The 113,921-nt window shown below is 38.3% G+C and overlaps 2 protein-coding genes across 3 annotated transcripts; both read left to right on the plus strand.

Moving 5' to 3' along the window:
• Nucleotides 1-42,081: 42,081 nt before the first annotated feature.
• LOC101969190 (interleukin-7 receptor subunit alpha-like) lies at nt 42,082-67,561 on the plus strand. Its single transcript, XM_078021856.1, has 6 exons — nt 42,082-42,205; nt 46,087-46,237; nt 59,867-60,024; nt 64,361-64,518; nt 66,241-66,409; nt 67,020-67,561. Exons 1-6 carry the CDS (start codon nt 42,124-42,126, stop codon nt 67,025-67,027), a joined length of 726 nt encoding a protein of 241 aa, XP_077877982.1. The 5' UTR covers nt 42,082-42,123; the 3' UTR covers nt 67,028-67,561.
• Nucleotides 67,562-74,429: 6,868 nt separating this feature from the next.
• LOC101963135 (interleukin-7 receptor subunit alpha) lies at nt 74,430-99,378 on the plus strand. 2 transcript variants are annotated; one of them, XM_078017393.1, is made up of 8 exons: nt 74,450-74,648; nt 78,647-78,803; nt 87,039-87,196; nt 91,343-91,500; nt 93,222-93,390; nt 94,240-94,333; nt 95,394-95,469; nt 95,857-99,378. In XM_078017393.1, exons 1-8 carry the CDS (start codon nt 74,534-74,536, stop codon nt 96,358-96,360), a joined length of 1,431 nt encoding a protein of 476 aa, XP_077873519.1. In that variant the 5' UTR covers nt 74,450-74,533; the 3' UTR covers nt 96,361-99,378. The 2 variants fall into 2 exon arrangements, with proteins under 2 accessions (XP_077873525.1, XP_077873519.1); XM_078017399.1 differs by lacking the exons at nt 94,240-94,333; nt 95,857-99,378 and having other exon boundaries at nt 74,430-74,648; nt 95,394-95,473.
• Nucleotides 99,379-113,921: the final 14,543 nt, after the last annotated feature.

A 113,921-nucleotide genomic window follows, 5' to 3' on the forward strand; every position in this document is an offset into this window, starting at 1 on the left:
TAAGAAGAACAACTTAATTTAGGGCCAAATAAAAGATCGTGCACTATGACTGAATTTCTCAGATTTCTCCAACTATGTGATGAAGAGACCATTCAACACAAAGGCCTGGATTACAAACACAAATGCTAGAAAAATGGCTGATGACTTAAAACATGTGGACAGTCATTTTAAAAAATGACTTCTTCATTTGTTTTGTAATGGCTTCACTCTTTAAATAGAACACAGGCTAGATTTCACTTTTGTCTTTAATTTTTTTCTGAAAGAAAACAACCCAAGCATTATAGTCACCAGCAATCAACCTTCATCCCCAGTGCCAGGGAAGTCACAGGGAGCAGTGACAGCTGTGATGCACACTAATGGACTGCTGTCAAGTGTTGTGTGGCCCCCAATTCAGATTTTTATGCAAAATGTTTTAAATGTAAATATTGAGAGCTAACTTGAATATTTCCTGGTACCATGTATCCCAACTTTTTTTAAGCCAAATAAATATGATTGGGGGCTTGTGTGGGGACTGGGGTTATCAGTTGTTCACCATCAGATTTTCTAAAGGGGGTCATTTCAAGTAAGTCAGAAAAGGGCTGACCTTAACATTAAGAGGAGAGTCTTCAAAGTCAAGGCTTCATAGTTGTACACCATGTGCCCACAATTCACAGTAGTGAAATTATTGAACAAGTCTTGGTGCCCATCAACAGATGAGTGAATGAAGACAGTGTGGTATATGCACATCATGGAGCATGATTTGGCCTTAAAAAAGAAGGAAATGTCATTTGCAAGAAAATAGATGGAACTGAAGATCCTCATGTTAAGCAGAATAAGTCAAATTCAAAAAATAAATGTGTCTCTATATGTGGAAACTAGAGGGTAAAAAAAGACCTAAAAATAGAATGGAGAATATTAGATAAGAGAACAGGAATCAGGTGGAGGAGACAGGGAAGAACAAGGAGGAGGTATGGAGGCTAGAAATCATCAAAGTATGTTACATGTGTGTATAAATAGATCACAATGAAACACTATTCTGTATAGTTATATGCCCTAATAAAAACAAAAACCATGTCCCCAGGCCACCACGAGGTCATCCAGTGCTCTTGTGCCTCCTCAGTAGGTATCCTCTGGGAGGATGAATTATAAAAAGACAACCCTTCCTTCAGTCTGATGCAGCACCATGGCAGGGCACCACAGATTGGCCAATGGAGTTCATCCTTATTTTCCTCTCAACTGGTTGCCTTTTTGCAATGCAACCATCCAACCATGAGCATCAATTTGAAATGGCCCCACTCAGCATATTTGGACACTCAAACCATGTGAGTAAACAAATTTTTTAAAATGAAGATGGAAGACAATCAGCAGCCAAGTTCTCCAGCTGTTGTTCTGCAGTTCTGACGCTTCCAGAAATTTAACCTCTGGAATTCTAGACGAGCCCAGCTGGATCAGAATCTGCAGATCGTCTTCTCTTTGGCTGCACCTCCTACCCCTGCTAAACACAGAAGAGTAGAAGAGAAATGTTGCACATATGCATGGGATGAGGTTGAGTCTTGGAGAAACCTGGAAGTGGAAAGTAGGACAGACCCTGATAAGAAGCACACAAACATGTTGCATGATCTCTTGATGCACCCTCTTAATGTGTTTGCTTACAAGTTCCTTTGTATTAGAAGGATGTCTAGCAATGCACTTTTATGTGTCTCTCAGTTTTAAATGCAAGACTAAATGGAAATAGAAAAGCAGGCACAGCTTCCTGTAGCCACCCCTTCTCCTATAACTAGGAACAAAGAGTCAGGTCACTGAAGTGGCACTTACTAACCACTCACATATCAATTGCAATAGAACTATTATCAAGAAACCATAGTTAGTGGGCCCATTTCTAAAGTGACTGCAGACCCACTTTATAAGGCACTCTCTTCCTCTCATGGAAATTCCCCCAAACCAAAAAGATGGTCAGATTTGTTCCCCACAATCCTGTAACTCTGCCTTTCTATAGCCACCTCACATCTCCTTTACCCTTTGGGGAATAAAATAAGGCTTTGCAAAAAACAAAGTGCATCCTGAACATTTCATTACCAAATCTAGTGGAGGTCAGGGAGAAGCCTACCCTTTGCTCTCCTCTGTTCTACTGTTCCCCCATCTATCCCTGGAAGTAGCCACCAAGGCCAAGCACCTATGCAGCTGAGCTCTCTTGGAAGCAGCTCTGCAGGGCACTGGACCTGGAGAACAATCTCCTTCTCCCTCAACCTTCCTGTGAGGCAATAACCACTGCTCTTCCCCACACAGAATGAAACTGTTCTCCCTTTCCACTCCAGAGAGAGCAAGAGAAAGTGGCTAAAGACAAGGCAGGACTAGCCTTGCCTTGGTGCACTTTGTTCCTGGAAGTCCCACAGAGTTGAGGAGATAATATCTGCTTACCCTGAAACTCTCATACTTGAGATCCAGGGCTCAGAGAAGTTCAGGCCATAAACCATTATTTCTCAATAACCTAGAGTTCCCACTGTGGATGGAACAAAAACCTTCATCTGGGACTTAGAAGCCTACATGCTGGAGGTAAAATCCTGGGACAAAATGTAATTTGAGCATAGAAGGAATCAGAACCCAGCAACTAGGTTCTGTGATATTATCATGGCTGCAGTATATTTTCTGCTGCTTGGATTTGTCTTCTAACAGATCTCCCTTATGCCCATGACATCATAAAGAGAGGAAACTCAAGTTAAAGGGCCTGCCATATCACCAACACCTGAGACTTGGTGCCTCTCCAGGAGAATGACCCTCAAAGAAGAGAGTCTGTCCTTGCCCTCCAACCAGAGGGAATGTCATGCAGTTTTACCCCTCTACCTTAAACACTCCAGTTGCAGCTAGAGACAAGTGCCCTCTGGGAGCAGAGAGGGAGATGCTCCGCTGGAGGGAAATATTCCTGGTAGCAGGCAGTGGTGCCCAAAGAAGGGGCAGTGGTTCCCAAAGAAGGAGGCAAAACTGATGAAAAGTCAGAGGTGACTCTTTCACAGCAACCAGATTTGTTTGTGAATACATGAGCAAAATCATCTTCCTGGAAAAAAAAATATTTGAGCAACAATTCTTAGGAGGCTAGTGGTCCCGCTGTCCTTAAAAAGGTCAGAGACATTCAAGTTGTCACCTTAAGGTGGCAAACTTGGAAAAACTAGATTTATAAGACTCATGTACTTGAATCTTCAGAGCCTGTTTAGAACTTCCATGTATTTTTCAATGTATCCTGCATGAAATGTTTCCTATGAACAAGTTATCTATACAATGAATCCCTGAGGTAGAGGAGAAGTTATCATTGTAGGAAGATTTCTGGGAACCAGCAGTGCCCAGAAATCCTTTATGCCCATGTCATCATAAGGATGCTCCATTTGCTAACCCAAAACAGTAGGGCTGCCTCCCCTACTCCTTCAAGACTCACTCCCACTTTGATGTCAGGAGACTTGCTTGCCAGCTGTCTGATTTTTAGCAAACCTAAAAATCCATTTATCATAGGAAGCTGACATTTTTAATGCAACTTCTGGTGTCAGGAAATCTTATAATATTGAAAAATTAACAGTGGGATGGTGATCACAATTTAAGCTGTGAGACTGCAGAAAAAAGTTTGAAAGTTTCCTATGACACTGACTCACTGTCTGCCCTGCCAAATGTTTCCTGTCAAACAAACCCTCATTGACATCACTACATTTTCATATCCTCAAAAGGCAACTTATGTGGCTTGGAAATTTTTCCCTTACCACCACAACTCTGAAATAGAAGCACACGAGAGCACACATGGGACCCAGGACCACCCTCTTCATGGAGATTTGAGGGTGAAAAGTTGTGGTAACTATGCAAAAAGCTGCTTTTTAAAAAATGCCCCATGGGTAATATACTTGCACAGAGAAAGTCCGACTTTACAAATGTACAGCATTGTGTGGTGAAAAGCCAGTCCCTCCCAGGCTTGTCTTCAGTTCCCAAGTTCTCTACCCAAGAGTCAATCACTGTTGATACTTTCTTAATTATCCTTCCAGGAAAGATGTTTGATAAATATGCCTCCAACTTAGTAGACTGAAAGTCATTTAAAACAGTCATCTTTTAAATGATAAAGTGCATTTTAGTCACCTGGGAATATTATTAAAATTCAGGTTGTAAATCCAGAGCTGTCTGGTGTTAGACTGGGAGTCTGCAGCTCTAACAGGCTCTGGGCGATGCCGAAGCTGCAGGTTCATGAGCCATGCTGGGGACAGCAAGTGTTGAGTCATTACTTTTACTCTATACAGGCACGTAAAAATGTGAATTAATATGAGCTTTTTAAAAGTGCAAACTTGTGAAATTTATTAAAATTAAAAATATTTGAGGACTTCAATTCCCAAATCCCACCCATGTGTATGTATGAATATATACACATTATTTTATACATAATATATATTAGCAATGACAATAAATGGGAAGCAAAGTTCTTCTTAAATGGAATTTTAATATACTCATATCATGAGGCATTGTGCAATCATTTAAAAAAAGAGAAAAATGTATTCAGAGGTAACTATTTATTTAGAGAAGTTTCCACATGGTATTATTGTTGAGTGTATAAAGCCAGGTTCAGTCTTAATTATGTTTTAAGTCATCCTATTGCCACAAAATTTGAAATAAATGCATGTTGGTGTTGACATATATGTATGTGTGTAGTGTATGCTGTATATGATTCTATGAGCATATAGGAAAATATGAAAGATACATACCAGGTTATTAACCTAAATTGAAGGGGTAGGAAGTAATTGTGGGTAAAATGGCAAAAAAAAAAAAAAAAACAAAAAGAAAGTGAGAGGAAAATTGCATCAAAGCAGCATGTTTGATATCATATTTATTAAAAGTATACATATGTAAACTTTATATATATGTATATATAAAAGATCCTTATATATGCAATCAATAACAAAGTCAATGTACATTTTAAGATTAAAGTGTGATACTTCAATGATCTCAGAACATGTCCTTCCTTTTTCAGTTTATTAAATGACTTTGCTATGAATATTCCAGAATCCTTGCTGAGGTCATTGGTACCTATATAGTACCAATAGCTCTTCTGCAGAAAAAGTTTTAAAAAGACAATGAAGACTGATATCTCCATAATGATCAAGGAGGCTGTGATTAGGGAATCCCCCCAAATCAGTTACTCTTCAAAGGAGTCACTGTAAAAAGGATTAAATCCTCTCAAGATCTCCCTTGAGGGGTAGGTACCCTCCGATTGCTTTCCAGGTGGCTGGGAGATTCCCTCCTGTCTGTGGCACCCTTCTCTTCCATGCTTGTTCTCCTGCTCGCCCCACAACTCCCTGACTCTGAAGAAACAAACACCAAATAAGCAGTATTTACCCCACACCGTAGTGCAGAATGTGGGGCAAGACGCACACAATGTGAAGTCTTTTTATCCTTAGTTAAGAAACATGTTTTTTTCCTCACCACCACTTACCCACATCTGAACACAATCAGACAGACATCTAAATACACATGCAGCAGATCAGTTAGAAAAAAATGCAGCCACGCTGCATTTTGTTTTGAAGATTTTCAGATATTATCAAAGATTGTTTCCAAGCCACAGTCCTGGTTTTATAGTCCAGGGCAATGCTTTAACCATTTCAGAAGTGGAACTGAATGTAGGTTTGTAGTTCTTTCTTTGCATTATACCTAGAACAGATTTTAGTTTGACCTCAATGCAAAGCTACCAGAACTAAATAAATATGTCATTTAGGGCAGTCAGGTACTATCACCCAAAATGTTTATGTTTTAAGGGAAATTTAAAAGTACTGAGACATCTGGGCATTCCAAACATCTGCTATGTGTTTCCTTCTTTTCTGAGAAGATTTTTTTTTTCCTACTAGAAGTTTCTAACCATGGATTAGGACAAAGACAGTCTTCCTTGTCTCATATTTTTTTGTAACCTGCATTAACTTGTCTTAAAGGGAATTTTAATATACTCATATCATGAGGCATTGTGCAATCATTTAAAGAAAGAGAGAAAATGTCTTCAGAGGTAACTTACAGCAATGTTGATGGGTAGTATACTGTTACTTAGGGTTTGTTAAAGAAAGTCTACTCAGATTGGTGTTCTAGACGTTTCAGGTTCCAAGTGTATGTAAATATTTCTTCCTCTTTGTTAAATAACTTTCTTGACTTCATCTTTGAGAGCCAAATGTCAACCACCAAGCAGACAAGGAGACCCCAAACCTACATGGGTGAAAATATAAAGCCCATTATTAAGAACATCTAACAAATCCATGGCCTCTGGTGCATTGTAATTTTCCCCCCAACCAAATACTGACCTAGAAATGGGCTGTAGTGATCAGGTTCACCTCTTCCCCAAGAAGTATTTGCTTGGCTAGGAAGACACATGATGATAGAGCCTGCTCAGACTCCTGGACCTCAGCATCTGCCGAATACTAAGATTAGCTGAAAATTCTGAATTATACACCTGTCCTCAGTTTCTGAAAATGTAACCAAACAATATAGCAGGAGGAGAAGGGATGATGAGCCATGGATTGAGGGACGCCCCCCCAAGATGAGACATATGACCTGCTACACATTTCATGTGCTTTGCAACATGCGTAACCCCCTTATAACTAACGTCACAGCCTGTCAAATACTAACTTACACAATTTGACAGGGAAGACTTCATGAATTAGAGAAAAGCATAAGCAACATAATAGTCTCTGAGGAGTATAATTTTACGATTATTTTCAAACATTTTACACATATGTTTACAAGAGGATGACAAAAGTGCTTCCTGATCAAAGGACATTTTTCATAAGACAACTTCTTTATTTTTTGATTGAGTTAATGTCTCTGAAATTGGAATGAACCTAACAATGTCATCATAGATTTGATGAACTGCAGTAAGAACAATATCAGATTCACAGGATCCCAATTGTTCCCAAAATTTGTTCTAAAGTAATTGGAAATGCTTGTAAAAGTAAGTTGATCTCTTAATCATGCCATTTAAGGTTTTTTGTTTGATGGGTTTGGATGTGTTTCCTTTTATAGATAGATAGTACTCAATGAATCCTCCCTCTAGGCTACCTAATTATTATTGGAATTCTGGGTTATTTGATGCCATAGTCATATTATCAAAATTTTCTTTATAATGGATACCATCTATCTGTTTCTATGCTGCCTTGAAGCCAGTCAGGATGGTCTTGTCATTGGATCCAATTCCATTTGCATGGATTGTAACTCATAGCTTATCACTGGGAGCAAATGTGGCTACCTGACTCCAACTTCTTTCCTCCTTGTTGGCTGTTCCATAAATCTTTATTGTTGGAGCTGAATTACTTCTGAAACAAGTAAACTTGTGCTTAGCAGGACAATGACCTGACCTACTTTGGTGGGAATGTGCTACACTGCAAATCATTCACTACACCTATTTCCAGTTCCACAAAGATTCTCTGAAACACATGCTGAAATAGAGTATGAGTTAAAATCATTATGAAATTTCCTCTTCAATCAGACAGGAGCAAAATGACAGAAAACTGCTGCTATAAAATCTGATTTTCTGATACTTGAAGATACCATTTTCCATGATCTTTTTTCTTCTTGCCTATTCATAATGATTCATCATCATCCTTAAGAACCCAAAATTCCCCACTAGTTAACTTGCATGTCCTTTACGTAAACAGTTTATTTTTTTCTTACTAGAATGGTGACTCACATGTGAATTAACTTTCTTTTAATCTCTGAACTTAAAAACTGTTTATACAACTTAATCAAATTATCTGATGTGCTATTCAAAATATCATGTAAGACATTGCCTGAGTATCATATTTTTGGTACTGAACACTGCTGCACATGAAATGATCTACATTTAGAACAATTGGAATTCAACTCAAAATGACACCACTTTAAGCTTTAGAAGTGTTCATAAGTTTGAAAATTGCCCAGAAAAATCATCTATCCATTCATTTTTATAATATAATTGCCAAAGTGCTGATTATATGAATTTTGGGTGTTCCCTTATTGGGGAAAATGTTTTTAACACCTAGAAACCACAAGTAGAGTGTCGGATTTAACAAAGTTTTTTGTTCCCACAATTTGTTTAAGAACAATTTGTAACATAAGCAAAACTGATAACAACACAGCTTTAGCCCAAAGTGCTGACTTAAACCATGTGTTGGCTCACAGCTCCAAAGGTAATAGTTCTGTAGTAAGAAAAAAAAAAAAAAAAACTGGACTTCAGAAACCAAACCGAAGAGGAGTGTAGGGAGTTCTTTAAATTTCAATCAAAATTGGCTCAAGATTTTTATTGTTTTCATTGCCTGGAAAGCAAGACTAAACTCTACTCATTTGAAAACTCAGTCTCACAGTGCACCACTACTTCAAAGTGGCTAAGGCAGAATCAGCTTTTAGCACATCACAAAAACAAAAGCTGGTATGTCAAGACAAAACTATTGTCTAACTGTGTAAACAGGAAAACCTGAACTCTCTGAAGTTTCCTACCTGAATGCCTTTGGATGCTGTTCAGCAAGCATGTCGATAGGTACATCATCAGGAAACAGCAAGAGGCTGACTTCAGTGGTTAACATAATGATTCTTGGACATAGTTACCACAAGATAACCAACATGGGAATGGTTGTAGCCAACCAGAACAGAGCCAATTTTGTGTTATCTGCACCAAAAAAAAAGAGGGAAGAGACTAAGGGAGACAAGGATAGGCCGAAACATGTTAAAAGATCATGAGTTGCCTTCACCGGAAATTGAAATGAGACTGTGAGCACAAACTGAGCCAGGTTAATTAACTATCCCTATCTCATTTTTAAACTTGAAACCAACCCATTTTCAGATTTGAAAATTTTAAATAAAAAGCCACCATGGAAAACACAGGAGTCTATTTTAGGTTGTAGAAATATACTAGGACTCTCAAGAGCGTTGTTGACAGACATTGACTGGCACCCCCAATGCTGTTCTGTGATCTCAAACTAAGTAGGAGCCCAAGAACTTGGAGAGAAGTCAGAGAATCAATTAGATGGCTAAAGGGCTGGGAGATGATGCAGGAATCAAAATAGAGATTCTGATTAGAGATGACTCTTCTTGGAAGTGAGATGTGTATGTGACTTAGTAATGTTCTCCGTATATGTGGAAACTCACCTGAAAAGCTGGGAGTAGTAACCAGGAACATATGTTGGGGATGAGGAAGACCATGATGTTGATGACAGCCCCAGGGAAGAAGTCAGCCCCACGTATGTGCTTTCAGTTGCCTGGCTCTTCAGGAGTTGTTGGCAATCTCCAGGCTCAGCCTTCTTCCACTGTAATGCAAGCCATTCAGGGCATTCCTTCTTCGCTGCAGATTTCCCACTGAAAGCTCTCACTTCTCTCTCTTGCCTAGGGTTCTTCCATTCACCATTCAGAATTTTCAGGTTTTTTTTTTTTCCTATAAAAATTCTTATAATTTCAGCCACTGCAATTCTGAAGGACCCTGCTGGCATTCATAAGTGACTCTTGCTTACATTAGCGTCATCCCCTCGATTGCTTCATAAACAAACATTTCTTGTAACTGCAAAACATCTACCTAGAAAGATTGAGGGAAAGAGGTAGTGACATTGGTTTCTTTTTTCATTGTTAATCAGAGAAAGACTGAAAGTGAGGCTTTATGACTAAACTTTTGAAGAAATGAGACTACTCAAATCGTAGAGTCTTTCTCTGGAGTCTGTGGTTAGTATTAAGTTTATACATCCAACCCTCTTTATTGTTATCTTGACTCATTTTTTTTTTAATTTCCCAGATGGTAAATTTTAAAATTTCCATATACCTCTAACTTTAAACATCATGAAATATGCATTTGGGTTCCATATCTCAGTTCATGTGTGAATGTGAAACACGGCCATGAATTACGATCTTGATGACCAAAAAAGAGAAAAAAAATGTTCTGAGCAACAATGAACTAAAATCGATGGGAACACAAGATGAAAACAAATAAAAAAGACCCTACATCAAGTACCAAGAAATTGGCAATAAAAGGTTTTGTTGTTGTTGTTTATTGATTTTTTTTTTTTTGCCGAGTAACAGGCAAATAAAAACTGATATAAAGTAAAAAGAAGAAAAGATAAATATAGGGACTACTTGTCCTCTACACAGAAGTAGAAATAAGTGCAAAAGCCAGGGAAGACTGCTTACTTCACATCCTTCAGTCAATAAGCTGAATTTCTAAAATCACTCTAGAGAGTAACCAGCCTTGCTCCTTCTTCCCTGGTTGTCATTGCTGCTGGCCTCCTGAGACCATGTTAATTTGCATACAGCACAGGAGGCTGAAAGAGGCAAAGTTTACTGCATTCCGTGTCAGACCTCAAAAAAAAAAAAAAAAAAAACAATTTGATGGCTTTTGTTTTGAATTGACTGATTTGGGGGATTGAAATATAAAGCCCAATGTCCTTGAGTTCAGAGGATGTGGAAGAAAACAGGTCTGATGGCCCAGCCAGTACTAACATCCACCATTTGCCAAAAACTAGCTATTTACCAGGTTTCTGCTAAACACGTTAAGACTTCTAATTGCCCTTTGCATATTATAATAATTATGAAGCATTGTTATATGCATTTTAAAAAGTAGAAAAACTGAGACACAGAAGTGGCTTGGGCTTCCACGTTCTCTCTGTGGCCCTATAACTTCTCTCTGATGGGCTCTTCAGTTCTCTGATGGTCCTTAATCTTCATGTTGCATTGTGATTATCTCTCTTAATCATTTATCCTCTCATTATTTTCAAATGCAAGTATTTTTAAACATAAGTATTTTTAAATTTTTTGCATATTCTTGAAATCTGGTCCCCAACTATTGCTCAATGTTTTTTGTTTTGTTTTGTTTTGTTTTGTTTTTTTAAATTAATGAATGATACTACAATTTGAGAATGCTCTTTAGAAGAATTTTAGTTTTGTGTTTTCTTATATCTCTTCATTTGTTCATTTCTTACTATGGATGTGCTTAACTGTGGGACTTTGAGTCAATCACTTACCCTAAGTTTTAGATTCTTCTAATATAAAATGAGAATTGCCTCCACTTATTTAGAAGGGTTGTACTGAAACATAAATAAAACAATAAATGCCTACACAAAATAAGCAACCACAAAAAGGATTACTACAGAGTAATTTACTATCTTATCAGGAGTGAGACAATCAGTTCATTGAAAATAATAGAATAAAAATAGAATTATTTTTAAAAAATCATAACGTAAACATTGTTGACATTGAAACAAATTAATATACATTCATTTCCAAAATCTTGACATAGACTAATTGTTTCTTTGAATTTAATTCCCCTTACTCAAGTTCAGTATTGTTTTCCATGCATGTTCATAAGGTCCCATTGTGCAATGTATATATTCTCTTTATTTCAAGTAATGAACTATTGATATTTGTACAATTGAGTAAACAATGCATTTAGATGATTATGTTTTTTGCTAACCATAACAATTGTCTCATGCTTATTTATTATCATATTTCAATGCAATGGATATATCGACTTTATTTTTCAAACAATTCAAACACGTGTTATAAAACTAAGAACTTTTATTTTACATTGATAGCTCATCAGTCCATTTCACAGTAATTCCATCTGACATGCACAAGTTTGCAAACCAACACAATTTGCTGTTAGTATACTGACACCTCCACTAATCAGAGCAACACCCCTTGGGTAGTAAGCATGCCTGAAGGGTCGACCATGGGAAGACCAGATTGGAAAGTTTTATTGTATTGTTTTCCCTCTTAAAACACAACAGTCTGGGACAGAGTAAGTGAATGTTCTCTGTTATTTAACTAAAGTTAGAGAGAGAGAGAGCAGCTGAGTTTTACCATGTTGGATCAATTTAATGGATTATTGATCCTATTCTACCTTCTGAATTCACTTGGAATAATAAGAGAAAGTGCAAAGAAAGGTAGTTGTGAAGAGAAAGACGGTGCCAAGACTGTTAAACCGAGGAGGAAGTCCAGGGAATTGAGGGCCAGAGTTTACACGCTGCAGAAATAAACTTTGTCTCTTTAAGACTTTGACTTGTCCCTTCCTGAGTTTACGCTGCTCATCTGTTTCCTACTTATTACTAATAACAAAACCACCAAAAAATGAAAAGATTAGATATGTCTTTTGATTTCTGTAGTCAATCTTTTTTTCTTTCATTCCATAACACCATAGAAAGTACGTTCGAAATAATCTGGCTCCAAGTTTTTCAGACAAAAGTTCTTAAGAGTAAGCTTTTCTTTCCAAAATGAAGTTTTTAAAAGAGTTGCAAAGTTGATAATAATAATAATAAACCAAGAGACCTGTACTAATTATAGAGGAGACAGGTGGCGCTGTTGTTACCCTCTACCAGCATCCTTTATAGACCTCTAAGCTGAGTGAAACCTAGAATACACTTTTGAAAACCTTCTTTCTGAATTTGGCCAATGGAAATCAATCATATTGGGTGCACGCTCACACACACAAACAAACATACAAAGGCACTGATGAATAATTTATTGCAAGTTGGCTGAAAATATGGAGCAGAGCTATTACATAGGACAATATACAATAGGTGGCATTAGACTCAAAGGTCTATACCATATGGCAGCTGCCACATTGGCTCATTGGCCTCTTTCCTGAGACCCTCATCTTATTTCCTTCTCATCTGCTCAGGTTCTCCACATCTGTACCCATATTTCCCCCACATATATATATCAGACAGTCCTTTTCTTAAATAAAATAAAACAAGCTGACTGTTTGCCAATTTTAAAGCCAGGTGGTTAGCTCTGCTTGACCTCCCATGGCTTCTAACTATGTCTTTGGAGGGCTAACCATTTTTCATCAAATTACCCAGCAATCTTGCCCAATCCCTGACACCCAAGGAGAGTGCCTCAGTGTGTTCCTGTCAAACATGATTTCCACCCTTCTTCCCATTGCTACCATGAAATATAATTTCAAAGAAAAGAGATCTCTCTCCAATGTACACATCTATGAGCATGTCACAGTGTGAAATAAAAGACTTTGGATCACACTGAAGTTCCGTGAGCAACATATAATACTCCAAGCCACAACATCTGAACTCTGATTCATCTCTTCTTGTATCTGCTCTGTGATTCTAGTTGTTCCTAGGAGAATACTAAGGTATGACTCCTTATCCGTAATGCTTTTCTAGATACCAAAATGGGACATGAAGCGATATTTTTGCTAAGATTTTTCCCTTTCTTCTTCTTCTCTCCTTTTTGTGGTTTTACGTATATAAGATACATATTTAGGGCACACTAGAAAGATACTATTGGAAAAACCAAAAAAAAAAAAACAGACACAAAGCTTTAGCTGGGCTGAACAAGAAAAATACAGAGAAGATTCAGATTACTAAAATCAAGAATGAAGGAGGAAATGTTACCACTGACTATCTAATAATAAAACTAATTATAAGAGAATGCTATGACCAATTGTACTGCCAACAAATTAGATAACTTAGATGATAAACATATTCCTACAGAGACACAGACTACAAGGACTCACTCAAAAAGAAATTAAAAATTTAAATAGGTCTAAACAAGTAAAGAAATTGAATTAGTAGTTTTTTATAACATCCCACAAAGAAAGGTCCATGCCTACATAATTTCACTGATGGATTCTACTAAACATTTGAAGAATTTATGCCAATACTTAACATATTCTTCCCCTCGAAATAGAAGAGGATGTAAAGTAGGACTAATTTTTCAACCTGGTAAAGGGTATATAAGAAAAATATATAAGTAACATCATGTTTAATGGTAAAAGGATAAATGTTTTCCACCTAAGTTCAGAAAGAAGACAATGTCTATTCTCACCATTTCTATTCAGTGTAGTGCTGGAGAGTCCAACCAGGGCAATTAGTTAAGTAAAAAAAAAGTTCTCCAGAATGGAAAGAAAGAAGTAAAATTATTTCTATTCTCAAATGTTATGATCTCATATGCAGAAAATTTTCTCTATTCTTAAGAATTCATAAAAATCAATTAGAATTAATAATTCTCAGAAAGATAGCAGGACATAAAATCAACATACTAAAAGCAATTGGAGTTTTAAACACAAGCAATTAACAGTATGAAATAAAAACTATGAAGACAATTTTATTTAAAACAACATCAGAAGAAAAAACACTTAGGAATATATTTTAAAAATGAAGTGTAAGACTTACACGCTAACAACTAAAAAGCACTGCTGAAAGAAATGTTTTAAAAACCCTAAGAATGAAAAACACCTTCGGTTAATGGAGATTCCCCAAACTGGTCTTCGATTCAATGTGATCCTATCAAAATTCAGCAGTCTTATTTTTTTGGAAATTAACAAAGAATCCCTAAAGTTTATATGCAAATGAAAGTGATTCAAAATAGTAAAAAAAAAAAATCTTGATAAAAAAGGGAAGAACAAAGTTGAAAGACTCATACAGACTCATACTTCCCAATTTCAAAACTTACTTCAAAAGTCATAGTAATAAAAATAATGCATTATTGATATAAAGATAAACATATAGATTAATGTAATAGATTTGAGAGCTTAAACAATAACCTAATATTTAGGCAAAAGTGACAAGAAAATTGAAAGGAGAAAGAAGAGTTTTTTCAACAAATATACTTTCCATCAACTGAATACACACATGCATAAGAAGGAAGGTCTCTTATGTGTATGATGTGTATGATGTGATTCTCCCTAGAGAAGTGGAGAAGACAGCTTCCTGCTGGTGTGTCCTGGATCTCCAATAAAACCTTTTGGTAAGATAGCCAAGGCTGCCAGCCAGGCCCTGGAGGGAGGAAGAAGACAGAGAGAAGGCAATGGGAAAGGGAGGGAGGGCACAGAGCCCAGCATGGGGCCAAGGGAAAGAAACCATGTGGATGATCATACGTCATGAGGAACCTTCAGTTCTTCAACCAACATGTGAGGGAATATCTGTGTGTGCTCTAGAGAAGGTTTCAAATAGGGAGGATGGTTTAATTGGAAATCCTGGTTCAGAAAGTCCCTTCAGTCCATCTTGGCAATAGGGGTCATGTGGCCTGTAACAATACTGCATGTCAAAGTAATGTATTGGGGATGGGGGCAGGCAGGGGCAAGCCATCTCAATTGAGTGGTGTTAGTCAGCTGCTTATTAGACTTCATTAGGACATCTAAACAGTAAAAAGAGAGTTGTGTTCCCAAAACTCCTTTGTTTATTTATTATTTTAGTTTATTTTTACTTCCCATTTAAAACAACTTCAGAAAAAGTCCAACTTTACTCAGCCAAAAGAAAGGAATTTGCAGCATGTTAATTAAGATAGGGAGGGACAAACAGAAATTCCAGCATTCAAGATCAGTGGTGGAAGCTGCACCCACAGCTTATCCTTCTGGGAAGAGTGGGTTGGGCTGTGGCCAAGACAGGCAATGGTTCTCCATCACTCCAGCATCCAGAATCTGCAATAGACCCTTCTCCTCAATCTCACTCCAGCACATTTTGAGCACTAGTTTAGGAGCAAGACTGGACAGCCTAGACTCTGCATGTTCCATAGCAATTGCCATGCTCAGCCAGGATTGAGAACCACTGGAAAAGAAAATCCTGGAGTCAGGAAGTCAGGGATTGAAGCATGTTAAGGTTAAGGTCTTAGACTAAATTCTTCATGCTTGCCAAAACGGAGAGAGGGGATTTTCTGAATCAGGATTTCCAACTAAATCATCTTCCATATTTGACTTCTCCCCTAGCAAGGCAATTCTCTTTAACTTCTTTTTTTAAATCTTAATTTATTCTAAGTAGTTATACTTGACAGTAGAATGCATTTTGATACATTATACATAAATGGATTATAAATTCTTATTTTTCTAGTTGTACGCGATGTAGAGTTACACTGGTTGCGTAATCACATATACACATAGGGTAACAATGCCTAATTCATTCTATTATCATTCCTACCCTCACACTCCTTCCCCTCCCTTCACTCTCCTCTGTCTAATCCAAAGTACCTCCATTCTTACCTAGCCCTCTCCCTCCTTATTGTGGATTAGCATCTGCATATCAGAGAAAACATTCAGCCTTTGGTTTGTTGGGAATGGCTTATTTTGCTTAGCATGATATTCTCCAACTCCATCCATTTATCAGTAAATGCTATAATTTATTCTTCTTTAAAGTATATATCTCATTTTTTTATCCTTTCATCTTTTGAAGGGCACCTAGTTTGGTTCCAAATTTTATTGTGAAGTGTGCTGCTATAAACACTGATGTGGCTGCATCATGGTAGTATGTTGATTTTAAGTTCTTTGGGTATAAACTGAGTCATGGGATAACTGGATAAAATGGTGGTTCCATTCCAAGTTTTTAAGGAATCTTCATATTGGTTTCCATAGTGCTCGCACCAATTTGCAATCCCACCAGCAATGTATGAGTGTATCTTTTCCCCCACATCTTTGTCAACATTTATCATTACTTGTATTCTTGATAATTGCCATTCTTACTGGAGTGAGATGGAATCTCAGTGTAGTTTTGATTTGCATTTCTCTAATTGCTAGAAATGTTGAACATTTTTTCATATATTTGTTGATCACTTGTATTTTTTTTGTTGTTGTTGTTCTGGGAAGTGTCTGTTCAGTTCCTTGGCCCATTTGTTGACTGGGTTATTTGGTTTTTGATGTTACGTTTTTTAAGTTCTCTATATATCCTGGAGATTAATATTGTATCTAAGATGCATGTAGTGAATAAAGATTTTCTCCCATTCTATAGGCTTTCTCTTCACATTATTGTTTACTTTTCTTTTTAGTTTGAATCTATCCTATTTATTGATTCTTTAATTTACTTATTGTGCTGTAGGAGTCTTATTAAGGAAGTCTATTCCTAAGCTAATATGGTGGAGATTTGGGTCTACCTTTTCTTATATTAGATGCCAGGTGTCTGTTCTAGTGCCTAAGTCTTTGATCTGCTTTGTGTAGGGTAAGAGACAGGGGCTTAATTTCATTTTTCTACATATGGATTTCCAGTTTTCCCAGTACCATTTGTTAAAGAAGCTATCTTATCTTTAATATGTGTTTTTGGCAACTTTGTCTAGAGTGAGATAACTGTATTTATGTGTATTTGTCTCTGTGTCTTCTATTCTGTACCATTGGCCTACATATCTGTTTTGGTGCCCCAAAACCATGCTGTTTTCATTACTGTGGCTCTGTATTATAATTTAAGGTCTGGTATTGTGATGCTTCCTGCTTTACTTTTCTTGCTAAAGATTGCTTTAGCTATTCTGGGTCTCTTATTTTTCCAAATGAATTTCATAATTGCTTTTTCTATTTCTATGAAGATTACCATTGGGATTTTATTAGTAATTGTATTAAATATATATAATGTTTTGGTAGTATGGCCATTTTGACAATATTAATTCTGCCTATCCAAGAGCATGGGAGAATTTTCCATCTTCTAAGGTCTTTCAATTTCTTTATTTACTGTTTTGTACTTTTCACTGTAGAAAAGTGTCTCTAACCTCTTTAGTTAAATTAATTCCCCATTTTTATGGTATTGTGAATGGGGTAATTTTCCTAATTTCTCTTTCAGTGAATTGGAGTGTTGATGTATAGGATTATGTTTGATTTATGTGTATGTTGATTTTACATCCTGCTACTTTGCTGAATTCATTTACTAGTTCTAGAAGTTTTCTGGTGGAGCTTTTTGGGTCTTCCAGGTATAGAATCATATTGTCCACAAACAGTGTTAATTTAAGTTCTTCTTTTCCTATGCATATCCCTTAATTTCTTTCTTCTGATTGCTCTGGCTAGAATTTCAAGGACTATGTTAAGTAGAAGTGGTGAAAGAGGGCAGCCCTGTCTTGCTCCAGTTTTTAGAGGGAATGCTTCCAATTTTTCTCCATTTAGAATGATGTTGGCCTTGGATTTAGCATATAGAGCTTTTATGTTGAGGTATGTTCCTACTATTACTAGTTTTTCTAGTATTTTGAACATAAAGGAGTATTGTATTTTGTCAAATGCTTTTTCTGCATCTACTGAGATGATCATATGATTCTTGTCTTTAAGTCTATTGATGTGATAAATTATGTTTATTTTTTGCATATGTTTATTCAACCTTGCATCCCTGGGATGAACCCCACTTGATCATGGTGCACTGTCTTTTAAATATGTTCTTGTATGCAATTTTCAAGAATTTTATTGAAAGTTTTTGCATCTGTGTCCATAGGGTTATTGGTCTGAAGTGTTCTGAGTTGGTCTGAGTTGTCTTTGTTTGATTTGGGTATCAGGGTGATACTAGCTTCATAGAATGAGTTTGGAAGGGTTCTATTCTTTTCTATTTCATGGAGTATTTTGAGGAGTGTTAATGCTAATTCTTCTTTGAAAGTCTTATAAAACTCAGCTGATAATACGTCTGGTTTGGGGCTTTTCTTAATTGGTAGGCTTTTGGTGGTATCTACTATTTCATTGCTTGAAGTTCATCTGTTTAAATTGTTTATGTCCTCTGATTCATATGGGTAGGTCATATGTCTCTAGGAATTTATTGATGTCTTCAACATTTTCTATTTTGTTTTTAACTTCTTTGGGATCACAGATTCTACAGAATTTGGGAAAGCTATAAATATTCTCCCTAGAAAAATGGATAGCAAATTTTGCATACTGTTGGGCAGGGGTTCTCTGGCTCCCGGATCCCTGATCCATCTATAGACCCAAGTTACAGCACAAAAGAACATGCCAATCTTGTGACTCTTTTATCCACCTTCCACCAAACCTTATGCAAATAATCCTTACTATCTTGTGTGTCTGCCCTGTTTTCTCCACATCAAAACACACACACACACACACACACACACACACACACACACACATATGTATATATATATATATATATATATATATATATATATATATATATATGGAGGGGTGCAAGCCTATTTGACATCCTTTGACTTTTGCCCCTGCTTAAATAGAATCTTCCTCAAGATTTGCTGGTCAGACACATTTATCTCCTAAACTAAGACCACCTTTAAGCCTAAAACCCCACTGTCATTTCAGAAAATAGCCATAGAAACCTATCACTGTAAAAATAAGTGAACCTAATTTGTTATTTGGTAACTTGTTCTGCAAAGTTATCTAGTCTTTAATTTTCTTCCTTACAACCCTATGATACATAGAGGATATGATAACTAAGGTAAATAGCTAAGGGCTAAAGACCCAATATCTTTCCTCAACTCATACTGTCCTCACCCTTCCTTCCTATCCTTCTCTCATGGTTTATACATTAACAGAACAAAGTCCAAAGAACTGCAGAATTCTTAATGGAAAGTGGGTGATGGTGTGTTTAGGGGATTGTTCATTTGGATCTCTTCTTACTACATAGAAGTATAATGAGCCCTAGAGCCATTTAACTGCTTGCCCACAGAAAGGGTCTCAGAAGTCCTTGCACAATTTTCTAGTTAGAGTTCTTTCAACTACTGCAGGTATATGAACAAGGATGTTACCTAGAATTAATTGGGCTGTGTAAGAGAGTTTGTCAGATAAGAGATTGCTGAGCTTAATTGAGCCCCAAGGGCCAAGCATCTCTGTGACACTAGGCTTGGCCTATGTCCATGTAGCAATTGCACCATTTTTTTCCAGCTGTAGAAAATGCTCAGGTATGCAAGAAAGGTGATCCTTTATATCTGTAAATCAGTTTCATTTTTACCTTGAGTCTTCATTCTACCAGCAGTGAAAAAAAAAAAAAAACTCCCCTAACCAATACAGAACACAAATCATATGCTTTACTTAAAACTTAATTTGGGATTTTCTTATTTTCTTGCTCTTCATGCATTGCCAATGTTTAATTTTGCCTGGAGTTTGACATAAACAATGGTTTGGTGATATTTGTCATCAGCATAGAGAATGGACCTGGTACCCATGGTCTTCCAAATGTGCTTTATCTCTCACTGATAACTTCGGAGGGTGGTATCTGGTGAAGCAGCCAAGGTTTCACAATGTCAAAAAGACCTCCGGGTAATATGGAATCTGTTTATAACAACCTTCTACCTTGGAACATCTCAGTGTCATATCCCACAACTGCCAGGAACCCCAAGAAAACAGAAACAAACAAACAACAACACCCTGTGGATCTTATCCCTGAGCCTTTAGGAACACATGAACTAGTAAGACCAGTTCAAGCCTTCCTCCCAGAACCCTATAAATGCTATCTCTCTGTCCTCCAGGGTCCTGATGCTTTAGGAACACCGTGGGGATGGCCACCTCCCAGCATGCAGGTAATAAGTGAAGCCTAGTATTCTTGCATCCCCCAAGCCAACCTGGGGACTTGCTCCCTCTCCTTGAGTTTACATTCCAGTGCAGCAAGATGAGGGCTCCATCTTATAAGTGCTCATCAACATTCACACTGTTCTCTGTGACTCTTCCGCCCCCCCACTCAGTTCAGAAGCTCTTTGTCATGTGTGTGAACACATGCATGAACTTGCACTGGATATGTCTTGGCCTCAGAAACAATTACTCTAAATCTTTCCTGGCTTGTAGAGTGTGTGGCTTTTGAATATGAAATCCAGAAATTTAAATTGTTTTCTAATATGAAAATTTTAATTTCAGGCTATGGGCACCTGGTTGGAGAGGACCCTGGTATAAAAGTTAATGGGAATAGAGAGGAACACATGGTATAATATTTTATAATATCGCTTGTCATATTTGTTATCCTCTTGGTGAAATCAGGCAGTAAAGAAATTTACATGCACGAAATCCCTGTGTGATAGACACTGAGCCATGTACTTCAATTGCAGAATAAACCACAGAATTAAGTATCCCCAACCCCTATTTAGCAAACCAGAAAAGTGTGGATAAGGGACACTGGCAGAGATGGAATCAGAGCACAGACATGATCCCAAGACCATGCCCCATTCCTTAAAATTCAGACCTTTTAGAACTTATTTTCCAGATAAAATCCTATGCAGATAACTATGATAAACAACAAATATAAGAAATGATCGTTGTCCTGGCTCAAAGTACTTTCATGATGATTTCCTCAATCTGTCAAGTACAAGTTCATGGAGGAGATAAGGAGAAAGAGGGTCTCTTCTTCATTCCCATCTGAATGTCTAAGGATGCACCTTTCTCTCTGGGACTTAGCAATTATGTGAATCATTGTTGGGGGAAGAGTCATATTAGAACATTGCCCCTACTGGGGGAATAGATGGCTCTGTGGAAGTGAAATCCTCATGAGACCCCATGGGAAGGGCAGGACACCTGGCTGGGGTCTGAATGATGTTGGTGTATACAGTGACCTAGAATGAAGAGGTAAGAGTCTGCCTCATTCCAAGCAGACACCTAGGTTTGGAGGTGGTTTGTAGCTCTGGGTGCCTTTACTCTCCACATGTGCCCTTCCTTCCAGTTGCTTCCCCTTTTCCTGGGATGGTGACTCTCTTTTCCCATCACTTCTTTCCATTCTCTCCTCCAAACATAAACACCTCTCTACTTCCTGGAGTGGAGGGGCCAGCATGTTAGAGGCAAGAGAAGTTGAGAACTCTTTCTCTTGTTACCCTCTTTTCACTACACTGTTACTGCCTCTGAGGTTTAAACTTTCAGAATTTAAAGCCAGAAGAGATTCTTTTCTTCAATGCTGTCAGCAGGCGTCTTTATTCTCTGAGCCAAGAGAAAAGAATGGGCTGGTCTTATATGGGGAAAAGACATCTATGGCTAGAAGAGCAGCAAGGAAAAACAAAACCCATCAGGCAGATAAGAGAGGGGGCAGTGATTAGTATTTCCAAAATGTCACAATGCTGGAGCCAAACCCATAGGCTAATTGGCTCACCGTCACCCTCTACCATCCCATATCCTTTGGTGCCTTCACAGTAGACCCTCTGAAAACTCAATCACACAATGCTGCCCAGTATTTTCTAACATTTCACTTAAAATAAGAATTTGCTTCTGTGGGTCATATTGTGAAATGTTCACTTCAAGCAACATCCAGCTTTCTTTAAGATGCAAATAATTAGAGTCCATTACTAGTCAAAATCTCAGGCTCCCTGCCTGTCCCCATCAACTTTGATGAATTCTGCATTTGGCAAATTTGAATCCCTTTCTTTGGCTTCCAGCAATGGAAGGGAGATTGGCTAAGAAAGCAGAAGATTCTGGTGGGGCAGCAGACACATTATGTTGTTTCTAGAGATGAGAGTTGGTTTGGAAAGGGAACAGGCAGTACTGACAGAGAAGGAAGCCCTGCCCAAGAGCAAAATCAATCTCCCTCTAGGCAATGGAGATCAAGTAAGTAGGGACAGCTTCCTCCCCACTTGCTTCTGAGTAGGGAAGGAACAAACCAGCACCCATACATAGGCTCGAGGTGTGGCTACTGGACATTCCTTACCTTACTGCAGCAAAAAATTGACAGCACTGCACAGGATCCTGCAGTATCCCAAAGCACAGAAACTCAAACTGAGTCTCAGACCCAGCTACTTAGATTTCTCATTATCAGTGGCCTCATGTGACAACTTCTTTGTGTGATGTTACCTCTTAGTGAATGCAATGGCATTTGAAATCTTGGGTCACAGTCCCTTTGGAGAGTATAACAAAATAAAACAATCTTTTACCCTTACATATTACTTAGAGTTTCAGGAGATTCGTAGATTACCAAATTTGGGACCTTGGCATTAGAGTTTTAATGATCTTGATCCTCTAGGAATCAGAGATCTGAGATCAGGAACAATGGCTATAATGTAAATAGAGCCTCACCTCCTACATGTAAATAGAGCCTCAAGCTCCATCCTAACCAGATCTAGGCTCACTCATCCCTATATCCCAAGGTCAAATGCCTCCTACCTCCTTCCACAACTGAAGGCAGCTACTGCTGCCTGTGGTGTCCACAAAACTCACACGCACATCACCCCTGAGTGTACAGTTCTTGCACAGGCTGTTCTCCCAACACACACTCTACCCTCCTTCCTCTAACTAATAGAACTCAGCCTCAGTTGGGCACACAGCAACTCCTCTTCAGATGGCATTTACCTTCCTCCCTTGAAGCTGACGTGGCCATGGGGTTTCTGTCCACTAGGTCATGAGCCAGAAGTAACTCCCAGTCATCTCCATAAAAGGGAAGTTGGCTTCTCCCCAGTTTCTCCTTTGACATACTTCCCACTGACTGGAATGGGATCAGGGTGCTCCTAAATCAATCTCAAGACATGAGCAGTTGCCCAGGAAATGAAAGAGACTGGGTTTCTGAATGAAGGCACTACCTTAGATCTGTCCTCCTTCCCTGGATCATATACTATGAAAACCCAATACATTTGCATCTTTTTGAAAGCCACTGTTCTGGGTCTCCTTGTTTCAACAGCAGAGCCCAGGTAGTACATGCAACGGCAACAAAAGGCTGCACTGAACCCCAGAGGTTCCTAAGGCTGACAATAAAATAAAACCATAAAGGTTCACATGAGGGAACAAAAGTCAGCGATACTCTACCATTTTCATGGAAAGGTTCTCAGTGACAATTATAATCTTAACAACATAACAAAGGTGGATATATTGTATCATCAGACAGACCCCTTGCTCTTTCTGTTTTAGAGTCAATGCTGAATCTCTGTGGGAAATTCATGAAGCGTATCACTCAGGGTCGCTTTAAATCTTGACTTTGCAAAAGATAGCTACATAACTAGCTAGCTAGCTAGCTAGCTAGATAGATAGATAGATAGATAGATAGATAGATAGATAGAAGATTTTTTAAAAATTCTTGACTTTGCATGGTTTGTTCAGGAAAATATAGAACACTAGAGCTATTGATGGGACCTTCAGTAGACATAGGTCTTGGGTTCCAAAAGGACAAGAGGAGGTTTGAAGTTGAAGTGAGGCCTCTGCTGATGCTCCCAGGGGTCTGGGCTGGGATATGGCTGGGAGAGTGTGGACTTCAGCTGCCGTCTCTCAGAACAGACTGTACAATAAATAAAAGACTCTGAGGAGAGGAATAGGTCTGGGCACACATGGGGTCACTTTGTCCAGATTTCCCCAAACCAGTGGGGACCTGGGGGCCCAGGGCTTGAGTCTGAGCTGGGAGAAGCTCAGAATCACAGAAGCACCCAGAGTCAGCTTTGCCAACAGGCACATCCCTCTCCCCAAGGATCAGTGTGTGTTGTTCAAACCTTCATCAAAAGTTGGGCATGTTCTGAAATCAAAGCACTCACTTTCTCATAGCACATCAAAGAGGACAAGGTTGGTGCTCAAACATTCCATTCTTGGTGCATCTGAGATGGAGGCTGAAAACTTGTAAAAGCAAAACAACTGTGACATCTCAAAATCTGCCCAGAAAGAACACAAACTACACCAAGACCTAGGACTGAAGAGTTGGGGTGAGGAGTAAAGGGAAATGAAAGACGAGCCACAACAAGGAACATATTGTGCTCCTGGAGGTGAAACGTCACAATGCTGGGACTCCCCCTTGAGCCCTAGAGACTGATTCAGCACCTATTGATAAAATGCTGAAGACATTAGTGTAGGACCAGAACTGCAGGAGGTTCCCCTACAACCATCCTTACCTACTCAGCGCCTGGTGCTGAGTGACCCCATTCACTGCAGTGAGCAGGCCTCCCAACCCCCAGGAAGGTGGAGGCCAAAAAATGTTTTTCATCTTAAGAATACAATTGCTTAGGGGCTGGGGATGTGACTCAAGCAGTAATATACTCACCTGGCATGCGCGGGGCTCTGGGTTCGATCCTCAGCACCACATAAAATAAAATAAAGATATTGTGTCTGCCAAAAACTGAAAAATAAATATTAAAAAAAATCTCTCTCTCTCTCTCTCTCAAAAAAAAAAAGAATACAATTGCTTAATTAAAGAAGGTAAGTTGTCTGCAGCAAGGAGTAGTCAAGACAGATTCTGAAGACTGGGTATTTTTTTCATGTTAAAAACCTATATTAAATGTGCTGAGCTTACTCTGGGTCATTGCATCTCCATCAGGTTGTAATGAGTCAACTGTTCTCAGTATCAGGTTTTTTCAAGTATCACTTTTTTTCCAGAATATTCCTATTGCGATAGGCTGCTGCTGTGTATCACTGTTCTGTCCTTCAATACACAAGCACAGGGTGAGTGGCTTTTCAATACTCTTGTTCTGGACCAACTACTAAATGTGTAAGGGCTATGTAATAAACTTCATCTAAAAACTGACTCAGAACTTCTTTTGCGCTGGAAATAGTTTGTTTCCCATGAGTGCTGAAAGAGATAATGCTCTGTAACTGTCTTACTCGATTTATAATTTCTGTAAAGGATAGAAATGAAATTTCTGTTCCTAAGAGATATTTCCAAGTAGTAAAAATGAGTAAAAAGTTAAGATGTTCAGCCTGAATTTACGCAGGAAAACTTCTGCCCTTTCTGTTTGGCAAAAAATATGGAAGGCTTGTATGTTTCTGGACTGAGATAATCACTGGGGTGAGCAGGGAAGAAGGCAGGGAGAGTTGGAGCAACTAGGGGTCTTAGCTGGAGATCAGGGTGTTCTGCTTGCAGACGAGAAACAAGAAAATAGAGGATTTTAAAATGATTCACTACATCATAGGAACTCATGAGAGTGAAGAATCAATGTACAAAAGAAATAGAAGGAAAGGTAGTGATAAAAAGGAAGTGTTGAGGGAAGAGAAGAAAGAAGAAGGCGGGTGAAGTCAGATGGTCCCAGACACTGCCATGCTGGGGATTTGCCTCACCCGTGGTCAGATGCTTGGATCCTGATCCCATACTTGGGTGCTCAGGTGGCCTGCAGACTCTTTCTAATTTTCCTTCCTTCTCTCTGTTTGTTCTGTCCGACAAACAATAATGACAGTGCCATACAGGAAATATCCCTCATCTGAGGGATCGGTCGAGCAAGGCTGGTCTTTCTCCACTTTTCTAAGTTTTAAAGGACCAACAAGATGAGTTAGGAAAGAGAGAAGGCACTACTGTGTTGGGAGTGGTGATTTGAATTACAGGTATCTCATTCTCTGTGGACAGGACTATGCCTGATCTGGGAACTCCTGGATGCAAAGACACAGTTGAATTGTCTAGTTGCTATGGTGATGCCCTGTTCAAAGGAGGTTCGTTGCTTCCCGTGGTACTATCATTCTTGGCCCTTAATTCAGAGCTCCAACTGCTGGAGTGTTGAGAGCCACAGCCAAAGGGGCCCCAGCAAACTTCCAGCTGCCAGCAAACTTCCAGCTGCCGGCTGATGATTGGCTCACAGTGGCCCCAGCAACATCTAGCTGATTGGCTCCTCTGCGGTGATGTTCATTGGGCTGTTTCCCTGCCCTTCAGACTGCCAGCTGATGATTGGCTCACAGCGGCCCCAGCAACATCTAGCTGATTGGCTCCTCCACGGAGCTGCTCATTGGGGGACTTCTTTGGCTCTGCCCACACAACCCAGCCAATCGGCCTCAAAAGCAGGAGGATTGTGGGAGGTGGAGAGGCTGGGGTGGGGGCGAGAGGCGTGTGGAAGCCGGTGGTGGCAGTTGGGCTCTGAGGGTTTTTCCCTGAGGAGCTGTTTTGTTTGGCGTTTGTAGTTCTAAAAATAAAGTTAGTTTCTTTTGACAAGTGGCTCCTGATTTGTGCCAAGCCAGACTTCGGCATTTGGTGGCTCGCACGGGGAGCGACTGAGGGTAAGTAAACTTCCCGCCCCTGAGGGCAGGGCGAGAGGATGGGTAGCCATTCTAAGTTTACTCTTTTGTTTTGCTTCATTTTTGTTTTAACTTGCCTGTCCCTGGAGATGAGTGAGAGGGAAGAAAAACTGCTCACATTTGAGGAAAAACTATTTGTGTCTGAGGAACAGATAGGGAGAAAGGACGGATGCATATGTCAGGTTCCATGTCAGGAGGATAGAAAGGCTGATATAATGATTTTGTGTGGTTCCATTTTTATTGCATTCTGTCTCGGTTTTGTTTGGCATCATCTTGTTGGGTTGTATTATAGTAGAAATACGGGATCAGCAATTAGTAAAAAACAAACCGAAAGAGTGTTAAGTAAATTGTTAGAGCAAGGAAGCTTCCCAATAAAATCAAGAGCAGTCAGGGCATACGTTGATATAATACAAAAATATAGCCCATGGCTTTTTAAGGAGGAGTTGTTAGATATATCACAATGGAACCATCATGGTGAAGATTTAAAAAGAATAGAAAAGAACAACCCAGGGACTCTGCCAGTTGGCACATTGCCATTGTGGACGTACGTATCTGGTTTGCTTAGTCCAAAGCCTTCAGTTCAGACAAAGGTAGAGGAAGGAGAAGACATATTGATTCAAGTAAAAGAGAAGGTCTCTCAAGTTAGTCAGAAAGAGGAAAAGATTCAAGTACAAGAGAAGGTCTTTCGAGCTAGTGAGACAGAGGAAGGAAGTTTAGAGCAGAAAAAGCCATCAGGGGAAAAGTTACAACAGGAGACTGCTAATAACATCTTTCTATCACAGAGCGAAAGTGTCCAACCAACAGCACCACCTCTACCAGAGGGCATAAGTGTCCAATCAACAGCACCACCTCCATATGCTAGGAGACCCCCAACCCCCGCAGTTGATAGTTGGGATCCTGAGACAGGATCTCAAGTATGCCCTGTATTTGAGGTAGGAGGGCAGCGAATTCACCAGGGTTTAAATTTCAAATCAGTGAAGGAGCTAAAAGAGGCTGAAACAACCTATGGTCCTCAAGCACCCTTCACTGTAAGCTTGGTCGAATCCATTACCAACTTAAACATGATGCCAGCAGATTGGGCTAATGTTTGTAAAGCTGTGTTAACTGGAGGACAATACCTATTATGGAAGGTTGCCAATGAGAAATTTTGCAAGGAGACAGCTAGTCGAAATGCAGTAGCTGGTTATCCTCAGAGAAATCTAGATATGTTGTTAGGAAAGGGACCTTATGAGGATCGGCAGCAACAACTTACATATGATCCTGGTGTATACTTACAAATTGCTGTAAATGCAGTTAAGGCATGGAAGACTTTACAAGGACATGGAGGTTTACAAGGTCAATTATCTAAGATAATACAAGGAGCTAATGAACCTTACACTGAATTTGTAGATAGGCTTATTCAAACAGCTACCAGAGTTTTTGGGAATACAGAACAAGCAATGCCATTAATAAAACAACTGGCTTATGACCAAGTGAATCGTTGGAACAGAGATATCATTAGACCATGGAAACAGGAAGATTTAAACACATATATTAAATTATGTAGAGACATTAATGAACAAGAGCAAGTCATGGCAGCTGCAGTAAAACAGGCTTTAGATGCCAGAGACATTAATGAACAAGGGCAAATTGTGGCAGCTGCAGTAAAACAGGCTTTAGATGCCAGAGACATTAATGAACAAGGGCAAATTGTGGCAGCTGCAGTAAAACAGGCTTTAGATTCCAGGCCAAGAACATGCTACAATTGTGAACAAACAGGACATTTTAAAAGGAATTGCCCCATAAGAGGAGGGTTTAACAAAACTAGGTATCAAAGGAATAGAATACCAGGTATTTGCCCACGATGCCGTAGAGGGAGACATTGGGCTAATGAATGCCGTTCTCAAACCACCATAGAGGGTACTCCATTATATTGGGCTAATGAATACCGTTCTCAAACCACCATAGAGGGTACTCCATTATCAAAAAACGAACAAGGACAAGGTGTTTATCCACAATATCGTGGACAAAGGCATCGGGCTCCGTTGCCAAAAAATGGACAGGGGGCCCCAATGCTTCGGGGCCCCAAACCACAAATATATGGAGCACTAGAGGAACCCAGCAACCCCAGAAAGCCCATCAGGGCAGTGCCCAGGACATCAGATCCCTCATCAGACAAACCAGAGGGAGCGCAGGGTTGGACATCTGCGCCTCCGCCAAATCAGTACTAACTCCAGAGATGGGAGTTCAAATCATTCCCACAGGGGTAAAAGGACCTCTTCCCAAAGGAACAGTAGGCTTATTATTGGGACTCAGTTCGTCTACGCTAAAAGGACTTATGATAAGTCCTGGGGTAATTGATGCCGATTATGAAGGTGAAATAAAAATTACAGCCAGTTCTCCAAAGGGTATATCAATAATTTCACCAGGAGATAGAATAGCACAGTTACTAATAATACCAAGCCTACATGATAAATTTTCCAGTCATGCTGTAGAAAGAGGTTCCAAGGGATTAGGCTCCACAGGTGTAGATTGGGCTATGCTTTCTTTAAATTTAGATTCTCACCCCATGCTAAAACTAAATATTCAAGGACATGAATTTAATGGACTACTGGATACAGGTGCAGACCTTAGCATTATCTCTCGTCAAGAATGGCCAAAACATTGGCCATTACAACAAGCCACTCAAACGCTTCGAGGCCTAGGAGTGGCGACTAATCCCGATAGAAGTGCAATGCTATTAGATTGGAAGGATCCTGAAGGATGTGAAGGAACTATACAGCCATATGTATTGGATCATTTTCCTGTAAATTTATGGGGACGAGATGCCCTAGATCAATTAGGTTTGACATTAACAAATAATATCAATCAAAATGCACCCACTATTATGGCTAGACAAGGTTTTAGGCAAGGAAAAAGATTAGAAAAACAAGAAGAAGGTATAGCAGCACCAATACAAATAGATCAAGGAACAGACAGACATGGGCTGGATTTTCACAAAGGGCCACTGAGACAATAAAAATTACATGGAAATCAGAAAGACCAGTATGGGTTCCTCAGTGGCCCTTGACTAAAGAAAAGATACAAGTAGCCCATGATCTGGTCAAACAACAATTAGCGGAAGGACATGTACAACCTTCTGTGTCTCCCCATAATACTCCCATTTTTGTCATCAAAAAGAAATCTGGTAAATGGAGATTATTGCAAGATTTAAGAGCCATTAATAATGAAATGGTCATTATGGGACCTGCTCAATCGGGGATTCCTCAATTGTCTGCTTTGCCAAAAACTTGGTGTGTTTTAGTTATAGATATTAAAGATTGTTTTTTTTCAATTCCAATTCATCCTGAAGATAGTCCACGTTTTGCATTTACTATCCCTGCACTAAATCATGAAGGTCCTGATCAGAGATATGAATGGAAAGTACTCCCTCAAGGGATAGCTAACAGCCTAACTATGTGTCAAATTTATGTTAACAAAGTAATCCAGCCACTTAGAAATCAAAATCCTGAACTACAAATATTTCATTATATGGATGATGTATTATTAGCACACAAAGCTAAAAACACGTTGCTAGAATGTTATGCCACACTTACAAACTTATTAAAAAATTATAATCTAGAGATAGCAATAGATAAAGTACAATTAAATTTTCCAATTAATTATTTAGGAGTTCTATTATCCTCAACCATGGTCCGTCCACCAAAAATTCAAATACGAGTAGATCAACTCAAATCACTTAATGACTTTCAAAAGTTATTAGGAGACATAAATTGGATAAGGCCTTATCTAGGTATTCCAACAGGAGAATTGGGACCTTTATTTGATATCCTAAAAGGTCCATCAGATCCAAATTCACCCGAATGTTAACGCCTGAAGCAAGAAAGGCATTAAAAATCATTGAAACATATATGGAAAATATGCATTTGGATAGAATTGATATAAGTTTGCCTTTATTATTTATTGTACTACCAACAAAAAATATTCCTACAGGAGTATTTTGGCAAGAAGGTCCATTATTATGGATACATTTATCTTATTCTCCTAACACTATTCTTACTAGGTATCCTGAGGCTGTAGGACAATTAATACTCAAAGGAATAAAAGCAGCAAAGGGAGTGTTTGGAATTTCTCCCAATAAAATTATTACTCCATATACTATGAATCAAATTGATGAATTAGCTAATGAGTTAAATACTTGGGCAATAATCATGTGCAAATCTAATGTTTCATTTGATAACCACTTACCATCTAATCCTTTATTGTCTTTTTGGTCATTGCATCCTGTAATTTTTCCAAAAATGACAAGAAAAACACCTATCATGAATGCTCCAAATATATTCACTAATGGGTCAAATAATGGTACAGCAGCAATAGTTACACCTGATCAAACTTTTACATTTTTAGTACCCAAACAATCAGCTCAAAAGGTAGAGCTTAATGCCGTATTACAAACTTTTGTGATGTTTAAAGATTCGGTATTTAATTTATTTTCTGATAGTCAGTATATAGTTAATGCTATAATATCCCTTGAAGATGCTGGTAGGATTTCCCCTTCTTCTACTGTTTTCTCTTTATTTTCCACTATACAAAGTTTAATCTGGGACAGAAAAGATCCATTCTTTATAGGACATATCAGGGCACATACAGGATTGCCTGGAGCCCTTAGTTTGGGCAATGATTTAGCAGATAAAACTACACATGACATACATATTTTCTCTACACTAGAAGAAGCTATAAATTTTCATGAAAGATTCCATGTCAATGCTAATACTTTACAAAAGCGTTTTAAAATAACTAAGGAACAAGCTAGACAAATAATAAAACAATGTCAAAATTGTGTGACCTTTTTACCACAAGTTAATCTTGGAGTCAATCCTAGAGGATTGATACCTAACCATATTTGGCAGATGGACGTCACACACTTGCCAGAATTTGGAAAATTAAAATATTTGCATGTTACAGTTGATACTTCTTCTGGATTTTTGATGGGCTCACTTCATGCTGGAGAAAAAACTAAAGATGTTATAGCTCATTGCTTACAAAATTTTGCCACTGTGGGCATTCCAAAACAGTTAAAAACAGATAATGCCCCTGGTTATACGTCTACTTCTTTTAAACAATTTTGCTCATCATTTGGCATTACTCATATAACAGGAATCCCATACAATCCACAGGGACAAGGCATAGTTGAAAGAGCTCATCAAACTATTAAAATGTACTTATTAAAGCAAAAAGACGGAATTGGGAAGGGGTATATATTCCCCAAAGATAAACTTAAAATAACCCTTTTTACTCTAAACTTTTTAAATTTGGATTCATCAGGGCTTAGTGCTGCAGAAAGGCATATGTGTCCAAAAAATGTACATAAGCCCAAGGTACTTTGGAAAGATATTCTAACAGGACAATGGAAAGGTCCTGACCCAGTAATTGTCTGGAGTCAGGGATCTGTTTGTGTGTTTCCACAGGGAGAACAGCAGCCAATTTGGATTCCAGAGAGATTAACTAAAGCGATTTCTACAGACAAAAAAGAAGATGATTTAGCTCAAATCCATAACAGCTGATATCCAAAACTCCAATTTGGCTATCCTTACATCTGCGACAGAACCAGGATGCTTTTTTCAATATCTATTTTATTATTGCCCTTTCCCATATCATGAAGTTCTATTTTGGTTTTTTTGAGCTCATACTGACCTAGGTTAATGTTTTGCTGATCAGTTCTATTTTTTTTTTTGACTATATAGAGTTTTTAAACATTGCAATAGAGATTTTACCTGTAAAAAGTTATAAGGCCTTTATTACTATGTTATGTGTTGTATGTATTATATTATGTGTGCACACTTGTGTTTTGTGTTATATGTTTGAATGTACGTATGTCCATATATCATATATGATGAGCGCTAATGAAAAAATGGATCCAAATATATTTTTTTTATTTCACGTGATTTAAATGGTTTAATTTAAATTGGGTAAATTTAAAACTGTTAAGAATTGTTTTAATATGTAACAAAAAAGGAGGTTAACAGATCTGTTTGTTTACTTTCACCTTTCCTTTTCATTATATTTAATAATTCTCTTCAAGATAATGTAAATTGTTAAGAAAATTGTTTTCTTTTAGTGCCTTCTGGAATGTTACATAATTTTTTCTTTAGCCATTATTGCCAGAATTCCTAGCTTCATCCTAGTGCCAGTGAAGACAAAGACAAAACTAATCTACAGCTTCTGCAATAGCCATCACTGAACTGCTTGCAGAACTTGCCTAGACTATGTGTCACTTGTATGCATTGTGAACTCACTTGTATGCATTGTGAACTATCTGTTAGTGCATCAACTTTTGGTAGTGTTGGGGTATTTTTGCTGATGATGTCATCGGTGGTACAATTTTTCCAACAAGAGCCGTCAATTGGCTTGGTGTATCTTCCTCCTTTCTGCTTATCATGATCATTCAGCTAAAATTTGGGGGCCAACAGAGGTGAGGCAAAGAACCTCACCCCCCCCACTGGTACAAAGACCTCTCCACAGGTGTGGCTGTATACTGGACCGGTAGTCAATGACGGGTAAGATCCAATTACAATGGTACCAACCTAAGACAGGAGGCTGACGCCCTGAGGTCAGCTCATCCGAAGACGGGTAAGGACCATATGTAGTATTGGACAACCTAAGGCAGGCACGGTCCCTAAGCCACATGCTTGTTGTTTAAACAGAGAGGGGGAGATGTTGAGAGCCACAGCCAAAGGGGCCCCAGCAAACTTCCAGCTGCCAGCAAACTTCCAGCTGCCGGCTGATGATTGGCTCAAAGTGGCCCCAGCAACATCTAGCTGATTGGCTCCTCTGCGGTGATGTTCATTGGGCTGTTTCCCTGCCCTTCAGACTGCCAGCTGATGATTGGCTCACAGCGGCCCCAGCAACATCTAGCTGGTTGGCTCCTCCACAGAGCTGCTCATTGGGGGACTTCTTTGGCTCTGCCCACACAACCCAGCCAATCGGCCTCAAGAGCAGGAGGATTGTGGGAGGTGGAGAGGCTGGGGTGGGGGTGAGAGGCGTGTGGAAGCCGGTGGTGGCAGTTGGGCTCTGAGGGTTTTTTCCCTGAGGAGCTGTTTTGTTTGGCGTTTGTAGTTCTAAAAATAAAGTTAGTTTCTTTTGACAAGTGGCTCCTGATTTGTGCCAAGCCAGACTTCGGCACTGGAGATAGAGAATTATGATTTTAAGAAAGATAATAACAATCGGCTTCCCAGAACTTCTACTTTGTACTTCGAGCAAACTTTCTCACGAAAAAAAAAAAAATGTTTTCATGTTAAAAACCTATATTAAATGTGCTGAGCTAACTCTGGGTCATTGCATCTCCATCAGGTTGTAATGAGTCAACTGTTCTCAGCTCTTTCTCTGTGTGCGTCTGTTTGTCTTTTCTAATTATCCATCACCCCTTGCAGGGTTTCTGAATTAACAGCCATGCAGGTCGTGGCATTTGGGCCTAGCCAGGTCTGGACACATGAGAACTTCTTCAATGATTAGATGAGATTTCCTCCTAGAGGACACTATCATTTATATAAGGGTAAGGAATGCAGTATAGCAGGGTATAAAACATGAGACATACAGGATCCAAAGTAAGGGATCTCTATGTTGCTTTGCTTAAGACTATACTTGAATCAAGGAAGGTACAGTTATCACAGTTTTAGAATTTGTTACTGAAACTTGCCCTGGTTCCCTAAAGAGTGAGTGGTAAATGTAGAGACAAAGGAGAGACTTGGTAAAGAGCTATGTGCCCAGTATGAATTTCAGGTCCCAGATAAGACACTTGTGGCTACTTTCACTTTATGGTCTTTTGTTCGAGATTGGCTCTAATCATCTCATGAAAGTGTAAAATAGTCTGTTTTTTTGACACAACTTCAGGCTTTGAGACCACCATTGGAGTTCGTGAACAGTTAACAATAAGTCCTCTGCCCAGGACATACGCCTAACCAGAGCCCTTGATTTGCCTACATTTGTCTGATATCTTGTTTTTTGCAGTTAAAAATGAATAAATTTGATTTAACATAAACGGGATTAATCACAAATGTGTTTGTTAAGGAGCTACCTGATACATTTACAAAGTTAAAGTGTTAAAATATCAACTACTAAATATAAAACCAAGCACTCTTAACTTCTTAAATTCCCGAAGGAAACATTTAAACATTATGTGTTTTCATAAATTGTTAAATGAAAAAAAGTTTTGAGATTACTTTGTTTCTTAAGCTTCACTAAAAACAAGGTTAAGAGTTAAGATTCTCTCAGGTGTGATTTATTTACAAAGAGTGTAAGAGGTTTTTGTTGAGTTCCAATTAAAGTACTATAAAAACAAAAGTAGTTCATCTTATTCAAGTGGAATAATTTGTTTAAATTCAAAAGTTTCACAAGGATTGTTTCAAAATGTAAATTTAAAAGGAGATCAACAGCTTAAAAAGACATAAGAAAGTTTTAGATATGAAAATTAAAAGGAAAGTGACCACAACACTTGGAGCAACCAAGAGATCTTTATTGCAACAGTGAGAGAGAAAGAGAGAGAGAGAGAGAGAGAGAGAGAGAGAGAGAGAGAGAGAGAGATAAGAAAGAGAGAGCAAGAGAGAGGGGCCCAGTAGAAGGGAGTTTTTATAGCCAAAATCTAATGGGGTCTTGGGGTCTGCAAGCTGCCTTATTGGCATACAGTGATTGGATCATACAGTATGTGCTAAGGGTGTCATCTTCTGCCTTCAGGCAGATGGGACAGGGGTCCGATGTGGGTTTCCATTGCACTAGATGGGTGGGGGTCGAGTGTTCAGCCTTGAGTGGGGTTGAGTGTTCAGAATTGACACCAACAGGTGATAAAGGACCAGACAGAGGGGGGTTTGAGTGCCCGGGTTATCCTGCAGCTAGCATTCATTCAGCGTGTCCTGCAGACAACTTAGTTCAGCCTGCCCTGCACATAACAAAAGTATATTTTGAATAAAAGTTATAGAAAATGTTTTGGGATTAAAAGGCCTTTTGTCTGATAAAATAAAAAGTTGTAAAATGTCTAAGAAGGTTTGTGGAGGGTAAATTTCAAAAAGTTTGTGTATAACTAAATTGGTTACATCTGATTAATACAATCAGTTAAAGTTATTCAAGTCTTTCTCCTCTTTTAAAAAGAAAGTTTCTGGGCTGGGGAGGTGGCTTAAGCGGTAGCACGCTCACCTGGCATGCGCGGAGCGCTGGGTTCAATCCTCAGCACCACATAAAAATAAAGATGTTGTGTCCACCGAAAACTAAAAATAAATAAATAAATATTTTTTTAAAAAAGGAAAGAAAGTTTCTAATCTATGAGACTAAAAGCCTTGTACAGAATCTCTGGCTTAGAGTATACTTCCAGAAACGCATAAGAAAAAGTAGTTCTTTTCACAAGCATCTGTTACATTTCAAGAGGCAAATTAGGCTTCCTACAAAAGGTTGAAAAAGGGAAGAGAAACTGTCCCTTTCCTCAGACATAAGTCAAATATTACATACTGATATAAACCAAAGTTTAACCCTCTATGTGTTAAGTAATAAGGATGTCTTGAAACATTAATCTTCTCTTATTCAACAAGATAACATATCTGTTAAGTTTTGTTATTTAGAGAAACTAATCTTAAAGAAATTGGGGTTTGTACATTTTTGATTAAATAGCAATTGTTATTTTAAAGTATCACACTACATTACTAATTCAAAATTTTTCTTTAAAAGCTAATCTTTGTTTATACAAGAACATCAGTGTGATAGTGATGCTGTTACTACCTTCTTTGAATACTGGATGTAGTCATATAGTCCAAGTATACAAGTCTTTAAAGTATAAAATTTAAAAGAACATTTTACCAAACTGGTGTTCCCCAAACTAAAATTCTCTGTAAGAGTGGTCTCTTACAAACTTATATAAAAATAACAAATTTAGTTGAAAACCTATGTCATTTAATATTTTGTAATTAGATGATATTAATCTCTCATAAGTTATAAAATTTTGTTGCTGTTTACACCAGGATGGGAAATTAAATATATTTTTACTTGATTTTTTAATATAGTTTTTAATTTGCTTTAATTAGTTATACATGACAGTAGAATACATTTATGCACTTTTATAAATCGTACATAGATGAGGTATAATTTCTCATTTTTCTGATTGTACATGTTGTAGAATCACATTGGTCTTGCAGTCATATATATATATTGGGCACATATATATATATATATATATATATATATATATATAGAGAGAGAGAGAGAGAGAGAGAGAGAGAGTCTGTTTCATTCTACTATCCTTCCTATGGCCACATACCTTTTAAGTACATTTTAAAAGACAATAAGAAAGCCTGGTTTATTTAAAGGTTGATGATATGGAATACAAAGACATTTGCCACTTTCCCACAAAAGGGGGTTGAAAACTCTCGTTTGATTCATGTTTCACGGGTAATGTTAAATTATGTTAAATTATGATTTATATAAACTCAAAAAATGATAAATAAAAACTTCATAAAATAATATTTGAGCAAGAAGTAAAGATCAGTTTCAGAAGTAAAATACCTTATCTAAGATTTGTCAAGAGGCCACCTCACCTGAGCTAAGACTCTGCTTCTCACCTTGTTCCATGTTAGGATAATCATTCAAGTTCATTTGAAGTTAAGTTCAGAAGATAGATTTTTTGTTATAAGGATTACTGTAATCTTAAACAGGAAATAGAGCTAAGTAAAATTTGGAATTATAAAAAATTATGTTTCTTGGTTCACAGCTATTGTATAAACTAAATATGTTTTTACTCTTGCTAATTTCATTTTCCATTTTCCTGATAAACTTCATAATTATTGTAGGTTACTGCCTTACAAAAGTACAACTTCTAATATAACAACCTAAGTTAATTTGAGATAAGAGGCCATTATAGGACAAACAAGATGTAAGGCTGACTTCCAGTACTTACACTGACACCATTTCATTATCTTTTTGATCAGATTATTATTAAAAACAAAAGTGAAGCCATACAATTGGTGGGTACCCTTTTCTTCACTGTGGTACCCTTTTCCATTCAACAACAACATTGGCTTTGACAATCCTCATATGTTTGGCAGGTGATTTTTGCTCATTTTCCAGGCCCAATAAAAAATACTCATCGAGTCATTTCCCACTGCTTAACGACTTTTGCAGCGCCAGGCCATCCTCTACAAATTAAAACTGACAATGATCCAGCTTATACCAGTTCTTTTTTGACAGTTTGATGATCATATCCTATTGATCACTCATCTGGTATCCCTTATAATCCCCAAGGCCGGGCCATTGTAGAGAGGGCTCACTTGTCCCTTAAATCACAATTAGAAAAACAAAAAGGGGGAGGTAGAACCCCACAGAATTGTTGAATCGTGATTTTGGTGTTGTTGTTTGTTTTAAATTTTTAGAATTTTTCTGATGCTGAGCCACGCAAGGCTCCCACTGCAGTAGGCTCATCAGGCCTAGACCAGTGGAGAGACTTACAAACAGGAAATTGTGGAGCAGAGACCATGCTTATGTCTTTCCAGAAGATGCAGCTCACTCTATCTGGGTACCTGAGTGTGCTGTTTGTCATCACCATGGAGGATCTCAAGCCACAGTTCAAACAACTGAAGAACCTGACACATCACAGCAGAGAGTCCAACAGCAGGAAGGCTAAGTCTCCAGCCATCATGATTGTGGCTCTGCTGGCTTTATTGAACTGTTAGGTAAGTAGGGTTCATGGGGAAACTTATTGGGCTTATTTCCCAGATCCATCTTTAGTGCACCCAGTTGTGTGGACTGGAGAATCTATTCCAGTATTTACTAATGATTCACACATGATGGGAGGTTTTTCAGATAAACGTATTACACCTGTTCATATAATTGGATTTAATAATACTGGATATAATGGAAGTTTACCTACATGTTGGTCTCACAATAAAAATGCTGGCTGTTTAAAAGTGGCCCCAGATTTTTTTTTTAAAAAAAGGCAGCATATTGGGGAGCCCAGGGGAGCCAATATCACTGGACCTGGGATTTGAAATTGGATGTCCAAACAGTTACAAAAATTGAACTCCCCAGTGACCTGACCATGTTTCCCATGGAACATCCACCAACGCCTTACTGCCCAAAACATACTACCACAGAACTGGGTGGAGTGTGCTGATGTTTTGCCAGTGTGACATGATGTCTCTGGCAATAGTGGATACATTCTGAATTGGTCTCACAGAATTGATAAGAGACACCTACATCAGAAATTTATGGCTCCTGGCGGATTTGTTAGTAATATTCTGACTTTCATTGGTGGTGGCATACAAAAGGAACTATCAGGTTTCACCGATGCCCTAGAGTTCATCAATTCTACCAGCAGCTCTCTCTCTGATCTTGGGAAAGGAGCTCTAAAGTGGTTCCCTGCTGTGGCCTAAGGACTGGTGTACAATCTCCTTATGTTTTAATTTTTGTAAATATAAAAGTAAGTAGAACTGGAGAAAAGTACCGTGTAACTTGTCAAAGATGCAATCTGACTAATTGCACGACTAGGTTTAATAAAGGAGTACTTGAGTTACTCCATCTCTCCTTTGTTTTAATCCAAGGTAACGTTTCACAACCCTGGCATTCTGATGCTGGAGTTCAAGTGTGAATGTGACTACTACAGAACCATGTCGTGCTAAATAGACACTGGTGTACTCATGGCCTTATTGCATTTGGAGTAGTTACTTTGATGTCTGTTTTGGTCTCTGCTGAGACATCTGCCATAGCATTACCCGAAATCATTCAAATGCTTATTTTCTTAATAATTTGGCTCAGAACACTTCCAAAGCTCTACAGAATGAGGTAAATATTGATGACAAGATAGAAACTAAAGTATATGCACTGGAAGCTGTGGTCATAAATATAGGAAATGAGCTTGCTGCTCTTAAGTTCAGACAGCAGCTTTGGCGCCATGCTGGCTACAAATTTGTTTGTGTTACAGAAGCAGGATATGACACTTCTCAATGGGATTGAGAGTAAGTTAAAAATCGTTTAATGAATATTTGACAGAAAAATAATGACAGTCTAGACCTTATGGAATTACATCATCACATCCAGGATATTCAGAAGAGCAGATATGAAATTGTGAGTCCCATGGCTTGCTGAAAAAATACTTAATGATTTAAATGGTTTTAATACTTTGAATATGTTAAAATGTACAATATGGTACAATTTTTGGAATTATGTATTTGATGCTAATTCTCTTTTGTGTTATAACAACAGGATGCCACATTTTCTAGGGAGAATTGTGACAACTATAAATAATAGCTCTTCATTGCACTTAAAAAATTTAAAAGGGGGAGATGTCAGAAGTGGTGACTTAAATTACCATCTCTGATTCTCCTGCAACAGGAGTATGCCTGAGCTGGGAATTCCTGATGCAAAGGTACAGTTGAGATTGCCCAGTTGCTATGGTGATACCCAGTTCAAAGGAAGTTCTGTGTTTCCCAGAGAACTATCAGTCTTGTCCCTGATTTTGGACACTAGCTGCTGGGCTAGAGAATTTTGGGCACAAAAAGATAATAGCAATTGGTTTCACAGCAAGTCAACCTTGGTCCTGTGTACTTTGAAGAAAGTTTTTCACATAAAATATTTCTGATGTTAAAACCTATATAATAAGCATGCAGAGTAAGCTCTAGGTCATTACACATCTCCATCAAGGTTCGAAGAACTACCTGGTCTCAGCTTTCTTTTGTGTGTCTGTTTGTCTTTTCTAAACAACCATTGCCTCTCACCAAATATCTGAAAAGATGGCCCTGAAGGGGCAAAGCACCTGTGTTGTCCACCTTCCCTCACACCTCGATTCTAGGAGTATTAGTTGATTGTGGGATGCTCTCTGAGGCCCTTTAGCATCTCCCACCCTATTCAAAATGGGTGAGCACACCAGTGGAAATCCCCTGAGCAAACCAGCACATGCTGTACCAAAATATTGTCTCTTCATTTTGTTCTTTTACATCTTTACAACTAAATAAAAGATATACTATCAAAATGATAGCCCACTTAAGCGATAAACAAGAGAATTTAAAGAGACATCACCCCATTATTCATCCACCAACTGAGAATCTAGGAACAATTTATGACATCTGGATTAGTGGGAAGATAGAGTTTGTGATGTATCCTTGAACATTTGCTTAGTTCATGGGGATTGCAACTAGAGCTTTCTAAAAAGGGTATTCAGCTGAGTGCATAAAATCTACCAATATTTGTGAATAAAGTTTACTTAAAATTCTTCTAACCAAGTATTCTAAACAAGATTAGACATGAGGACACAAATGATTATCTGATAAAAAACATCATCACCCTTTATTTGTTTTAGGGAAGTGTTTTGAAATGCCAAAAGAAGGCGCAAACAAATGGGGGACATTGTCTATGTCCCCGTCACTTGGATTCTTGCACTGAAATCTCCCCTGGGTGTAGTGTCTGGGGCATGCACTAAAACTGATACAGACCATGTGTCTCTGAGTCTGCCTCAACACTGAAGAGGAGTCTCCAGAATGGTACAAACACCCCACCACCTCTTTCTCATTTTATTAGATCATCCCAATAACTACAATGATGAGACAGGTTAACTCATTCAGCTTTCAAATTATAAAATGCAGAATCGTTATTTAAATCTAAACTCACCTCAAATAATCAACTAATTAGATTTGTAAGTTTATACATTTATATTGTGATCCTTTTAACTAAGGATCACTTAGGTCTGCAGATCACTTGAGTCTAGATATGAAATCAACCACCTTATTCCAAAGCAGACACAGTGATTCTGGGTCTGCAAGGAATACCAGAGAGATGCATGCAGGGGTTCTGTGTTTGGGAATGGGGTCTCTGATGAACTTCATGATTATGGCCTGCGTGGTGGCTAGGAAGTTACTGTGCAAAGGTTCAGAATGCCTGGCTGCTGAGAAACTTCCATGTAAAGGACAGGGATGCCTAGCCTCTGTAGCAATGTTTTTCACCAAGAAGCTCTGTGTTAAGAGTTTTATCAGTTTCCACCTTGATCTTAGGCACATAACTCCTGGGAATAAGGAACTTGATTCCTAGTTAACTAAAATGCTTCACCAAGCTCTAGTGCTCCTGATCTGCCTGCTTAACAGTAACTTTAGATAATTGATGGACTTTCTTGAGAGCTGCACAAAGCACCTGACATTGCATATTGTAATTGGGAAATGTAACTTCAGAATGAGCAACTTTACTGATACTGTAAACAATAATGTAGTTATGGTACTAATGACCTAATGTAACCTATGGATATAAATAAAGGTGGCCGCTTGGACAAGGGCCACTTCTTTTTCTATCTCTGCATCTTGTCTCTGTCTCCTTCTTGTTATTCCTTACAGATGCAGTTACTTGAAATGTTCTCTGTTTCCTCTGTCTCTGCTTTCAGCAGCTCTACTATTACCCAGACTTCCTGTTTCTAGCATTAAACTTCTTTTATGCTGTGATTATACTTCCCCATCTGTGGTTAAGTAAGTATAGAGCTGTGGACTCTCTCTCTCTTCTCTTCTCTTCTCTTCTCTCTCTCTCTCTCTCTCTCTCTCTCTCTCTCTCTCTCTCTCTCTCTCTCATTCATTTTTACACACAGCCTCACACTTCAGCTCTCTCCTCTCCTGTCTCTCAGAATGACAATTCTAAGTACAGCTCTTGGTAAGGTTTTCTTTTTACTTCAAGCCTTTTCCGGAGAAAGTGGCTATGCACAGAATGGTGAGTCACTTCTTTTTTTTTTTTTTTTTAAAGGATTTTGGATTATCTCCACCATAAGCTTCAGATTACTCAGTTCCCTGACAAACCTGAACTGGGCACTGGGTTGGTATGGAGCTCAAGAACTTAACATGTCATCAGACATTTTGTATGTTCTAACGACCAGCTTGGGAACGATACTGTGGGTGGCATATAAGGCTTCAGAATTGTCAAGAAGGAATGCCTTGAATCTCAAAATGCAGACCTCAAAATTGCAGGTCAGTCACATTGACTAGTGCGATGCCTCTGTTCTTAGAATACTACTGTAGATGATACAAGGCTTGTTAAAATATCTCTCAGATGATTTTAGTTTGTCAGGAAATTAAGCTGAATTTGTTTCATTTGATTTTTTAAGAGTTTCCCAAAGCATAAACTTTCCTGAAATATAATATACAGAGACAATAGCTTTGTCTGCATTGACCAGTGCTTATCAACAACACCTCAGTGTCTAGAATGTAGTAGTCAACCAAAAACGTGAGAACATTTCCTCAAAATACTTGGGCTTGACAGATTCATTTAGATTCTTAGTGAACAGCATACAGATCTGAGTGTGTTGGCTCATTGAAATACACATAATTGCCTCCATGTTCAATAAGTTAATCATATGGAATAATTTTCTTTGCAATGTCAAAAGTGCTCAACACCTACAAACAGACTCTGGCTTCTTAATAAATACATTGTAATTACAACAAAACTATAGATGGAATTGTCTAGCAACAGCAGGGAACATCCAGGAACTTGGGCCACCAAATTTTTTTTCCCAATTAAATTCTTTCACTTTAAGACTTAAAAAATATGTTCTGTAAGGAAAAGTATTTTCCTTAAAGACAATATCAACACATCAACCTAATGACTCAGATGTTTCTGGTCATGTTTCCTTAGTCAGACTTCCTTGGTTTAGCTATTTTGAGTCAGTTTACTTAGTAATTGCCAAGGATGGAAAACCCTTGCATTTTCTCATTAAGAGTCACAGGGGTGACATTTTCACAGCGTGACCAGTTATGAGGGATGATCATTATCAGTTTGATCAGCCCCTGAAGAATGTTCCCTTGGGTTTGCACAGGGACAGAGGAACACTTTATTGTCCTTGGATACAAAATGCCCCACTATCCCTTCGTGATGGCCATCTGTTTTCACAAAGTAATAAGAACTCTAACTTATAAAGCTGAATTTTCACTTCAACTTTTAAAATTTCGGTTTTTTTGAGATATGTAACCATCCAGCTACATGATCCTATGAAAATATGTGCCAGTTTGAAATACAAAGAATTCACATAATAATGAGCTGTTCCTTATTGAAGGTCAGCTTGATCGTTTGATAACCACAAGGATGATCATGATACAAAAGAATATTTTTAAAGGTCCCAACCATTTAAACCACTAATCAGCTAATTCCACTCAGTAGGAAGAGGTCTCTAAGTCTCACTACCTTGCCTATAATACATATTCAATTACCTTTCTATGCTTAGAAAATGTCAATGTATATCCTTAGGTACTTATTTAAATATTAATGATAAAAATATTTAAAAGAATGTTAGATAACTCTGTACTCACAAGTTCTGTGGAATTTCAAAACCATAGTGATAAAACTGCTAACTTTTTAAAAAGAATTTCAACTTTTTCATGTATATTTTCAGAATCAGAATTCCAATTTTACCTTTTTATTACTTCTTTCTTCAGAAATATGACACTGGTCACAATTACGCTTGATGAGTGATTACAGAGTTCTAAGTGTGGATAGATCCATTCAGTGACTCCTACAATGTAAGCCCACATATCAGTACAGTGAGGCTCAGGGAGTTGTGTGACCTGACAGAGACCACAGCTACACAGACTAGACAGAGTTAAAATCACATCTGTGCATCAATGGCACCAAAAGTTTTAGCTTTTACATACATTGCTTTTACATAAGAATTTTAAAATTCCTATCAAGAGCATTCTCTCTGCAAAATACCATGCAATTTTACAAGTCATTGGAGGGGATGTTTTGTTGTGGGGGTGGTGGTGGTTACAAAGCAATCCCACCCAATTACATAGCCAATGAGTTCTGTCTTAAAACATAGTCACTTTAAGTGAAGGAAAAACTGTAAACTGTAAGTGCAGTGATTTGTATATTGTGGGTATATTATAAAATAAACCTCCCTTTGTCAGACTGGATGTGTGAGGTCAGCGGAAGTCCTGACTAGTGCCTGTCAGCTACTCGTGTATGCTCTCTCTGGCTTATCTTGTATATTGAAAAATTAGGGACTATTCTGACCCCAGGATGTCTGAATCCAAACAGTGACATATGTTCTGTTGTATAGAAATAGTGGAAGGACCAAAGAGAAAAGATCAAGACAGTGTGAAAACTGCCTATAAAAGAAGGTTCAAACCACCCAGAGCCATTTCATGTAGAAAGGGGCCAGCTCTCAGGGAGGGGAGATGGACATCTGTGAAATTAGAAATGATCGCGCTCTGGAATGCAAGCCCTAAATGGTGACCCACATCACTGCTTAGCACTGCCATCAGGAGCAGGACTATGGTCTGATGATGTAGGACCCTTGCTGTTGTTTGAATGGTGAACTGGACAGACTCTGGGGATGGTCAGAAAGGTAGATGCCTGGGGTGGTGAGCAGTACCCACAGCTCTTGTCTAGCTGGCTGTTGGCGACTGGTCTCTTGGCCTGAACAGACTGTCACTCACCTGATTGGTCCATTCATAGCCAGATGGTTAACTTTCCTCACAGAGCTACTGGGTTATTTAAGTAGAGAGGGTACAGTTTGATCAGCCCGTGACCTCTCACACTCTACCGAGGCTCGATTTTGGTAGACTCTGTACAGATTTTAAAGCCATAGAGGCATCAACTTTCTAGCACAATTAAAGTAAAATACCTCAGCCATAGACTCACACTTGGTCACTCTGGGAATGGCTCTGATAACTCTGGATTTCCTCAGGTCTTACCGCGAGTATACTTTGTGGTAGAGTTCTCTAGCCTCACGTTTCTATTAAATATTGTGAAATATGCATACAAAGTATCTATTGAGTCCTAGGGTCCAAGAGCTAGCTTAGGACATCAGCTCTCTGACACACTGTGCTTTCCAAAAGGAGCTACAGGAAAAAAAAAAATCCTTGGTTCCCAACTCTCTTGCAGAATTTTGCAAATATCTCCAAGAAACACTATGAATAAAAAAAAATTATCTATAAGAGAAAAAGTAATACTTAGAGCAGTTACAGGATCTAATTTTCTAGTCACGTTTGCCTTGTTCAGTGGGTTAAGACAAACTGCCTTAAATTGTCTTACAATGCAGATGCCAGTACTACCTTTAGTTGGGATGCCTGTTGGTGCAATAAAAAGACACCCTTTAAAAGAGTGAACTTCTGACCATAAGATAGCCTTCATCTTTTCATTTCAAAAAAAAAAAAATTCTTGGGAGAAAATAAATGAAGATAGTAATAAATTCAAAGGTAGATTAGGAAACACATGAATGGTGATAGTATAGTATCTCTTTTTGACAACTTTTTCAATGTAACAAATATAAGATATACTAGTTAAAATAAAAGAAATAGTCTGTTCACTGCATCCTAGTTTTATGATACACTGATTCTATGATTAAAATATTTACAAATATTTGGAAGTCATTGACTGTAAGGAAGTTTTTTTTCATAGAAAATTCGGCATATTGGATTTTCATTTCTGTTTCAAATTTTTTTTCTTGTTTTTGCTTTTGGAATTTCCTTCTTTAGAAAAAAATCCTATCACTCCTTCATGTCTCCCACAAAAGTCTGTCATTTTACTAAGGTCATGCCAAATATTAAGAGGATGCATCTATTGGCCTCGTTAACAGCTGCATAATTGTCCCTCCCCAGGAGATGTGGAAGATGCAGAACCAGATGACAGCTCACTCTTATTGTCATTCTCATGCTATAGTCAGTTGGAAGTGGATGGACCCCTGCACTCGCTAACCTGTGCTTTTGACAACCCACACATCAACAGCACCAATTTGAACTTTGAAATATGGTGAGAAACCTGGTTTCTGTAGTGCTTAAAAGAAAATCCCTCTCTCTTTCCATGGGTTCTTTTCATTCCTTGAAAAACAAAGAATGTCTCACCATTTGTCATCAAATATTAAAGTCTAAGGAATTTCCAAAAGCCTCCTCAAATGCCTTCCTTTCCTGATAGAGTGAAGCAAAGCAGTGCTTACTGTTCATGTGTCAGGTTCCAAGAAAGAGGAAATGATGCTGTGGATCTTGCAGATCCCTTATTCCTCCAAACTCCACACCGGAACTTAAATCCTGCTTCCTCTAGAATATTGCCTTCAAAAAAAATCTCTTTGCCCAATGTGAAGTGGTCTACTCTCTTCAAGTTGCTTCTGCAGTGAAATTGCCTGCTCTCTAATCCCAATACCAGTGCTCACTAACTTTTTGACCTGGAACAAGTTATATAACTTATGTAAGCCTCAGTTTCCTCACCCAAAAAATTAAGGCAACCAATCTCATAGGAAGGTGGGGGTGATTAAACAGTCTAACACACAGAAAGCCTTCAGAGTGATCACCCAGTATGAGTGATGGATTAGAAATTAAATCATAATTCTGTGAATGTACACTTAAAACTTTCATCCTCTTGACACAGTTTGACTTCAGATGGTTTACTCAATGTAAATTTTGCCAAAATCCACAGGAATAACTTTGGCTTTTAGATTCAAAAGGTTTCAGTTTGAAAGAAGGAAAGGAGCCCAGGGAACTTAATCTTCTTCCTCCCCCAAAAGTCATCTCCTAAATTTGAGTGTTACTAACTCTGTGACTTGAAAACAAAACAAACAAACAAAAAAAACCTCTAATGTGAAACACTGACTTGTGGCTAACTCCAATTTCATATCACATCACCTAATTTTTGGATCCCTAGTGAGGTAGGTAATTCAAGATTCACTCACCTGACCAAATTACATTATCATATTGTATATATATACAATATAATATATATATTCATATATATATATATGAATATGTAAGATAAATCCCACTATTATGTATTATTATGATGCATCAATTAAAAAATACTTTTGTTTAAAAAATCCCCCCCAATATAAAAAGTAAAAACTTGAGGCCGAGTGCCTGCAAGGTAGGAGAATCGGCGACCCACGGGCAGGTTCGGCCCAGCAACCTGCCGAGAGACAGAGCTGCCACACGCGCCTGCAGGGAATGCGGTCCTGCGACCCACCAGCAGGACAGGTCCAGCGGCCTGCTGAGGGGCAGGCCCGTCCCCTCCCCCAGTGCCTGCAAGGTAGGTGGGACTGTGACCACTGGCAGATCAGGCCCAGCGGCCTGTTGAGGGGCGGAGCCGGCCCCTCCCCCAGTGCCTGCCAGGTAGGCAAACCGGGGACCCATCGGGAGGTTAGGCTCAGCAACCTGCGGAGAGACAGAGGTGCCCCTCACGCCTGCTGGGTAGGCGGACCTTCGACCGGCCAGCAGAGCAGACCTAGGGCCCGCCAGCGTGGTAAACGGATCGCACCAATTGGAGGAGGATCACAGCCACTACCTGTCCTGCAAGGGAGACTTTTCAAATATACAAGAGCAATATAAATAAATAGAAGGAAAATTTCAAAAACACAACAGTTTCACCAAGCAGAAAGAAACGCCAGCAGTATGAAAAGACAAGGAAAGAAAGGACCACAGGCAATGCAGGTCAACTCAACTTTAGAAGAGGTAATAGCTGCAACAGATGGAATGTCAGACAGAGAGGTCAGGATATACATGCTTCAGATGATCTGGAGTCTCAAGGAAGACATGAGACAGCAAAATCAGACAATGAAAGATCACATTGACAAGGAACTACATAAACAAATCCAGGAAGTAAAAGATCAATTTCACAGGGAGATAGAGGAAATAAAAAACAAACAAATAGAAATCCTAGAAATGCAGGAAGCAATAAACCAACTTAAAAACTCAATTGAGAATACTACCAGCAGAGTGGATCACTTAGAAGATAGAACATCAGACAATGAAGACAGAGTATTTCAACTTGAAAAGAACATAGACAGCTCAGCAAGTCTGCTAAGAAACCATGAGCAGAACATCCAAGAAATATGGGATAATATCAAAAGACCAAACTTAAGAGTCATTGGGATACAGGAAGGCACAGAGCTCCAAACCAAAGGAATAACCAATCTATTCAGTGAAATAATACGAGAAAACTTCCCAGACTTGAAGAATGAGACAGAACCCCAAATCCTAGAAGCCTACAGGACGCCGAATGTGCAAAATTATAAGAGATCCACACCTAGACACATTATAATGAAGATGTCCAACATACAGAATAAGGAGAGAATTTTAAAAGCTACAAGAGAAAGGAAGCAGATTACATTTAGGGGTAAACCAATCAGGATAACAGCTGATCTCTCAACACAGACTCTAAAAGCTAGAAGATCCTGGAATAACATATTTCAAATGCTAAAAGAAAATGGGTTCCAACCAAGAATCGTGTATCTGGCGAAATTAAGCTTCAGGATGGAAGATGAAATTAAAACATTCCATGATAATCAAAAGTTAAAAGAATTTGCAGCTAGAAAACCATCTCTTCAAAAAAATCCTTGGCAAAACACTACAGGAAGAGGAAATGGAAAACAAAAATGAAAACCAACAGTGGGAGGTAGGACAGTAAAGGGGGGAAAATAATCAAAGAGGAAAACAAATCAGGTTTAGCAGCATTAATAAACAAATATGGCTGGAAGAACAAACCATATCTCAATAATAACCCTAAATGTTAATGGCTTAAACTCACCAATTAAGAGACACAGGCTAGTTGAATGGATCCCAAAACAAGACCCAACAATATGCTACCTACAGGAGACGCATTTGATGGGAAAAGATATACATAGACTGAAGGTGAAAGGTTGGGAAAAATCATATCACTCATATGGACTGCAGAAACAAGCAGGAGTGTCCATACTCATATCAAATAAAATAGATTTCAAACCAAAGTTAATCAAAAGGGACAAAGAAGGACACTACATATTGCTCAAGGGAACCATACACCAACAAGACATAACAATCATAAATATATATGCCCCAAGCAACGGTGCTGCTCTGTTCATCAAGCAAACTCTTCTCAAGTTCAAGAGTCTAATAGACCACCATACAATAATCATGGGAGACTTCAACACACCTCTCTCACCACTGGACAGATCTTCCAAACAAAAGTTGAATAAGGAAACTATAGAACTCAATAACACAATTAACAACCTAGACTTAATTGACATATATAGAATATACCACCCAACATCAAGCAGCTACACTTTTTTCCCAGCAGCACATGGATCCTTCTCAAAAATAGATCATATATTATGTCACAGGGCAACTCTTAGACAATATAAAGGAGTGGAGATAATACCATGCATCTTATCTGATCATAATGGAATGAAACTAAAAATCAACGATAAAAGAAGCAAGGAAAAATCATGCATCACTTGGAGAAAGAACAATAGGTTACTGAATGATCAATGGGTTTTAGAAGACATCAAAGAGGAAATTAAAAAATTCTTAGAGTTTAATGAAAACACAGACACAACATATCGGAATCTATGGGACACATTGAAAGCAGTTCTAAGAGGAAAATTCATTGCTTGGAGTTCATTCCTTAAAAAAAGAAAAAACCAACAAATAAATGATCTTATATTTCATCTCAAAATCCTAGAAAAAGAAGAGTAAAACAACAGCAAAAGAAGTAGAAGGCAAGAAATAATTAAAATCAGAGCTGAAATTAATGAAATCGAAACAAAAGAAAAAATTGAAAAAATTGACAAAACGAAAAGTTGGTTCTTTGAAAAGATAAATAAAATTGACAGACCCTTAGCCATGCTAGCGAAGAGAAGAGGAGAGAGAACTCAAATTACTAGCATACGGGATGAAAAAGGCAAGATCACGACAGACACTTCAGAAATACAGAAGATAATCAGAAATTATTTTGAATCCTTATACTCCAATAAAATAGAAGATAGTGAAGGCATTGATAAATTTCTTAAGTCATATAATCTGCCCAGATTGAGTCAGGAGGATATAGACAACCTAAACAGACCAATATCAATTGAGGAAATAGAAGAAACCATCAAAAGATTACCATCTAAGAAAAGCCCAGGACCGGATGGGTATACAGCAGAGTTTTACAAAACCTTTAAAGAGGAACTAATACCAATACTTTTCAAGCTATTTCAGGAAATAGAAAAAGAGGGAGAACTTCCAAATTCATTCTATGAGGCCAACATCACCCTGATTCCGAAACCAGACAAAGACACTTCAAAGAAAGAAAACTACAGACCAATATCTCTAATGAACCTAGATGCAAAAATCCTCAATAAAATTCTGGCAAATCGGATACAAAAACATATCAAAAAAATTGTGCACCATGATCAAGTAGGATTCATCCCTGGTATGCAAGGCTGGTTCAATATACGGAAATAAATAAATGTTATTCACCACATCAATAGACTTAAAAATAAGAACCATATGATCATCTCGATAGATGCGGAAAAAGCATTAGATAAAGTACAGCATCCGTTTATGTTCAAAACTCTAGAAAAACTAGGGATAACAGGAACATACCTCAACATTGTAAAAGCAATTTATGCTAAGCCTCAGGCTAGCATCATTCTGAATGGAGAAAAATTGAAGGCATTCCCTCTAAAATCTGGAACAAGACAGGGATGCCCTCTCTCACCACTTCTGTTCAACATAGTTCTCGAAACACTGGCCAGAGCAATTAGACAGACGAAAGAAATTAAAGGCATAAAAATAGGAAAAGAAGAACTTAAATTATCACTATTTGCAGGCGACATGATTCTATACCTAGCAGACCCAAAAGGATCTACAAAGAAACTATTAGAGCTAATAAATGAATTCAGCAAAGTGGCAGGTTATAAAATCAACACGCATAAATCAAAGGCATTCCTGTATATCAGCGACAAATCCTCTGAAATGGAAACGAGGACAACCACTCCGTTCACAATATCCTCAAAAAGAATAAAATACTTGGGAATCAACCTAACAAAAGAGGTGAAAGACTTATACAATGAAAACTACAGAACCCTAAAGAGAGAAATAGAAGAAGACCTTAGAAGATGGAAAAATATACCCTGTTCATGGATAGGCAGAACTAACATCATCAAAATGGCGATATTACCAAAAGTTCTCTATAGGTTTAATGCAATGCCAATCAAAATCCCAACGGCATTTCTTGTAGAAATAGATAAAGCAATCATGAAATTCATATGGAAAAATAAAAGACCCAGAATAGCAAAAACAATGCTAAGCAGGAAGTGTGAATCAGGCGGTATAGCAATACCAGACTTCAAATTATACTACAGAGCAATAGTAACAAAAACAGCATGGTACTGGTACCAAAACAGGTGGGTGGACCAATGGTACAGAATAGAGGACACAGAAACCAATCCACAAAACTACAACTTTCTTATATTTGATAAAGGGGCTAAAAGCATGCAATGGAGGAAGGATAGCATCTTCAACAAATGGTGCTGGGAAAGCTGGAAATCCATATGCAACAAAATGAAACTGAATCCCTTTCTCTCACCATGCACAAAAGTTAACTCAAAATGGATCAAGGAGCTTGATATCAAATCAGAGACACGGCATCTGATAGAAGAGAAAGTTGGCTACGACCTACATGCTGTGGGGGGCTCCAAATTCCTCAATAGGACACCCATAGCACAAGAGTTAACATCTAGAATCAACAAATGGGACTTACTCAAACTAAAAAGTTTTTTCTCAGCAAAAGAAACAATAAGAGAGGTAAATAGGGAGCCTACATCATGGGAACAAATCTTTACTCCTCACACTTCAGATAGAGCCCTAATATCCAGAGTATATAAAGAACTCAGAAAATTAGACAATAAGATAACAAATAATCCCATCAACAAATGGGCCAAGGATTTGAACAGACACTTCTCAGAGGAGGACATACAATCAATCAACAAGTACATGAAAAAATGCTCACCATCTCTAGCAGTCAGAGAAATGCAAATCAAAACCACCCTAAGATACCATCTCACTCCAGTAAGATTGGCAGCCATTACGAAGTCAAACAACAATAAGTGCTGGCGAGGATGTGGGGAAAAGGGTACACTTGTACATTGTTGGTGGGACTGCAAATTGGTTCAGCCAATTTGGAAAGCAGTATGGAGATTTCTTGGAAAGCTGGGAATGGAAACACCATTTTACCCAGCTATCCCCCTTCTCGGTCTATTCCCTAAAGACCTAAAAAGAGCATGCTACAAGGACACTGCTACATCGATGTTCATAGCAGCATAATTCACAATAGCAAGACTGTGGAAACAACCTAGATGCCCTTCAATAGATGAATGGATAAAAAAAATGTGGCATTTATACACAATGGAGTATTACTCTGCATTAAGAAATGACAAAATCATAGAATTTGGAGGGAAATGGATGGCATTAGAGCAGATTATGCTAAGCGAAGCTAGCCAAGCCCTAAAAAACAAATGCCAAATGTCTTCTTTGATATAAGGAGAGTAATTAAGAACAGACTAGGGAAGAAGAGCACGAGAAGAAGACCATCATTAAACAGGGTTGAGAGGTGGGAGGGAAAGGGAGAGAGAAGGGAAATTGCATGGAAATGGAACGAGACCCTCAGGGTTATACAAAATTACATACAAGAGGAAGTGAGGGGAAAGGGAAAAATAATACAAGGGGGAGGAATGAATTACAGTAGTGGGGGTAGAGAGAGAAGAGGGGAGGAGAGGGGAGGGGAGGGAGGATAGTAGAGGATAGGAAAGGCAGCAGAATACAACAGACACTAGGATGGCAATATGTAAATCAATGGAAGTGTAACTGATGTGATTCTGCAAGATGTATACGGGGTAAAATGGGAGTTCATAACCCACTTGAATCAAAATGTGAAATATGATATATCAAGAACTATGTAATGAAGGGGTAAGACAAGATAATATAAATGGAAGAAATGATTTACAGTAGAAAGGGTAGAGAGAGAAAAGGGGAGGGGAGGGGAGGGGAGGGGAGGGAAGATAGTGGAGAATAGGACTGACAGCAGAATACATCAGACACTAGAAAGGCAATATGTCAATCAATGGAAGGGTAACTGATGTGATACAGCAATCTGTATACGGGGTAAAGTTGGGAGTTCATAACCCGCTTGAATCAAACTGTGAAATATGATGTATTAAGAACTGTGTAAGGTTTTGAACGACCAACAATAAAAAAAAAAATAAATAAAGACTGAAAAAAAAATAAATCTATACCTGAAATAGAAAATAAAAAAAAAAAAAACTTGAGGCCATCTCTTACCAGGTATACAGTCAAGATAAACTCTGAAATTCATCTTACTTTAATTTATGAGTACCTTCTGAATCTATTTAAGCAGTCATTGGATGAATACAGTCACAGATTTGGAAAAACGTGGAGTATTCTCAGTCTGCCCTTATTAGTTCACTTCTATAACACTCTCCAGAGAGAATAAGAATCTACAAATTCCAAAATCTATGCCACAACTAGACTATGCTAAAACAGCCAAACTGTTTATTCAAATGATATGCTCATTTTTATGGGCAAAACTCCACCACACAGAGGTTTAACTTTCAGTGCTCCAACCAGTTACTTGGTGGACTGCTGTGAACACCTGGATTTCTCTTAACCACTCCAGGCTGACCATCCTATCCACTTTCACTCAGTGTCTGAACACTTCCTTGCTCACTTAAGCAAACCTGACCACTTGCCTCAACAAGTCTCTTGATATTGCTTGTCCACAGCCTGCATTTGGGTTTTCCAGTTAAATTCAGGTATTGAAGTTGGAAAGGAATTATCTTAAGACATGAATAGGAAACAGTAAATAATACAAACTCCTAAGTAAATAAAGTAATGCTAAGTGAGCAGCCAATTTTCTAACAGGTATCTACACCTGAAGCTATAGATTAGTGCACATCTAAAGCTAGGTGGAGGCATTGAGAATCAGGTAAACAGAGTGGTGGATTGCAGGTCAAGCTAATTTATGTTCCACAATCTATTTTTTGCAGCATTTCTTCCAGTTAATATAATTTATTAAGAAGAAATTGGTATTTACTGACAACGGTACATGCTGTTGATTATCTTATTCCTGTGGAATTGTTGATAGATGCCAGGTGCCATCTTTCAGAAGGCAATGGGTCTACCACCTTCCCTGGGTGTGGCCACTACTTTCCTAGACTGAGAAACAGATTGACTTACTGCTCAGTGATCTGATCTCAGGCATGGGCTTGGATTAACCAAGCTCACAGTGCCTCAGTACCAGCATGACAATTGACTAGTTCACATTGACAGAAGCAACTCTCATAAAGATCTAAAGATTCATACAGGGCTCAGAACCTATAGGAGTTGGTATTGGGGTAGAGGTTAAAGGACTAAGAGGCCCAGTGGGTGGTAAATCAATATTATCTACTTTGACTGGAGTGAAGAAGCAGGTAGATCCTGAAAAGGTTTTCAGTCACCAAAACTCTAGCTTGATCTCTGGTGACTGGGTGGGAAAGCAGAGGCTCTAGATAGTGGTGCCTAGGACAGGATCCCAACAGCAACACTGAACTAGCTGTGTGACAGGAGTCACTTAGACTCTTTCATGAATATGTCCTTGCATGGGGATAAGGACTGAGTGTCTGCCACATGGCAGGTGTCTGTGAGTGGTGGTTAATCTTAGAGTGTGGCTTTGTTTTCATTAAAGATATGATCAAAGGGTTGTTCACATAGAAATAGATATAAAATTTGTTGATTTTAGGACTAGAGGTATTTGGTTTATGTCTCCATGAAATTCTTTTTTTTTTTTTTAATGAGGGATTTAGTGTCGGTCCTGAAGTAGGAGTCCTTCTCTTATTGACTTTATTAGATTAGACTCCGTAATCGTTTTTCTTTGGACCCCCCCCCCACTTTCCTGTGTACATAATTTTCACAGTCAGCTCTCCCAAAGTGATCTTACTTCCTTTATTTCCAAATTCTTGGGGCAACACAATCACTGCCACATACCGCCTACAAATACCACCTCATATATGTCACTGTTCTCATCAATTACTGTCACAGTGGCAGGCTGCACCCTGATCATCTAAGTTTAACTATCGATATCTGCCAAGGCTTGTGAATTTAGCCCTCTGTAAAATAAGCTATACTAACCCTTAAAATTACTTAATGTCTTAGAGATAGATTCTTTCTTTCAGAGCCATGTGAGGAATGAAAGCAACAGGTTTTGTTTGGGTTTTAATTTGCTTTTTTCCAATATTTTGCATGTAAATATCTCTTTGCCTCAGCAGGAGATATGCATCACCTATACTGAACTATATGCAAGATTAAAGAGTTGTAGGGTTGTGGATTTGGGGTGAAAAAAATCAGATCACATGATCTCCAGCAGTCTCTCCTTGCTTTCAGAACAAGAAAATTTGCGCTAGTGGATTAGGGTTGACGTTCCCTTGGAAGGCCCTAGAGGATCAATTTCACCAGTCTATAGGGCTACTTTGGTACCTGTTATATTCTTTCTTCCCAAAACCCTACCCCCCAAATACCCTAGAATAGTTCTGTTCAACAGAAATATAATGCACTGTGGAAATCTGTGAGCCACATCAGTAATTTAACATTTTTGTAACCACATTTATAAAAAGGAAAAGGAAATAGGTAAAATATCAATTTTAACAATATGTTTTATTGAGCTCAGTATATTTGAAATGCTGTGGTTTCAACATTTAATCAATATGAACAAAATAGAGATATTCTAATTCTCCTTATACTCAATATTCAAAATCTGGTATATAGTTTATACTCAGAACTCATTGTAATTTGAACTAACTATACTTTAAGTGTTGAAGAGCCACAATGGGGCAGTGGTTATTATGCTGATCTAGAACATAGCTCTATCATTCCTAACTCAAGCAACACATCAAGTAAATTGCTTTAACAATCAAGTAAATTGTCTTAAGGCTGGACATGGTGGTGTATGCCTGTAATCTGAGAGACACAGGAGACTGAAGCAGGAGGATCACAAATTCAAGACCAGCCTCAGCAACTTAGTGAGACTCTAGGCAACTTAACAAGACCCTATCTTAAATTAGAAAATGAAAGGGCTGGAGATGTAACTCAATGGTATAGCTCCCCAGCTCAATCCCCAGTACCCTCCCCCTCAAAAAAAAATTTGGCAAGTAAATTGTTTCTATTGAGTTAGACTGGATTGCATTGAGGAGGACTACTCACAGAGAAACTATTTCCTTCAATCACCTGAATTGAAGGTCAACATCACTAAACACACTGCCTCTTCTAATCTGCTGGGTTTATTTAACCTCTCAGCAGGACTTTCCTTCCACGTGGGACAACTTCCGGCTTCAGGAGTTCAAACCCACTAAAAGTTTGCTCAGCCTCACAAGAATGTCAGATGGTTGTCCTTTTTTGCCCATTGCCATAATCGTATCCTCTTAAAAGTTGCAATGAGCTAAGAATACCATTTTGGATTCTTCCTAAATTCTGAAAATACCAGAAACCTGCTATGGATTTAGGATCTTGAGGTATATAAGTTGGTTTTGGGTACACATATCTATTGTGAAATAATCACCACTGTTAAGCTAATTAATATATCTATAATGTCTCATTGTTACCATTCTTTTCTTCTATATTAAATTTTGGGTAAAATCTTTTGTCAGATGTATGAATTGCCACTATTTTCTGCTAGTTAGAATCATTTCATTTTTTTCTTTTTCTTTCTTTATTATTTTTAATTTTTTTTTTTTAATTTTGAGACAGGATCTCACTCTGTTGCCAAGGCTGACCTAGAGCATGCACTACATCTGTCAGTCTCCCTAGGAGTACAGGGGTTTGCCACCCCACCCTACATCTTGTCATTTTCTTACTGGTGTATTTTAATAAGCAAGGCCTTTTTATTTTAATGAAGTCCAATATCTCTTTTATGTTTAATGCTTTTTTTGTATCTTCACAACTCCCAAAATTGGAAATATATTTTGTTTTCTTTTTTTTTCTAAATGTTTCATAATTTTAGCCTTTACATGTAGGTGTATCATTCATGTAATTGTGAAGAACAGAGTTTTCTATTGTCCACACATTTACTTAGTTTTTTCAGGGCAATTTGCCAAAAAGACTTTCCCTTCTCTCATTGAATTTATTGGGTCTCTGTATTCAAAATCATTTAACCTCAAACTTGAGCATGTGGGTCTATTTTAAACTCCGCTTTCTATTCATCAATTTATCTGTCCTTATGTCAATAGCACATTGTTCTGATTATCACAGTTTGTTTTAGTAAGTTTGAATCAAGTGCTCTGAGTCATCCATATTTGTTTTATTTTGTTTCAGTTTTACTTTGGCTATTCTAGTTTCTGGTATTTCCACATAAGATTCAGAATCAACTTATTAACATTTTAAGTTTCTTCTAAGACTTTTTATTAGTATTATATGGTCCAATTTAGGGATCATTCCATTTTATTGATTTTGAATTTGCCAACCCATCAGCATCTCTCCATTTATTAGTTTTCCTGTAATAGCTCTCAGCAATGTTTTGTAATGTCCTATGCAAAAGCCTTGAACAACTTTTATAAATTTTTAAGTGTTTTATGTTTTCATTGTTATTATAAATGGAACTGTCATTTTTAAACTCCTTTTCTAATTGTTTGATATTAACTTATAGAAATAGAATTAACTTTTGTCTAATGGCCTTGATGAATTTATTAGTTCCTACAGTTGTATTGGATGTTCTTTATAGATTTATGTGAATAAATGTGCAAATAAAAGAAGTACATTTTTCCCTTTCTAATCAGAATACATTTTGTTTGATTCTCTTGTCTTAGGAACTGGCTAGAATCTCTGATATACTATAAATTGAAATGTAGACACCTGCAATCCCAGCAGCTCAGGAGGTAGAGGCAGGAGGATCCTGAGTTCAAAGTCAGCCTCAGCGATTTAGTGAGGCGTTAAATTGAGACAGTGAGACCCTGTCTCTAATAAAGTACAAAATAGAGCTAGGTATGTGGCTCAGTGGTCGAGTGCCCCTGAGTTTAATTCCTGGTACCCTCCTCCAAAAAAATTTTTAAAAATAAAGAAATGTAGAAAGGGGATCTCTATTGCTTATCCTGATCTTAGGAGAATATGTAATGTTCACAATTTTACTATTATTTATGCGATGAACTATATACTTTTTTGTAAAATGCCCTTTATTATTAAGTAACCTTCAATTCTTAGCTGACAGTTTTTGTCATGAATGGATGTTTGATTTTTTTCAAGTACACTTTCTTCATCAGCTGAAGATGAACAGATTATTTATGTCTTTTACTCTATTGAAATGGTGTTGTATTGATTAATCTGTGAATTTTGAACATATTTTGGTTTCCTGGGACTCACCCCTACTTGATCATAATTTGTTAACATCAATATGTTAATATTTTCTTGAGGAATTTTGCATACATTTTTTTATTTTAATAATTTTAAATAATATTTGCATACATTTGTCTACAGATTTCCTTTTGTATAATATTTTTGACAGGTTTTGATTCCATGTTTAAGCTACCTTCAAAAAGTAAGTTGATTTTTAAAAATTGCCTTAGACAACTTTGATATTTTCTAGTGTAAATTGTTTCCAAATTTGCCTACTTTTAACCCACAGAATGAACACCTCTATTTTCTGGAAGAATTTTTGTAACATTGGCACTATTTCTTTCTTATACACCTGATAGAATTCACCAGCCTATAATCAACAAGCTCAGAGTTTACTTCCTAGGGAATTTGTTGATAAAAAGTATAATTTATTTTAAAGAAATAGAACTATTCAGATCAATTTGTATGTAGGTCAGTTTTACTAACTTGTATTTATAAGATTTTTTATTATGTAGAAGTTTTACATGTATTGGCATAAATTATATATATACACAGATATTTATATTTTTAGTAGTAGATGGACACAATACCTTTATTTTTATTTATTTATATGTGGTACTGAGGATCATCCCCTGTGTCTCACCTGTGCTAGGCAAGCTCTCACCACTGAGCCACAAAACCAGTCCCAATAGGCATAAATTTTTAAAATTTTCTTATTATGCTTCATGAACTATAGTAATATCGCCTGTTATTTCCAGGTATTGGTCATTTATATCTTTGTTTTTTGTTCTTGATCTGTTTTGTTTAGGGTTCATCATCCAATATTACCTACAAAAATCCCATCAGTTACCCATTAAGTGTATGTTCTTTTACGTACATAACTCTTAGACTATTATAGCATTTCCTTTAACTTCCCCTTTGTTCATTCTCTTAGTTAATGATTCTTAGCCCTTACATCTAGCTAGTATTTCTGGAGGACATCACAAAAGCATCTTTGCCTAAACAAAGTGTTTATTTTTTAATAATCTATTATAAAAATATAGGAATTTGGGGGCATGATTGGACTATTTCAGGTACATCTGCATCTAATGTCTAAGTAAATCATTGAGAACAGTAGTTACAGGAATCCACCTCAATTTAGTTTAATCTTTTTCTCTTTTGAGTGTGCACTCACCCACCCACATCCCTAAGAACAGGGAAGCTGAAACATACCTATAATATTATTCTCTTTGATACACAATTCCTAGCTAAATTAACACAGATTGCCTTTTTGTTTCCATAGTGGTTCCCTTCTGGGGGTAAATTGCCTCAATTTGAATAAACTACAAGACATATACTTTATCAAGAAAAAGCAGTTTTTACTTATTGGAAACACCAATATATGTGTGAAGCTTGCAGAAAAGATTTTAACTTGCCAAGAAGTGAATATAGCCAAAATAGGTAAGCAGCTGTATAAGGGAATATGGTTGTCCTTGGTGGGATACCTGTAGACACTGGTTTGATCCTCCTGTGTGTTTAAAGTAGGGTAATTGTAGAGATAATTTATAATAGACAATAACAAATTCTTTAAGGCAATTTTTTAAATAAATGTAAAGATATCACTTATACGATTTTTTCTCTATTTGAGATTTCTGTGGATCTTCAAGATGAGCTATGAAAGGGTGTTCAGTTCCTGAGGGAAGAGTAATTCAGTATGTAGTGTCCAACTGTGGCTGTGCCTCCTGTTTTCCACCCATATGTGCCCTTTCCTTTTTCTCCTTGTCCTCTCCTTCTTGATGTGTTTTGCTCAATTATCCATCTATTTGTAAAAGTAAATATGCCTTCCATAATAGCCACAATTCTCCAATGGAAAGAGAACCAATAAGTAGGTAGGTAGGTAGGTAGGTAGATAGACAGACAGACAGACTGACTGACTGACAGACCGACAAGTGTTTGGATGAGAGGAGACAGGTTTTTCTTAAGAAATTGGAGTATATGTGGCTGGGGATGTGGCTCTCTGGTAGAGTACTTGCCTAGCATGCATGAGTCCTGGGGTTCAATCCCTGGAACTACAAAAAAGGAAGAAGTTAGCTAATGTGATTGTGGAGGCTGGTAAGTTTAAAATCTGCAGGCTAAACCAGAAGGCTGGGAAATCACATAAAGGGCAGATGTTATGGTCATAAGTCCAAATTCTGCAGGGCACAAAACTCAAGCAGATTTTCTTCTATATTGTATTATTGAAACAGACTTGCTTCTTTTTCAAGAAACCTCATTGTTTGTTCTTAAGGCCTTCTACTGATTGACTGATCCCTATCACATTGTGGAAGGTAATCATTTCAGGTTTTTTAAAAGACAATTTTACTTGTTATTTGATCAAACAATGGAGCAACATTGCCCAGCCAAAATGATGTGAGAAGTATCACAACTTCATAAGAGGCTTAATGAGGAGGGAAGCATGGAAAATCTGATCTGAAATAGAATAGATATATTGCATTTTGCTAAAAATGAATGATTTGAGTAAAGTTGCAATTTGAATTGGTGCAGTGGAAAATCAACTGTATTATTTCTACCTCTGGGGATTTATAACTGAAAATCTTTCTATATATGAATATATAAAAACATATACATTGACAAAATACATATATATGGGGTTAAATGTTCAAAATTATTGATCTCATACACTCTTTTGCTAAACTTAAATGCTATAGTTCTTTATTTCCCTCTTGTCAGACACCTTTCACCAGCAAAAGGCAAATCAATGGTAAGAAAGCAGTGCTCCTCAGAGATAAGAAAGAGTGAGAAACCTAGCTCAGATTTATTTTAGTCAGGTGGAAAAATAAAGATTAAAAGCAGAGGTTCCACGTGTGAGCAATTATCTTGGGGGTGGGAGTAAATATAGTGAAAAGGCAACATTAGTAGATGGTTGTGCTGTTGTCCAGACAGTAACATTGGCCACATCAGTGAGAGCACTCTCTAAGGTGAGGATACCAATAGGACATCTCTGAGTTAGGCATAAGCCAGCTGGGTATTGGTCATTTGGAGACCAGACTTATATGGATGGATATTCACTCGGTGCAATGCAAAATGGCGCCATATTTAAAGGCTCACCATTTACATTCCAAGTGTGAATTACCATCTTTGAGAGTGGACAGAGAAGACAGAGCCTTCTGACAGAGGGCTCAACACCAGGGGAGAGCTCATTCTTATACAAAGCCATGTCAGCACCCAAGTCCCTGAAAGCACATAAAGGCTCACAGCACACCCACATTCAGATCCAAATCTCATGTGCTCAATGCCAAAGAGTGCCACATTCAGCACAGCCCCAACAGCAGACAGCATACCTGACAAGTCTCATCTGAGGAGGAATGGGAAGTATGGTGAGTACACAGCTGATAACACAGGATGCTGAGAAAGCGGTGATGTGTCTTTCTTGGGGCTTTGGAAAGTGCTCCTGGGCAAGCAGGAAGGGAAATCCTCCACACTTACATCTTCTCCTAGCTCCTACTGTGACATTTCAGTTTAACTGAATTTAAAATGAATGCTCCTAATTATGCCCCAGAGCCAAAGCACCTCTGTAACCACCAGCTGCCTCTCTTACATCCTTTCCTTTAGGTGCCCCACACTGAATAAGTGACAGCATTCTGCCTCCCACTGTGCTTGGCAGCATAGATTGACATGTCCGGGTTGTACAAGAATATCTTAATTTTTTAGATGTTGCTTCAGGAATGAACGCCTTTTCCTCCTTTGGCCATAGATCCATTTTGGCTAAAGGCAAAGCTGTCTAGAGCTCTGGACAAGGCAGAGTGAGATCACACAATGAGAAACCAAAGCTGAAGGAAGAGTGAGCCTAGGAAGCAGACAGAACTGGACTCACATCTTATTCAACCACTCAACAGGGGGCAGAACTTAATTAGTCTCCCTGATGTTCAGTTTCTCCATAAGGACAGTGGTGCTAAGCAGCTAATGTTTGAAGACAGAATAGGCAAGTCCCTCAGCACTTAGTAGCTGTGCAATCAATATTCCTCTGTTCTTCCCTGAGCTGCTCCATTATGGTTCAGAGTCCTTGGGGGACAGTGACCAGCAGGGCCTTAGTCTCAGAAGCATTTGCTGAGAATGTGAATGAAGGCAGGTGTAAGAGGGTCACAAGGATCCTCTGTGGGGCTGTTTCTCTGCACACACTTTCTTTCCTCCTGACCGTCTCTAGGTCATCTTTGCTTTCACGGTATAGATGAGGGTTAAATATAAAGTACCCCTTCTACAAAGTCCCCAGGGTAAAGAAGAAGCCATTTGTTTTTCAGTACCTCTAAGGCCATGTCACCCCAGTACCACAAGTTAATAGAATATCTGGGGCAAACTCTACAAGTGTTTACTTGATTGGGCCAGGAGCCTGGCTTATCAAGACTGGCTCAGATAGCTCCACAGGAGTCTGCACACCCTCTCATTAACAAGAGGATCAGGTCATTCATGCAGGAGTAGTGGCCCCATCCCCAGAAAGCTGAATTCCCTGACTCTAATAAAGCAGAAACCAAGACATGGCAGTCTCACATCAAAGATGAGGAGGAGGTCCAACGCTGATGCTTTCCTGGGAAACCAATACCTTTCTCTGGACCTGTTCTGCCTGAAATCATCCCTATCTGCCTCCAACAGCTAAACTTACATAGCACATTTGATCTTAAGAACAACTGTGTGAGGCAGGCAGGCCAAAGGAAGAGGCCCAAGAGGAGGCTCAGAGTTAATGCAGCTGAGGTTGACAAAGAAGAGCTTTGAGGCCACTCTGAAGTTACAAGCAAGGCCCAGCATGCAGACACTTCACTCTGTGTAGCCAAGATGAGGGGCAAGGTCCCAGCCATCTCCTAGTCTTACTGGAAGAATGAAAACTCAGAGTCTTGAGACTTCTTGCTAGAGGATATTTAGTAATACCTTCTCTGATATTCCAAAGGTAAAGAGAATAGGTTTTGCAAATATGAAATTTGCACTGGATGCTGTAACAAATAAGTCCCTACACATGATATCTGATACCCTAAGTCCATTGCATACTCACATCAGAAGCAAAACCGCATCCCATTTTGTGAATGGTGCTCCTCTAAGCAATATTCAGGTACCTCCATCCTATAGCTACACCATCTTGAACATATATGTCCAAATGACTGAAGGGGAGTGCCACACAGGAATCACACGGGGGAGGGAGAGGGTGTTTCTGGGCCAGGACTGGAGCTGGAATAGCCACTTCCACACATGACTCAGTTCACACCCTGCCACAAGGGTAGCTGGGAAATAGTGTCTGGATTTGAACCCAGGAAAAATAAGAAATAGTTTTGACTAGTTATCTAGTTTCCTACCTGCAAATGGTCAGAATGATATTCAGTAGAGATGGATTTTTGAAATGCTAATTATTAGGCTGGTTGTGATGGTGCACACTTATAATTCCAGCAACTGGGGAGGCCAAGGCAGAAGGATTATAAGTTCAAGGCCAGTCTCAGAAACTGAATGAGGTCTTAAGCAACTTAGTAAGACTCTGTCTCTAAATAAATAAATAAATAAATATAAATAGGGCTGGGGATGTGCCTCAATGGTTTAATTCCCCTGGGATCCATTCCTGGTTCATACACACACACACACACACACACACACACACACACACACACACACACACATTCTCTCTCTCTCTCTGTCTCTCTCTCCCTCTCTCTCTTTCTCTCTCTGTCTCACACACACACACACACTCACACCCATATATATGATTTTTATTTCTTTGATGACTCTGTAGACAAACTTCATTTCTTTTGTCCCTTCCCAGTTAAACCAGAAGCTCCTTTTGACATAAAAGTCATCTATCATGAGGAAGCCAATGACTTTGTGGTGACTTTTCATACATCACACTTGAAGAAGAAGTATGTAAAACAATTAATGCATGACATAGCCTACCGCCAGGAAAAAGATAAAAAGGATTGGATGGTATGTAGATCGATCATGTTTGCACAATAAAAAGTTCTAAATGTTATATAAGTTATTGTCGCAGAAGTGCATTTACTCCAGGAAGTCTTAATAATTTTGTTTTCAGAATGTGCCCTTTACTGAAAGAAGCTCCCAATATTGAGCCAGCTTCGGGCCCTATGTGCATGCATCTTTCCCAGCCTGTCCTTCTCTTGCTCTGATTTTCCCTCTTACTCTATTTTTTGTCTTTATAACGTTTCTAACTCAGTTAGATAGCCACATAAATGGAGACCAAAGGGATCCTCACAATGCAAAGCCCTCAAAAAGTGCCATGCCTAGTACCACACTCTTAGGCAAAACACTCTTTGAATAGTTAGCAAGAAGATGTGACCGCCATTTGATCTGAGAATTTGGGGGAGCATGATGAGGTAAGGAGAAGAGGGCAGATTCATCTCTTTTTATATTCAAGTCTGAGGTCTTATTCATTGAACTTAATATCTATTCTTTATTATCTGGATGGTTATTTAGTCTCTTTCTTCATGGTTTTCTGAGGTTGGACTAGCTGGCTGTAGTTGAAAGGAAGTGGAAGAAATGTAGAAGATTCCAGGTATCAGGTTCTTCTTAGAGCACTACCTAAGGATGGCTTCTCTTTCTGGGGACTGAAAGAATGCCTACTTACTGCCACTGCCCTCCTTGCTCAGGCCAGGACCACCCTTGTTTGTTTGCAGTATGCAAATAACATTGCACAAACATACTCCCTGCCCCAAACACTGGCTCCCTTCTTTTATTCACCCCATACACACATGGAGAGAGACTGAATGACATTCATCCTACTGTTTTCCATTATTCATCTAAAAATCGTACAAATGGAAAACAAATACTGTGGAGAAAGGAAGAATTTTGGATAAATGCCTCCAAGACAATCAGCTTCCTGTCTGGGGGGAGGAGGGAATAAGTGAAAAGTCTACCCTCTTTCATACACTTAACTATGTAAACATACAACAATAAAAATTGTAAGGCAATTTAAAACTTAGGATTATATTGCCACATCTACAGCTGATGGATCACTAAAATCTATATAAAGAGCTCTTATAAATCATTAAGAAAGAGATAAATATCACCATAGACAAATGAATTAAAAAATTGGAAAATTGCATATATAATAAATATATAAATTTGGTAAATATAAGAAAATTAATCAAACAGATATAAATGTAAATAACAATGAAATATGACTTTCAATCAAATTTTTCCTTTCCTTTACTTTCCCTTCCTTAAGGATAATTCACAGTGTTGAGAATGCTATTGCCTCTGTTTTGATATTCAAGATGTAAAATCATCTTTCTGGAAGGAAATTATCTTGCTCACTAAACTATGCTGTCCTCTCCCCTTGCCACATGAAAGGAGAAAGAAAGAAAAAGAAGATACTGAATTGTGAGGAGGAACTGGGAGCCTGGGAAAGACCTACCTCTTCCCAAGCTTGGAGACATTACCATTTGTATAAAGACCTTTTCTATCACTATTCTCTTTGGCCGCTCATGCATCATTTATGAGCTCACAGCCTCTGTCCCTAATTCTGCTGCTGAGCCCTCTATGTATTTAAGCTCCTTAGTCTGACAAATAGGAGAGAACTCCAAGAGGGTGCCTGTGTGACTCAAGGAACTGAACTTGAAGTGATTTGCAAGATCTAGGCAACACTTCATTTTCCATCCTAAAAATATATTGGCACATTTTTCTCCTTAGCACGTGAATTTAACCAATACAAGGCTGACCCTCCTGCAGAGGAAACTGCAACCTGAAGCAATGTATGAGATTAAAGTCCGATCCATCCCGTATAGTGAATATTATGAAGGATTCTGGAGTGAATGGAGTCCAAGTTCCCACTTCAGAACTCCAGCAGTCAACCATGCAGGTGAGGATGGCTGTAAGGTGTCCTTGTTCCCCCTACAATGCTTTGTGTGTCAAAGTGTGGGAGAGAAAGTGAGATGGAGTTGGTGCAGATAACCACAGGTTAAAACTTCCCCCAGAGGGTGTGTTTCCACTTTCTTTGTCCTTTCTATGAAGAATAAGGGAACAGGGGGAACTGGGTCTTTAGTAACTCAGAACTGGTACAGCTTGTCTTAATGCTACTGCCTTGGGCGTTTCTGCTAGCTCCTGGTATTTCTCAACAAAATACCTACTTACCACCTCCCATTTACCACTTTTGACTGGGATTTCAATGCCTGGTCTCTCTTGGACCCCTCTAGGGAAAACTTTCTCTAAGGTAGGTAGGAAGGACAGTTAAGTTGTCTCAGGTCTCCTTTCCCAGAATAACACAGTTGTCCTTGGGGTGTAGGAGGTAATGTTGATCAGAAGAGCCAGAGAACATGACTTGGGAATGTGCTCAAAGCACCAATGTAGACCTTTCATTTGGGAGGTTGGGGAAGCTATGCAACTAAAACACTCTTGGGCACACTGGAACTCAATAAGTCTAGCTTGATCCTTCCTATACTGCACCCTAAGTGCCGTCTCTTGTCTTCCAGGATCCTGATGCTCTAGGAACACCATGGGGACAGCCACATCCCAGCATGCAGGCAATAAGTGAAGCCTGGTATTCTAGCATCCCCCAAGCCTACCTGGGACTTGCTCCCTCTCCTTGAGTTTACCTCGTAGTGCAGCAAAATGAGGGCTCCATCTTATAAGTGCTTGTCAACATTGCAGGCTGTTCTCTGTGACCCCTTTTTCCCTCTCCCTCCTCAGTTCAGGAGCTCTTCATCATGTATGTGAACACACACATGCACTGGCACGGGATGTCTTGCCTCAAACACAGTTGTTCTAAACTTCCTTTTCTCCAGAGTGTGTGGGTTCTGAACTTGAAATCCATGAATTTAAATTGCTTTCTAATATGAACATATCAGAAAGCTGTGGATACCTGGTTGGAGAAGACCGTGGTGTAAAAGTTAATGCGAAGAGGGGAACACATGGTACAATATCTTATAATATTGCTAGTCATATTTGTTATGCTCTTGATGAAAAATCAGGCAGTAAAGAAACTTACATGCACTAAATCCCTGTGTGAAGGACACTGAGCCATGTACTTTAATTGCAGAATATCCGGCCAAATTAAATATTCCACACCCACTCCCCTTTTGCAGACCAAAAAAAGTGCAGACAAGAGGCACTGGCAATCCCCAAAATCCAAAGACGTAATGTTCTCTCTGAATTGTGGATGCTAATTCACAATAGATTGAGAGGGTGGAGAGTAGAGGTTCACTGGATTGGGCAGGAAGGAGTGGGGAGCAAGCGAGGGGATTGGAAATAGAAAAGACAGTAGAGTGAATTGGGAATACCTCTCCTATATTCATATATGAATTCACTACCCATGTGACTCCACATTATGTACAAGCACAAGAAGGGGAAGATATACTCCATGTGTGTATGATATGATTCCAGGCCATGCCCCACTCCTTAAAATTCAAAGCATTTAGAACTTACTTATTTTCTACACAAGATCCTATATAGATTACTATGATAAATAACAAATTTAAGAACTGACCATCCTCCTGGCTCAGAGTACTTCCATGCTGATTTCCTCAGTCCAAGTGCAGATCCACGGTGAGATAAGGACAGGGAGGGTGTCTTCTGCCAAGGCCTCATTCCTGGATCACTAAATCAGGAACCATAGGGGTGAAGAGGGGTGAAGAGAAGACAAGCAGACACACAGAGAGAAAGAGTGGAGCCAGGTGGGTAGCCAAGCCCTGGTGAAGCTTGACTGACTCCAGAGCTAGATCAGCCCATTAATTATATAGGGTTTTCACCAGAAAGTTGTTTGTGAGGGGGCTGGGGCTGTGCTCAGTGGCAAAGCACTTGCCGAGCAGTGTGAGGCCCTGGGTTTGATCTCCAGGACCACATACAAATAAACAAACAAATAAAGGTATTGTGTCCACCTACAACTAAAATATATTTAGAAAGAAAGAAAAATAATATCTATTTTTAAAAAAGTTGTTTGTGAGAAAGTTTTAGCAAAGCAGGCCAACTGAAAGATGCAGTGAAAGATAACCCTGAGACATCTTATTGTGCCCAGAATACCTTATCCCTGGAGTTGGTTTCTGAATCCAAGGTTCTGACTATTAGAGCCAGGAGCCTCCCTCAATAGTAACTCTTGGCTGGTGTTATCATAACAACTGGAGCATCTTGACAAGTACCCTCACAAAGGCAGCCTCCAGGGCAAAAACAGCCACAAGGGAATCCAATGGCAGGGTTGCAGTCACTGTGCTCCACATTTCTCTTCTTCATTCCCAACAACATCTGAATGTCCAAGGCTGCACCTTTCTTCTCTGGGACTTAGAAACTACCTGAAACTTTGTTGGGGGAGTAGTCATATTGAAAGATCGCGTACTTATACTTTTGAGAGTATAAAAAAATAAAACAATCTTTTCCCCTTACAAATTACTTAGAATGTCAGGAGACTCAGAGATTACCAATTTGGGATGTTGGTTTTAGAGTTTTGATGATCTTGAAAACATCCTGGGATCAGAGATCTGAGATCAGGAAAAATGGCTATAATATAAATATGAATAATCTTACCTCCTCACTGGCCAAGCGCAAGCTCCATCCTAACCAGATCTAGGCTCACTCATCCCTAAATCCCAAGGTCAAATGCCTCCTCCCTCCTTCCACAATTGAGGGCAGCTACTGCTGCCTGTGGTGTCCACAAAACTCACAGGTACATCACCCTGAGTGTACAGTTCTTGCACAGGCTGTTCTCCCAACACACACTCTACCCTCCTTCCTCTAACTAATGGAACTCAGCCTCAGTTGGGCACACAGCAACTCCTCTTCAGATGGCATTTACCTTCCTCCCTTGAAGCTGACGTGGCCATGGGGTTTCTGTCCATTAGGTCATGAGCCAAAAGTAACTCCCAATCATCTCCACAAAAGGGAAGTTGGCTTCTCCCCAGTTTCTCCTTTGACATACTTCCCACTGACTGGAATGGGATCAGGGTGCTCCTAAATCAAACTCAAGATGTGAGCAGTTGCCCAGGAAATGAAAGAGACTGGGTTTCTGAATGAAGGCACTACCTTAGAGCTGTCCTCCTTCCCTGGATCATATACTATGAAAACCCAATACATTTGCATCTTTTTGAAAGCCACTGTTCTGGGTCTCCTTGTTTCAACAGCAGAGCTCAGGTAGAACATGCAACGGCAACAAAAGGCTGCATTGAACCCCAGAGGTTCCTAAGGCTGACAATAAAATAAAACCATAAACGTTCACATGAGGGAACAAAAGTCAGCAATACTCTACCATTTTCATGGAAAGGTTCTCAGTGACAATTATAATCTTAACAACATAACAAAGGTGGATATATTGTAACATCAGACAGACCCCTTGCTCTTTCTGTTTTAGAGTCACATGCTGAATCTCTGTGGGAAATTCATGAAGAGTGTCACTCAGGGTCACTTCAAATCTTGACTTTGCATGGTTTGCTCAGGAAAATATAGAACACTAGAGCTATTGATGGGACCTTCAGTAGACATAGGTCTTGGGTTCCAAAAGGACAAGAGGAGGTTTGAAGTTGAAGTGAGGCCTCTGCTGATGCTCCCAGGGGTCTGGGCTGGGATATGGCTGGGAGAGTGTGGACTTCAGCTGCAGTCTCTCAGAACAGACTGTAAAGACCGGTAAGAGACTCTGAGGAGAGGAATAGGTCTGGGCACACATGGGGTCACTTTGTCCAGATTTCCCCAAACCAGTGGGGACCTGGGGGCCCAGGGCTTGAGTCTGAGTGGGGAGAAGCTCAGAATCACAGAAGCACCCAGAGTCAGCTTTGCCAACAGGCACATCCCTCTCCCCAAAGATCAGTGTGTGCTGTTCAAACCTTTATCAAAACTTGGGCATGTTCTAAAATCAAAGCACTCACTTTCTCATAGCACATCAAAGAGGACAAGGTTGGTGCTCAAACATTCCATTCTTGTTGCATCCGAGATGGAGGCTGAAATCTTGTAAAAGCAAAACAACTGTGACATTTCAAAATCTGCCCAGAAAGAACACAGACTACACCAAGACCTAGGACTGAAGAGTTGGGGTGAGGAGGAAAGGGAAATGAAAGAAGAGCCACAACAAGGAACATATTGTGCTCCTGGAGGTGAAACGTCACAATGCTGGGACTCCCCCTTCAGCCCTAGAGACTGATTCAGCACCTATTGATAAAATGCTGAAGACATTAGTGTAGGACCAGAACTGCAGGAGGTTCCCCTACAACCATCCTTACCTACTCAGCACCTGGTGCTGAGTGACCCCATTCACTGCAGTGAGCAGGCCTCCCAACCCCCAGGAAGGTGGAGGCCAAAAATTGGTTTTCATCTTAAGAATACAATTGCTTCATTAAAGAAGGTAAGTTGTCTGCAGCAAGGAGTAGTCAAGACAGATTCTGTAGACTGGGTATTCTTGTGTATTTTTCAAATATCAGGTTTTTTCCAGAGTATTCCTATTGTGATAGGCTGCTGGTGTGTGTCACTGTTCTGTCCTTCAATACACAAGCACAGGGCAAGTGGCTTTTCAATACTCTTATTCTGGACCAACTACTAAATGTGTAAGGGCTATGTAATAAACTTCATCTAAAAACTGACTCAGAACTTCTTTTGCTCTGGAAGTAGTTTGTTTCCCATGAGTGCTGAAACAGATAATGCTCTGTAACTGTCTTACTCGATTTATAATTTCTGTAAAGGATAGAAATGAAATTTCTGTTCCTAAGAGATGTGTCCAAGTAGTAAAAATGAGTAAGTAAATAAGAACTTAAGACGTTCAGCCTGATTTACACAGGAAAACTTCTGCCCATTCTGTTTGGCAAAAAGATGGAAGGCTTGTATCTTTCTGGACTGGGCTTTAATTGAGTTAAAACAAACCACAATCAAATAAAGAATTCACACACTCTTCTCATTTTAACACTACAGGATCTGAAATCTCACTAATAGGTTAGATTTTCCAACTCTTTTGGTCTCTACCAGCTATACAGGAGCATCATGTAATCTTTTACAATATGAAAATAAAACAACATTTTTTATGTGCTTTGTCTATTTCACAAATGGGTGAGCGGATTATCATTTTACAAATGATAATCACTGGGGTGAGCGGGGAAGAAGGCAGGGAGACTTGGAGCAATAGGGGTCTCAGCTGGAAATCAGGGTGTTCTGCTTGCAGATGAGAAACAAGAAAATCGAGTGTTTTTCAATGATTCACCACATCATAGGAAGTCATGAGAGTGAAGAAGACAATGTACAACAGAAGGAAGAGGAAAGGTAGAGATCAAAGGAAGTCTTGACAGAAGAGCACAACCTGGGTGAAGTCAGGTGGTCCCAGAAACTGCCATGCGGGGCCTTGCTTCACTCATGGTCGGATACGTGCCTCCTGATCCCATGCTTAGATGCTCAGGTGGCCTGCAGACTCTTCCTAACTTTCCTTTCTTCTCTCTGTTTGTTCTTGTCCGACAAACAATAATGACAATGCCATATAGGAAATGTCCCTCATCTGAGGAATAGGTGGAGCAAGGTCTTCCTCAGCTTTTCCAAGTTTCAAAGGACCAACAAGATGAGTGAGGAAAGAGAGAAGGCACCCTTCTTGTCTGCCATCCCCCACATTCTGATCCTAGAAGGATTGGCGACCCTTCTCATTGTCTATGGAGCGCCACATGCTGATTTTAGGTTTCTCTCTGAGGCCCGTTCACCATCTCCCGCCCCACCCAAAGTGGGTGAGCACACCAGTGGAAATCCCCTGAGCCAACTAGCACATGCTGTACCAAAATATTGTGTCTTCACTTTGTTCTTTTACATCTTCACAACTAAAGGAAAGAGATACAATCAAAATGATAGTCCACTTAAATGATAAACAAGAGAATTTAAAGAGACATCACCCCATTATTCATCCACTACGTGAGAATCTAGGAACAATTTATGACATCTGGATTGGTGAGCAGACAGAATTTGTGATGTATCCTTGAACATCTGCTTAGTTCATGAGAATTTGCAACTACAGCTTTCTAAAGAGGGTATTCAGCTGAGTACATAACATCTCCCAATATTTATGAATAAAGCTTACTTAAAATTCTTCTAACCAAATATTCTAAACAAGATTAGACATGAGGACACAAATGATTATCTGATAAAAAAAAAAACACCATCACTCTTTATTTGTTTTCGGGAAGTGTTTTGAAACACCAAAAGAAGGCCCAAACAGATGGGGAGAAATGGACTATGTCCCCTTCAGCTGGATTCTTGCTCTGAAATCTCCCCTGGGTGTGGTGTCCGGAGCATGCACTAAAACTGATGCAGACCATGTGTCTCTGAGTCTGCCTCAATACTGAAGAGGAGACTCTAGACTGGTACGAACACCCCACCGCCTCTTTTCTCATTTTATTAGATTGTCACGATAACTACAATGATGAGACTGACTGAGTCATTCAGTTTTCATAAACTCTAATTGGCTTCCCACCCTGGGAGATGTTTTTCATCTCTATTAACTTAGCCATTTTTTACAGGCCAATGGACCCAATCTACCAACAACAGGGAATCAAGACAGAAGTTTATAACTCAGCTTCTCTAGACTCACCATCTGACAGCTTTGTAGTTTCTTTCTAAAACTGTGAAGCCCAGTTGCTTTATGAGTGAATGCAGGTTCCATGATTCCTTTGAAGATAGGAGCAGAAGTATGTCTTCGAGGAGTCACAGTCTGTGTGTTACAGAGAGGACTACTCTCAGCCTGGCAGTAGTCCTGATAATTGACTTGATAATGGCTTAAAAAAAACTATTCAACAATTATTAAGGAGTGAGCCAGACTTTACAAACACCACCACCTTAAGCATGAGGCCAAACTGGGAACGATTTTGATTGACATACAAGTTTTGGGAGAATCTGAGCTAGCTATCTCATTGTCTTAGGCTGCTGCCCTGTCTACATAGGTACTGGAATGGTCTGTATGTACTCTACATTCCTGAGATGTAGTGTGGAAATCAGATTTGCACAAATAGAACCCGTTTTAAACAACACTAAGAAAGTACCAATTTTGTCTTCTTAATGAGACTGGCAGACTTTCCACAAACAGTCATATGGAAAAGATTTTACTATATCATGGAGTCTCTGTCTTGTCTCCTCAACTCAGCCCCTGTGGCAGAAAATCAGCTATAGACATTGCACAAATGTGTTGCACCATCTTGGTATGTTATTCAAAAACACAGACATTAGGCCAAATTTGGGGTTGGGCCAAAAACAGGTGTTAGGCCATAATTCACCAACATTTGCATTAAATTAATAATTATTGAATGCTTAGTATAAGGGGCAAAATATGGATAAGTACTGGGGATACACAGAGAACAAAACAGAAAATCATATTCTTGGGGAACCTAGAGGTTGGCTTTCAAAATAAAACCACAACAAATTATAAAGTGCAGAATCATTCTTTAAATCAAAACTCACCTCAAATAATCGATTGATTAGATTTGTGGGTTTAGATTTTTGGATTGTGATTTTTTTTTAAGAGAAAGTGAGAGAGGGGAGAGAGAGAGAGAGAGAGAGAGAGAGAGAGAGAGAGAGAGAGAGAGAGAATTTTTTTTTAATATTTATTTTTTAGTTCTCGGCGGACACAACATCTTTGTTGGTATGTGGTGCTGAGGATGGAAACCCGGGCCGCACACATGCCAGGCGAGCGTGCTACCGCTTGAGCCACATCCCCAGCGCCCTGGATTGTGATTCTTTTAACTGAGGATCACTTAGGTCTAGATCTCTTGAGTGTAGCTGTGAAACCTACCACCTTATTCCAAACTAAACTCAGTGAGCCTGGGCCTGCAAGGAATCCAGAGAGGTGCAGTTACTTGAAATGCCCTCCCTCTCTTTCTCTGTTTCCTCTGTCTCTGCTATCAGCAGCTCTACTTTTACTCAGACTTCCTGTTCCTAGCATTGGACTTCTTTTATGCTGTGTTTATACTTCCCCCTGTCTGTGGTTAAGTAAGTATAGAGCTATGGACCTCTTCAACCTCTTTCTCTCTCATTCATTTGTACACACAGCCTCATGCTTCAGCTCTCTCCTCTCCTGTCTCTCAGAATGACAATTCTAAGTACAGCTCTTGGTACGGTTTTCTATTTACTTCAAGCCGTTTCTGGAGAAAGTGGCTATGCACAGAATGGTGAGTCATTTCTTACTTTTCTTTTTTTCTTTTTCTTTTTTTTTTTTTTAAGGATTTCTCATTATCTCTAGAGTATGCTTCAGGTTACCCAGTTCCCTGACAAACCTGAACTGGGCACTGGGTTGGTATGGAGCTCAAGAACTTGTTGTATCCTCTAACCATCAGTGTGGGAATGATACTGTGGGTGGCATATAAGGCTTCAGAATTGTTAAGAAGGAATGTGTTGAATCTCAAAACGCATATCTTAAATGTTGCTTGATGCGATGCCTCTGTTCCTAGAACACTGCTATAGATACTACAAGTAGGCTTGTTAAAATATCTCTTAGATGATTTTAATTTGTCAGGTTATTGAGCTGAATTTGTTTGGTTTTATTTTTTAAGAGTTTCCCAGAGCATAAACTTTCCTGAAATATAATATACAGAGACAATAGCTTTGTCTGCATTGACCAGTGCTTATCAACAACACCTCAGTGTCTAGAATGTAGTAGTCAACCAAAAACATGGGAACATTTCCTCAAAATACTTGGGCTTGACAGATTCATTTAGATTCTTAGTGAATAACATACAGATCTGAGTGTGTTGGCTCATTGAAATACACATAATTGCCTCCATGTTCAATAATTTAATCATATGGAATAATTTCCTTTGCAATGTCAAAAGTGCTCAACACCTACAAACGGACTCTGGCTTCTTAATAAATACATTGTAATTACAACAAAACTATAGATGGAATTGTCCAGCAACAGCAGGGAACACCCAGGAACTTGGGCCACCAAATTTTTTTCCCAATTAAATTCTTTCACTTTAAGACTTCAAAAAGTATGTTCTATAAGGAAAAGTATTTTCCTTAAAGACAATATCAACATATCAACCTAATGACTCAGATGTTTCTGGTCATGTTTCCTTAGTCATGCTTCCTTGGTTTAGCTATTTTGAGTCAATTTACTTAGTAATTATCAAGGATGGAAAACCCTTGCATTTTCTCATTAAGGGAAGAGTCACAGGGGTGACATTTTCACAGCGTGAGCAGTTATGAGGGATGATCATTAACCTACAGAGGACGTTCCCTCGGGTTTGCTCAGGGTCCAAGGAACACTGTGGAAACATTAAGAATTTACATGAAGACTTTGATGCAATATATTCCACTATTACATCTACATCTATGAAATTAGAAATGATTGTGGTCTAAAGTGCAAGCCTTAAATCTCTTCCTGGTGGCCATCCGTTTTCACAAAGAAATAAAAAAATCTAACCTAAAGCTGAATTTTCACTTCAACTTCTTAATTTCAGATTTTTTTAGATCTGTAACCATCCACCTACATAATCATATCAAAATATCTGCCATTTTGAAATGTAAAGAATTCACAAAATAATGAGCTGTTCTTTCTTGAAAGACAAGTTAGTTTTCTGATAACCACAAGGATGATCAAGATACAAAAGGATACTTTTAAAAGTCCAAACCATTTAAATTGTTAATCAGCTACTTTCACTTAGTAGGAAGAAGTCTACAAGTTTCACTACCTTGCCTATAATACATAGTACAAAAAAAATTAACTTTTAATGCTTAGAACATATTAATTTATATCCTTAGATACTTAAATATTTATGTTTTAGTAATATTAATATTTGAGCATTAAAGGAATATTAGATTAATTCCTTCTATTAAAGTTCTGTGTAATTTCAAAACCATAATGATAACACCACTACATGTTTTTTCAAAAGAATTTTCCAAAAGTTTTATGTATATTTTTAGAATCAGAATTCCAATTATTGTTCTCCAAAAATATAACACTGGCACAATTAACTCTTAATGAGTGATTACAGTGTTCTGATCCATTCAGTGACTCCTACAGCATATCTGTACAGTGAGGCTCTGGGAGATTGTGTGACCTGACAGAGACCACAGGTACACAGACTAGACAGAGTTAAAATCACATCTGTGCATCAATGACATCAAAAGTTTTAGCTTTTATGTACACTGCTTTAACCTAAGAATTTAAAAATTCCTATCAAGAACATTCTCTCTGCAAAATACCATGCAATTTTACAAGTCATTGAAGGGGATGTTTTGTTGTGGTGGTGGTGGTGGTTACAAAGCAATCCCACCCAATTACATAGCCAATGAGTTCTGTCTTAAAACATAGTCACTTTAAGTGAAGGAAAACAAAGCAATCCCACCCAATTAAATAGCCAATGAGTTCTGTCTTAAAACATAGTCACTTTAAGTGAAGGAAAAACTGTAAACTGTAAGTGCAGTGATATGTATATTGTGGGTATATTATATGATAAACCTCCCTTTGTCAGACTGGATGTGTGAGGTCAGTGGAAGTCCTGACTAGTACCTGTCAGCTACCCGTGTATGCTCTCTCTGGCTTATCTTGTATATTGAAAAATTAGGAACTAATCTGACCCCAGGATGTCTGAATCCAAACAGTGACATATGTTCAATTGTATAGAAATAGTGGAAGGACCAAAGAGAAAAGATCAAGACAGTGTGAAAACTGCCTATAAAAGTAGGTTCAAACCACCCAGAGCCATTTTATGTAGAAAGGGGCCAGCTCTCAGGGAGGGGAGATGGACATCTGTGAAATTAGAAATGATGGCGCTCTGGAATGCAAGCCCTAAATGGTGACCCACATCACTGCTTAGCACTGCATCAGGAGGAGGACTATGGTCTGATGATGTAGGACCCTTGCTGTTGTTAGAATGGTGAACTGGACAGACTCTGGGGATGGTCAGAAAGGTAGATGCCTGGGGTGGTGAGCAGTACCCACAGCTCTTGTCTAGCTGGCTGTTGGCGACTGGTCTCTTGGCCTGAACAGACTGTCACTCACCTGATTGGTCCATTCATAGCCAGATGGTTAACTTTCCTCACAGAGCTACTGGGTTATTTAAGTAGAGAGGGTACAGTTTGATCAGCCCGTGACCTCTCACACTCTACCGAGGCTCGATTTTGGTAGACTCTGTACAGATTTTAAAGCCATAGAGGCATCAAATTTCTAGCACAATTAAAGTAAAATACCTCAGCCATAGACTCACACTTGGTCACTCTGGGAATGGCTCTGATAACTCTGGATTTCCTCAGGTCTTACCGCGAGTATACTTTGTGGTAGAGTTCTCTAGCCTCACTTTTCTATTAAATATTGTGAAATATGCATACAAAGTATCTATTGAGTCCTAGGGTCCAAGAGCTAGCTTAGGACATCAGCTCTCTGACACACTGTGCTTTCCAAAAGGAGCTACAGGAAAAAAAAAAAAAATCCTTTGGTTCCCACCTCTCTTGCAGAATTTTGCAAATATCTCCAAGAAACACTATGAATAAAAAAAAATTATCTATAAGAGAAAAAGTAATACTTAGAGCAGTTACAGAATCTAATTTTCTAGTCACGTTTGCATTGTTCAGTGGGTTAAGACAAACTGCCTTAAATTGTCTTACAATGCAGATGCCAATACTACCTTTAGTTGGGATGCCTTTTGGTGCAAGAAAAAGAAATCCTTTAAAAGAGTGAACTTCTAACCATGAGATAGCCTTCATCTTTTCATTTCAAAAAAAAATTCTTGGGAGAAAATAAATGAAGATAGTAATAAATTCAAAGTTAGATTAAGAAACACATGAATGGTGGTAGTATAGTATCTCTTTTTGACAACTTTTTCAATGTAACAAATATAAGATATACTAGTTAAAATAAAAGAAATAGTCTGTTCACTGCATCCTAGTCTTATGATACACTGATTCCATGATTGAAATATTTAGAAATATTTGGAAGTCATTAACTGTAAGGAATTTTTTTTCATAGAAAACTCTGCATATTGGATTTTCATTTCTGTTTTGAAATTTTTATCTTGTTTTTGCCTTTGGAATTTCCTTCTTTAGAAAAAAAATCCTATCACTCCTTCATGTTTCCCACAAAAGTCTGTCATTTTACTAAGGTCATACCGTATATTAAGAGGATGCATTTATTGGCCTCATTAACAGCTGCATAATTGTCCCTCCCCAGGAGATGTGGAAGATGCAGAGACAGATGACTGCTCATGGTATAGTCAGTTGTCATTCTCATGCTATAGTCAGTTGGAAGTGGATGGACCCCTGCATTCGCTAACCTGTGCTTTTGACAACCCACACATCAACAGCACCAATTTGAACTTTGAAATATGGTGAGAAACCTGGTTTCTATAGTGCTTAGAAAAAAAATTCCTCTCTCTTTCCATGGGTTCTTTTCATTCCTTGAAAAACATAGAATGTCGCACCATTTGTCATCAAATATTAAAGTCTAAGGAATTTCCAAAAGCCTCCTCAAATGCCTTCCTTTCCTGATAGAGTGAAGCAAAGCAGTGCTTACTGTTCATGTGTCAGGTTCCAAGAAAACAGGAAATGATGCTGTGGATCTTGCAGATTCCTTATTCCTCCAAACTCCACACCAGAACTTAAATCCTGCTTCCTCTAGAATATTGCCTTCAAAAAAAAAAAAAAAAAACTATTTGCCCAATATGAAGCAGTCTACTATCTCTTCAAGTTGCTTTCTGCAGTGAAATTGCCTGCTGTCTAATCCCAATACCAGTGCTCACTAACTTTTTGACCTGGAACAAGTTATATAACTTATGTAAGCCTCAGTTTCCTCACCCAAAAAATTAAGGTAACCAATCTCATAGGAAGGTGGGGGTGATTAAACAGTCTAACACACAGAAAACCTTCAGAGTGATCACCCAGTATGAGTGATGGATTAGAAATTAAATCATAATTCTGTGAATGTACACTTAAAACTTTCACCCTCTTGACACAGTTTGACTTCAGATGGTTTACTCAATGTAAATTTTGCCAAAATCCATAGGAATAACTTTGGTTTTTGGGATTCAAAAGGCTTCAGTTTGAAAGTAGGAAAGGAGCCCAGGGAACTTAATCTTCTTCCTCCCCCAAAAGTCATCTCCTAAGTTTGAGTGTTACTAACTCTGTGACTTGAAAACAAAGCAAACAAACAAAAAAAACCTCTAATGTGAAACTCTGACTTGTAGCTAATTCCAAATTCATATCACATGACCTAGTTTTTAGCTTCCTAGTGAGGAAAGTAATTCAAGATTCATCAGTAGTAAAGGAGAGTTTTTAAATGTATAGACTCAACTGACCAAATTACATTATTATATTGTGTACATATACAAATTTGTAATGACAAACTACACTACTATGCATTATTATGTTGCATTAATTAAAAATACTTTTGTTTAAATAAAAAGCCCCCCAGCATAAAAAAAATACATACTTGAGGCCATCTCTTACCATATATACAGTCAAGTTAAACTCTGAAATTCATCTTACTTTAATTTATGTGTACTTCGTGAATCTATTTAAGAAATCAGTGGATAAATGTGGTCACAGACTTAGAAAACCTTGCAGTGTTCTCAGTCTGCTCTTATTAGTTCACTGCTAAAATACTCTACAGAGAGAGAGTAAGAACCTACAAAGTCCAGTATCTGTGCCACAACTAGACTATGGTTAAACAGCCAAACTGTTTTTTCAAATGATATGCTCATTTTTATGGGCAAAACTCTACCACAGAGGTTTAACTTTCAGTGCTCCAACCAGTTACTTGGTGGACTGCTGTGAACACCTGGATTTCTCTTAACCACTCCAGGCTGACCATCCTATCCACTTTCACTCAGTGTCTGAACACTTCCTTGCCCTCTTAAGCAAACCTGACCACTGCCCTCAATAAGTCTCTTGATTTTGCCTGTCCACAGCCTGCATTTGGCTTTTCCAGCTGAACTCAGGTATTGAGGTTGGGAAGGGATTGTGTTAAGACATGAATGGGAAACAGTAAATAATACAAACTCCTAAGTAAACAAAGTAGTGCTAAGTGAGAAGCCAATTTTTTAACAAGTATCTACACCTGAAGCTATAGATTAGTGCACCTCTAAAGTTAAGTGGAGGCATTGAGAATCAGGTAAACAGAGTGGTGGATTGTGGGTCAAGCTAAGTTTATGTTCCACAATTAAACTATTTTTTTGCAGCATTTTTTTCAGTTAATATAATTTATTAAAAAGAAATTGGTATTTACTGACAATGGTACATGCTGATATTCTTATACCTGTGGAATTGTTGGTAGATGCCAGGTGCCATCTTTCAGAAGGCAATGGGTCTAGCACCTGCCCTGGGTGTGGCCACTACTTTCCTAGACTGAGAAACAGATTGACTTACTGTTCAGTGATCTGATCTCAGGCATGGGCTTGGATTAACCAAGCTCACAGTGCCTCAGTACCAGCATGGCAATTGACTAGTTCACATTGACAGATGCAACTCTCATAAAGATCTAAAGAGTCATACAGGGCTCAGAACCTATAGGAGTTGGTATTGGGGTAGAGGTTAAAGGATTACTAGGCCCAGTATGTGGTAAATCAATATATATCTACTTTTACTGGCATGAAGAAGCAGGTAGATCCTGAAAAGGTTTCTAGTCACTCTAGCCTGATCTCTGGTGACTGAGTGGGAAAGCAGAGGCTCTAGATAGTGGTGCCTAGGACAGAATCCCAACAGCAACACTGAACTAGCTGTGTGACAGGTGCCACTTAGGCTCTCTCATGAATATGTCCTTGCATGGGGATAAGGACTGAGTGTCTGCCACATGGCAGGTGTCTGTAAGTGGTGCTTAATTCTTTGAATGTGGTTCTATTTTTAGTAAAGATATGATTAAAAGGTTGTTCACATAGAAATAGATATAGAATTTATTGATTTAGGACTAGTGGTATTTGGTTTATGTCTCCTTGCAATTCTTTTTTTTTTGTTTTGTTTTGTTAATGGGGCATTTAATCTCAGTCCTGAAGTAGGAGTCCTTCTCTCATTGACATTACCAGACCAAACTCCATAATAGTTTTTCTTTGGACCCCCACACTTTCCTGTGTGCATAATTTTCACAGTCTGCTCTCCCTAAGTGATTTTACTTTTCTTTATTTCCAGATTCTCAGGGCACAATAATCACTCCAAAACACCGCCTACAAATACCACTTCAAATATATCACTGTTTGTTCTCATCAATTACCGTCACAGTGGCAGGCTACACCCTGATCATCTACAGTTTAACTATTGATATCTGTCAAGGATTGTTAATTTAGACATCTGTAAAATAAGTTATACTAACAAAATTGCTTAATGTTTTTGAACTAGATTCTGTCTTTTAGAGCCATTTGAGGAATGAAAGCTACAGGTTTTGTTTGGGTTTGGTTTTAATTTCTTTTTTTCAATATTTGCATGCAAATATCTGTTAGTATCAACAGAAGAAATGCATCACCTGTACTGAACTATGCAATTTTGAAGGAGTTATAGAATTATGGTGGTGAGGTGAAAAAAATCAGATCACATGATCTCCAGCATTCTCTCCTTGCTTTCAGAACAAGAAAATTTGTACTAGTGGATTAGGGTTGACGTTCCCTTGGAAGGCCCTAGAGGATCAATTTCACCAGTCTATAGGGCTACTTTGGTACCTGTTATATTCTTTCTTCCCAAAACCCTACCCCCCAAATACCCTAGAATAGTTCTGTTCAACAGAAATATAATGCACTGTGGAAATCTGTGAGCCACATCAGTAATTTAACATTTTTGTAACCACATTTATAAAAAGGAAAAGGAAATAGGTAAAATATTAATTTTAACAATATGTTTTATTGAGCTCAGTATATTTGAAATGCTGTGGTTTCAACATTTAATCAATATGAACAAATATTAGTGAGATATTCTACATTCTCTTTTAAACTCGATATTCAAAATCTGGTATATAGTTCATACTCAGATCTCATGGTAATTTGAACCAACCATACTTCAAGTGTTGAAGAGCCACACATGGGGCAGTGATTAGTGTGCTGAATTAGAATATAGTTCTCTCCTGAAGTAGGAGTCCTTCTCTCATTTACTTTACCAGATTGGACTGTATAATCATTTTTCTTTGGACCCCCACTCTTTCCTGTGTGCATAATTTTCACAGTCAGATCACTCTAAATCTTAACTCAAGCAACACATCAAGTAAATTGCTTTAACAATCAAGTAAATTGTTTTAATGCTGGACATGGTGGTGCATGCCTGTAATCTGTGAGACACAGAAGACTGAAGCAGCAGGATCCCAAGTTCAAGACCAGCCTCAGCTATTTAGTGAGACTCAGGGAATTTACCAAGATGCTGTCTTAAATTAGAAAATGAAAGGGCTGGGGATTAACTCAGTAGTACAGTTCCCTGGGCTCAATCCCCAGTACCTCCCCCAAAAATATGACAAGTAAATTGTTTCTATTGAGTTAGACTGGATTGCATTGAGGAGGACTACTCACAGAGAAACCATTTCCTTCAATCACCTGAATTGAAGGTCAACATCACTAAACACACTGCCTCTTCTAATCTGCTGGGTTTATTTTACCTCTCAGCAGGACTTTCCTTCTAAAGTAAAACTGAAAACAAAAATAGAACAAATATGGATGATTCAGAGCACATCATTCAAACTTACTAAAAAATCTGTGGTAATCAGAACAATGTACTACTAACACAGAGACAGATAAATTGATCAAGAGGAAGAACAGAGAGTTTAAAATAGAATCCTACGCTCAAGTATAAGGTCCTTCTCTCATTTACTTTACCAATAAGGCCCTGGGTTTGATTCTCAGCATGATATATTAATTAATTAATTAATTAATTAATTAATTAAAAACCCATTAGGCCCTGGGTTGATTCTCAGCATGATAAATAAATAAATAAATAAATAAATAAATAAATAAATAAATAAATAAATAAATAAATAAATAAAATAAAGGTCCATTGGCAACTGAAAAAAAAGAAATTTTCAAAATTGTCTTAGATAATTTTCTGTTGTCTGTGTAAATTGTTTCCACATTTGCCTACTTTTAACATCTCTGTGGGACAACTTCCAACTTCAGGAGTTCAGGCCCACTAAAAGTTTGCTCAGCCTCACAAGACAGTCATGTGGTTGTCCTTTGTTGCCCATTGCCCATGGATCTTGTTCTCTGAAAAGTGGCAGTGAGCTAAGAATACCATTTTGGATTCTTCCTAAATTCTGAAAATTCCAGAAACCTGCTACAGATTTAGGATCTTGAAGTATATAAGTTGATTTTTGGTACACATATCTATTGTGAAATAATCACCACTATTAAGCTAATTAATATATCTGTAATGTCTCATTGTTACCACTCTTTTCTTTTATCTGTATATTCTGGGTATAATTCTTTTGTCAGATATATGAATTGCAACTATTTTCTGCTAGCTTGAAGCTTGTTGTTCCATTTTTTTTTCTTTCTTATGTGTGTGGTTATGGCAATTGAACCCAGGAATACTTTATCACTTAGCTACATCCTCAGACCTTTTCTTTCTTTCCTTTTTTTTTTTTTGAGACAGGATCTCACTCTGCTATCAGGCTGACCTGAACCATGTGACCCACCTGTCAGCCTCCTATGTCACTATGATTACAGGTGTTCCCCACCCCGCCCTGCTTCTTTTCATCTTTTTAATTGTGTATTTTAGTAAGCAAAAGCTTTTTATTTTGATGAAGTTTATAATATCTTTCTCTTTTCTGTTTAATGCTTTTTTTCTGTCCTCACTACTCCCCATATTGGAAAGTTATTTTCTTTGGTTTTCTTCTAAATATTTCTCAGTTTTAGCCTTCACCTGTAGATATATCATTTGTATATAATTGTGTGGAAGTAAGGTTCATATTTTCCATAAATTTACTTGGCTATTTCAGGGCAATTTGCTGAAAAGCTTTTCCCTTCTCCCACTGAATTTGTTGGGTTTCTGTATTTAAGATCAGTAAACCTTATATTTGAGCATAGGATTCTATTTTAAACTCTCTGTTCTTTCTACTGATCAATTTATCTGTCTTTGTGTCAGTAGTACATTTTTCTGATTACCACAGATTTTTTTAGTAAGTTTGAATGAAGTGCTCTGAATCATCCATATTTGCTCTATTTTGTTTTCAGTTTTACTTTGGCTATTCTAGATTCTGGTATTTCCACATAAGTTTTAGAATCAACTTATTAATATTTTAAAATTCTTTCTAAGATTTTCATTACTACCATATAGACCAATTTAGGGAAAATTCTATTTTATCAGTTTTGAATTTACTAACCCATCAGCATACCTCTCCATTTATTATGTTTCCTGTAATATTTCTCAGCCATGTTTTGTATTCCCATGCAAAACCTTGAACAACTTTTATAAATTTTTTTCTAAGTATTTTATGATTTCATTGCTATTATAAATGGAACTGTCACCTTGAACTTCATTTTCCAATATTTCATTCTAACCTACAGAAAGAGAATCAATTTTTGTCTAATGAATTTATTAGTTCTCATAGGTATATTGGAAGTAGTTTATAGTTTTAAATGTGAACAAATATACTTTTTGCAAATTAAAGAAGTTTTTTTTTTCTTTTTAATCAGGATTCTTTTTGTTTGATTCTCTTGTCTTATGAACCGGCTCAAACCCAGTTCATAAGTTCTACTATTAAATAGAAATGTAGAAAGGGCCAGTCATGGTGGAACATGCCTGTAATCCCAGTGGCTAGGGAGGCTGTGGCAAGAGGATTGAGAGTTCAAAGCCAGCCTCAGCAAAAGTGAGGAACTAAACAACTCAGTGAGACCCTGTCTCTAAATAAATTACAAAATAGGGCTGGGGATGTGGCTCAGTGGTAGAGTGCCCCTGAGTTCAAAGTTCTATTCCCAGTACCAAACCGCCCCCCAAAAAAAAGCAAAAAAGAAAGAAAGAAAGAAAGAGTGAGTTTCCTTATCTCTGGTCCTGATATAAGGAAAATAATTAATGTTCACAATTTCTCCAAGCTATGAACTATAGATTTTTTTTTTGTAAATGCCCTTTAAACTATAGTTTTTTGTTGTTTTTTTTTTGAGGAAGTGACTTTCGAACTATAGATTTTTTTTTCTTTTTGTAAATGCCCTTACAGTTGAGGAAGTGACCTTCAATTCCTTGGTGGCTGAGAGTTTTGTCATGAATGGATGTATAATTTTTTCAAGTATACTTTCTTCATCTATTGAAAATGAACAGACTATTTTTGTCTTTTGCTCTATTAATATGGCAAGCTATATTATTGATTCTCTGTGAATATTGAACCTATTTTGGTTTCCTGGGACTCACCCTTACTTGACCATAATTTGTAAACATCAATATGTTAATATTTTCTTGAAGAATTTTGCATATACATTTTTAAGGTATATTTCTCTATAGATTTCTCTTTTGTTTAATATTTTTGACAGGTTTTGATACCATGGTTAAGCTATCTTTATAAAATAAGTTGATTTTTAAAAATTGCCTTAAACAGGACTGGGGTTGTAGTTCAGTGGTAGAGCGTTTAGCATGTGTGAGGCCCTGGGTTTGATTCTCAGCATGATATACCTATAAACTGAAGCTGAAACACACCTATAAATAAATTACATATAAATAAATTAATTAAATAAAGGTCTGTTGGCAACTAAAAAAAAGAAATTTTTATAATTGCCTTACATAATTTTCTGTTGTCTGTTGTAAATTGTTTCCACAATTTGCCTACTTTTAACAGACAAGAAGAACATCTCTATTTCCTGGAAAAATATTTGAAACACTGGCACTATTTCTTTCTCATACACTTGATCTGTCTACAAACAAAGCACAGGCGGTTTTTTTAGTAGGGAAGTTTATTGGTAATGAGCATAATTTATTTAAAAAACTAGAACTATTCAGATTAGTTTCTATGTGGATCAGTTTTACTAGCTTGTATTTATAAGAATTTTTACTAGACCAAAGTTACTACATGTATTGACATAAATTTTAAAATTTCCTGTTTATAATTCACAGCCTATTGTGATAGTTCCTGTTCATTCCAGATATTGGTCATTTATACCTTTGTTTTTTGTTCCTGATCTGTTTTGTTTAGGGGTTTATCAACCAAAATTACCTACAAAAATCACTTCAGTTAACCATTAAGTGTATGTGGTTTTACGTATATAACTCTTGAGACTGTTGTAGCATTTCCTTTAACTTCCCCTGTGTTCGCCCACTTGGTCAAAGTCTCTCATCCATTACTTCTATTATTTCTGGAGGACATCAAAAAAAAAAAGTATTTTCATTCCTGCCTCAACAAAGTGTGTGTTTTTCAAAAAATATAGGACTTTCCTTTACCTTCCATGAGCCTGATTGAAGTATTTCAGGTACATCCTCATCTAATGTCTAAGTAAATCATTGAGAATAAGGGCTGCAGGAAATCCACTTCAATTTAGTTTATTCTTTTTCTCTCTTGAGTGTGCACTCACCCACCCACATCTCTATGAAGAGGGAAGCTGAAACATACCTATAATATTATTCTCTTTGATACACAATTCCTAGCTAAATTAACACAGATTGCCTTTTTGTTTCCACAGTGGTTCCCTTCTGGGGGTAAATTGCCTCAATTTGAATAAACTACAAAACATATACTTTATCAAGACAAAAACGTTTTCACTTATTGGAGACAGCACTATATGTGTGAAGCTTGGAGGAAAGAATTTAACTTGCCAACAAGTGAATGTAGTCAAAATAGGTAAGCAGCTATATAAGGGAATATGGTTGTCCTTGGTGAGATACCTGTAGACACTGGTTTGATCTTCCTGTGTGTTTAAAGTAGGGCAATTGTGGAGACAATTTATAATTGACAATAGCAAATTCTTTAAGGCAACTTTTTAAATAAATGAAAAATTTGACACTTATACAAATCACTTCTATTTGAGAATTCGGTGGATCTTCAAGCTGAGCCATGAAATGGTGTTTAACTCCCAGAGACTGAGGGAAGAGTAAAATCAATATGTTGCATCTAACTGTAGCTGAGCCTCCTGTTTTTCATTCACATATGTCCTTCCCTTCTTCATCTTGTTTTCTCCTGACTTCCTTCTCTTATTATCCCTATATTCACTTCATATTCTTAGTGTGTTTTGTTAATTATACATGTATTTTTACAAGTAAATATATATTCAATATTAGTATAGTTCGCCAATGGAAGAGAATAAATAAGGAGATAGATAAATAGATGGATGGATTGATAGATAGATAGAGAATTGGATGATAGGAGACAGATTAATTTTAAGAAGTTGGCTTATGTGATTGTGGAAGGCGGTAAGTATGAAACTCTAAAGGCTAAACCAGAAGACTGGGAAATCACACAAAGGGCAGATGTTACAGAATAGAGTAAAAATTCTGCAGGGCATAAAACTCAATCAGATTTTCTTCTATATTGTTTTCTTGAAACAAACTTGCTCCTTTTTTAAGAAACCTCCTTGTTTGTTCTTAAGGCCTTCTACTGATTGAATGATCCCTATCACATTATGGAAAGTAATCTGCATCACTCAAATCAGGTCTTTCAAAAGACAATTTTACTTGGTATTTGATCACCTAGCCAAAGTGATGTGAGAAATATCACAACTTCATAAAAGACTTAATGAGGAGGGAAGCAAGGGAAATCTGATTTGACATAGAATATATATATTACAATTTGCTAAAAATAAATGATTTGAGTAAAGTTGCAATTTGAATTGCTGCAGTGGAAATTAACTGATATAAATATATATATATATATATGTGTGTGTGTGTGTGTGTGTGTGTGTGTGTATACACACACACACATTTATATTGGCTAAAAAAACATGTATATGGGTAAAAATGTTTAAAATTATTGAAGAGAAATAGAATTTAAATGCTATAGTTTTTTATTTCCCTCTCCTCAGACACCTTTCACCACCAAAGGCAAATCAATGGTAAGAAAGCAATGTTCATTAGAGATAAGAAAGAGTGAGAAACCTAGCTCAGATTTGTTTCAGTCAGGTGGAAAAATAAAGATTAAAAGCAGAGGTTCCATGTGTGAGCAATTATCTTGGGGGTGGGAGTAAATATGGTGAAAAGGAAACATTAGTAGATGGTTGTGCTGTTGTCCAGACAGTAACATTGGCACATCAGTGTGAGCACTCTCTAAGGTGAGGATACCAATAGGCCATCTCTGAGTTAGGCATAAGCCAGCTGGGTTTTGGTCATTTGGAGACCAGACTCAAATGGATGGATATTCACTTGGTGCAGTGCACAATGGCGCCATATTTAAAGGCTCACCATTTACATCCCAAATGTGAATTACCATCTTTGAAAGTGGACAGAAAAGACAGAGATTCTTGGTCTTCTGACAGAGGGCTCAACACCAGGGGAGAGCTCATTCTTACACAAAGCCATGTCAGCACCCAAGTCCCTGCAAGCACATAAAGGCTCACAGCACACCCACATTCAGATCCAAATCTCATGTGCTCAATGCCAAAGAGTGCCACATTCAGCACAGCCCCAACAGCAGACTGCACACCTGACAATTCTCATCTGAGGAGGAATGAGAAGTATGGTGGTACACAGCTGATAACACAGGATCCTGAGAAAGGGGTGATGTGTCTTTCTTGGGGCTTTGGAAAGTGCTCCTGGGCAAGCAGGAAGGGAAATCCTGCAGACTTACATCTTCTCCTAGCTCCTACTGTGACATTTCAGTTTAACTAAATTTAAACTGAATGCTCCTAATTATGCCCCAGAGCCAAAGAACCTCTGTAACCACCAGCTGCCTCTCTTACATCCTTTCCTTTAGGTGCCCCACACTAAATAAGTGACAGCATTCTGCCTCCCACTGTGCTTGGCAGCATAGATTGACATGTTCAGGTTGTACAAGAATATCTTAATTTTTTAGATGTTGCTTCAGGAATGAACGCCTTTTCCTTTTTGACCATAGATCCATTTTGGCTAAAGGCAAAGCTGTCTGGAGAACTCTGGACAAGGCAGAGTGAGATCACACAATGAGAAACCAAAGCTGAAGGAAGAGTGAGCCTAGGAAGCAGAAAGAACTGGACTCACATCTTATTCAACCACTCAACAGGGGGCAGAACTTAATTAGTCTCCCTGATGTTCAGTTTCTTCATAAGGACAGTGGTGCTAAGCAGCTAATGTTTGAAGACAGCATAGGCAAGTCCCTCAGCACTTAGTAGCTGTGCAATCAATATTCCTCTGTTCTTCCCTGAGCTGCTCCATTATGGTTCAGAGTCCTTGGGGGACAGTGACCAGCAGGGCCTTAGTCTCAGAAGCATTTGCTGAGAATGTGAATGAAGGCAGGTGTAAGAGGGTCACAGGGATCCTCTGTGGGGCTGTTTCTCTGCACACACTTTCTTTCCTCCTGACCCTCTCTAGGTCATCTTTGCTTTCACGGTATAGATGAGGGTAAAATATAAAGTACCCCTTCTACAAAGTCCCCAGGGTAAAGAATAAGCCATTTTTTTTTCAGTCCCTCTAAGGCCATGTCACCCCAGTACCACAAGTTAATAGAATATCTGGGGCAAACTCTACAAGTGTTTACTTGATTGGGCCAGGAGCCTGGCTTATCAAGACTGGCTCAGATAATGCCACAGTGGTCCACACATCCTCTCATTAACAAGAGGATCAGGTCATTCATGCAGGAGTAGTGGCCCCATCCTCAGAAAGCTGAATTCCCTGACTCTAATAAAGCAGAAACCAAGACATGGCAGTCTCACATCAAAGATGAGGAGGAGGTCCAATGCTGATGCTTTCCTGGGAAACCAATACTTTTCTCTGGACCTGTTCTGCCTGAAATCATCCCTATCTGCCTCCAGCAGCTAAACTTACACTGAATAAGTGAAAGCATTCTGCCTCCCACTGTGTGAGGCAGGCAGGCCAAAGGAAGAGCCCCAAGAGGAGCTCAGAGTTAATGCAGCTGAGGTTGACAAAGAAGAGCTTTGAGGCCACTCTGAAGTTACAAGCAAGGCCCAGCATGCAGACACTTCACTCTGTGTAGCCAAGATGAGGTGCAAGGTCCCAGCCATCTCCTAGTCTTACTGGAAGAATGAAAACTCAGAGTCTTGAGACTTCTTGCTAGAGGATATTTAGTAACACCTTCTTTGATATTCCAAAGGTAAAGAAAATACATTTTGTTATGAAATTTGCACTAGATGTAACAAATAAGACCCTAAACATATGATATATGACACCCTAAGTCTATTGTTTACTCACATCAAAGGCAAAATTATATTCCTAACTTGTGAAGAGTGCTCCTTTAAGCAATAATTAGGGCTTCCCACATCCTGTAGCTACATCATTGAACATACACATGCAGATGAAGGAAGAGGAGTGCACTCAGGGAATCACACAGGGGAGCGTGAGAGTGTTTCTGTACCAGGATTGGAGCTGGTGCAGTCACTTTCACTCATCATTCAGGTCATACCCTGCTACAAGGGCAGCTGGGAGATAGATTCTGGACTTGAGCCCAGGAAAAAGAAGTGATGGCTTTAATTTGTTAGGTGCTTACTGAGCCACATATGGTCAGAATGATTTTCAGTGTAGGTGGATATTTCATAGGATCGTGGCTGGATGTGATGGTGCACACTTGAAAATCAGCACCTGAGGAGGCTAAGGCAGGATGATGGAAGTTCAAGGCCAGTCTCAGCAACACAAAGAGGCCCTAAGCAACTTAGTGAGACTCTGTCTCAAAATAAAAAATAAAAAGTGCTGGGGATGTGGCTCCATGGTATAGTTCTCCTGGGATCAATCCCTGGTTTTATATACATACATTATATATATATTTATATATTTATTTATTTATATATAAAATTCTTCTTTCCTTGATGACTTTATAGACAAACTTCATTTCTTTTTTCCTACTCAGTTAAACCTGAGGCTCCTTTTGACATAAAAGTCATCTATCGTGAGGAAGCCAATGACTTTGTGGTGACTTTTGATACATCACACTTGAAGAAGATGTATGTAAAACAATTAATGCATGACATAGCCTACCGCCAGGAAAAAGATAAAAAGGATTGGATGGTATGTAGATCAATCATGTTTCATAGTAAAAACTTCTAAATGTTATATAAGTTATTGTTGCAGAAGTACATTTGCTCCAGAAAGTCTTAATAATTTTGTTTTCAGAATGCACCCTTTACTTAAAGAAGCTCCCAATATTGAGCCAGCTTCGGACCCCAAGTGCATGCATCTTTCCCAGCTTGTCCTTCTCTTGCTCTGATTTTCCCCCTTACTCTATTTTTTGTCTTTATAACATTTCTAACTCAGTTAGATAGCCACATAAATGGAGACCAAACAGATCCTCACAATGCAAAGCCCTCAAAAAGTGCCATGCCTAGTACCACACTCTTAGGCAAAACACTCTTTGAATAGTTAGCAAGAAGATGTGACCGCCATTTGATCTGAGAATTTGGGGGAGCATGATGAGGTAAGGAGAAGAAGGGCAGATTCATCTCTGTTTTCTTTTTATTTTCAAGTCTGAGGTCTTATTCATTGAACTTAATATCTATTCTTTATTATCTGGATGGTTATTTAGTCTCTTTCTTCATGGTTTTCTGAGGTTGGACTAGCTGGCTGTAGTTGAAAGGAAGTGGAAGAAATGTAGAAGATTTTAGGTGTTAGGTTCATCTTAAAGCACTACCTAAGGATGCCTTCTCTTTCTGGGGACTGAAAGAATGCCTACTTACTGCCACTGCCCTCCTTGCTCAGGCCAGGACCACCCTTGTTTGTTTGCAGTATGCAAATAACATTGCACAAACATACTCCCTGCCAAACACTGGCTCCCTTCTTTTATTCACCCCATACACACATGGAGAGAGACTGAATGACATTCATCCTACTGTTTTCCATTATTCATCTAAAAATCGTACAAATGGAAAACAAATACTGTGGAGAAAGGAAGAATTTTGAATAATGCTTCCAAGACTATCAGTTTGCTCTCTGGGGATAAAAAATAAATCAGAAGTCTACCCTCCATCATACACTTATCTATGTAAACACACAATAATAAAAATTATAAGGCAATTTAAAACTTAAGATTATATTGCCACATCTACAGCTGATGGATCACTAAAATCTATATAAAGAGCTCTTATAAATCGTTAAGAGACAAATATCACCATAGAACAATGAATAAAAAATTTGAAAAAAAATGCGTATATAAGAAATATGTGAATTTAGTAAATATACAAAAACTAATCCAACATATGTAAATGTAAATAACAATGCAATACGATTTTCAATCAAATTTTTCCTTTCCTTTATTTTTCCTTCCTTAAGGATAATACAAAGTGTTGGGAATGCTATTGCCTCTGTTCTGATATTCAAGATGTAAAATCATCTTTCTGGAAGGAAATTATCTTGCTCACTAAACTATGCTGTCCTCTCCCCTTGCCACATGAAAGGGGAAAGAAAGAAAAAGAAGATACTGAATTGTGAGGAGGAACTGGGAGCCTGGGAAAGACCTACCTCTTCCCAAGCTTGGAGACATTACCACCTGTATAAAGACCTATTCTATCACTGTTCTCTTTGGCCGCTCATGCATCATTTATGAGCTCACAGCCTCTGTCCCTAATTCTGCTGCTGAGCCCTCTATGTATTTAAGCTCCTTAGTCTGACAAATAGGAGAGAACTCCAAGAGGGTGCCTGTGTGACTCAAGGAACTGAACTTGAAGTGATTTGAAAGATCTAGGCAACACTTCATTTTCCATCCTAAAAATATATTGGCACATTTTTCTCCTTAGCACGTGAATTTATCCAACACGAGGCTGACCCTCCTGCAGAGGAAACTGCAACCTGATGCAATGTATGAGATTAAAGTCCGATCCATCCCATATAGTGAATATTTTGAAGGCTTCTGGAGTGAATGGAGTCCAAGTTCCCGCTTCAGAACTCCAGCAGTCAACCGTGCAGGTGAGGATGGCTGTAGGAAGTCCTTGTCCCCTACAATGCTTTGTGTGTCAAAGTGTGGGAGAGAAAGTGAGATGGAGTTGCTGCAGATAACACCTTAGGACTCCCCCTGGAGGGTGTCCTTCCCCTTTTTTGCCCCTTCTATGAAGAATAAGGGAACAAGGGAACTGTGTCTTTAGTAGCTCAGTGCTGAGACAGCTTGTGTTGATGCTACTGCCTCAAGTGTTTGTGAGAGCTCCTGATATTTCTCAATAAAATCCCTACTTACCACCTCCCATTTATCACCTTTGGCTAGGATTCCAATGGTTGGTCTCTCTAAGATCCCTGTAGGGAAAACTTTCTCTAAGGCAGGTAGGCAGGACAGTTAAGCTGTCTCACTTCTCCTTTTCAGAATGTCCTTGGGATGTAGGAGATAATAATGACCAGAAGAGCCAGAGAACATGACTCAGGAAGGTGCTTGAAGCACCAACATAGACCTTCCATTTAGGAGGTTGGGGGAGGTATTCTACTAAACCAGCCCTCATCCTCACTCTGGAACTTGTTGCACCTGCAGGGTGAACATTCATCTCATCACTCTCTGCTTTGTCTTCTTCCTCTCGATGGTGGGCATCAGGCAAAGAGTGGTGGTACCTTTGATGCTCAATCACTTTTATATTTCAAGTGGCTCATGTTCTTGCCCTGGTCATCCAAGTCTGTGCCACATAAACCTGACACATCAATTTATTTACTAAAGAACCACTTACCAAAAAATAATAAATCATCCTGCAGTACTAAATAAACTCAAACCATCCTGAAAGTCTATCCCAATGCATGCTTACTAAATACTAACCCTTATCTATCCTTGTGTTTCAGGGGAAATGAATCCTGTTTTACTGATTATCAGCATTGTGAGTTTTATCTCGGTGGTTCTGTTGGTCATCTTAGCCTGTGTGTTATGGGAGAAAAGGTAACTTTCTTTAACTAATCAAGAGGGTGATTTTGTGGGATCCAAACAATCAGAGCTTGAGTGCCACTTATTATTGAGAAAACGGCAGAGGGGAAGCAGAAACTTCAGAAATCATAACACCCAGTATCCTCTCCCATTTACAGGTGATAGTAACTTTCCACGGTTGGTTTCCTAAAAGGCAAAAATACGTAAATAATCATAAGACAAACTCTCTTTCCAAAATAAGAATTCTTTAACCAGTATTTCCCAACCTTTTCCTCCAAGGTCTCCTAAGGAGCATTGAAGCCATCAACCCTGGCAATGCAGAATATTTGTGGCCCTTACTTTCCACACACAAATTCATGAGATTGTTATATTCTGCCTTATGAAAGAGCCATGGTATGGGGGCTGGGGTTGTGGCTCAGTGGTAGAGCGCTTGCCTAGCATGTGGGGGGCACTGGGTTCAATCCCCAGGACCACATAAAAACAAAAATAAATAAATGAATAAAGATATTGTGGCCATCTACAACTACTAAAAAAATAATTTAAAAAAAGAAAGAGCCATGGTTGTTTCATCATAAAAAATGATTTTTTTAAATATGCTTGAGTTCTTACTTAATGTTCTAGAAAGACATTCTCAATTTAGGAGCACATATCCTGGCATTACAAATATTCTGATTTGAAAAGCAGTACTTTAAAGCAATTTCCCAAAGTAACTGAGAATATATCCCCACTTCCACAAAATTTAGGAAAAAGAAATTACTGCTAGTAAAAAAAAATGGAATAAGATGGCAACATCTATATTGGGAATAAATGATCAGGTCAAATTTCATTCCTATAACTACATTGAAACTACTACCTCATTGTTAGCTTCATGATTCCTCCCTTCTAGGGCTCTTTTCCAGAGGTCTTTCATGGTCATGTCCTGTTCACAGAGTTTAATACTCTGTTCATGGTACTCAATATGTACAGCCTAATTATAAAACTACTCTTCTGATTCCTGGCTCAGAATAAGTAGAAAGGCCTATTGTGTCTTCTCCCTCTGCCATTCATTTCATATATCAGTGTCCTCTGATTGCAGGATTAAGCCCATTATATGGCCCACTCTCCCTGATCATAAGAAGACTCTGGAACAACTGTGTAAGAAACCAAAAAAGGTAAGTGCTTTTGGTGCTCAAAGAAGCACTCTGCTGGTGGCATTCCATAGTCAAGAATGATTTTCCAGGGAAAATAATATCTGAAACTCTACTTTTGGTCTTTAACACATCCCATAGGGTTCCTTATAAGATCCTATGTGTCTCCCAGGAGGTAGAAAACCAAAATGAACTATATGTCTTAGAATTTGTAAGGTTCTCAAGCTAGGGGGCACCACCAGTGGTCACTTCAATTCCTGAAGTGTCCCAGCATCTCCAGAATCAAAGGATCAACTGAGGAACATTTGGCAAACTCTTCAAAAATTCCTTTAGACATTTATTTCTCTGAACCAATCATTTGGTGGCACATCGCTCTGTGCCATTCTAATGCCTCTCTCTTTTTCTGTGCAGAATTTGAATGTGAGTTTCAATCCTGAAAACTTTTCGGATTGTCAGATTCATGAAGTGGATGGAATTCAGTCTAGAGATGAAGTGGAAGGCTTTCTGCAGAATACTCTTCCTCCACAGCTAGAGGAGTCTGAGCAGCAGGGCCTTGGTGGGGATGTGCATGGTCCCAACCAGCCCTCCAGGATTGCAGCCATTACCCCAGAAACTTTCAGAGGAGATTCATCCCTCAGATGCGTGGCTGGGAATGTCAGTGCATGTGCCACCCCATTACTCCCCTCCTCCAGGTCCCCAGACTGTAGAGAGGGTGGCAAGAATGAGCCTCCTGTATACCAGGGCTTGCTTCTTAGCCCTGGAACTACAAACAGCACCCTGCCTCCACCATTTCCTCTCCAATCAGAAGTTCTGACATTGAACCCAATTGCTCAGGCACAGCACATCCTCACTTCCCTAGGACCAAATCAAGAAGAAGCCTATGTCACCATGTCCAGTTTTTACCGAAACCAGTGAAGAGTAAAAACTCCAAGTCTGTCCCATTACACCTAACAATGGTTTCTGGGAGGGAGAGTCAAAGAGTTTCTACTCCTCCTCATAGCACAAAGAGAACAAAGTTGATTTAACCCCACTACATCATCCACAGAATTTTGAGACATCACTTTATGAACCAGATGATTCATAATATTCAACATGAGGCGACAACATTCTTCTTCTAACATGTTGATTTGGTCATTAGGTTTTCGATGACCCAATGAATTAACTATTTAAGGGGAAAAAAACAGGAAAGAAAAAAAAATAAGAATGAAGGAAAGGATGGAGAAGGGAAGGAGGCATGAAGGAAGGAAGGGAAGGATATTATATTATTGTTGATTATTATGCTACTATATATCCAATGCTGCACTCTGTGCCCTGCACATCTTGTCTCATTTCATCCTCACAATAATCCTGAGGTGGGTACAATTATTGTTATGATTATCCTCTTTTTTATAAATGGTAAAATCGAAAATGAAGGGATTAAGTAACTTGTCTAAGTTGCCCACTTGGTCAGGGGAGGAAGCCAAGGTCTGATGCAATCCCCCTGAGCCACAATCCTTTCTCTTAACTAGGGATTACCCTGTTCTTGGATGCACACCTCACTAATAGCTGGGGGATTATATGGTTTATTATCCAACATGGGTCACTTTTGAAAGGGAAAGGGGGAAATTATTAAATAATCACTCCAGAACAATAAGCATAAACTGGGACCATCCAGACAAACTTAGACCCATGATCACCTTCCTGTAAATGGCCCTGAGGAAGGACAGGGGGGAACAATGTGAACTATCATGGCTATCATTCCTGTCAAAACAAGGGGAAGAAGGCAAGAAAAAAAGGTGTCAAAATGCCCATTGGATTTTGTTTTTCTGAAAATGAGCTCAGGAAGGAATAGACTTGAAATCCAGAATTTCTATTGTTCATTATCAAGACCATGAACCTCTTTCTGCCCCACCCAACTCCAACTATCCAGGATGGCAGAAGAACCTATTGCTGGCCGTGGACAGTAGGACATTTTACCAATGAGTTGGGGAATGGCTCCCTTCTCTGTGTGTAGACCCTGCCCAGATTGTTCCCAGTTCTACAGCTCTGGATGTTGCCAAGACCTTTAGGGAGACGAGGCCCCCCGCTGAGGATGGAGAAGAACAGAATGTGAACATTTGACATCTGTTCCATTTCCTTTCTTGGTCTGGATAACTTTCTCACAACCAGCTCAAACCAAGTCAAGGAAGCTGAACAACGTCAGCAAACCCCTCTCCCACATGCCCCTGACCCTGTCTATGGAATCACACAAGGCAGAGGTAGCCCAGGGAAGTGAAGGACATGGGTTCAGGGTTTTGTTTAGGGTTTATAGTTGTTTGTGTTTTGAATTTTCTTTTTTTGTTCTGTTTGTATTTTGTTTAGGAAAACTAAGAGTTATTGTTTTTTTTTTTAATTTTTGTGTTTGTTCCATGCTGTCTGTGAAGGGGGTTTTAAGTTGTGGACTAATGAATCCTATCTATTGGCTTATTAACTGGCCTGACTATTGGCCTACTAATAATCAAACCATTTTATTCTTCTGATAACTGTTTTTCCCTTCTTTCCTCCACATTAGTAGGAATGACTACAGTATCATAAATACCATGACCATTTAGTTTTGTGTAGTGTTTCTGTGATTTTAAAAATACTTCTATAAGTGTTCCCTTTCATCTCCTTGACAAGCATTGATAGAAGGCCTGCTATGTGCTAACCAGAGTGTTAGGAACAGGAGCTCTGAGGACACATAAGAATGGGTCCCTGCCTCTAGGATGCAAAATTTAACAAAGGTTACAGCTTGTAAGCAAATGCTTATTTGCAAAATTCCAACACAGAGGCAGGTTGGAAGCACTCTGTTGAAGACAGAGAAAATGCTACCAAAATGACATAAATTTGCCTAGAGGGAAAGTAGAATCTGCCTGGTACATAAATAGCAAAAGACGTTTCCAACAGGTGGGCAGGTGATATGATATGTACATTTTGTAAACATGGAAGCTGAGCCTCAAAGAGGAGGCCACACAAAATCTTATGCCGACCTTGATCTCTAATATCCACAAAGGTTCTTTGAAGGATTTATTATCATCTTTGGCTTATGAGAAAACTGGGACACAAGACAAAGAGGACTAATAAATCTCTCAAACTTGCATGATGAGCTAGGACTAGGAATCATAATCTTGTATCCCTGATGTAAATAGACAGTCTTTTTCAGAAAGGAAAAGATAACGGTAGAAGATCATCAAAGTCCTTCTCCAGCTTTAAAACCCTCTGTTTCCGAGTTGTTTGGTATTTTGTTATAACTTGCATTTAGTGTGCCTCTCTGTAATTGAAGATATTGAAAATCCACGTATGATATAATCACAACTGCTGCTAATGCTTGATTATATATTCAGGACTATATAATGCTAGATTGCTGATTGGTTTTCCCCGATGCCCTCTTACATGTCATTAAGAAAGAAAAGCAAGTCAGAGGCAATGTATAAATCAGAAAGTCAACAGCCAGTTCCATATAGCATAAAAGGAAAAGGCAATTGGGAAATAGCCAAATTATTTGATCAAGCACAGATCCAGGATGCCCTGGATTGTTCAATCTATTTTCTAGCTTTTGTTTCTCTCTGTTCAGTATAGTTTCCATGGGAATTGGCTTCAGAAAAATCCAAGTATGGGCTATTTCAGATGTGTTGTGTGTACTTGTGTTTTCTTAGCTCTTCTGAAAGTGCTGCAAGACTTGGAACTAGTCAAGAAAATGGTGAGAATATATAATGGGGAGCCTGGAAATGATACCGTGAGATGGCATTTTTATCAGCTTAGTGGTGTTTCTTTAGGGTTATTAAAAATATCCATTATTCACTACAGCAAAGGTCTCTGATTAGTTTATTTTCACAGGCATTACTAACATTTTGTAGAACTGCTACGTCTATAAATGTAAGATGATGTAAGATGTGTGTTACCATCTCATATTTAATTAAATGCTATGGAACTCTTCCTGACTGTACTGTGTTCTGTGAAGACTGTAGATAGAGGAATACCCAAAATGGACCACAGGTCTCAAAGACACTGGAAACATCCTGTCATTTACTGTCATTTTACAGGTTTGGATTTCCAGAGAAATATTTTTTACATCAATTAATTGTCAACTCACAATTAATAGCAATTTGTTGGGGACTCACACTGGACTGTTCTACATACTGCTGGATCCTGAGGTTAGAGAGATGAAATGTGGCACAATTACATTTACATGCAAATTTACAATTACATGTGACATTTTTATATGTAAATGCAATTGGGTCCCACTTCATCTCTCACAATTACAGGGAACAAAAGATACATGGGACTGGTTACCATGTCATACCACTGCTTTAACACAAAATATCTGTCAGAATTCTTAGCTTTCAGCAATAGAAACCAAGCTGGGCTAATTGTGAGGGGAAAAAAAAAAAGAAGTTATTTTTAAGCCAGTCTTGGGAGCACACAGACACCCTGCATCTATGACACTGGAACCTCCAGAAACTGAAAAGAGCCACTTCTGCTGCTGCCGCCCCACCTCTGGGTGTTGCAGCATCCAGCAGTTTTACACCACTGTCTGGGGGGTGAAGGCAGAGCTGGGGCCTGTGTGGACCCCAACAAAGCCTCGCCCCTGTGCTGGGCCCTGGCAATGGGAGAAGAGAAGAGAGCCACTGGCATTTGTAACTTCTACAGGAGGAGGCAGGCATTTCTTTGGAGATGGACATTCCCTAAATATACAAAGGAGGTTGTGCTCTCTGGGTGAGGGGGTGGGGGAGGACACAAACAGGTGAAGGATGTTTTAGGGAAGTAGTGCCAAGAAGGGACAACACAGGAGAGGTCATGATGTTGTAGGAGAAGCCAGATGCCAGGCAGCCTGCCATGCAAGGATAAGCTGGGGTGAGCAGGGGGGTCTTTCCTGACAGAGGTTCAGCCTCATGGAGCTGTGATGAAGGGACATGGGGGAATTACAAGCACAGCAGCTGGTTCCTCCTTAGCTGTCTCATTGGTGGATTCTCTAGAATGTCAAATAAAGGGTGCTTTCAATATAAAAAAAAATGTATATTCAACTAGAACTTTCGCTCTAATTTAAAACACATGCTCATATATTCATTTACCATTTACTTGTTCTGTCTTAATCCATTTAGGCTGCTGTCCCAACATACCACAGTCTGAATAACTTACAAACAGAAATTTATTTCCCATAGAAATTTTAGAGGCTGGGAGTCCAAGATCAGGGTGTCAGCATGGTCTGGTTCTGAAGAGGACTCTCATTCAGATTGCAGACTACTAACTTCTCACGGAGTCCTTAAGTTGTGGGAAGGGTGGAAGGGAAAGTTTCCTTGGCCTATTTCATGAGGTCCCACCTCTTAATACCAACAACTCAGGAGCTGGAATTTCCAAATATTAATTCTGAGGGAACACAAATATTAGGCCATAACATATTACAAGGTCCTTGATTACATTTCCCCTTTACCTTTCTTAAGTAACATGAACCAATAACACATCATCTACTATTTCTAGTTTGCCCTTCTTTAAAATTGGAAAGAATTTTAGGAACTCACAAAGCCAGACACCTATGTTTTTAAAGATTATCTACCCCTAGATCATCTATTATCATTTTTCCACATATTTGTCAGCAATATTCTTTCAATATGCCATTATCAAGTCTTTTCAAATCTTTCAAAGTAGTTCTCATAAATCAATAGCTGTCTTTCCTTGCATAATCATATTTCATCAACTTGTATAATATCGTCACAAAACAAGTTCTAATGACTCAAACAAACTTGGGGACAGACATCACTGAGTTGGTGAGTTCACATTTCAGTTGGTGGGGGCAGAGGTACATTTAAGAACAGCGTGCTGGCAGCCGAGTCTCAAGGCAAGTGTTAAAATAGACAATGAACAGTGCCAATTCATCAGAGGGTTCAGTGAAAGATTCCATGGGTCTCTACCCAACTCAACATTCCTAATCCAGAGAGTCTGCAGAGTTGTGGCTGAAGATAAGGCTTGGCCAACTTGGGGCCCACACTTATATGTAAGTTGTGACAATCTAAGAAACTGTTATTTAGTTGGAAGAGCCTGGGAGTATTTGGAAGAAGTTTAATCAGGAGTGTGGCATAATAAATGTCATGTGCATATCAGATTTTATGGGGGAATCATGTTTATGGAGAACTCTTAGATTCAGTAAATATAAACATGAAACAGGTTTGATGTCTCCCTAGTCACTCTTCTCAAAGGTGTTCTATTGAATCCTCTTTTCTGAATCAGATTACTTTCATTGACCAAATCCTAATTCAATCTTATTTGACAATGTAGTCTCACATTTACGTCAGTCTCATACACATCTCTATCATAGGCTTATGGCAAGAGGGACTTAGAAAGAAAGCGAGAAAATAGCTTCTGTTTCTCCACTCCTCACCCTTTTCCTCCACCTTTTTTCCTTCTTCCTTCCTCTGCTTCCCCTTTGGAACCTCCTCCTCCTTCAATTTTTTTTTTTTTTTTAGCATCTTAAAATACCACACATTTCTTATCTCACAGTCTCTGTGAGTCTTGCGCGGTTTAGATGAGTCCACAACTAAGGTGTTGCTCAAGGGTTGATTCTCTTCTGGGGGATCCATTGGTGAAGGGTTCACTTCGGAGCTTACTCAAGTTATTGGCAGAATTCATTTCCTTGTGGTTGAAAAACTGAGAACTCCTTGCTGGACTCTTGCTGGCTGTCACTCTCCGCTCCTAAAGATCCTTACCATGTGGCTCTCTCCACAAGTTCTCTGACCACATGGCTGCTAGCTTCTTCAAAGCCAGCAAGATAAAGTGAGTCTACTAGCAAGACGAAGCCTTAGACAAGCAATGCAATCACAGGAGAGGCATCCCCTCACCTTTCCATATTCTAGTGGATGAAACTAAGTCAAAGTTCCCGCAAATTCCCCCGGTGCATGTTTACCAGAAATTGGGGAACACGGGAGACACGGTGAAGACACAGGCAACTCGTCATGCCATTTTTCACCCAGCCTCTTGGTTAACTTTTCAGTCAAATTCAGATTCTCCTGAGGGCTTTATACAGTGTTATGGGTTGGATTTTGACCCCCCCCAAATTCACGTGTTGAAATCCTAACACCCAATAACTCAGAATGTGGCCTTATTTTGAGATTGGTTCTTTACAGAGGTAATCCAGTGAAAAATGAGTTTAATAACGTGGGCCCTAGCCCAAGATGATTGATCTCCTTATAAAAAAGAAAGATTCCGGGGACACATATGCATACAAGGATAAAACTATGTGAAGATGAAGGCAAAGATCAGGGGTGTGACATTTCTGCAAGACCATGAATGATAAAGATTGCCGGTAAATCACCAGTGGCTAAGAAAGAGGAGTGAAATGGGCTCTTCTTCATACCTCTTAGAGAGGCCAACCCCACCAGCACCGCCATCTCAAGCTTTCAGCCTCCAGAACTGTGCAACAGTGGATTTGTCTTGCTGAAACCATCCAATTTGTTAATAGAGCCTTAGGAAACAAATATAAGCAGTACTGAGGGAGAGGCATCTGTAGTCACGTGATATCTCTGGGCTCCCCCAAGCTCTGGATTCCTTGTCTTGTCTTTGGATATTGTCTTTTTTATTGCACCTAATGCTGAACGAAGCATGAAGAGACATTTTGTCCTTCTGACTTGCATGACCTGCACACTATTAATGTGTCTCCATGTGTTGTCCACAAGGCCCTTTTTAATCCTCCAATCATCTCTACCCCTTGAAGCATGGAAGGATTTGACCTCTACTTGTGTCACTTAGGAGTGTCCATTAATCTCGGAGAATACCCAAGTCCATTCCTTGACCATTGCTGCCTTATCCCATGGCCAATGCTCATTGAGAAGTTTCTCCATAAATTGAAGCCTTTTCCTCCGCCCTCCCTCCCTCCTTCTCTTTCTCTTCTCTCTCATTCTCCTCCTTTTCCTCTTCCCCCTTGTTTGGTCTAGATCCTCCTGGACTAGGAATTAGAAGACTAAACAATGTTTTTATTTAGTTTACTGATTGTCATTGCTTCTCTAACACTAATTGGCCATCAGTACAATTTTTGTACCTAATATTAAATACTAGTTGGACATGTATGTGTGGTGTGGTATGTTGGGTGTGTGTGTGTGTGTATGTGTGTGTGTGTGTGTGTGTGTGTATTAGAAGGATTGTCCAATAGACCCCACCATATGTTTCTTGGCCACCTTTCCTTCCTTAATGCCCTCCTTGTAAGGGACCCTACCCTCCCTACTTTTTTTTCTTAAGGAGATCTCAGGGCATCATGCCTAAGGGTGAGATTTAATTCATCTGGTGTGAATAGTGGGTGCCCATATTAATTTCAAAAGTCCTCCAAGTGATTCAAATATGCAACCAAACCAGAAAACCACTTTTACAAAGACTGGAAATTTCCTTCAATTTGAGCATATATCTGAAATTTTAGTGGCAGCCATCAAGTTTGTGGTGATACCTGGAACATAGTTCTTCATTCAGATGTTGAATATTTATGGAAAATAAACACAGAACCTACATCATACACAATTCATGATTCATGGATTGACAAAATATTAAAACTAGTACCAGCATTTTCATTGCACTAACAAAAATGATAATGTCTCAATTAATGACTGCCAGAACTCTGGCCTACATAAAAAAAAGTCCACCTCCTATTCTTCAAATATTAAGACGGTTTCCAGGACTGGGGTTGTGGCTCAGCAGTAGAGGGATCACCTTGCAAGTGCAAGACCTGGGTTCAATCCTCAGCACCACTAAATAAATAAATAAATAAGTGAAATAAAGGTATTGTGTCCAACTACAACTGAAAAATAAATATTTTTTTTTAAAAAAAGAAGGTTTCCAAACACAAGACTTCTGCATTCACTGTACATGACTGCCTCCTCCTTATCCTCTAGGTCCTTGCTTCCATGTGACCTTCTCACAGAAGGGGTCATCCTGTCAAAAACAAGACCCTCCTCCTGTTATTCTCTACCATGAGACGCTGTTTATTACTTCTAAAACCTCTTTCACGATATTAATTACCTTATTTTTTTGTTGATTGTCGTCATTGACTTTCTTTATATATAAACTCCAAGTTCTAGGCAAGCTCTGCCATCTTTTATTCTTAGAATAAAATGGGTGTTTATTAAATATGAGTAAATGGAAGCAAGAAAGCAAAGGAATTCCTTCTCTGACAAGAAGAGAAAGTTGACACAAGGACTTACTTTGTCTTGGTCTTAGGCTCACCTTGGACTTGATTGTCTCATCCAAAAAGTGGGTAGAGAGTTTGCAAAAGTTCCTAACTCTCCTGCAATCTACACTCCTGTCCACGGGGGAAGTGTGGGGTCATTCTAAAGAAGAAATCTGATAAAGTCACTCCCGTAGCTAAAACCTTCCAGTGGCTTCCCAAAATGGCAAGGAAGCCTCTGGGCAACCTTGCGTATTAAATTCTTATGGCTGTTGTTACAAATTGTCACCAACTTAACGGCTTAAAACAAAACACAAATGTATTCTCCACAGATCAGGGAGCCAAATGTTCCAAATGAGTTTTAGGGAGTTAAAATGCAGATGTCAACAGAACTATATTAGTCCTGGAGGCTCCAGAGGAGAATGCATTTCTTGGTTTTGTTCATTACTAGAAGCCACCTGTATTCCCTAGCTCATGGCCCCTTCCCCCGTCTTCAAAATGAATAACTGTCATCATCACAGTGACTTGTCTAACTGTAACCCTATTGCATTCCTCTTGTGATTACATTTTGGGGGGTTCACCCTAATAATCAAGGATAGTCTCTCTATATTGAGACCCTTAACACATCCTATCTGCAAAGTGCCGTTGGCCATGTAAAGTAGCATATGTATATGTTTCCTAGATTAGGACATAAATATCTTGGGAGGGGGCATTGTCCACCCTACCCAATCTAGTTCCTACCTACACTTCTTCCTTCACCTCTTGCCATGTTTATTTACATTTAGCTCAGGTCTCTCTCAGTCATTGACCTTGACACTTATTATTCCCATTTCTGGCATGGTATAGTCATCTCTCAAGACTACATTGCCTCTTCTGGAAAGGCATCCCTTGACAAGCCAGGATATGGCTCAGCTGTGTATTCCTACAGTACCTTGCACCTACTTCTAAATCTCCACACTGATTAGTAATTACTTAATTCATCTGACTCCTCTGTGGACTTTTAGGAATTCTGGCATAGAGGACTATGATTGCTGGGTCTCTTGCTAAAAACCCAGTACCTAAAATCTAGTAGGCATTCAATCATGAACATGGAATAAATTTTTTAAAATGAATAAACACACTATCAAATAATATCTTAATAGCCAAATTGTTCCTCCATTACCTTGCAAGAGAGAACAAAACCAAGCGAAGCTGATCAGACGGTGGCAGGCACCACATCCCTGAGAGAGTAGCACATCTGGGCAGCCACGTGCAAGGAGTCGGTTGCCTTCCCCATCCACAGTTCCCTCCCCAGCTGCATTCTTAACCACTGTAACCACAAAAGTGGGGAAATGATAGAGTGGGGTGGGTCAGGCGAGAATTTTCCAAAGCTTCTTTACTCTGGTGAATATCTGTATTTAAAATTTTGTTTGTTCATGTATTTAGTTTATGTTACATCCACATTGAAGTCCACCTCAACTTCTGAATTTTAATGACAAGTGGCATTTGTATGGGCATTGTGTATAGCTTGAAATGACACAGCTGTTCATACCAAGAAAGTGTGATGTCCAAGGAACACATCAAAACTCCTTAAGACACTGGTAAAAACCAAATGGAAAGCCAACAAGAAGCAAAGCCCCTGAAAAATACAGTTTAATATACTGAAAAATAAAGTTTAAGTGCTGGATTCTGCTGAAACCCTTGAATTGATCTAGAGGACTCCTCAACTATAAATTATTTGAGCTAATTTTCTTCTATTCTAGGTAAAGATTCCTCATCAAGAAGAGCAGAAGACTTCTTAGGGGCCAACAAGGACATTTTATGCCTTTTGTCCTGCAAAGTGTTAACTGCAGTAAGCATTAGGTTGAAAAAAATACAGAATAATCAAAAAGCATTTTAATGTTAAGTTTATCCACTGATAGAACCAAATGTGACTTTTAGAGTTTAAGGAATCATCAGCTTAGTTACACAAAAATCTAATATCAAAACCTTATAGCATGAAACTGATAAACATTTTGTAAAATCCATTTTTACACAATAATAAACTTTCATGAATTCAATAGTAAAGTAATCAATGTAGATTTGAATGATTTTATTTTTTTAAGCATAAACCTTGGTAAAATAATAATGGAATGTAGCCACCATTGTGTTCAATGGGGTACTGTTAAAAGTACTCCATTGAGGATGGAACTAGAGACCATTATGTTAAGCAAGATAGCTTAATGTTCGTGTATTGTCGCTCACACGCAGAAGCTAGACAGAAAAAAGGAAAAAGGTGGGGGTGGAACTCCTGAAAATCACAGGGAGATCAGTAGAAGAAAGGGAACAAGGGGTGGGAGGTAAGGATGGAGAAGGGAGGTACTAGAGAGTGATATTGGTCAAATTATATTGTTATATTGCATATTGCACGCATGCATGCACAAATATGTAACAAATTCCATCAATATGTACAACTATAATGCACCAATAAAAAAAAAGTGGGAAAAAAATACTTCATTAAGTTCAAGACAAAATAAATTTTATAACAACAGCTAATATTGTTCTAGAAATGCTGGAAAATACAATTAGATTAGAAAACAAAGTAATAAGCATAAATATTGAAAAAAGAAAACCAAATTATCTATTTTGGCAGATTAAATTATTGTAAATTGAAAAAGGCAGGGAGATCAAATTTAAAAATAAATGAAAGATTTTGTTATGGTCTTTGATCACAGTAGTTATATTTATTTATTTATTTATTTAAGTCCTTACTATATTTTTAATATTAAACTAATATTTGATTGTACCCTAATTTCAAGAAACATAGATATGTATACTGTAGCAAGTACAAGATGTCTCTCTCTAATTTCACTCCTCAGAAATAATCATATTTAATAATGATATCTAAACTTCCAGATGCTTTTCTATACATATATTGTTATCCTAAATATAATTTGGAGAAATAAATGTTCAAGAATACTCTGTATAATTTCAGAGGAAAAAATAATACAGAAAAAAGTAACTATACAAATGGTTGGAAAATTTGATAAAATAGCAATCAAAACAAGCAATGGCATAGAATAGAGAATCTATGAATCCAGATCCAAGCAACTACAACAAATTCACCTATTTCTGATTATCACAGGGAGGAGTAGACTATTTAACCAATAAGAGTGGAACAATACACTAGCCATTCACAAAATAAAGAATAAAATATATGACTTCTTGTTACAAAATAAATTCCACATGGATCAAAGATGGAAATAATTTTTAAAACAGAAACAAATATACTAGAAGGCGTGAGCAAATCATACTTTTAGGATGTGGAAAGCATTTCTAAATAAGACATGAAACACAGAAGTCATAGAGAAAAAGATTAATATTTTACAAAGTTTAGAATGCTGCTAGTTTCTTATTTAAGTTTTTATAACACATAACAAAAAGGAAGAGATTAAAATAAACTGAAAAACATAGTAAAGTTATAATAGAAAATAAAATGCTAATATTTTTAAAACTCAAAGAGTCTTAAAAGATGAAGAGTCCAAGAGGAAACTGACAAAAGCATTTTTCTTACAGAAAAATTAAAACTGGCTATAAAAATACAAAAATACCATTAATCTCATTCAAAATAACAAAATGCAAAAGACATAAATGGGATAACAGTTTTGCCTTTCAAATTGTGAAGATTAAAAACAAGACTAAACTTCAGTGCTGGGAAGGGTATGAGAAAGTAGAATTTCTCATATATACTGGTAAAAGTAAAAATTAATAAAATTTATAAAAGGGTAATTTGAAAATATACCATAAAAGTTTAAATGTGTACACCCAAAAATTCTATTTTTAAGAATTTTTGCATAGAAACAATCTAATAAAATATATATGTATAAAAATATTTTTATAGCATTGTTTATTGTCATCATTCGGATTTGTAGTTCTCCCAGAATCTCATGTGTAAAAAGCTTGGCTACCAGCTTTGTAATGCAATGAGGAAGTGTTTTAAACATTAGGAGGTGGGGCTCAGTGGAAGAAGGTTGTGTCATTGGGGACATGCCCCTGGAGGAGTTATTAGGATTCCAGTTCATCCCTCCCAGTCTTTCTCTTTGCTTTCTGGCAACCATGAGGCAAGAAGTTTTGCTCTACTATGCACTCCCTGCCATGATGTTCTGCCTCACCACAGGCCTAGAAGCAATGGGGTCAGTCAACCATGGACTGAAACTATAAGCAAAAATACACTTTTCTTCCTTTTAAATTGATTCTCTCAGGTATGTTGTTACAGAGATGTAAATCTGACTAACACATTTTAAAAAATGTAAATTCTAAATAGATTGTGGTATAACCATACTATGCAATACTAACAAACCATTAAAAGAGCTTTGGTATTTACATACAATATATACTTATAAAGAAAAGTGTCTGTGCCATTTTTTAAAGCTTCTACTAAAATGAAAGTTTCCAAAGTATCTATCTCTTTCTTACTCCTTTTCTATCATTTTCATGAAGAGAAAATACCAGAATGGGAAGTGAATCCATTAGTTATGGCTACATCAATGTTCAATAATGAATCAAAATCCAGTAGCTTTAAGAAACATTTATTCTCATAAATTGTTGCATGACAGTTGAATGATCTAGTTTGGTCTCTACTGGGTGGTCATCTGCTAAGATGACCAGGTATCCAACTGTAGGAAAGTCAGCTGAGTTCATGTGGGTTCAGCTGGGAATGCTTCTGCTGCATGAGTTTTCTTTCTTCTGAAAATATCAGGCCTATTTGACTTAGGAGTTTTTTTCATAGCAAAGGCAAAAGAAGGCAAGAAGAAAAACACAAGAGTGGCTTACCCATCATTTCTACCTCACTTTCTTGGCCAAGCAAGTCATAAAGTTAGAATTAAGGGATGAAAAACAAATGTACTGCCTCTTGTGAGGACATTCTGAATCACGTGGCAAGGCAGGTGGATAGGGGAAAGGGGAAGAGTTGAGCCATTATGCAACCACCTACAGGAAGACTAAAGAACAGCTTAGGCCAGGTTTACAGGAGAACACAAGCACTGCCCCTTTCAGAGAAAGCTCATTCCTGTCTCATCCACACAGTACAGCAGACCAACCACCTTCTTTCCATTACTTAATGGGATGACTTTTTCCTCGACTTGTGATGGAAAAAAAATAATAGTTGAGCTATGGAAGGATTTTGATATTCATGAGTTTTTAATAGTAAAAGTATAAATCATTTATTATAGAAACCCTGAAGTTAAAAACCCAACTACTCCTCTCCTAATCATGAAGTAGATTTTTTTTTCTCTCTTTAACATGACTGATCCAACTGAAGCATGCACCAGGAGAATGTCATGCACTGATAAGCTTGAAATGACTTACTCTGGGATGAGAGATAGGTACCTGGTCAAAATAGAGGTGATATTCTTGAAACTCTAGCCAGAGCAGTTAGACAGATGAAAGAAATTAAAGGGATACAAGTAAGAAAAGAAAAACTCAAACTATCATTATTTGCCCAGAATATGATTACATACTTACAGGATCAAAAAAATTACACCAGAAAATATTCTAGAATTAATAGATGAATTCAGAAAAGTATCAGGATGTAAAATCAATACCCATAAATGAAATGCATTTCTGTACATCAGTGATGAATCTTCTGAAAGAGAAATTAAGAAAACTACTCCATTCACAATAGCCCCCCAAAATAAAACATTCAGGAATCAATTTAACAAAAGAGGTAAAGACCTCTACAGTGAAAACTACAGAACACTAAAGAAAGAAATTGAATAAGACCTTAGAAGATGGAAAGATCTCCCATGCTCATGGATAGGCAGAATTAATATTGTCAAAATGGTCATTTAACCAAAGTGCTATTCAGATTCAATGTGATTCCAATTAAAATCCCAACATCATTCCTTATAGAAATAGGAAAAAGCAATCATGAAACTCATTTGGAAAAATAAAGAGACCCAGAATAGCCAAAGAAATCCTTAGCAAGAGTAAAGAGAGGAGGCATCAAGACACCATAGCTTAAACTATACTACAGAGCAATAGTAACAAGTCTGGCATGGTATTTGCACAAAAATAGACATGTAGACCAATGGTACAGAATAGAGGACACAGAGATAAACCCACATAATTACAGTTATCTTATACTAGACAAAGTCACCAAAAACATACATTGGAGAAAAGATAGCCTCTTCAACAAATGATGCTGGGAAAACTATAAATCCATATGCAACAAAATGAAATTAAACCCCTAACTCTCACCCTACACAAAACTCAACTCAAAGTGGATCAGGACCTAGGAATTAAAACAGAGATCCTGTGCCTAATAGAAGAAAAAGCAGGCCCAAATCTTCATCATGTTGGCTTAGGACCTGACTTTCTTAAAAAGACTCCTAAAGTGCAACAAATAAAATTAAGAATCAATAAATGGGATAGATTCAAACCAAAAAACTTCTTCTCAGCAAAATAATGAGGTAAAGAAAGAGCCTACATTTTTGGAGCAAAGTTTTGCCACATGCATGTAAAATATAGCACTAGAGAGAACAAAGATCCTTAGGTTTCTAATCCTTGGGTTTCTAGTCCAGGCAGTTGGAAGAATAGGACAGAGGACAGAGACCTAGATGCACATTTTGTATAAGTGGAAGATTGGGAAGGGTCAGCAAAGGGCAGGGAAGGAACAGTAAATTCTATTTTGGATGTGCTGATGTTGAAATAAAAATAGGCGACATGTACAGATGTCTAAGATCTGGGCTCTTATCACCAAAGAAAGTAAGATCCTCCATCCCACCTTTGTTAGTAATTGATAATATGTCTAAGATCTAATATCTTAATCATGATGATATGATTTTTCTAAATTTCCCTCTTTATTCATATTCAACTTTAATTTCAGTTTACTAGATTTGCAAACCCATAAGTCTCCTTTTCATGATTGATTAAATCCTCTTGATTAGTTATTCCAATTAATAATCTCCAGATAAAATTATTCTCTTTTGATTGAGTTTCCCCTCTAACATAACAATGAAAAAGCATCCTATTTCTGTAGTCAGCTCATTGGGGCTACACTGAGTCATTACAAATGACATGGAAATAAGACAAAGTTCAGAAAAAGTTTCTGTGATAAGTCCATTCAGCCTTCTATAACAAAATACCTTAGATTGGGGTAACTTATAAACAACACAAATGTATTACAGTTCTGGAGAATGGAATCCAAGATCAAAGTACAGGGTCATCTTGACGATAAATTAGGCTGACAGTTTAAACTATTTTTCTCCAGCCAGATCAAGGATCTGTTTCCTGGTTGCCTCATCTTGCTGTGTGACCCATGGAGGCAAAGAACAAACTCTGGTGGGCCCATTTCTATGGCACCTTAAAGAGGCAAATAGACCCCTACCCCAGGGAGACAAGACCAAATCCTAAGTGATTTAATTAGCATGTATAATGAACAAACCTAAAGTGAAGAGTGTGTTCCCCCTGCCAAACAGGTAGTCATTCAACTATTAAGTACTGGAAAACAAAGGTCAGAAAGGACATCTGTGTTAGTATCCTCTAGAGACTTTTCAAATGAGTATTTTGATCTCACTGGCAAAAAAAAAAAAAAAAAAAAAAAACACATTAAACTGTCAGCCTAATTTCACTCAGTGTTTTAATCTTCATGACCTTTAATTTCAATTCAAGGGACCAAATAACTTCATAATTATAATTAGTCTTCATTGAGAGATCTGCCTTCAAGAGAAAAATTTTTCTTATATTCCAACATGAATAAATAACATGGTTCCAGTATGAAGAAGCAGTGATAAGACATTGCTTCCACATAAAAGCCCTAAGCATTCATGGATGAGAATTTCCCAGCTCCTGTCAAAAGCACAGATAAAGGATGAGTTGCCCCCACATCGTTGTAGCACAAATTCCAAGGCCTAGAATAATGTCATGAGTCCTAGATGAAGGCTTGTGGAGTGGAAAATCATTATGCTCTATGATGGTTTAAGTTCTTTTCTTGGTTGCTAAGGATAGAGTCCTCAGATCTACACTTCTTCAATCTGGCAGATCTCACTCTGGGTGGGCTACTGAGACCACCAGGCATGTTTGCATAATAAAGCAGAAGCCAACAGAGACCCGGAGTTCAAGAAGCAGGGACAACTAGTTGTCCACCAAAATTGTACTTTTCCCCCACGGGATAGATTTTCACTGACAAGAAACTTTCCTGAAAAAACTACCTTCCTGAGCCTCCCTTGCATTTAGATATACTCATATGACTGGTTATCACCAAATGGAACTCAAACCTAAGAGGCAGATGTCACTTCCAGACCAAAGCTTTTCAGAGAGCCTTTCATCCTTGTCAATACTCTCTTTCTCACAGAAATCACTGACTATGACATCCTAGAGAAACACAGAGCCACAAAATAAAAGCAGTGAAGGACCAAAGATCACTACCTAAAGGAAAGGTGTTCACTGACCATGAATATATGATAAATATATATATAATATATGTATACACACACACACAAACATTCACACACATACACACACACACACACACACACACACACATAGTCTGTTTCATGAATGGACAGTAAATATATATTTTGTTTGTACTTTTATAAATTTTCGTGTTAACTTATTCTAACAACTGACATTACCCTGATATACCATGTGCATATCCTTGGTACTGTTTAGTATTGAGAGTAAATTATTAAAGGCATTCATGCTTTTCTCTCAATTCCTCACTCTTAGGTGAGGTTCTTTCCTCAGGTGAGGAAACACAAGAATTGTATATATCACAGTAGATCAGTGTATTGACATTCTAGTTTTAGCATCACTTTCTCTGAGATTGCTCATAAGTCTCTTTTGAGAAATTGACCCAGTGGGCTAACAGATTGACATCTTTGAGACTAGGAGTCTGCAGGACTAAGTTCTAGACTATGAGAAATTCTCCAGCTAGAAAGTTATTTCTCTCCTACGCATGCCTGGAAGATACATATAGATACAGATATAGATATATACATATATAATATATGTATAATATTACCTTCATGCTTTTATGACTTTGAAGACAAGCAGTCAAAATTCACAAACTGTTATGACCAACCCAATAATAAGCCAAACATACTGGAAATGCACAGCTGGAATCTTTTATCCCTCAACACACAAAGTTTTATCTGAAAACCAGAGACGTCAACATCATAGAGAAGTTTGTGGAAAAATCAAATTCACTAATTAGGTTATAGTCTTAACCCAATTAGAGAATTAATTTCCTGATAGGGATTAAGAATGGTATCTGAAGTGGTAGGGTATGGGAGATAGGACCTGGGGGTATGGCTTTAGGGTATATATTTGTATCAGGCAAGTAGAGACCTCTCTCTCTCTCTCTCTCTCTCTCTCTCTC

The sequence above is a fragment of the Ictidomys tridecemlineatus genome, chromosome 1 (assembly GCF_052094955.1).
Source record: "Ictidomys tridecemlineatus isolate mIctTri1 chromosome 1, mIctTri1.hap1, whole genome shotgun sequence".
In the NCBI taxonomy this organism is placed as follows: Eukaryota; Metazoa; Chordata; class Mammalia; order Rodentia; family Sciuridae; genus Ictidomys; species Ictidomys tridecemlineatus.

Bases quoted from the DNA above. Each gene is read 5' to 3' on its own strand.
- LOC101969190 (XM_078021856.1), top strand. From the start codon at position 42,124: ATGACAATTCTAAGTACAGCTCTTGGTAAGGTTTTCTTTTTACTTCAA. The intron at 46,238-59,866 runs GTGAGAAACCTG...TTGTTTCCATAG, and splicing joins AATTTGAACTTTGAAATATG to TGGTTCCCTTCTGGGGGTAA. The intron at 64,519-66,240 runs GTATGTAGATCG...TTTTCTCCTTAG, and splicing joins AAGATAAAAAGGATTGGATG to CACGTGAATTTAACCAATAC.
- LOC101963135 (XM_078017393.1), top strand. From the start codon at position 74,534: ATGCTTCAGCTCTCTCCTCTCCTGTCTCTCAGAATGACAATTCTAAGT. The intron at 87,197-91,342 runs GTAAGCAGCTAT...TTTCCTACTCAG, and splicing joins AGTGAATGTAGTCAAAATAG to TTAAACCTGAGGCTCCTTTT. The intron at 95,470-95,856 runs GTAAGTGCTTTT...TTTTCTGTGCAG, and splicing joins TGTGTAAGAAACCAAAAAAG to AATTTGAATGTGAGTTTCAA.